This window comes from Squalius cephalus (genome assembly GCF_949319135.1).
Source record: "Squalius cephalus genome assembly, chromosome: 16".
NCBI lineage: Eukaryota > Metazoa > Chordata > Actinopteri > Cypriniformes > Leuciscidae > Squalius > Squalius cephalus.
The window spans coordinates 12,684,122-12,828,300 of NC_137137.1; the positions used below are offsets into that span (position 1 = coordinate 12,684,122).

General features: G+C 38.1%; 7 protein-coding genes across 8 annotated transcripts in view; 5 read left to right on the forward strand and 2 right to left on the reverse strand.

Moving 5' to 3' along the window:
• The first annotated feature begins 1,233 nt into the window (after positions 1-1,233).
• On the forward strand, positions 1,234-47,511 carry cacna1fb (calcium channel, voltage-dependent, L type, alpha 1F subunit). Its single transcript, XM_079896143.1, has 48 exons — positions 1,234-1,276; positions 4,836-5,157; positions 5,312-5,417; positions 13,537-13,676; positions 16,946-17,091; positions 19,651-19,803; positions 19,891-20,087; positions 20,207-20,310; positions 21,459-21,610; positions 22,907-22,981; positions 23,293-23,374; positions 23,726-23,752; positions 24,308-24,468; positions 24,671-24,896; positions 25,302-25,509; positions 26,301-26,421; positions 26,810-26,885; positions 27,259-27,325; positions 27,405-27,492; positions 27,745-27,847; positions 29,024-29,153; positions 29,776-29,835; positions 29,957-30,063; positions 30,286-30,373; positions 31,340-31,447; positions 31,566-31,618; positions 31,776-31,922; positions 32,021-32,222; positions 33,466-33,624; positions 34,981-35,091; positions 35,204-35,287; positions 35,567-35,695; positions 35,782-35,847; positions 36,007-36,098; positions 36,280-36,439; positions 37,033-37,160; positions 37,250-37,346; positions 37,428-37,530; positions 37,805-37,906; positions 38,552-38,679; positions 41,818-41,937; positions 42,894-43,153; positions 43,257-43,280; positions 43,391-43,513; positions 44,422-44,579; positions 44,671-44,783; positions 45,750-46,097; positions 46,900-47,511. Exons 1-48 carry the CDS (start codon positions 1,255-1,257, stop codon positions 47,164-47,166), a joined length of 6,243 nt encoding a protein of 2,080 aa, XP_079752269.1. The 5' UTR covers positions 1,234-1,254; the 3' UTR covers positions 47,167-47,511.
• Positions 47,512-51,697: 4,186 nt separating this feature from the next.
• sypa (synaptophysin a) lies at positions 51,698-64,107 on the forward strand. The gene is made up of 6 exons (XM_079898049.1): positions 51,698-51,787; positions 53,332-53,397; positions 60,125-60,249; positions 62,288-62,486; positions 62,753-62,944; positions 63,778-64,107. The coding sequence occupies exons 1-6, from the start codon at positions 51,770-51,772 to the stop codon at positions 64,060-64,062; spliced, it is 885 nt and encodes a 294-aa protein (XP_079754175.1). The 5' UTR covers positions 51,698-51,769; the 3' UTR covers positions 64,063-64,107.
• A 17,327-nt stretch (positions 64,108-81,434) lies between these two features.
• On the forward strand, positions 81,435-83,336 carry plp2a (proteolipid protein 2a). Its single transcript, XM_079898000.1, has 6 exons — positions 81,435-81,561; positions 81,822-81,935; positions 82,091-82,231; positions 82,414-82,512; positions 82,793-82,886; positions 83,148-83,336. The coding sequence occupies exons 2-6, from the start codon at positions 81,837-81,839 to the stop codon at positions 83,162-83,164; spliced, it is 450 nt and encodes a 149-aa protein (XP_079754126.1). The 5' UTR covers positions 81,435-81,561; positions 81,822-81,836; the 3' UTR covers positions 83,165-83,336.
• A 54-nt stretch (positions 83,337-83,390) lies between these two features.
• Positions 83,391-87,686, reverse strand: emilin3a (elastin microfibril interfacer 3a; the record flags this gene model as incomplete). Its single annotated transcript, XM_079898087.1, has 4 exons — positions 83,391-85,806; positions 85,920-86,707; positions 86,802-86,921; positions 87,538-87,686. 4 exons carry the CDS (start codon positions 87,684-87,686, stop codon positions 83,852-83,854), a joined length of 3,012 nt encoding a protein of 1,003 aa, XP_079754213.1. The 3' UTR covers positions 83,391-83,851.
• A 10,201-nt stretch (positions 87,687-97,887) lies between these two features.
• samd10a (sterile alpha motif domain containing 10a) lies at positions 97,888-111,576 on the forward strand. Its single transcript, XM_079897912.1, has 5 exons — positions 97,888-98,107; positions 101,918-102,099; positions 106,694-106,862; positions 108,853-108,993; positions 109,856-111,576. Exons 1-5 carry the CDS (start codon positions 98,095-98,097, stop codon positions 109,876-109,878), a joined length of 528 nt encoding a protein of 175 aa, XP_079754038.1. The 5' UTR covers positions 97,888-98,094; the 3' UTR covers positions 109,879-111,576.
• A 2,340-nt stretch (positions 111,577-113,916) lies between these two features.
• The window catches only part of uckl1a (uridine-cytidine kinase 1-like 1a), a 44,634-nt gene continuing 14,371 nt past the window's right edge, over positions 113,917-144,179 (forward strand). Inside the window, exons 1-14 of the mRNA XM_079897589.1 lie at positions 113,917-114,331; positions 115,888-116,072; positions 116,246-116,352; positions 117,817-117,987; positions 118,100-118,171; positions 118,546-118,735; positions 118,834-118,914; positions 120,641-120,746; positions 120,959-121,052; positions 121,877-121,939; positions 122,044-122,166; positions 124,048-124,155; positions 124,342-124,498; positions 124,870-124,958. Coding sequence (XP_079753715.1) covers positions 114,264-114,331; positions 115,888-116,072; positions 116,246-116,352; positions 117,817-117,987; positions 118,100-118,171; positions 118,546-118,735; positions 118,834-118,914; positions 120,641-120,746; positions 120,959-121,052; positions 121,877-121,939; positions 122,044-122,166; positions 124,048-124,155; positions 124,342-124,498; positions 124,870-124,958 — 1,614 coding nt within the window. The 5' untranslated portion in view covers positions 113,917-114,263. The remainder of the gene's footprint in view (positions 114,332-115,887; positions 116,073-116,245; positions 116,353-117,816; positions 117,988-118,099; positions 118,172-118,545; positions 118,736-118,833; positions 118,915-120,640; positions 120,747-120,958; positions 121,053-121,876; positions 121,940-122,043; positions 122,167-124,047; positions 124,156-124,341; positions 124,499-124,869; positions 124,959-144,179) is intronic.
• LOC307173984 (uncharacterized protein) overlaps positions 128,779-144,179 on the reverse strand; it is a 22,281-nt gene continuing 6,880 nt past the window's right edge. The window contains exons 2-7 of one of the 2 annotated variants that reach the window (XM_079897590.1): positions 139,225-139,446; positions 136,487-136,544; positions 134,865-134,952; positions 133,992-134,566; positions 131,908-132,042; positions 128,779-131,628 (exon numbers count right to left, since the gene is read on the reverse strand). In XM_079897590.1, coding sequence (XP_079753716.1) covers positions 131,074-131,628; positions 131,908-132,042; positions 133,992-134,566; positions 134,865-134,952; positions 136,487-136,544; positions 139,225-139,358 — 1,545 coding nt within the window. In that variant the 5' untranslated portion in view covers positions 139,359-139,446 and the 3' untranslated portion in view covers positions 128,779-131,073. The remainder of the gene's footprint in view (positions 131,629-131,907; positions 132,043-133,991; positions 134,567-134,864; positions 134,953-136,486; positions 136,545-139,224; positions 139,447-144,179) is intronic. The other variant, XM_079897591.1, reaches the window with a different exon arrangement.

A 144,179-nucleotide genomic window follows, 5' to 3' on the forward strand; every position in this document is an offset into this window, starting at 1 on the left:
GAATCAATGTTCAAAGCTGTACATGCGTGCAGGGATTACAGCGACTTATTACTTAGACTAGAGTATGTCATGGGAATGTCAGGAGGAATTCATTTGCTGACAAAAGCTTTAAGCTGATTTTAAAGTACACAAGTGCAGGTAACCTCTTTCCTATAGGGATATCTAAGGCTTGACAAACTGACCTTTATTCCCACGTCTTTTTAAAACATGCAGAAGATTCTATAATCTTTTTACAGGTCCAATAAGTGCTTAGGTTTAGCATTTCCAAATTCACGATTGAGAATTCTCAGTTTTAGTACAAAAGCTTATTAGTCATGTACATTTTATGATGCATTTTATGTTATTTAGTTAGATTGTGATATATTTTAATGTCAGATTACAGAACAGATCTGTAGTTGGCAAAATTCCATCCCATAGTGCTTGTAATCACTTTATTTTGTATAATGTAGCAACCACAGCTGCCAGTTTGTATTTTTATTTATTTATTTTTTTCTGGGCTGAGAAGCTCAACGTTGGATTTTTTTTTCTTGCTTTCTTTCTTTTAATTCCTCCCCAAATACCTTTTCTCTTGTATTATTAAGGTCGTTCCTCTGTGTAAAAATGTAAATAAAATAAAGATGGAAATAGTAGGCTACAACTGAATTTTGATCTGCCATTCTCAGATCCTAAATGCAACAGCGCACAAGAGCGCGAGGACACGCACAGAGGCAGCGCGAGCGCGCTCGTGTGTGTGTGTGTGTAGATTGATCCGTTGCGTTGGAAAATGAGCAAAGACTCGCCCACATTTTCTGTCGACGCTCCATAAAATCGTTTGCCCAATATCCCTGCCTTTAATAAGTTTCTAGGCTGCCTGTCCCTTTAAACGAGTCATTTTTTCTTTAATCCTGAATTGATGGCTTAAATGCGGAGAGAGATATAGAACGGAGTGTGCGCTACAATCATCAACGGCTTTATTACTTTTTTATATGTTTGTCCCTAACGCTCTCAAAGTTAATTTTCTTAGAAGACGGGAAATAATTGAACGCTTCTGATATTTTTAAACCATCTGAATCCAACTCCATAGATTCAAAATGAAAAGCCTTTAGAAGGTGACTGACAGCATCTTTGGACCACTCTAGGATTTTACTACTGGAAAACTTGCCGCTTTTATAGAAAAAGCACCTTTTTGGAAATATGTCTCATAAATGTGTGTGAAGGAACTGTCGTGAGGATCATGCATTCTGCTCCAATGAGGTCAAAGTGACAATATCCGACATGTATGAGGAGAACCGAAAAAGTAAGTTTTGTTTTATCGTTTTCTATTTTTAGTTTTGTTTTTATATAGGCCTATGCTACCCATATGTCGTGTAGTCGAACTTAATTTTCGAATCGCTGTTTAAACTTGTCCGTATATGTACTCAGCTATTTTATTTCAGTTCCGTTTAGATGTTGACGTAGGCTACAGTTCATCAAACTAGCCACCTCAATAATTAAGTATTTGGTATTTTATTATATCTATAGGCTATTTAACATCACAGTTGTACCCATACAAAAATAAAACACCTGACATGACATAAAGAATTCTGTAGGCTAAACATGAACTAAACGACAGAAATTTATATAAAACACCAATTGATCATAACTAAACAAATAATAACTTTTTTAAAAAATCCAAACAAATATGATGGTTTATGCAGGGAATTTTGGGAATACCGCTTCTCAAACTAAATGTAAAAAGTATGTTTACTTTTGGATGGTATAACAACAAAGTTAAAAACATAATTTAATATATAAATGTATTTCTTTGATGTATATAATTTTTTTCAAATTGTCTTTTAAAATATAATTTTTAATGTTTTTTATGGTAAGAAGGTAGCTTACAGTTAACTAATTAACATGTTTTTACTGTAGCTGTTTAGAATTTTTGTTAAAATTGCTTACAGTTTAACAATGTGAAATAGTACTTGAAATTAGGTAACTGCATTTGTCAGGATAATTGACAGTTGTACTAATTACATGAACAAGAAATGTTCTACATGCTAATTATAATGAAAGATGAAGGTTTTGAGCCCTGAGCTCTGTTGCGATCAAATTATGAATTTATTTTTCCAATTTATTTTTCTTGTTTGCAGCACCAGATGTTTAACTGCCACAGGGTTATATTCAGAGCACAACCTGCACATGCGCTTTATGATGAATTTCTGATTACGGGCAACCTGCAATTACAGATATCATTTGACTTCCATCATGGCCAAGTAACCCCAGCACTGCAGGTTAATGCACATAGAGTGTAATGAAGGCATCTGGAGACAGCAAATGAATATTCTGCTGGTAGTAAGTTTGATTAAATGGGCCTCTAATCTTTGATCCCTAACTAGCTCAAGAACCAAATCCTTCTGCTTTAGAAACAAGCCGGCACATGAGAGTAGTTGTATGTCTCTTTGCACAGGTTTGTACCCCGCTAACAAAAAAAGATGTTCTAAGAACATTTTGCTAATGTAAAACATCATTACAGAATGTTCTTGCAAACATTCAAAATTAAAAAAAAAAAATTTCTTGGTTATGCGAACGTCCATTTTATCATTTTGCAAACATTATAGGAACGTTACTTTTGAATGTTCTCTGAACGTTCTGAAACAAGTAACATTTAAAAAAATGCTTGATGAATGTGCAAGTAAACCGTATCAGAAAAAAGAAAGAAAATCCATGAACGATGTAATGTTCTTGTCCTAACGTTTTGAGAACATTTTTAAAATGTTACTAAGAACGTTTGTTCAAAACTTTGACAGAACATTAGCCAAAGTTCTGAGAACATTCCTTGTTAGCTGGGTAGACCCCTTTTGCTCACTATCAAGGTAAATATATCAACCTAGATAATATAGGAATATGCCTTAAACTGAAAAATAATGCCATACTGAAACGCACTGATAATAATAAAGTTCTATATTTATGCCTGTTTGATCTTCATCTATCAGTGAGAATCCAAACATTTTCTCAGTATCCACATTTGCAACTCACAGTCAGTATTATGCTAGTGAATTATGGATGCAAATAAAATAAAAACTAAAAGTTCATTATTTTGAGGTCAGTTTTGTTATAGTTATGTTTAATATATAGCTATATTCAGTTATATTGTGTGCATTTCATAAATTTAAAACTCATTCCTTTTTGAAATTATGGATGCTCAATTAAATATGATACCATGACTGAAAACCAAATGAACTTCTTTAAAGTAGAAAAGTCACAGTGAGGGTTACACAGAGCAGTAGCCTAAACAAGAAAAAAAAAATCACAATACCTTCTTTTAATGACGTGCTAAATTGACCCCTCAATTTCTATTTGGAGCATGTCTTTATCAGCGCAGTGCAGCAGTCATGATAGCTCATTTTACAAACCTCAAACAGGAGTTTATTTCACTCTCCTGCCTGCCCATTTTAAATGTTCAATGAAAGTACCGATTGCTGTTATCTCTGGCTGATAGGATTCCCTTCAGTCTCACTGAGGTCTTATGCATAAATTTAAGTTATAATTTGTTATCAGCTCAGTGTCCTCTCTCTCTCTCTCTCTCTCTCTCTCTCTCTCTCTCTCTCTCTCTCTCTCTCTCTCTCTCTCTCTCTCTCTCTCTCTCTCCCCCTACCCATGACTCTCTCTATTAGCTGTCAGCTAGCTGTGCTAGAGGCTAACATCGTGAATCCACAGGTACTCACATATGAAACCGCTGGCCCAGAATCCCGCTCTGCACCCCCTCTCACAGTGGGAAGTAGGTCACAGCTGTTACTGTGTGGTTCTCCTCACCTAGTGCAGAGCCCTCCTGTTCATCAGAGACTGTGGCAGATTAGAAAGCTTTGTCTTCCTTACCCTCTTTAATATGACCGGAGTAATTCAAGTTTCATAGTTTTCAGTTACTTCAGTCACTAGCACTCCATGCCTGTGTCCAGATGACCAGGAACACATGCTGTAGCAACTATTGATAAGATTAGGTGGTAAGACTTTAGAATAATGGTCTGTCATTAATAGGTAACTAAGCAAGAAGTAATGCAGGACAAATGAGTAGTGCTACATTAACAGCTCAGCTACTACTATTAACTAATATGGAAACAAGATTAGCTAATCGGTAAGTAATGGGAAATTTAAAACTGAGATAGTTTCTTATTAGGGAATCAATAATTACTGAATTAGATTAGTCATATTAAGAACTATTAATATAAAGAATTACCAATGAATTACTAATCAGAACATTACCTGTCGTGAGACGTGAGCAATTATCTTTTTTTACTCTGAACGTGGTCATAAAATGCATAGCATTTTAGCTATGTTGTTATTGGTGCTTTTGGGTGCCTTAGCCTCCTGCTAATATACACTACTACCATTCAAAAGTGTGATTGGTAAGATTTTGTCATATTTTAAAATCTGTAATGCTCACCAAGGCTGCATTTATTTGATCAAAAATACAGTAAAAACTGTCATATTGTCAAATATTAGTACAGATTAAAATAACTTCCTGTTTATTCCTGTGATGGAAAAGCTTTTTTGTTTATATTAGGCTATTTAAAATGTGATGTGACTAATGTCTTTTCTCCTTTAGTTTTTTCCTTTACATCAATTGAATGCATCCTTGTTTAAAAAAAAAAAAAGCCTTACTGACCCCAAGCTTTTGAATGGTCCAGTCTTTGACAGGTTTTCTCTGATGTCAAAAGAAACCAACAAAATGGCTCATGGTTTATTTTGATGTCACAACCTTACAAAAAGAGTGCCTGTGTCAACAAGCATTTGTTAATTTTAGTTCTTAGACTGGTGGTTTGCTGTGTCATCCACACAAATGACCCTTTATTAAGTGACTAAACCTCTATTTTTAGGGAATGGGTACTCCAACGAGGAAGAGGAGGGTGGTGGCGAAGAGGAGGAGGAGGAGGAGGAGGAGGGGGGTGGAGGAGGAGAGGGCGATGAGGGCGACGAGGAAGAAAAGGAGGATTGGGAGGAGAACGGACGGCCTAAGATGAACCGTACGGAAACGCTCAACTCCACCTGCAGCTCCACTGGAACGCAGAAGAAGAAGAGTCAACATATGAAGAAGCAGGTCCAGGGCTCCAACCAGGTCCAGCGCGCCCCCAGAGCTCTTTTCTGCCTTAAACTGAACAACCCCATCCGCAGGGCCGCCCTCCACCTTGTGGAGTGGAAGTATCCATTTACAAGCTTAAACTTCTACTGATAATGATCAATGTAAAGCGTTCCAATCTATATTGCTATAACAACTTCTAATTCACTAAAAAATGCCTGTTGAATGTAATGCCACTTTTAATAAGATAATGTTTACCTTAACATGTGACTCCAGACCATTTGATATCTTTATTCTCCTGGCCATCTTTGCTAACTGTGTTGCTTTGGGAGTCTCCAAGCCTTTTCCCGAAGATGACTCGAATGCCACCAACCATGACCTAGTAAGTATTGCTCTGTGTCTCTTGAGAGAGAGTGAGTGTGAAATTAGGGTGGTATGAATATCATTTCAGCTTAGAGAACTGAAAAAAGATTGAAGAACATTTATGGTTAACAAGCTTCTTGGTTGCAAACATTAATGGTCAGTTCCTGTAGATTGTAGTCCATCAATTCAAACTGGCTGTAATGTATTGGCTCTTAATTGAGATACAGTATGTATTGTAAAATTGTATGTTGTAAGGTAAACGTGTGCAATAGCCACCAGAGAGAGCGAAAAGGTGTTTCCCTTCCCAGGTGTTGTTTCATAATCAGATGTATTGGGATGGTGCCTAGAACAGAGCGTTGACCGAATTCCTGCTGACCCATTTTGGAGGTTATAGATCTCAGGTGCAGTCAAAAGCATGCATGTGTTTATGTATTATGTAATATACATTTCTTTTCCTATGGCATATTCTATCAGGTCTTTTCTGGTTTCAGTCTGGTGTGTATTTTGGTAGCTATATAATATAAATATTATTTAAACCTTGTATAGTGTTCGAGTCTGAAGGACCCGGTTTTATTTTCTATCAAAGGAAAAATTATACGATTAATAATTTTTTCAAACTCAGACTAATTGGCCTTGGCTCATTTTCTGTGAAGAATATATATCAGAACACATTTTCAATGACCACACACTGTACACCCCCCCACCCCCTACACATTTATATTACACACAGGATGTTCGGGTCCACTGGACCCGGGGCTAATAATAGTGTGGAAATTGTAGGTCCTGTGTAGCCTCACTGCACGCAATTGGATAGCACTACGACCAATCACAACAATAAACCCCATACGCTTAGCTACCACCAGCGGAGCTAACTGGTAGATTATACTCTTACCGTATCCGGTCGGCAAACCAGCAAAAATGTCCTTCTTGCAAAGGAACGATTCGAGCGGCGTCTTCTGTTCCTGTTTTAGATAAAAAGCCAAGTCTAACTCGTTCATTGTAGCGGCCAAAGCCATTTCAAACAACTGGTGTTCATCCATAGCCATCTTGCAATGTTTACTAATGACTTCGACGTCACAGCGCTGTCTTCATCTGTTTAGCTCGCCTCTGGCCCGCCTATATCAGATAACCCGATGTGATTGGTGCAGCTCAGATCGAGGGGCATATTTAATGAGCATCACTACTCGACACCAGAGTAAACTCGCTGAGCAAATTCAACTTGTGCTCTCGCGAGAACTCTGGATTTCCAGGGTAGGTCCTATGTACCTTTACTCTGTCCTCCTCCTGTCAGGGCCTGCTGTTATTGTGTGTGTGTGTTCTTGTATATGGTTTATGAGGACACAAATGTGTATAATGACATGGGTATTACAACATAATCATGGTTTATGAGGACATTTGTGTCCTCATAAACCAAACGGCTTAAAAAACATACTAAATGGTGTTGTTTGAAATTCCAAAAATTCCAAATGTTTTCTGTGATTGGTAGGTTTAGGGGTAGGGTTAGTGTAGGGGGATAGATTATACAGTTTGTACATTAGAAAAACCATTACGCCTATGGAGAGTCCATGTAAACCACATATCCAAGTGTGCGTGCGTGAGTGTGTGTGTGTGTGTGTGTGTGTGTGTGTGTGTGTGTGTGTGTGTGTGTGTGTGTGCGTGAGTGTGTGTGTGTGCGTGCGTGCGTGAGTGTGTGTGTGCGTGTGTGTGTGTGTGTGTGTGTGTGTGTGTGTGTGCGTGAGTGTGTGTGTGTGCGTGCGTGCGTGAGTGTGTGTGTGCGTGTGTGTGTGTGTGTGTGTGTGTGTGTGTGTGTGCGTGAGTGTGTGTGTGTGCGTGCGTGCGTGAGTGTGTGTGTGCGTGTGAGAGACAGATTGTGCAAGAGTGAGTTTTGTGTTTCTACCCCTGCTGTTCCCGCACAGGGTTGCAATTCTTAAATGTGATCTAACAAAGGTAAAGAGAAAATATTAACCATATATGCTGTTTATATTGCTTGTAATTGGGATGAAGTAAACATCTATTGAGTATTTTAACATAATATTGTTTGATTGTGTTGAATTAAAAACCCACAAGACCCATGCATGAACACTGGCTGAATAACAAAAATATGAACACCACACAAGGGTTAAACAGAAAGTGGAGACGTTTCAAAGAAAGACATTTGTTGGCACTTAAATCAAATCATAAATCAAATCTATAACAATTTACAGTACTTTCCATGTTATTTAGAATATACTCTTCCGTTCAATAATTTGGAATAATTAATACTTTTGAATGTTTTTGAAATGTATCTTATGCTCATCAACGCTGCACGTTAAAAAATAAATATGACCTCATGTTGTGTCAATCATGTTTACACACTGCCTCCGAAACTTTTGTCCGTCATAAAAAAACTCGGATCGGGTTTTAATTTTCTGCGTTTTTCGCATCCGTAGCAAGCATTTTGAGAGGTGTTTTGACAATTCAGAGCCACCGAATGACGAATACGAAAAAACACAAATGAAAATTTCGGACTCAGTGTGCAGGGACCTTAACTGTTTTTTATTCTAATATATTTTTAAATCTAGGTTATTCCTGCGATGGTAAAGCAGAAATTTCAGCAGCCGTTACTCAATCTTTCTACAATCTTCTCATTATTATCAATGTTGAAAACAGTTGAGCTGCTTAATTTTTTTGGGAAACTGTTATACTTTTTTTTTTTGTTGAGATATGCACATTTTAAGCATTTTAACATTTTAAATGTCTTTACTGTCACTTTTGATCAATTTAATGCATCCTTTCTGATCAAATGAAAAATGAATTAAATCTTCCTGACCCCAAACTTTTAAACAGTAGTGTGTATGTAGTTATCCCTCTGAAAATCCACACAAATCCCAGAAAAACACACATAAAAGGGGCATTCGCCTCAAGCAAGAGAGTTTTGTCACGTGACTCAATTCAGCCACACTATTTCTATTCCTACTGCTGTTCCAGTGTCAGAAATTTCTGGAAGCTTTGTACTTTGAACTTCACAATTTGAAAATCAGGTGCCATTTTGATGTGAAAATCCTTTTTTATTTTTTTGTTGCTGTTTGATGATGCTGTATTACTCTGTAATCCTCCTCATCTCCCACAACCTCTCATTGTAACCCATCAGAGAGCGTCACATTTGATCCACTCAGTAGCCATTCTTAAAGGAATAGTTCACCTAAAAAAGAAAATTCCGTCATTATTTACTCATGTTGTTCCAAATCTGTATTACTTACTTTCTTCTATATTTTGAAAGTCATGGGCAATAAAAAATAAAATAAAATTCTTGACAAGAGGATGAGTAAATGGTGACATAAATTTCATTTTTGGGTCAACTTTCCCTTTAAACACTTTTACCAGCATCCTGCGTTACTGTGATGTTTATCTCGACACCTGTGTCTGAGACTACAGGGCTTTAATTTGCTTGCAAGTTAGTGGCATTAAGGAAACAAATCGGCGTTTTTCTCCACGGCTGCAGTGAGGCATGCGACAATGCGAGGCTGCATGAGCTTGTGCACATTACAGCTTCACCTCGGCATTCAAAGGTCACTGAGATGAGAGAGAAATCGTAAACGAAAGAGAAGCGCCGCTAGCTATTGTTTCTTAGTAGGGGTTGGACCAAATAAAAACACCTTTCGTTTAAGTCCAGAAATCCTTTCTCCGCATCGCGGCACACTAGCACTTTCACTGGACTTTACCGAATTATCCATGTGAGCTTCATAGTTTGTCCCGCTGTCATCTCGAGTGTACAGGCGTGTGTGACTGTGCCCCATTCGTACTGAAATGCTCGACGTGTTGTGAAGTTCTGTAGTGGAGGGGATCTTCCCTAAGGCTTGTGTGAGAGAAACAGGAAGAGAAAGAGAGGAAATGAGAGAGAGGAGACCAAATGCGATCAGGACACTAGACACGACCCCCCTCGGGCACTGCCTCATGTCTGTCCCATCAGAGAATCACTTTCTTTTTATAGAGGAAGAATTTGCATTCAAATGTAAGAGAAGTGACACTGAAGTGACAAAAGGGGAACAACAGGGCAGAATGTGCAACCCGGATGAGAGATCACAGTGTAGCACGGACTAAATAATTTTTTTATGGGGTTGTAATATTCACTTGCTGGATTGCATATAGACTAGATTTGCATTTCCAGAGGAAAATACCAGTGCTTTCTAGGCAGCAAAATATTAGTGCTGATGTGTAAAGTAAGCTTTGGTTCTGTGTAAATGAAATGGTGTGTTGTCGCCTTCATGTTTGCCAGTCATGACACACACTATGCGCCTTAACTAACACTGTCTAAAAATTAGACAAACTCTTTTGTGTTACTGTAATGAGGAAACATACACTTACAACACCCAAACTCAAAGCTGAACGGTGAGAGAACGGCAGAGGTGAACATCAGAGCTGAAACATTTGAATTCTCCGTCGTAATGCGATCTCGTAAATAATAAAGAGCAGTGATTGGATTAAAAGAGTTGATTCTCATGAATAATGTGGAGAAAAGCTCAGAAACTCATGATGTAGACACATACTCTCTGGCCACGGCAGCCAATCACCACTCACCAGAGCCAATTAACGCATGTACTGTATATCACATTTCGTGAAGTTGGTTCAACTTTTGCCTCAAAAAATGAAGAAAAAAAAAACGCTTTTCCTTTAATAATAAACATGATGAGTGCTATAGTTGTTTTCATTGATGTGCAACCTGTACATATTTGTTAACACCTCAAAAAATTGTTTAGGGTTTCATGACCCTTTAAGGGCTTTATTCAGTGTCAAGGCAAATAACTTACCAACTTAAAAAAATAAAGTTGGCCTGTGCTTTTTAGGAACATTATACAATAAGCTTTAAAAAAAAACAACTAAAATTAGTAATTTTTACATTTTGACAGCTCATATTTTGAAGTTAAATGAAAATACTGCATATTGCTGAGATCAGAAATTTTGAGTGCAGTTAGCAAGCTTTAGTTTTTGCCCTGCTTTAGAACCATTTAGTTTAATGAATCAAAAACAAATCAAGAAATTTTAGCAAAGGGAACAACAATGATCCTAATAGTGACTTAAAGATAACAAACAGTTAAATAATTAAAACATCATAAAATCAATTAATAGAGCTAAACATCTTTTAATTCGAAATATGTCCTCATTAGTCCCATGACCAAACAAACAAACATAATGAAATTATTCAAGTGCAAGGGCTTATGGGTATTCCCCCAGTCACAGTGCTTCTCACTGGGCATGCTCAGTAGCAGATGCAGTGATATGAAGTTTATAGTGCTTAATGCCTATTTCCATTGCACTTATTATATTTGACGTTCCTTGATGGTTCAAGAGGGAAAAATGACAGCTTACAGATGATACATGTATGCCCACTGTTGGACATTGTTATTGGACTAATCAACTCAACTAGTGAATTTAAAGAGAAAAAGTGTGTTAAAAGTGTGTTCACAGGAATTTAAAGGGCTAGTTCACTACAAAAAAAATAAATTCTGTCATCATTTACTCATCTTCATTTTGTTCCAAACTTTGTATGACTTTCTTCAGCGGAACAGAAAAGATGTTTTGAAGAATGTGTCCAAACAGCATTGACTTCCATCATATAAACAAAACACTGAGACATTTTCCAATATATCTTTGTCTATGTTACACAGAAAAAAAGACAAGATGGTGAGTAAATGATGATATAATTTTCAAATTGGGGTGAACTTAAAAGTTCACAGTACCAAAAGTGCCCACAGCAGAGTCAAGCTTACTACGAAAACGGATAAAAGATTAATGCATAATGTGAATTTAATATTAAGCTCAGCTTTCTAAAGATGCGCTCACAATGCAAGCTCAATCAAATCCACCTGCACTGTCGTCTTCTTTTAGTTTTCGGAGGACAACAAGACAACAAAATGATGTGAAAGTGAAAGAGACAGGGAGGGTTATAAAGACAGCGAGAGCAGAAAGAGTGGTGGTCAGGAGAGATTGTAGCTGCCTGTTCGTTTGGCTGCTCTAAATGCTCTTGGTCCTGATAAGCAGCTTACTCTTCCTCCCCTGTCTCTCATCACCCTTCCCCCATCACCCCATCCCTCTCTCTCTCTCTCTCTCCCTCTCTCTCTTTTTCGCTCTCCATCTTTGTTCTGATGCTTAAAGCCACATCCTGGATTCCAGGTGCAAAGGAGGGGGCATGTATTTAATGAGTGTGTGTGTGTTTGCTGTCAGTCTCTCTCAAAAAGCCGGTTGGTCTTTCCCTATGCCATATTGTTTGTTATATTTTGCTGTCCATCATCTTGGTTTCCGTTGTCTTCGGTTCATTACTCAAAGGCATTCAGCACTCTGAGCTTGCATGTCTAATAACTAGGGCTGACAGTTGATTGCAAATTTTAATTGAAATAATTACACGAGTTGCAGATGAATTAATTGCAATTAATTGCACTTATCAATATATGCTTAGAAAATCCCCTAAGGAAAGATAATTAAAAGATTTTAAACTATTGTGGGAGTCAAGTAAAGCATTGCATCAACAGAAAGTGACTTTAGAAGTCAAAATATAACTTATTTCCATATCAATGACCAAAACCCTATCACTGGCCTACAGCTATAAAAAGAAATGCATATTTTATTAAATATATAAATTAAAGCTTGTTTTTAAAATATATATAAATATAAACTAAAATTCTTTAAAATGATTATCATTATCATCATTATTATCATAATCACTGGCCTACAGCAATCCAAAATATATATTTATTATTATATATGGAAATTATTTGCATTTATTTGCCTGGTATTATTTTTTATCTTAATTATACTATTACAATTGTTTTAATTCACAGCCCTACTAATTTCATCCATTATTATTATACAAAATTATGCAAAAGATATGTTTTGAATGTTGCCATGGTCTTTCTGCTCGGAATATGAGCAGGGAAAGGGAATATGCAGTTGAGAGCTTTAGAAATAGTTCAATGACATTCTGTTCCTGTCAGTGTGCAAAAACCTTCTGCATACTTCAGACAGAGACATACGGTCCAGCAAATGCAAGTTTATGCTGTATGCCACTTTACATCAAATCAAGTACAGCAGTGTGTGCATATGCGGTTATTATTGTCCATATGGTATTATTCTTCCACCTCTGTCACAGTCTTACACAGATGGTGTGTTTTTTTTGTGGTTAGTTTGTTGTTTTGTCTGTATATGTTTGTTTATATGGAGGGAGTGTGTATGCACACAAGTGTGCCGCACAGTGCATAGACTGTCGGCAAAAGAGAGGGTGGAAGAGAAAGAGAGGCTGACAGATTAGTAATCTTTTGAAACGCTTGCAGATTCCCCATTTTGAAGTCCAGCTTCAGCTCTAGACTTTGTCTCTCTCGCTTACTGTATTGTGAACGGGGTCATGGGGTCATACCAGTGCACACATGTACATACACCTAAATATACAGCCTCATTTTTTACTGGCAACAATTTAATATGATTATTTATTATATGCTTAGAATATTGTATGATTTGTGTGACACAGGTTTTCTTGCAGGTTTGTGACCATTTTAGTTGAGATTCTACATAGAATATTTGTACTTTTAAAACTGTGTGCATATATATATATATATATATATAAATATATATATATATATATATATATATATATATATATATATATATAAATATATATATATATATATATATATATATATATATATATAAAATATAATTATACAGTTTTTAAAACTATAATTTTTTTATAAGACATTTTGTGTAAAAGTTTTTAAAACTGTATTAAAAGTTTCAATTTATATAAAGCTGTTTATATAAAGTTGTTGCTGTCTATTGGTTTTGCAAAAAAACCTCGTAACTCCATTTGAGCTTGATTTTCGTCAAATGTTAATAACATAATGACACTTGTGCGTGTCTGACCACATATAAAGCCACAATATCAACTTTGACAAAACAGTGTACTAACTATATAAAAAATTGCGTTTTGGATCTAAATTATTGGTCACAAACTAATCAGGCCAATATTATCCAATAAAATTATTGTTTCCTATTTTTGCTAATATCATTTTATTATTAGACTATATACAAATTTACTATTCTAAGTTTTATATAAATATTTTATAATATATCTATAAATATATATATATCTTCCCTCTGTGTCTTCTCAGGAGCAAGTTGAATATGTGTTTCTGATCATCTTCACCATCGAGACATTTATGAAGATCCTGGCGTACGGCCTCGTCATGCACCCGAGCTCCTACATCCGCAATGGTTGGAATTTACTGGACTTTGTCATCGTCATTGTAGGGTACGGCACCATTTTCACCACTCTACTCATCCATCCCACTTGTTTATTTACTGTCTTTTTCATTTAAAAATGAGTCATAATAACCCGGAGTGACATCACTGCCTTTCCTCCCATGATTCACTTGCATATTAATTTTCATAGCTGATTTTAATTCAGGTTGTGTTATGGCCAACAGCTCTCTTATTCACAATTCTCCTCTTGTCCTGCTGTTCTCTTTACCCCCTTTTTCCTCATTTCTCCCTTTTCTCAACCTTTCCCTTTTGCTCTCTCTCTCGGATTATCTGGTCAGATCTGGCTGTCAATCCTCTCTCCAGCTCGCTCTCTCTTTGTGTCTTAATCTGACCTACAGAGACTAGGCGCTACCCTTAATTTCACACACCAGGCTTTACGGCACTGTGGTAAATGTGTGTGTATGTGAAAAGAGTAAATAAACATTTCATGCACTAAAAAATAATCAATCTTTCATAGTATGCCACTGCTTAAACTCATTTTCTTCCTGTGAACACCATAGAGTGTATTTAAAGAGCGACAATCCCCAGAGCTCTGTCTGTCCTGCTAAAATGGGACTAAACAGCTGTTCTGGGGTCATTAATGGCCAGTTGGTCAAAGTGATGGTTAATTATCTAAAAGAAGATGACTGTCTCAGTCATTTAGCATCTTTTTGAGTATAATTTGAGAGCTTTTTTTAGTATTGATTAGAGATTTCACTAAGCTCACAGGCAGAACCGCTAATGGGCAGGTGGATCTGTTCCAAACACACGGTATTACACATCATATTATTTCTGCTTATAATACTGATGATGCTATCCTAAGAGTATTTGTGCGTACATGTGTATGCATGAAAGCACACATAGCTGGGATGGGTGCCATGAATATTATGGCCCAGCCAGCTTCCACAACACTTCACTCCATTCGTTGGAGAATCAAATTACGCTAGTCATGCAGTATGTTTCCAGTCCACTAAAAAGAACTTCACTTCAGAACCAGCTCATAAGAGTCATTTGTTTGGGAATCGGGCTACAATGGTCACTCTGTATGTTTCTGATTCACTAAAAAGAACAAGCTCATAAGAGTCATTCATTTGGGAATCCGGCTACAGTGGTCATGTATGTTTTGATTCTCTAACAAGAACCAGCTTATAAGAGTCATTCATACTGGAATCAGGTTTCATTGGTAAATGTTACTAGAAAAAAACAGCTCATAAGAGTAATTTTTTGGGAATCAGGCTTCACTGGTCAATGTTAGGCCTACTAAAAAGAACCAAATCATAATAGTGGTTAGTTTGAGAATCAGGCTTTACTGGTCAATGTAAAAAATAAAATAAAAAAACACTCAAAAGAGTCATTCATTCGGGAATCGAGCTACACTGGTCTCTGTACGTTTTTGATTCACTAAAAAGAACAAGCTCAAAATAATCATGCGTTTGGGAATCAGACTATACTGATTCACTGGCTGTCATTGGAGAACTGGACTACGCCGATTACGCTGTATGTTTCATTTGAACATAAGCTCTTAGGCCAGTTCCAGTGTTCATCTTTACAGTTTTTATTTAGTTTTAGTCATAGTTGTTCTTTCTTTTGATAAGCGTATCCTTTTTTTGTCAATATTTTGTCATGTCATAATCAATAGCTTAAAGGGGTCATGAACTGGATTGTTTTATTATTTTATAATGTTGCCTGGGGTGCCCTTATAATGTTAGTATGATTTTTACATAAAAAAATTGTCATAATTTATAAATAAAAGCCATTTTTCCAAGCCTGATTTCAGCTTCAGATTTGAACGCTCTGTTTTAAGGGGCGTGTCTGCTGTGAGACTGCAGTGTAAACGCCCACTGCTGTGATTGGCTGACATGCTTGCATATGAAATAGCTAGTATTACATGAACTCTCTCGAAAACTTTTACTACGTTTTTACTATTACAGCTATCGAGATTAACAAATCGTGAAAAGTATCGTTTAAAGCATTATATTTAAATCTATTCCATCACATGAAAGGTTGCAGCATGATGAGCACTGACTGAGCAGATGACAGACAGTCTGTTGATCGCGTGAATAAAGATCATATCATTGCAACGCAATTTTTGCACTCTCACAAATGCTTACACCAAATCACAATGCAAACACGATGTGAGTACACAGTAAGAGCTTCGTTGTGTAGTGTAACACTGTCATTATTTCATCACGAGTTTGGCAAGTGTCCAGATAAGCTCTCGCGGCTCGCGCTGTGCTGTTTGATTGACAGCTTGGGCGAAAGGGATCGTTCTTTGATCGCTTTCTGTAGGCTATATAATTTAATAACAGTTTTAAAAAAGATTATTTTCATAATACTACGAGAAATTATGTGAAGTTGATCGTTTAGTCACTGATGCATTTACAGTATTGAACGATTTTAAGAGAAATATCTGAACTTGAATAATTACACCGAAATCACTGATCGCAGATCAGGCATTAGAATACACATGGTTACTTACAGTACATGTTGCTGGCAGATCCGTGTCGGGAAATTGTGATTGACTGATTTAATAAAGTTTAACCATGCTGGAATCCGAAGGAAGCTAGACTGTCTTCTTCCACAAACAGGCACTGCACAATTTAGTCAACAGCATGTTTATTGCTTGGAAGTAGCTCGATCCGGTAAGCAATCATCATGTCGTCCTATGTTATTTAGCATGTTTGGGCGAATCGGTGGGCGGGGCTAAACAGGCCGTGTTGAAGAAGGCGTTGATCTTCTTTTGTGGAGGCGGTGTTTTATCCTCTTTGACGTCATAGTTCCCCACTTTGAAAAACGAGTCGTTTGCTGAGCCTGATGTCTATAAAAGCTTTTATTGGACTAACAAGGTAGTTTTCAGTTCTGAAACTTACAGGATATTATTATAGTATGATGATCTCTTATATGTCAAAAGCTCAAGGAAACTTTGATTTCTCAATTCATCACCCCTTTAAGTCAGTTTTACTAACATGACTAAATGCCATCTAATTCTGGTGTAAAGTGTAAAATTAAACCAAATATTCATAGACTCTACATATTAATTTAATAATGTAATGTATAAACATTTAACATATGACCTTGTTGTAAAAACCTGAACTCCTGTATTCAAATGTCCATTTTTATCTTCGATTCAATGAATATTCAAAGTTCAAATTTGAAAGTAACAACTCGAAAGATCATCCTTTTAAATGTAATATTAATTGTTTAAAGTCAATTACACATTTTAGTATTTTAGAAATATTTATTCAACCACAGTTATGTTTTTTTGTTTGTTTTTTGCAGGTTGTTCAGTGTGGTATTAGAGACTGTTACACATAAGTCCGGTGAAACAACATCCCATACGCCAGGGAAACCTGGAGGTCTAGATGTCAAAGCCCTCCGAGCCTTCAGAGTCCTACGACCCCTCAGACTGGTTTCAGGAGTGCCCAGTGAGTTTGTGTGTGTAATAGAAAAATAAGGAAACAAGTTAGTAAAATCTGGTGTAAATTGCTATGTATGAACTATTCAGCAGTGGTGTATCACCCATTCAAGAGTGTTACTGACTGTGCTATTAAGAATGTATTCTGAGAGAGAAAACAGTCTCTATGGATATTTGTATGGAGTGGTGTTTTGTGCAGTTATGATATTTGTGCAGCGATCATCAGGGGGCTGGTGTAGCTTGACCTCTCTAATGTCATGAAAATTTAGACCTGTAGATTTCAGTGTCCTCACCAGATGAGCTTGACTCATCGTTGCACCCAGAGGCTGTTCTGTTTCGCAGTAATTTCAAAATCAGATCCACGGCTACACACTCCTGAATCACTGACCAACTAACCAAAGGGCCATTATTGATTGTGTCTTTACAATACTAACATGATAAGAGGACGGTTTCAAAGAACACTGTCCATGGTGCTGAAAACACAATTCCATTAGCTACTTTACTGGTGAGGATAGCAGAAAACAGGGTTGTGTATCCTGGAACACGGAACAGTCAATGACTTATTCCACCACAGTACTATTAGAAGCTCTGATGTGGAACTTTCCTGCCTACCGGCATGTACGATGGTATCTCCCCCTCATTTACTCACCCCCACGGTTATCCTGGCAAGTCTCCCAGTGAGGCAAGATGACATTGAATGAGGACACTTCTTCTCATTCATATACCTATAACATTTACAGGAAAACACACATTAAAAATTCCTCACTGTGTGCTCCTGTAATGCTATTAGGCGGCGCGGCGACTCAGTGGGTAGCACTGTCACCTCACAGCAAGAAGGTCCCTGGTTCGAGGCCCAGCTGAGCCAGGAGTCATTTCTGTGTGTAGTTTTTATGTTCTCCCGTGTCAGCGTGGGTTTCTTCAGGGTGCTCCGGTTTCCGGAGACTTTAATACGGAACACAACCACATTGAATAAGGCAATAACCGATTAAACAGAACAGGGAGTATATACGCAGGGGATAATCAGGAACTAAGATACAGCTGATGATAATTAACCTCAGAAACAAACAAGACTTAAACCAAAACTTAACAGAGTAGGGAAAGAGGAATTAAAGGAAACAGAACAGAATATCAAAATAAGAGTCCATAACCGTGACAAAATGAACATGATTTAACTAAATTTTGACTAATTTAAAGGTACACTTTGTACATTTTCCCCCCACACAATTAACAAAATTTAAATAACGAGTCAATACATCAATCCATCTTCCAAACCATATAAGTGTTTATATTTTTTCACGGAAAATTGCATACATACGTCACTCACTCGTGAGTGTCTTGTCATAGCCGTATATATAGAGAAAAGATGCTCTGGCTACTTTGACGCGTGTACGATGATGGAGTGGCATAGGTTAATTTTCACAACGAGCAAGAAAGTTTGACATTGAGCACTCTAAATCTTGAACCTCCAGGGAATTACCCATTTTAAATAAACGTAGAATTGAGTAGAGTCTGCTGGCAAAAAGAGAACACGACAGAGCTCGTAATAAAACAAGAATCAAAATTGGCTTGGCTTTTCAGAGATGGGAAGAACTGAAGGATTTGAAATGTTGTAAGTGAGGCAGAGATGGTGTTTTTATTACTCAACAGATGAGTAATGTATTTTATTATACAGATGAATTGCCATATGTAGCTCTCTAACAGAGTTCATTGTAAAGCATTATCTATCGTGAAGGGTCATTTCATTATAGTTGTTGTGCTGTGCTGGAATTTATTTTCAAGAAAGTACCGTGTCTATATATGGGTACAGCTAGAGTAACGTCTTCAGCTAGTCAGCCTGAGATCCTTTCCATCTAAACTAGTTATATCTCTTAAGCCTAGTAGATAATGTTTTATGAGCACTAAAATAACCATATTCATCCGCACAGTCACACAGAGCTTAAGCACAGCCAAAACAATGTTCTTCTGCAAAATGCATGCAGTTTTGTTGTTTAACCACTAGAGGGGTAAAAGTTACATAGTGTACATTAAAAGGCACACTATACAGTTTCCGTTTTTCTCAAACAAACCCCTAGAGTCGCTTTGGAGTACTTGTATTGAACGTTACTGTCGTAAATACCACTCACGCAGAGCCGTCTCTGCACTCTTCCGACCGCACTTTCTTCGTTTTCTTCGTCGACTCTGCCATGATTCATATCTGAAATGCATGCTAGTGTCTTCCATAGATGCTGCTTCATATGTTGTTGATGTATGTGACGGTTTTGCCAGCGGCGCCCCCCCCCCCCCCCCCCCCCCCCCCCGCTTTGCTATCGGGATGATTCGCCCTACTACGAATTCGTTTACCATCTAAATGATTTCGATGCTGTTATATTAAGGTACAAATCTCGCATAGTGTGCCTTTAAAATACTTTTTTGCCAAAAGACCAAATACTAAATTGATATAATGGACATAAACAAACAGAATGGGAATTATTTTCTTTTGTACAAAATATAGGTTTCGGTTTACAGATTGTACTCCATTGTGAAGACCATGATTTCTCTGCTCTGTGTGTGTATGTGTGTGCGTGTGCAGGCCTGCAGATTGTGTTAAACTCCATCATGAAGGCAATGGTTCCCCTGTTGCACATCTCTCTGCTTGTCCTCTTTGTCATCATCATTTACGCCATCATTGGACTGGAGCTCTTCATCGGACGAATGCATCGCACCTGCTTTTATATAGGCACAGGTATCCACACATACTCACATAAAATATTTATGTGCGTTTTCTGTCACTCTCTGTCTTCCTCCATCTGTCTCTCTCTTATTTTTTCAGAAAATTATGCAGACGATGAACCACTCCCATGTGCGTTTGCGGGTCATGGACGCCAGTGCAATATCAATGGCTCTGAGTGCAGGGGAAAGTGGGAAGGACCTAACGGTGGCATCACTAACTTTGATAACTTCTTCTTTGCCATGTTAACAGTTTTTCAGTGTATCACAATGGAAGGCTGGACAGACGTCCTGTACTGGGTAACTAAGCCGTATACAAAGTCTTCAGCTTGACTGTAATGGGTCATAATTATATTTTAAGCAAGTGATTGTGTATGACACTAATATTGTTGCTTTTGCTTGCCTGTTCATCTCTGTAGATGAATGATGCTATTGGGTTTGAGTTGCCGTGGGTTTACTTTGTTAGCCTGGTCATCTTTGGATCCTTCTTTGTTCTCAACCTTGTGTTGGGTGTGTTGAGCGGGTGAGTTTATAGGATAGATAATTATGTGAATGTTTGGGGGAAAGTGTCTATGGGTGATTTTGCCATGGCTGATTTAGTCCCTATCACTTCATTTAATATCCAAAGCATTGATTCAGAATATACATTTTAGCAGTTTATGCATTTTCTGGCCAAACTCACGTCCTTTGGCGTTGCTACTGTCATGCTCTTCTGTTTGAGCTACAGGAGCAGTTTTCCCACTGCTGATATATCAAGGGTTAGGGTTGGGATTCTAACCAGGAACCCTTTGTAATCAAAGTGAAAATGTTCCAGCTAAACTATTGCATCATCATACTTGACATATACACTATTGTTCAAAAGATTGGGAGCAACAATATTTTTGAAAGTTTTTTATGCTCCTCAATTTATTTGATCAAAAATATGGTAGAAGCAGTAACGATATATTATTACAATTTTAAAATAAACTCTTTTCTATTTGAATATATAAATTTAATTTATTCCTGTGATGGCAAAGCTTAATTTTCAGCAGTCGTTACTTCAGTCTTTAGTGTCACATGATCCTTCAGAAATCATTCTAAATCATTTGGTTCATAATATTGCATAATATTTTTGTGGAAACCATGATAAAAAAAATCTGGATTTTTGATGAATAGATGCATAGCAACTCGGTATGCAGTTGTTTTTGTTAATTTTTGCATATGTCTAATAATAATGTTTCTACATTTCAGTTTTGACTTGGGAAACAGCAAATACTTCTGCCTTATCTCTGGATCAATACATCACATTGGACAATTTATTGATTAAAACAGTTTGTCCATATCCCAATTAATTCATGTGCTAAGCCTTCATCATTTAATGACATCATACCATCATACCTGTGCATCATAACTTTGCATGACTGTGTGAGTGATTATTTAACAGAGGACAACAGGAGATGAGCAGATATCAGATGTTAATGTTTTTACTCACCTGAATGGAACAATCCCCAGATGCTGAGAGCAGCAGATTTGCTGCAGACTGTTCCAAAGCGCACAGAATTCCCCAAAGATACTATCTCGTGCAGCTTCCCCTTCGTTAAACAGAGTGTGAAAGTCCACAGTGTGTTTTTTGCCTCTGCATTGTATGTGTGTGTTTGTTTTGCTTGTCTAACAAGCTATACTTGTGTGTAGAGAATTCTCTAAGGAGAGAGAGAAGGCGAAAGCTCGTGGAGATTTTCAGAAGCTCCGTGAGAAACAGCAGATGGAGGAGGATCTGTCTGGATATATGGACTGGATCACTCAGGCTGAGGACATAGATGAGTTTGATGAAGACGGAAACAGACGTGAGATCTCTTCCTCTGTTCCACCCTCTAGAACCCTTTGTCATTGATATCAATTGTTCATTGTAGAAACATGATTGATATACACACACTCAAGCACATTTAAAGATGAATTGTGTAATGTATGTATTTTTTATATGATAATAGTTTCCCCTATCCCAGTTTACCATACAGAGACAATAATAAGTCAAGTAAGACAGTTTTTTTTTTTTTTTCAAACTTCTTGATCCCAAGGGCCCCAAATATTTGTATCCCTTTATGAGGGCCCCCTACCTAAAATATTATGGCAGCTATATAATTGAATGTATGAAGATTAATTTACATGGAATGAGAGACATAGTAAGCATAATATAATACAGACTAAGACCAAAGTAATATATATACTGTTAATGTTAGATGTATTTTTTTCTTACTGTTTAAAACTATGGTTGTCAATAGAATAAAATAGTCATGATTAATCTCAGGATTTCAGACCAGTCTGAAACACCAGCCAAATTAAACAGTAATAATATAAAATATTCTAAATATGTTGTGAAAAATTGAAAAGTGCTAAAACACATTTAAGTAAAAATGTTTACTCTGACTTCCCTTCAAAAATACATTTTGTATTTTTAGCACCTGTAAACACCCGCTTATGGCCCCATGGGCTCCTTGGACCAGTGCTTTTTTGGTTAAAATATATACAGTATTAAATGAAACTTGACAACTAACTGAAATAAAATAATTTTAATTTGAAGTAAATTAGTTAAAGTAGTACTAAATTACCCAAAGTAAAATAAATTATATCCATATAGAATAAAAAAACTTAAACTAAAATTAAAATGAAAACCAGAAAATATAAAAATAAAATCTATTTCAAAATATTAATAAATAATATAATTATCAGGGTTAAGTCTGTTTAGTTTCATTGTGTTTTGATTTAGTTTTCCCTGTTCCCGTTTTGCCTGTGTTCCTGGTCGTTATTAGTTTCCATGGTCTCTAATTTATCCCGCACCTGTTTCTATTCCAGTTAATAACCTCACTCTGTGTATTTAAGCCCTTAGTTCCTCTCAGTTCTATCAGAAAGACTTGGGAGGCAAGAGAACGAATGAGTACGATTTATTTAACAGTTTGAATGCAAAATGAAATGTTAAAGTTCTTTGGCGTAGGCCCCGTCCGTAATCCAAATCCGGAGGGTAGAAGACACTTGCAGTTCCTGCCTGAAGATGAAGGCAGGGGCGGAGCCTACCCCCGATGGGTGGACAGGGACCTTGTTGATTTTCTCCTGGTTTGTTAAAAAGATCTTTCAATCTCCCTCAGGTGTGACCTTGCGTGACCTAGCTGATAAGAAGAGGGGGAAATTCGGCTGGTTCAGCCACTCAAACGAAACCCACGGTACGGCCAATCAGAATGAAACGCATGACCTCTTCACTGTTCACTGCCCCGCTGTACTATATATAGCCCCCCTCAACTTTGTCTGGTCTAATTGTATGATTTACATCTGGGGCTACAAATCACATCTCTCGGTTGGACCCATATTAAGTGCTTTGACCCTATTTCAGAGAGATTGCTTTTCTCCAAAACTGTGCCAATGTGTGGCCGACATTTTTTTTTTCTCTCTTTGTCTCTCTTACACCTCTCTTTTTTACGGTCCTTTTCTGTCTCTGTGTATCTTTCACTTTCTTCCTGTTTTTCATTCGCTATAGCAAGTCTTCCAGCCAGTGAAACAGCTTCCGAGAACACTGAAAACATAGATGAGGAACACACAGATTGTTGTGCTGCTTGCTGGTAATGCATATATATACTCACACATACATACCCACTATAATTAGAAACAACATTTTTCATTGTGTTGTCATGCTGGCTTGCTAATGGAAGTTGTTATCAGCCATAATGGAGTGTCATCTCTAAATTTCTCAGTTGCGGCTCATTATGTTCTCTTTTCTTTGTATTCTTTGTGCTCTTGCAAGTCAGTTCATTACTCTGGGCTTCTTCGGCTGTCTATGATTCAGGATCTGAACTGGATCTTTGTTAAACACAATGCATCAGCGTTTACATTTTGCCAATTGCTCTGTGTTGTGATTGTCTGTGATCTCATTGTCGTTTCATTTTGTTTTGTCCACTGTTCTTTGACTTCAGTGCTCGCATTATGAAGATCCCCTGCTGGTGAGTTGTTGTGAGGACAAACTCGTGGTTCAGTGTTTACCTACTACTCTAGATGTATAGTAAACTTTACTTTGGGAAATACACTTGCAGACAGTTTTTATTTCTTAGTTACAGCATAAATTAGCATAAAAAGTATTTTCATGATTTGTTATTTGAACCTTTTTTCTTTTGTCAAATCAACTTTAATGTGGTTATTAATGTGGTTCAGATAACATAATTTTTTGAGTTTCTATTTATTAAACCAATCTCCTTCATTGTATTAACTCAAATGTTTTATTTGAATGAACTAAAAAAAAATTAACAAGGAACAACAAAAGGTAACAAGGTAACTTAATTTTTAAAGTTAAACCAACAATAATTTTTATAATTATTACATGCCCTCTAAAACGGCTCTGATCACATGGTTCATGACTTATTGTTTGGATTTTATGTATATCATAACAAAATGTATATTTTGGTAAAATAGTAAACATATATTATAATATGCATATATTTTTTAATATGATAAAAAATGTATATAGTGATTAAAGGCAAATTTTTTGTGTGTTCGCTTAGTCGTGCCCTGCGCCGCTGGAACCGCTGCATTCGAAGAAACTGTCGTACAGCCGTGAAATCTGTGACATTCTATTGGGTGGTGCTGATCCTGGTCTTCCTCAACACAGCTCTCAGTGCCTCAGAACATTATAACCAACCAGAGTGGCTCACTGAAATTCAGGGTATGTAACTGTTGCCAAACATCACCTTGCTGACATAACATGTGTACTGTCCCACACTTTTATTCATAGACTTCTATTAGCAGATGGTTTTTTTGTTGCTGAGTCTGGTGTTACCAATGAATGAACTTACATGTTGACTAAAATGATTGAGCTGAGATTACATCTATTTATCCGCCTCTCTTTCTTTTTGTGTCTCTCTCAGACATTGCCAATAAGGTTCTCCTGTCATTGTTCACAGTGGAGATGTTGTTGAAAATGTACAGTCTGGGGTTGCGGGGATATTTTGTTGCATTTTTCAACCGTTTCGACTGTTTCGTCGTGTGCGGTGGGATTCTGGAGACCGTTCTGGTGGAGCTGGAGATCATGCCACCTCTCGGCATCTCAGTGTTGCGCTGCGTCCGCCTGCTTCGGATCTTCAAAGTCACACGGTACTCAGGCCTCTTAAATTTGCTTCTTACATGAATGGGTACAAAATAGGAAACACTTTCATTTTTAAGAAACTATTTTATATGAGGTTTCTAATGTGTGCAACACTGTCACTCAAATTCGGAACATGTCTAAAAACAATTAGTTATTTTCTAAAAATTGCATAGACAACATTAACATGTCAATTTTAAAAATGACAAAAAAATATGTATAATTTATAAACCCAAAACTTTTATTGGATTTCTTTTAATAATTTCAAAATCGTGCTGGTTGGCCTCCATGTGTATTCTTTGTCCCCTGCAAATTCTTTGTTTTCTCAGTCTGGTCCTTTCTGTTTCTCCTGATGTTTCTGTCTTTCCTCATTACATTTCCACCCTGTTAATTCTTGCCCCACTTGTCCTCTTCAGCCATTGGACGGCTCTGTCCAATCTGGTGGCCTCGCTACTGAATTCAATGAAGTCCATTGCCTCCCTGCTGCTGTTGCTCTTCCTCTTCCTCATCATCTTCGCTCTGCTTGGCATGCAGCTATTCGGAGGGAAGTTCAACTTTGATGAGACGCAGACCAAAAGGAGCACCTTTGATGCCTTCCCTCAGGCCCTGCTCACCTGCTTTCAGGTAATAAACTCTCATACAACAATGAAAACATAATGGTAGGTTACTTAACTCTTTCCCCACTTTTGACGGAATTTTATGGCAATCCATGTTTTCAGGGTTACGGTAGTGGTCGCTATTATGTAACTTCTGAAAGAGTATTGAATCTCCGGATCAAAACATAGGCTAAGAAGCAGAAACAAGTGATAGAAGCATTGATTATGTTATGCACATGTAAAATAACATGATCATCAAACATTAAACTGTATATAAATCAAAAACGTCAAACATTACCAAATGAAATGGTCTCGATCTACTCCATCTACCTTTTTTGATCATAGTTCTGAATCCAATGAAGGTTGTCAAAAATGCAATTTTCTCAGGTTTTTGTTCAAAATATTGAAATATTTGTTCAAAATTTTTTTTTAACATCCACATTCAAGTGTTTATTTAAAGAAATGTTTGAAGCTAGAATACTTTTTTTTTCCAGAGTTTTTGTTCTTTCTTTTGATATATTGCATGTTCAGGTATTCATATAACAAAATATTCTGGTGGGCGTGAACGTTTTGTGAAAAAATGCACCCGCTGGCTGGCAACTTTTTCAAAAACGCTGGCAGGGAAAGAGTTAATAAGCAGAAATTCTCATTTTCACTAAATATTTATCAATAAAGAAAAACAGTACACAGATAAAAACAGAAATAATTGTTAAAGAAACACAGTGCTTTTAAAGTATAAAATAAAGTTTGTCAATGTTAAAAAAAATGATATCTGAGGTATTTTTGTGTTAAATTTTATTTTATTTTTCCCCTCTACAGATATTAACAGGTGAAGATTGGAATGTAGTGATGTATGATGGTATCATGGCGTACGGCGGCCCGGTTTTCCCTGGAATGATCGTCTGTCTTTACTTTGTGATTTTGTTCATCTGTGGTAACTGTATCCTTTCCCTCTAAAACTGGGTTTCACTGGCTTATTTATAATGCATTAATTCTGTGTATGTGATATCATAAATTAACAGCAACAGTTTAATTCATTTACATGTATGCATTGTAAATAGTTTGATCCAAAGTGTCATACAGTAAGTTGCGTTGTATGTATACATGCTTTTCCTGGGATTTGAACCTATGTCCTTTGCATTGCTAATGCCATACACACTACTGTTTGAGTTACAGGAATACAGTTATTTCCAACTAGTAACAGATGTCATTGCTCACTGATTAAAAACTAACCATATCTTTCCATCCTTCAGAAATCCTCATTTCTGTGTTTTTTTGTTGCTGTTGTATGTGGTTTGTCATATTTTTCTTAACCTCTGCTCTCTCAGATATCTTGCTGAACGTCTTCTTGGCCATCGCTGTCGACAACTTAGCAGGAGGCGATGGAGACGAGAAGAAGAATGAGTGTGTTTTTAAATCATCTCAGATCATTTAATCTCAATTAATCTCTCTTTCTAACTGCCATGAATATATACCATGGGGTCCAAAAGTCCACATTGAAAATATGGGATTGAAGTTTAAGCCTGAAAACAAACATTCTGAAGAATAATAAAGATTTAATAATCTTTCATTAAAGCAAAATTGAGACAAAGCAAATACTAATACATTCTTTGTTATTTTTTTAAATCAACGTTTTGCTATAATTGTTATTTTAAAATTGTTAAATTAGAAAAAAATGCAAAATAGAAGCATTTTTGACAAATGGTTTCAGACATTTGGGACCCCACTGTATATGCAAAAACAAAGATTGTGATATGTGATCTATTGATCCTGACAGAGAAAAAAAAGAGGAAGAAGGAGAGGGAGAACAGGCTGATGTTGAAGGAGAGAATGAAGAGGTGAAGGTATAGAAATCCAACTCTTCTGCCATTGTTGTTGAATAATCATCACATTGAGGTCAATCTTTCATTTTGTTTTCAACAGGTGGACGTGGATGATGAATACGAGCAGGAGCAGGAGGAGGAGGAGGAGGAGGAGGAAGAAGAGGAGCACGTGGAGGGAGATGATGAAGGTGAAGTCAATGATTGCTAGATGCCATATTGCGTTTGAACAGATTGTTAATTCTAAAATGTTTTGTAGTTATTTAGCAAACGTTTTTGACCATAATTACTCATCCTAGGATGCACTAAGAGTCCCTCTGGAGTGTCCTGAGGTTTAGTGTTGGCTGCTCAAGGGTACAGTGGTGACTGAGCTAGATTGTGATCTCATTAACTCAGTTTTTCTCTATCTATATCTCTTTCATTCTGTCCTTCTCTGCTGGAAGAAGGGAAAGCTCAGCTCAATGTTGCTGACTTTGCTCCTCCTAAAGAGAAAGTTCTACCAATCCCAGAGGGCAGTGCGTTCTTCTGCCTCAGCAAGACCAACCCGTGAGTGTGCAGTTTTAATCACAAACTCAATGCTTGACCATTTAAAGAGATAGTTCTCTCCAAAAGTGAAATTCTTTCATTATTTACGCACGTCATTCGAACGTGTATTGTATGAATGTCTTTCTTCTGTGGAACAAAAAAGAAGAGAAATTTCTCAGGTTTTTTTTTTTTTTTTCATGCAATGGAAGTCTGGTCACCAAAACTGTCTGGTTACCAACATTCTTCAAAATATCTTCTTTTGTGTTCTGCAGAAAAAAGGTTCGGAACGCCATGAGGGTGAATAAATGATGACAAAATTAAAAATTTTAACTATCCCTTTAAAATTAGAAATTTATATATAAATATTTTCATTGTGTAATTTTTTTTCATATATAAACAATATTTTTTCTTTTTTACAGCATGACAGTCAAATATAGACAACCATGGTCCAAAATACTAGCCATATTTATTTATTTTTGCAAGCTATAAATCAATATAATATTCTGCATTATGCCAGAGGAATTAGTTTGCTGTTTGTCACTCACTCCATCTCAAACATGGACATTATGATTATGTTCGTCATACTTTAATTTAGATGGCTTAATGTGTCCGTTAATGTGTCAGTTCTGGAGGAATTCATCAATAGAATAAAACATTTGGCTTCAGATTCTTATAGTTCTTATAGTAAAGTTCTTATAGTGCATTTTCCTCAGAAGTAACAGTCAGTCATCTTGTCTTCAGTAAACTATTCAAATCTCTTTGGCTTTAAGATAAACAGCAAAAATCATATTTGACCTTAAATATGTTTTATTTTTGTATTGTTAAAAGCAAAAACCAGTCAAAATCCAGTGTTTACGAACACAGTCACATTTTTGGAATGTCAAATCAGATTTCAAGTAGTTTTATTGTCATTTGAGATGCATTGCATGTTTAACATCATGCAAAATGCACAATATTGCCTGGAAATGCATCCAAATGCACTTATTTTCACTCACTCAGATAGTGAACTACGTGACACTCATTATGTATTGAATAGTGAATGAGTGGTTTCGAATACAGCATATTCATGACGATATAAATGCCTCTGTTTTCTCAAGCAGCGTGGCAAATAAATGTAATTAAAATAAAGTAGTATTGAATTTTGGACCGTGTAGACAACACACAGCTGACCACAATTCTCTTTGTGTCTCTCTCCAGGATAAGAGTGGGTTGCCATATCCTGATCCATCACCACATCTTCACTAATCTCATCCTGCTTTTCATCATTCTCAGCAGCATTTCTCTGGCTGCGGAGGATCCTATCAGAGCTCACTCCTTCAGGAACAATGTGAGATTCCTGCTTGCTTGCACACACATGCAGGATCATTAATAGTTATTTACTGCAGCTGACCTTATTGGCATGTTGGACAAGCTCTTCAGTGCCAGCTGAGGAATGCCATCCTTCAATCAGCTGACCATCAAACACACAAACAGCTTCTGTAGCTCTGACACACACACACACACACACACACACACACACACACACACACACACACACACACACACACACACACACACACACACACACACACACACACACACACACACACACACGCATAGCTTAACATGATTTACCCAAGTAGGACATGTTCCTGGATCAGAATCCTTGTTAGTTCTGGAACAACATTGGTATCAACCAATCAGATTTGAGGTTTGGGGTCAAGACTGGAGTCAAAGGCTCGAACAACATGCTTATCAACTTATTATTTCCCTGAGGGTTTCGGAAAACATTATGGTGAGGGATCGGATTGTTTGGTGGAAATCTTCAAGAACAAATGATGTTGATCCAGGACTGTGTCCTACTTGTCTAAATCACGTACACTGTACACAAATAAACATGTCACATACATCCTACTGTACATACTGTACCATCATTTTTCATATTAGGAGAACTGAATTTCTCTCTACAGGTTCTGGGTTATGCTGACTATGCTTTCACTTCCATATTCACTGTGGAGATCTTACTGAAGGTACCGGTCAATCAATCAATCAATAGTTTTTGTAATGATTTCAAACCGATAAGATAACAGCAACAGAAGTGTTGCTACACTGAAATGCCCTCATCTTTTTTGTTCCGTTATCTCTCTGTAGATGACAGTGCATGGCGCATTCCTCCATCAGGGTTCCTTCTGTAGAAACTGGTTTAATCTGTTGGATCTTTTGGTGGTCAGTGTGTCTCTGGTCTCCTTCTTCTTACAGTAAGTCCACAACACTCATACAGTCATCAAAAGTTTCCTGTTCATAATTTGTGTAAACAGGTGAGCTGTGATATCTGATGAATGCATCAGTGTATGTATCGCCCTCTGGTGGAAAAAAGTACATAGTGCTCTATCACGCTTTGAATGCAAATGTAAAAAAATTAAATAAAATGAAATTTTAGTCCACAAATACAAAGTTAAATCTCTCTCTCTCTCTCTTAGTTCAAGTGCCATCTCTGTAGTGAAGATCCTAAGGGTGCTCAGAGTACTAAGGCCTCTTCGAGCAATCAACAGAGCCAAAGGACTCAAGGTACATATTTTAGTGTTTTTGTGTGTATGCCCTGTGGTGAAAATCAAGTTGTAATGTTGTGTTTTTGATATGCTGATACACAAGACAAACCATGTGAAAGTTCATAAGTCAACACCACTGCTGAGTATTTTCTCCTTAAAACTGCAGTGAACCAAAGACAGTCTCAAAAACGCAGGTTTAAACCGCCCATTTCCTACTGTCACAAACAAGTAACCAATCAGTAACCAAACCAAAGTTCTTGGCAAAAGTTTCAGAGGAATGTTTATATGTAATTCCAATGACCAATTTTGACAATATTTCTATTAATTATAACCATCCTCATTCTTTCCAGGAACCCTCATCTGCCCGAATAACCTCCTTTCTCTTCATATTTACATCCTCTAAGCTTTTAAGATTTTAAGTATGTACAAAAGTTTGGGGTCTGTATGATTTTTGAAAGAAGTCTCTTACGCTTGCCAAGACGGCATTTTATTTAATCAAGAATGCTGTAAAAAGCAGAAATATTGTAAAATACAATTTAAATTTTATTTTAAAATATAATTTATTTATGTGATGTCAAAGCTGAATTTTCAGTCTTCAGTGTCACATGATCCTTCAGAAATCATTCTAATATGATGATTTTCTGCACAAGATACATTACTTATTATTATCAATGTTGTGCTGCTTATTATTTTTGTGGAAACAATGATGAATTTTTTTCAGGATTCTATGATGTACAGAAATAAATATCATTCATAATCATGTAAAAACGGTCAATTTTGATCAATTTAAATTTGAACCATGATCCAATTTAAATTTAAATTTGATCAATCCATCCTTGCTGAATTTTTTATTATTTTATTTTTAATCTTGCTGACCCCAAATATTTTTAATGGCCATGTAATTCATTTTCATTTTCAACATCAGTGTTATGGTGTAACTCCATTTCTCTGATGACTGTGTGTTTGTTTGTTTGTGTGTGTGTAGCATGTGGTACAGTGCGTGTTTGTGGCTATAAAGACCATCGGGAACATCATGATCGTCACCACTCTACTTCAGTTCATGTTTGCCTGCATTGGTGTTCAGCTTTTCAAGGTAAAACATTCACACACAAAAAGGCTGTGTACCTCCTGTGCTCTCAGAAATTTAACATCAGCATAAATATTATGTGTGAATGTACTTTTTAATGCGTCATTACTGATGTATTTTGTAGGGTAAATTTTATCGTTGCACAGATGAAGCTAAAAACACTCCAGAACAGTGCAAGTATGTCATATTTCCGCGTCTGTCATTACATTTTAATTCTGTTCTTACATTAACCACATGTGTGTGCCTTTGGGCAACATGCATGCTTATGTGTCATGAGTGTTTGTGCATCCATTTGTGCCTTCAAATTGTTTATGTGTGTGTGTGTGACACACAGGGGCACATTTGTGGTGTATAAAGATGGAGATGTGAGTCATCCAATGGTGAAAGAGAGGATCTGGCTCAACAGCGACTTCAATTTCGATAATGTATTGATGGGAATGATGGCCCTGTTCACGGTCTCCACTTTCGAGGGCTGGCCAGCGTGAGTCTGCCCCTCTGTCATCTTCCTCCATATGTCACTGAAGGTCACCATGGCCATGTTTATACAATATGCTCCACATCCTGTTTTTCCTCGTTCAGGCTGCTCTACAAAGCCATTGATGCCAACGCAGAGAATCACGGCCCCATTTACAACTACCGTGTGGAGATCTCTATATTCTTCATCATCTACATCATCATCATCGCCTTCTTTATGATGAACATCTTTGTGGGTTTTGTCATCATCACTTTCCGTGAACAGGGAGAGGCTGAGTTCAAGAACTGCGAGCTGGACAAAAATCAGGTTTGAAGAAAGTATTCACAACCAATTCACAATTCAATTAAAATTCACAACCAATTTTACTTCCGTAATGTAAAATACACCATTGTTCAAAAACCTGGGCTAAGTAAGAATTTTAGAATTTAATACTTGTATTCATTAATTTGATCTTGAACTTTCTTTTCTTTAAATAATTCTAATATATATATATATATATAAATATATATATATATATATAAATATATATATATATATATATATATATATATATATATATATATATATATATTACAGGAATAAAGCCATTACAGGAATAAAGTACATTTTAAAATATATTAAAATAGAAAAAACGTATAATATTTCACAATATTACTACCCTGGAAATCCAGAGTTCTCGCGAAAGCACAAGTTGAATTTGCTCAGCGAGTTTACTCTGGCGTCGAGTAATGATGCTCATTAAATATGCCCTTGTATCCGAGCTGCTCCAATCACATCGGGTTATCTGATATAGGCGGGCCAGAGGCGAGCTAAACAGATGACGACAGCGCTGTGACGTCGAAGTCATTAGTAAACATTGCAAGATGGCTATGGATGAACACCAGTTGTTTGAAATGGCTTTGGCCGCTACAATGAACGAGTTAGACTTGGCTTTTTATCTAAAAGAGGAACAGAAGACAGCACTCTAATCGTTCCTTTGCAAGAAGGGCATTTTTGCTGTTTTGCCAACTGGATACGGCAAGAGTCTAATCTACCAGTTAGCTCCGCTGGTAGCTAAGCATATGGGGCTTGTTGTGATTGGTCATAGTGTTATCCAGTTGCGTGCAGTGAGATTTTCGAATGCATGCTTGGTGCCGCCCCTCGAGCTGGCCGATTTTCATTAGTCGATGCCAAACCATTAATCTTTCAGATTTAGGTGTGGATTTCCAGGCTACAATATTACTGTATTTTTATCAAATAAATGCAGCCTTGGTGAGCAAAAGAGACTCCTTTCAAAAACAATGAAAATTCTACCAACCCCAAATTTTGGAATGGTAGTGTATGTCCTGGCTGGCGAAATAGGGTATTTAAATGGGGACACATGTTTTTTTTTCTTTGGAGTAACATGCAAAGATAAGTTGTTTATAATAAAAACTGAAACGTGTATTAACAGTAAGTATACAAGTTTTCATGGTCACTTTTCATTTTGAATAATAGCCCATTTGAGTTGAGTTGTGCACCAGTCCAGTGTATATTTTCTCACACTATGTCTCCTTTTTGTCATTTGCAGAGACAGTGTGTGGAATACGCCCTGAAGGCCCAGCCGTTGAAGCTGTACATCCCCAAAAACCCAGTGCAGTACAAGTTCTGGTCTATAATCAACTCCACAGGGTTTGAGTACATCATGTTTGTGCTGATTCTCCTCAACACTGTTACTCTGGCTGTGCAGGTAAACAGCTGAGTCTGACAACTCTTACAAAAGCTGTATAATCAGCATGTAGAACCATAGACAAAGACATCTATTTTTGGTAATGTGAATCTGAGCTTATATGAGCTTTCTTGGAATCCAACATGAACCTTTAGGCCAGTGCTGAAATAGTATTGAGAAATTGAAGTTCTGTGTGGTAGGATTATGGTGCTTTCATGTCATACCAGAATTACCAATTTACTAATTAAACAAAAGGCCTGTTCACACCAAGTATGATAACTATAACAATAATGATTTAAAAAAAATCATTTTAAATGTAAAAGAATTAGCCTGGCAAGCCAGACCTACATCAAGATGTTAGGTCTGGCAACTCACCATAGACACGGCTCAATCCGAGGGGCGGGATAAACAGCTGTCTTTCAAATTCTCTCTGCACGCAATAGGACAGCGCTTCCTTCAACCAACCAGAGCGTTTTCCCAACAGCGGAGCTGACGTTAGTTGATAGATTCAACTTTTGAATCTGGCCGGCAAAACTACAAACACATCTTCCTTTTTTAAGAATGACTTAAGTGCCGTTCTTTGCTCTTTTCTCAAAGAAACACTTAACTCCAAGTCCTCCAGAGTCGCGGCCAAAGCCGATTCGAAAGACTCTTCGCCAGCAGCAGCCGCCATTCTTTGTTTTCAAGTAACGTTAGCAGGGAACCGTCGCACTCTGTCGTCATCATGTTAAGCCCGCCCCGCCTACTCTATACACGACGTGATTGGCCTGACCCAATTTAGGTTTTTCCAGCACGAAAGTCAACGGAGAGTTGCTAGACTACCCTGGCTGCAAAATAATTTTTGCTGCCGCTAGGGTGCATCTAGATTTCTAGGCTATAAAAGAATAGCAGAGTCCACTAAATCACTTATAACAATAACGGAACAGAAGTTGGAATCACTTTTAGAATGATTGTTTTTCCAGCTGATGAACAATAAAAACATTGGCAGCCAATCAGAATCTATCTTGCTTTAAAAAGCATTAGCATTAAAAGAGACTGCATCTAATAAACAGAACGATCATGCGCTGATGTGGACGCTAATATAGTTATCATTATAGTTATTCTTGGGGTGAACTTTATGAATTATATGAAGTCAGTGAACTGTTTGTTTCTTAATAATATAGGATAGTTAAAATGTCTAAAAATGACATAATATCATCAACATGTGAAGACAGAAGTCAGTGGCACTGATTCATTTGAAAAAGGCATTTCTATACTGAACAAAAAATCTAAATGTACAGTACAAGTCTATGAAGTAGAAAAATGACGAATGATTTGAGGCCGATATTGAGTCGAATGCTAAATGTAGAATCACACTGTTTCTGGATGCTTCCACAGCACTATGACCAGTCAAAATTTTTTAGTCACGTGATGGACATCCTCAATATGGTTTTCACCGGCCTTTTCACTGTGGAGATGATCATTAAACTGATGGCTCTCAGACTCCGGGTCAGTCCTTTCACTCACTTGCAGATATGATATGTGTTTGCTAGCTACAGTAATAAGCTACCGTCGATAAAGTTACTGATTTATTTTCTTAAACCCCCCCCCCATTTCGCAGCATTACTTTGTTGACGCATGGAATTCCTTTGATGCTCTGATTGTTGTGGGAAGTGTGGTGGACATTGTAGTTACAGAGTTCAGCGTGAGTTTCTCTTTTTCTTTATTTAATCAAATAATAGATATCAAAAAGTTAAAATAGTAAAGATTACTTAGCATATTGTGCAGTTTCAGTTAAATTCAGTTCATAATTTGTTTCAAATATTTTTTTTGTCAACCATCTTTTGAGCCTTGATGATAATGATGATCATAATTGTCTTTCATCCAGACATTAGCTCACTTATAGTTGATGCACAAATTAGAATCACATTGTATGTTTCCTGTTTGGGACATATGTGAATTTTTCTCCCTTTTTTCTCCTTAGAGCTCAGAGGACAGTTCTCGTGTATCCATTACTTTCTTCCGCCTGTTTCGTGTAATGCGATTGGTTAAGCTACTCAGCAAGGGGGAGGGCATTCGTACGCTGCTCTGGACTTTCGTAAAATCACTCCAGGTCAGAAGACAATGATTACAAAAACATTTTTCACATTTTGAGCAAGTGATTTAGTTTAAATTTGTACTATTCTTTTTGTCCCTCAGGCCCTGCCGTATGTTGCTCTTCTGATCGCTATGATCTTCTTCATCTATGCTGTGATTGGAATGCAGGTAATTAGAGGCTATGGAAATGTATATATTATTGTACATATTTTATTATAATTTTCGTTTATATCATTTTGATTATTTTTTAAATAGACAGATGAACAACTGTTGAACAATAATGATCCCCACAACTGTTGAAAAAATAATGATTTCTCTGTTCGTCAGACATTCGGAAAGATTGCCATGCAGGACCACACGCAAATCAACAGGAATAACAACTTTCAGACCTTTCCGCAGGCTGTGCTGCTTCTATTCAGGTGAGAGAGAGTGTTTTTCTGTAGCTCAAACAGTAGAGCATGGCGTTAGCAATGGAAAGTTCTTGGGGTTTGATTCCCAGGAAATACATGAACTGATAAAAATCTATACCTTGAATGCAATGCAAGTTGTTTTGGATAAAAGCATCTGCATAAATGTAATGTATGTGCTCTACATTTGCAGGTGTGCAACGGGTGAAGCGTGGCAGGAGATCATGTTGTCCAGTCTTCCAGGGAAACGCTGTGACCCAGAGGCAGACTATGAGCCCGGTGAAGAATTCACCTGTGGCAGCAACTTTGCCATTGTCTACTTCATCAGTTTCTTTATGCTCTGCGCCTTCTTGGTAATTGCACCGAATGTTGTTGTTGTTTGAATTAACTCTATTCTTGATAACTTTCCAGTTATATTATAGCTTTATAATTTCCCAGCTTCTCTTTTCATTTCTTTTTAAAAAAACTTTTCAATTGAGAAGTACGCAGAATTAAGAATTCATTCTCTCGTTTTAGTAAATCGTCGTCACAAATTAAGAATTCATTCCCACAACTTATTAATTGGCTTCCCTCGTTTTGGTAAATAATAATAATGTTGAACTAATTTAATAAAATCAAAATGAGGGAACAAATTCTTGCAACATGGCAACAATTTAGTAAAACAAGTGGAACAAATTATACTGTGTGCACGATTACTTACAAATTAGTAAAACATGCTGAGGTATTACTAAATAAGTGTAAATTCGTGGCCACGAATAATGGCCAATACACTTACAAAACATTTACATTTACTGAAAAATCTGTTTCTTTCTGACAAATGTATGTCCCTATAAAATATATATTATTGTTGAGCTCTTCATAGTAATTATAATGCAGGACATAGTAGCCTTTCGTTGGCTAAAATGATTTCAATGTGATTTGTATAGTCTTTGTTGTGTATTTTCAGATTATTAATCTGTTTGTTGCCGTCATTATGGACAATTTCGACTATCTGACCCGTGATTGGTCAATTCTTGGACCACATCACCTGGATGAGTTCAAAAGAATCTGGTCAGAGTATGACCCTGAAGCCAAGTACGACTATCAGTCTCTCTCTCTAATGCCTTTTATATTTAAACAAAAAAACTGCTTCAAGACAGATTAAATGTGTGTTTGTTTTCCAGGGGTCGTATTAAGCACTTGGATGTTGTGGCTTTGCTCAGGAGGATCCAGCCACCACTTGGATTTGGGAAACTCTGCCCTCATCGTGTGGCCTGCAAGGTAAAGACACGTGCACCAAATCCATCTTGTGTGTTCTCTTCCCTTATCATATCTGTATTTGTGTCTCTCTCTTTTTGGCAGAGGCTGGTTGCAATGAACATGCCCCTGAACAGTGATGGTACAGTGACCTTCAACGCCACCCTGTTCGCCCTGGTCAGAACTGCGCTCAAAATCAAAACTGACGGTCTGTACGGGCGTACACACAAACACATACTCATACACTTCATCTTTCTGTTACAGAGCTACAGATTATTCTTATGAAGGTGTGCTTTGCATATAAATCCATAAGCCCTTCTGTCATTGTCATCTTTTTTTTTCTCTCTAAATTTAACCACATGCAATAATATAGGTTACCAGATAGAATATTAATAGACAGTAAAGCTTTTTGTATAAGCACAGAAGCATGATGTTCTTATGTAGCTCTGTAAGCTCATGTGACTGTAATGTGTTTTTCTCAGGGAACCCTGATCAAGGGAATGAAGAGTTGAGGATCATCATTAAGAAGATCTGGAAGAGAATAAAACCCAAAATCCTGGATGAGGTTATTCCACCCCCTGCTGGTGAGTTTTTCTCCATTACAAACAGTATATCTAGTTCCTCAAATCAGTCAAATGACCACATGGAATTTTAATGAATTAATTGACTCCCTTTCTAAATGCTAAATTTGAATTTGAATCACAGTAAGCAAATTTAATGAATTGCAAAACGGTCACACAACAACAAACTGCACAAGAGCATATAAATCATGTATCTGTATTGTAAATCTACCTCATGCTGTTTGGATTTATTATAAAAACTTTCTTGTAAATCATTCTGGCAGTTTTCTGGGAAATTAGATCCATCATGGTCCATAAAATGAAAGTTAATTTAAATAGACATTTTTGTTGGTGGAATTTCATACAGTGATTATTAATATGTAAGTGAAATGCCTCATATATTGTGCATGTGAAAACATGTTTATAAGTGATTTACTCTAAAAAAAAGGAAATGAAGTATTAAATAGAATATGTATTATTTAAAAATGTAATTTTTACTGTTGACTTTACATTACATTTTTGCCTCCAGTTTTATTTAATTGGCATTTAAACCACATCCTCAGTTCAGTTTTCAATGCTGCACAAACCTAATACTCATACAAACATAAGAAATGACCATTTTCAACTGTGCTGTTTAATTTACATCATTCAATGTTGCTTCTGTTACAGATGAGGAAGTGACTGTGGGTAAATTCTATGCTACGTTCCTGATCCAGGACTATTTCAGGAAGTTCCGTAAAAGGAAGGAGAAAGTGGGTCTGGAAGATTCAGAGAATGGTAACCCTTCAGCTCTACAGGTAGATCTCTTCTACATTTTATTTTTTCTGGGCACATACCGTACATAAATCACACATTTTATGCAAATGCCCCACATTTGTCCCCACATGTAATGGGTTCATACAAATCCCACATTGAGAGATGATCCACTGAAGCAGACTAAACCAACAAAAGTCTTCACTATAGATCTGTGACCCTGGCAGTCTTCATGCCCAGGATCACTTTACACAGTTTCTGATTATTATTCTCTGTGGGTGTGCTATCATTGGAAGGTTGAGGTTGCATGTGTGGTTTTTGTGTCCATGCTGCATGCATTTAATCATTCTTACAGACCATTTCATCTGTGATAAGGTGGCCCAGGTTGCTTTTCAACAATCTGCCAATCTTAGAGTAAAAATGTTGCTGCACGCATTTAATCCTGAACAAAGAGTTATTGCTCACGACTCAGGTGGGACTTGAGCCCACAATCTCCAGCTCCGGAGGCTGATGCTTTATCCTTCGGGCCACTTGGCCTTCTTTCAGCATTAGCAATGTAGTAATGCTAAGTATAAACCACAGCATTGTGATTTTCTCTTTCAGCCTCAATCATACTTATATGATCTCAGCTAATTTATCAAGGACTCACTTCAACTTCATCAGACAGGTTATCTTTGATAGGTGGATATGAGCTTTTCTACAATTTTAACTTGAGGCAACACAAATTTGAGGCTTGCTGCTACCTAGGTGGGACTCAAATCCACAATCCTCATCTCCCGAAGCTGATGCCTTATCCATTAGGCCACAGGTCCTTTTTTTAGCTTTAGCCATGTAGTCTCCAGTCGTGGACAGTAACAAATTATTTTTACTTTGTTACTATATGTAAAGGTGCAGTGTGTAAATTTTAGCAGCATCTTGTGGTGAGGTTGTGAATTGCAGCCAACAGAAGTTATGGTGGCCGATAGGAAAAGATGTCGTCGTCTGAGACAGCAAAGAGTAGCCAGTTAAGCAATGAGGTTTCTTTACAAAGATAAATTAAGAACTTATGTTTATTTAATTATTCAGTAAAATGATATGTTATTGCAAATATTATTGTTACTTGTTCATCATTGTGTCAGTGTTTCATTTGCTGACTTTAGCTAGCTTCTTTGCACGAAGAATAACATAGTGACGAAACGTGCTCTGTAGTAGTTTGTCCGTTTAGGGCTACCGTAGAAACATTTCGGCGCAAAATGGCTATTTCAATTTAAGGGGACCCGCGGTGTATGTAGATAAAATTGCCTCATTCTATGGTAATAAAAACATAATGGTTCATTATGTAAGGTCTTTATACACTACTGAACACATAGTTATGTATATGATTTTGCATTTCTGTCAACAGATCCTCCTAAACATTACACAATGAACTTTTACTTTTACTTCACTACATTCCACAGTATAATATATTGTACTTTTTACTCCACTAAAATCATTCCTTGTTATTTTGAACTGAAGAAACCGTCACCTGCTTCAAGACGCAGTAGTGGTGTCCAATTCGTGAACAAGCTGATTAATTTGAATTAACCTATTTAATCGGTTCCCAAATCGCACTGAAGGATTCATTCATGAATTGGACTGATCCGATTGCATCTATTCTTGAGTCAACAACTCATAGATTCAAATGATCCGGTCAGAGCGAGTCTCCAGTTTAACAATTCACTGAATTCACAAGTCTGACTCAAAATGAGCCAAGAACGGGAGATGCTTGGAGCTTGAGTGAGTGCGCGACTGAGGCTGCTCACTGCAGAGCCATGGGTGGAGCGTGAAGTCCGGCGTAATGGGTGGAGATAGAATGTCCAATCACACCCTAACCCTACCCATAACTCTATCCCTCCACCCATAACTCTATCCCTCCACTCATTAGATCCACAGAAGTGGAGCTGGACTAGGTCAAGCTCAACCCATAACGTCCAGAAAGGTGGAGCTGGATGTCATTTGGCTCTGCAGTGAGCAACACTTTGAGCGACTGATGGAGCAAAAAGTAAGTTACTAATACCGAATATTAGGATTTCTAAATGAAAATCATATATAGGTGACGACTCTGAGTTGTTTGTAAACTAAATCTGCTGTAAAATGGCGAGTGGTTTAAGCACATTGTATAAAATTCTTAAATGTGAACGTCTGAACAGGGTAGGTTTCAGGTAAAGACTAAACATAATGTTAAAATAACGCAAATTAATGCCCATGCATCTTCCCCGCTGCTGTAGCAGTTTCAAATGATATAAAACTAGTGTGCTTGCATAGCGTTCTTAAAATGTTAACACGTTTTGTTATTTTCAATTGTTTGCATACTTGAATGATATGTGTATGATACGTTTTTGTAATACAATAAAATGTTTTCTTACTTGCGGATCAATACATATTAAGTGTCTGCATAATCTACCTTATTGACTAGTGCTGGCTACTTGGAAATTCATAATTATTACTAATGATGTCAGACTGATCTGTAACCTATTTAAGCTCTATCTGTGTGTCTAATAAACTATCTGTGTGTCATTAAAAATCAAGTAAAATTGAAAAGGATTAATTTTTCTGGAGTAATATTTTAATAGGATATCTGTACTTTTTCTCAAGTACTTGTTTTGTGTACTTCATCCACCACTGGTTTTCTCAGTTAGTAATATTAAGTATAAGCCATGCCAACACAACAGTAATGTTATTTTATCTTCTAGCCCTACTTGGTTTTAAATTATCATTGTTATGTTTGCAACCTCAGTCCTTTTAATCTGATCCCAGCAAATTCATCGAGCAGGACTCACTTCAGTTTCGTCATTCAGACATGATATCTTTGATCTAAGCGGCTGATAGCTTTTCTACAATTTTAACTTGAATCTGTAGGATTGTAGGTTTGGCAACACAGATGTATGGATTTTGACCCAAATGGGACTTAAACCTACATTTCCCAGCTCCGGAGGCTGCTATCAGGCCACTAGTACTTTTTACAGCAACATTTTTTTACAACCCGTTTGAAAGCGTGCCAAATATGATATGAATAATATCTGTTAAGCTGCTGGGCCACCATTTAGCGGCCGGTTTCTGAGTTTTTTTCTGGTAATTTTGGTGTCTGTGTGGTATAACTCGGATGTATGGTGAGCTGCATATATACTGTGGTACCTCTCTCTTTCCGCGTGCATCTGTGTCAGGCAGGGCTGCGAACTCTGCAGGACTTGGGGCCAGAAATGAGACTGGCCTTGAACGAAGATCTGGAGGAGGATGAGGATGGTTTGGAGGAGGAGCAAGAAGAGGATGATGCTCATTATAAGGTGCTTATCACTCGAACCATCAAGATTCTTTTGGAGCAATTTTTTTTTCAAAACTAAATTGAATTAGTCTGTTTTTTAATCAATTAACTGATTTTGTTTTGCATAATGAGTTTATCTTATTGATTCACTCAATTGAAAATATTACATTATATCCAGATAGTCAGAGACAGAAGAATTAGAACATTATTCAGAATAATGAGACACATGGTCTATTGAGACGGATGGTAATTTGAGTACCAGATTTACTCTGACTGGAGCAGATATCAGGTTATTAATAGGGGTTCGGGCTGAGGATTTTTTGGTGTAGGTGTAGATGTTGTGGCTTGGTTGGTAAAATGAAATGTATATGAAATGAAATGAGTATATAAACTATTGCATTGCCTTAACGTCAACCAAACAGTCTATGATTGATAATAGTTTGCTTTCTTTAAAGTACACCACATGTCTGGCAAGTTGAATAATTTTTGGCAGCACACTTTTAAAGTGCTCTCAGTGTTTGCATTGTTAGCCACACAAAAAGCTTACGACCCAGGTGGGACTTGAACCCACAATCCCCAGCTCCGGAGGCTGATGCCTTATCCATTAGGCCACTGGGCCTCTGTTTAGTTCTACTTTTGTTTATCTTCAGCAATAATCAAATCCTTAAACTTGATCAGTGTCACATGATCCTCCAGAAATCACTCAAATATGCTGATCTAGTGCTCAAGAAACATTTCCCATTACTATCAGTGTTGCAAACTTTCTTCGATGAATAGAAAGTTCAGATCTTTTGTAACATTATAAATGTCTTTACACTTCTGATCATAATAATCTAATAAATTGAATAAAAGTTTGGATTTCTTTCAAAAACAAATTGCACTGATTGCAAATATTTGAACAGTAGTGTAAATAGTCAAATGGTCATACGTTATAATATTTAATTTTAATTTTTTTCACTCCCACTGCTGTCCTCTTAGAATGAAAATGGCTATGCGGGCCACACTGAGCCCTCAAACAGAAGCCGGCGCTCCTCTTTGGCCACTACTCCCAGCGTCGCTCCTGTTCCTGTCCCAGGAGATGGCATCTTGAATGGGGGACTGGGACGTAGGAGCTCCCTTGCAAAAACACAAAATGGGAACGGTGCTCTGGAGCACGAGAACCTCAGGAGGAGAGACAGCACGCGTTCCTCCCTTCATTACCAACACAAGAATGGTGTGATCGACCAGCTTCCCAAGAGGTAAATCTAGTTGGTTGCATTGCATTTATTCATATTATACATTATACCTCATATTATTTAATTTGTATTTTTATACTGGGTTTTTTTTTTTTTTTTTTGATAGACCATCATACTACAAATACCCAAGGTAAGCATTCAGCAGATAGTTTGTAGCACCTCCCAGCAGGACCTTTCTCTGTTCTGTCTCCTGTTCTCTCAGTCTCTTGCTGACTGCTGGTTTCCTCTTTTCTCCCTCAGGAGGGACTCCAGAGACCGGTTCTCTTCTCCGCTGTCTCGGAGAGAGGAAGGTGGTGAATACCCTGGAGAGCAGCGCTTCTATGGAAAAGACGAGGACAGCGAGAGTGTCATCTCTAGAGAAAGGTACTTATGAAGTCTTCCCTTTGCCTAAATGAATGAATTCATATTTTGTTGACGATTAATTTAAAGGTATGTTATGTAACTTTTTTTTTTGTTCAAAATTAAGTAATCATACTAAAAAGTCAATACATCATCAATCCGTCTTCCAAAATGTGTTTTTGTCTTACCCTGAATCATTATGGTAAGCCTATCGTAAGTGTTTATATTTTAGACCTGATTGGATGGTTTGTTGTAAATGTTGTAAAAGCGATGCAGAGATGGTGAGTTAAGGTATTTTATTGAAAATATAAATTACCATATCATATGTATCTCTCTAACAGAGGTCATTGTAAAGCATCATCTTTTATGATGATAGGAAAGATGGAATTTATTTTCAAGGAAGTACCGTGGTTATTAATAGGTATAGCTACTGTAATGTCTTCAGCTAGTCAGCCTGAGATCCTTTTCATCTAAACTAGTTATATCTCTTAAAGGGATGGATTACCCAAAAATGAAAACATTTTTGTCATTTACTCACCCCCAAATTGTTACAAACCTGATTACATTTCTTTGTTCTGCTGAACACAAAGGAAGATATTTTGAAGAATGTTTGTAACCAAACAGTTGTGGGGCACCACTGACTTTCATAGTATGAAAAAATGTACTATGGAAGTCTATGGTGCCCCACAACTGTTTGAAGAAATTGCATACACGTTTGTAACAACAACTAAAGTAAAAAGTAAGTAAATGATGATAGAATTTTCTTTTTTGGGCGAACTATCCCTTTAAGCCTAGTAGTGAATGTTTTATGAGCAGTAAGATAACCATACGCATGCAGAGCCGAAGCACAACCAACACAATGTTCTTCTGCAAAGTGCGTAGTGTACATTTAAGCAGTATTATAAAAGAAATAACATGTTTTTCGTCTTCAGGCACGGTTATCCAGAGGACAGCACAATTTTCCCAGGACATAGAGACGTGTATGATGGCCACTCTATGAGACACCCTGTCTACGGTAATCATCATGGAAACAGTTATGAAGAAGGCAGGAGGACAGCACGGAGACGCCTGCTGCCAGCAACACCTACTGGTAAATCAATTATAATGTTGTTTGGAGGTAATTAAGGATTGTGCCTAAGGTTAATCTGTATATTTCATTCTATTGTTTGTCTATTTCTCAGGGAGAAAGACTTCATTTAACATACAGTGTTTAAGAAGGCAAGGTAGCAACGATGACCTGCCCATCCCAGGAACGTACCATCAGAACTCTCCACCCTGCAGAGTGCGTTCACAGGTAATGTTACTAGTTCATTTTCATGAAATGTATTATTTTAGTATTCACATGGATTTTTATTTATTTATTCATTTGATTTATATTTTATTCAATAAGGTGGCTTGGATAATAAAATAAAACATAAAAATAAATGACTTAAAAATCCTTTTTTTGTAATATGGAGATCACATTATCCCACTTATTTGATGCTTTTCAAATGGCTTTTATTTGAGTTGTTTTACACTTTTCTCAGATCTTCAATGGAATAATAATTATTTTGACAACTATGAAAACAAACAAATAGTGACTATAAATGTACGCATTTTAATATTTATTGTGTGAAAATGATTTTTATATATTAAATTATGCTTCACATCAATTTCAAGTATGCGCTTCACTAACACAGCTGTCTGTTTGGTAAAAACATTTTGGAAAAAAGTGTATTAGGGGCAAAATTGTTGGTCACAAAATTGTTGGACCCCACAGCTGTACAAATATGTGACCAACAATTTTGTTTCAAAATATTTTAATTATATGTATTTAGGATACATTAAAATGCTACTTGTGAATGTAGTCTAAGTAGAGAAATTAAACAAGCCTGAAAGTGTTCTACCAGATTTTATTTCCCAAAAGCCCTCAGGGTCTAAAAATGCCTGTAGTTAAAGAAACACCTTATGTTCACACAGTTCCTGCTTGTCAACTGCTTTTTGGAACTGAAATGACTCCCTTGAATATTTACGAGTTACAACATTACTTTTAAGGCCTTCAGTACGAGTTGAAGTCGTGTTTGATCCCACATTCAACACAAAGCTGTGCGTGGAACGCAGATGAAACACCATTCATGTATTTCTGCAGAAAATTTGTTTTACTCTAGAGGAATCGTGTTGATACTGTCTCAATATGATCACTGCGATCAGGATTATAATGACAGCATTGAACATAACCTGTATTACTCAGTCTTTCTTTGTTTCTTTCTCTCGCTCTCAGGGATACGGCAGTTATGATTCTCGTCGCAGCAGCGCAAGATCGTCCACGGGTTCAACAGCATCCTGGGCGAACACCGGCCCTCGACGGGGTCGTCTCCTCTACGCTCCCCTTATCTTGGTTGAGGAGGAGGGAGCAGCAGGGGCTGGTAGTGTGGGCATCTGGGACAAAAAGGATAGTTCCGTTGGAGTGCCTGCGTCGGTTCGGCACCCCGGTTCGGGATGGTACTCGGGACCCTCTGCTGGTGGAGGGGGGCAGCCGTATAGAGCCTACACCACCCTTAGAGTCCCTACCCAACTCAGTCCTCACTACAGCGAGAAGAGAGGCAGCGCTGACAGTCTGGTGGAAGCGGTATGAGTGGAGAAACACTAGAGCATGAGAGCAACATTACAGTAATAACAAAATAACATTACAGACACATTACAGCTGGACTACATCAATATTACAGTAACATTATAACATGTTACAACTAAAACATAATTAACGCAACCTCAAGGGAACATTTCAAAAGTAGCACAGCAACACTGAAGCAAACGTTGGAGCTCTATATAAAATTATTAATGCTGCTGTGATGGTTATATAATATAATATCTATCTATCTATCTTTATATAATTAATAAATGTATAATAATGTAATGTAATATATTTAATAAAATAATTTAGAAATATAAAAAATAATACAATTATATATATATATATATAATATTATTATTATTATTTTTTTTTTATTATTTTTTATTATTATTATTCCTGTGATGGCAAAGCTGAATTTGCAGAATTTCAGCAGTCATTATGGAGTAATATCACATGATTTTTCAGAAATCATTCTAATATGCTGATTTAGTGCTCAAGAAAGATTTCTTATTATTATCAATGTTGAAAACAGTTGTGCTGCCTAATATTTTTGTGGAAAATTATACTTTTCTTTCAGGATTCTGTGATGAATAGAAAGTTCAAAAGAACAGCATTTATTACAAATAGAAATCTTTTGTAACACTATAAATGTCTTTATTGTCTCTTTTGATCAATTTAATGCATCCTTGCTGAATAAACGTATGAATTTCTTTAAAAACAATCTTACAGACCCCAATCGTTTGCATGTATAATGCCATCACTCTCAGTCACTTCAGATCTTTCTTTTTCTCATCCACAGGTCTTGATCTCTGAAGGTTTGGGGTTGTATGCCAAGGACCCAAAATTTGTAGCCTTTGCCAAGCGTGAGATTGCAGATGCCTGTCACATGACCATAGATGAGATGGAAAGTGCTGCAAGTGATCTCCTAAGCCGTGGGGGCTCTGGGGAAACCCAAGGCTTTCGGAACCACGCAGATATGGGACCCATATACAGTGACGAGGAGCCAATCAGGAGCCATGAGGAAGAGGAGCTGGCTGATGAAATGACTTGTGTTACGTCTTTCTGAATAACAAAAAAAGAGCCAATCAGGACATCAGTGGGTGGAGCATCAGAATCCTGACTGACCAATCACATTGTTCATGCTGCTCTGAGTCAGAGAAAGAATCTGGTGAGAAAAAGGAGATTTTGCTCAAAAATATTGAGCGGATCACACTCAGTCTGTGAAAGAGACCAGCTCCGGTTTACCCTGTCTACATGGCAGTTTTAAATTCTTTAAATACAAATCTCTGAAAAGACTCTTTTTATATAAACTGATTATCATGTTGAACATGTTTTATATACGTAAATGTGTTTTTACTCCATCATTCTTGTTTGTCTGTCTATTTTTAAACGTCATTTACAGAGGGATACTCCTACCTAAATATAAAAACTCAATAATTTAAAGTATTTAAATAAATAATTTAATAATTTTTATTAAAAAAATAACAACATCAACACTTATAATATTTTTTTTCTTCAGGTTTGTCTTGCATTTTGTGTGTATGTGTATTTTTTTTTCCAGTTGTCCATAATAGGCTCCTGTGCTTGATCGTTTTTGAATGTGGGTTGAGTCTTTAAATGGTGTTTACTCCAATTCTGACTTAAAATTCAATTTTAAAATAAAAATATCAGCTTGGAACAAAAAGCACACTGTGTAGGAGCAACAAATCCTACTTGTGTCGGGTTGTCCAGAGCCTGGCCGGAATTTTAAGGACATTTTTTAGAACAGTGACAAGTTGTTGTTTTTTTTTCTTCTTTTTTAATTTCATTTTATTATTTTGTTTCTGCTGTTTCATACATGTGGATGATTTTGAAATATTGTTGATATGCCTAGCCACTTTAGTCTTGTCCGTTGCCTATAGGCCAGCCATAGCAACAATGATCTATTCAGTAGGACACAGTTCCCTTTTCATAGGGCTCATTCAATACAAATGGAAAATACTGAACATTTGCTAAAAATAAAATGACCACACATTGCAGATGTGAACTTATCTGTCATACCACATTTCTATGTAATCCCCAGCATTTGCTCCCTTCCAAAACAATTTAACTACTTTAGTGTAAATATACAGAACGTTATTAATAAAAAACACTTCATAATAACTAAAGATTTATATGTGTGATTGAATGAGAGTTTATTTATAAAATATATAGAGTGATGTTTGTAACCCAATATAAAGAGGAAGTGTTTCCACACTTTTTGCAATCTGTCTTTTTTATATTGTCTGGGGTATCAAGGCCTGTTGGTCAGTAATTTTATTGACTTCACCAAATGTAATAAATTAGTAATGAATCATATTTAATTATGAAAACATGGCAATCCAACTTATAGCATTTTTTGGGAAAGCTTTTTGCTAAGCCATTTTGTGATGCAAACATTTTCTGATTGTATAAAGGCCCAGTGACTTAATGGATAAGTCATCAGCCTCCGGAGCTGGGGATTGTGGGATCAAGTCCTGGGTTGGTTTTTACTGTACTGTATGTGTTTATTAGATGTGTTGTGTGCCCCAATTGATTGTCTGATTGGTCGTGGCAGCGGTGTTGCAACAATCTATAGAGATATTCTTAATGTTACTCTGAAAACAGGACACAAGTTTTAATACATTTGAAGTGTTTGTGCTAAATGTGCTTTCAGATAAAAAAAAATTGCTTTGGCTACCGTGTTTGGACCTCCAGGGCCCTATGTTGACTTCCTTAAAGAATTTGCAGATTTTCTCTCAGACCTATTGGTCAACATCAATAAAGCATTGATTATTGGAGATTTTAACATTCACGTAGAAAATAAAATGATGTGTTAGGGGTTGCGTTTACAGATTTACTAAACTCCTTTGGGGTCAAACAAAACGTCACTAGACCAACTCATCATTTTAATCACTGGATTCAATTAAATTGCATGGAACCAATCCTACTGATATAGATATTGTCACTGATCACTATACGTTGTAACATGCATACTGCTGATATTTGCCATATTGTGCCGCTTTATCGACCAGGTAGAACAATTGTCCAAACCACTATAGATGGATTCACAAAGAACCTGCCTGTTCTGTCTCAGAAACACACAAATGAACTTGAGGAAATGACTAGCAGTATGGGCACCATTTTTTCTAGTACATTAGAAACTGTTGTACCCATCAGATTAAAAAAGGTAAGAGTGAAAAGTACTGTGCTATTGTGGAACAGTATTACCCAAGAGAAACTCGCAATCTATAGCGCAAATGCATACAAACTAATTTAAATGTCTTTAGAATCACGTGGAAAGACAGTAAAATGCTCTACACTGTAAAAAATTTAACCGTGATTTTTACGGTAAAAAACCGGCTGCTGTGGTTGCCAGAACTTTACCGTCAAAAATACGGTAGCAACCCGTTATTGGTTTTACAGACTTAACTTAAAATTTACAGTAATAAACTGTATTTTATTATCTGATATAATGTGAATTTACTGTCCTATTGAAGTATTAATATCTGTTTTGTACCACAATACACTGATAACCACCAATCACAGCAGTGATGATAGTCACATGATCAATCAAAGATCACAAGCAGCTCTTCCACAAGAGAGTTAATACTATAGCAGCTGCACAGTGTCATTCACACAAACATTAAACACCATCACGGTAACACACATGAAATTTAAAAAATGCAATAAACATTAATTTAACAATATTAAATGTAACATAAAACCCTAATGCACATAACTGATTAGAAAAAAACGAAGAAAACTATGAAGAAACAGTTATTTCAACAAAAATACATTAAATGTGAAGTCTCACACAGGGAATTGTGGGAATGTCAATTTACGTTTTTTCACTGTAAATTATACAATGAGTTGTTCTTTTTCACTTTCAAAAACTGTAAATTTAACGGTATTTTACAGTAAAATTACATTAAATGTACCATTAGATCTATCACAGTTATTTACCGTATATAGTACGGAAACTTTCTGTTAACCAATTAACAGTTTTTCACTGTAGCATTTTTACAGTCTTTTACCGTTAAAATTAAGATAATTTTTTACAGTGTAAAAGCAGACAGGGCTGAGCTTCTCCACAAACTCATAGAAAATAACCAAAACAATCCAAGGTTTTTGTTTAATACAGTGGCTAGATAAAAAAAAAAAAAAAAAAAAAAAAAAAAAAAAACAGACATCACCTGAACTGAATATTCCATTACAGTTTAGTAGTAATGACTTAGTAATGAAATCGTGAAGAATTTTACTGTTACTGTAAATCTTCAACACTGATTTGAGGTCAGACCGTTTTGCGCTTCAATTATAGTAGTGCAATGTTGGGGAGGGCACTTTCTTTAGCCCTACTGGCCCTCTTGCACAACTGTTCCACTCCTTCTTCCAGACATCTGGATCTATGACAAAAATGTTCCGCGTTATTACTTCTTTATCAAAGTTCAGCATTTCTCAGCCTCATTTACAATAATGAGGGAAATTAAAGCACATGAGTTTTGCCATTAAGACGCCCTCATAACATGCATAGAGAGCCTCTAATGAGTGTTTTCCTTAGCAGTGAGAACAAGACAGCTGCGGTGCTTTGGGCTTCAAAAGGAGGAAGTAGAAAGTGAGGAATAAATGTACTTTTATTATGATGCTGCCTTTTGTGCTGTCCAAAAAATCTAGTAAAGAGGACATTTCACCTTTATTTACCACACCAAATTTTTTTATTATGGATAATATAATACATTACGGATATATAGTATATGATCTGATATGATTGTGAATAATCTTCATTTTGGAAACATTTTCATAGCATTTGTGTTTATTTCCCCTCTCTAAAAATAGTGTACGAGTCATCATTGTCAGTCCATCTCTGTAGGCTGGTTAAGGAGAACATTCTATATTCTATAAAAATTTTTAGTCTATAAAGATCTTAATAAACCGATTCATTATGATATTTTAACAAGATACCTTAAAAGATATAAAGTTTTATGGAGAGCCCAATGAATCCTGAGTGACTGGAACTCCAGAATATCCATACCTCCTACATCATTCTCATAGATTTGAAGTTATTTAACTGTGATGGTGTTGTCTTGTCTTTCATTAGTATTTCATTAGTATTTCCCTATTTGAATCTTAACCTTCCACTATAACACTGCAAAATGAAACGATATAATTCAATCTCAGCACTAGTAGCCATAAGTGCTGAGATTGAATTATATCGTTTCATTTTGCAGTGGTTAGGTTGAACGTTAAGATTCAATTAGGGAAATAACTATTAATGAAAGACTTTAAAAAAAAAAAAAACGGCAGTAGGCTACTAGCCATTGAATGCTATGTTGTGATCAATCACATTCATAATTCACGGCCTCTGCAGTGCGAGCCGCCTTCAATTTAAACAACAACTCATTATAGGGTAAATATCATATTCGAGTGCATCGTTTAAGATTGTGCTACAAGAATCAGGTAAATTGTGACAGGTTAATGATGTCACTGCTCTATTGCGATCAGTGTCGGTCAATTCATCCTGCTTTTTGCGCACCAAAAACGCCTTATCGACGCGCGTGACGCAACTGACGCTGTTCCGTCGACCTTCCCTCCCTCCGCGCGCGGGCTGTTCCGCTTCCATCACTCTCCTCCCGATTATAGCTATTTCTCCTATCTACGAGCAGGCGACTAACATGGATGTTGCAAATCAGGTAGGGCATTTTTGGTGCAAAAAAATATTTTGGTATATTATTGCTGGGTTTATCATGTACATGTTTCTCGTTTGTTTTTCAGTTAGGGTTGATTGTAGACGATGAAGATGCGTTTAGAAATTATGGTGGAAAATGATTATAGGGAGAGGTGCCCTACTGGTGCTGTCCGTCTGTTCACTGCTACAGTCTTTTTTTCGTGACGTTCTCTATTTTCGTTTTTAATAGGCTACATGATTGACGTTATGATTTTTGTATAGTATTTGAAGCAGAACTGATGAAGCGCTAGATTTACTAGACGTATATGACGTATTCATAAAAGGGAATATGCAATTACACAGTTATTAAATAAACATGTAATGGTATGATATCAACATATATTTTGCAATCTTACATTGTGTTTAGTGCGAAAGCGTATCATCAATCCAAAGCGACTGCGCGAGGGCCTTTATAACATGCAGATGCGCTTGTGGAGATGCTCTTTAAAATGGCAGCTGACTTCCATCCCAACACTGTGACTGTGTGACTTTCAGCTCCGAGCTCTGGCCCTTTTGTCTTTTTTTATTTTTTTAATAAATGTTAGGCAATATAGGCAGGGATCTAGAAATCTGTGCCTACTGAATATGACACAATTACATATTGGTTATTAATGTATCACATCATCGGATACGCATTTTGCAAGGTGATGCGAGCTGCGTTCATGTGTAAGCCAATATTACATATTGCAATGAATAATTAAATTGCGTAAAGAGAAGTCCTAAAATCGATTTATTGATTTTTTTTTCGTATGGTGTTTAAAGGAGGACCATCCTCACGGGCAAACAATGGTGTCGTGTGAAACCGCACCTTCCTACGTCATTAGGTCCGAATAAAATCGGTATCACATACCGCAGGTCTGATGAGCAAATCTTTCCAAATTTCATAATAATGTTGTCATGCTTGAAGTAGAAAGAGCTGGCACAGCTAAGCGCCACATCTAATTAATTTGCCCTCAATGAAGGACCTTGCATTTTACCACATTGCTAGAGGCGAACGCCATCAATATCTATTATTGTTATTATTATTTTTTATTATTTTTTTTATTTTGGTGTGCAAAACGATAACGTTTTTAGAAAAATGTCCATTGCTTGCTGTTTAGTGGCGCTGAGATGGCGGTGACGCGCGCGCAGGCATTTTGGCCGTGGTTCAAGGTCCTGGCGACACACCGTTCCCTTCTTTTGCCTCAAGCTTCAGTCATATAGACGTGTATATGAAATATCAAGAATTTACGGATTGAAACAATACGTTGTTGTTTTTTTCATCGTGTCACTGCTTTGATACAGTTTTTTTGTATTTTCTTGTCGATGCTTTAGCATCAGCAGATGCTATGCGTAGGTTTCAAAAGCTTCAAAATAAATGGGCTCTTATATGAGCGAAGGCCTGTTTGTGTAATGAGTCATCGTGGTGAAGAGTAAACCACATCATACATAACACATTTGTATCTATCATTCTGTCTGACCGTCCGTCTATCTGTCATCTAACGTTTTCAAATGTTGTTCTTTTGACAGTTGGTTGCCATTGGGCAGTTCAGGGTGCTGAAAGTCCCATTGGGCTTCATCAAAGCGTTACAATGGGTAAGTTCACATTTTAAATGTAAATATAGTCAAGTTTTAGTTAATTTCAGCCATTAATTTGGAACCAGAGGTTTAAGCAAATGTGTCCCTCATATATTAGATGAAAAGTGACAGTCATCTATATCAGTGGTTCCCAAACCTGTCCTGAAGGACCCCCAGCACTGCACATTTTGGATGTCTATCTCATCTAACACACCTGATTCAACTTATCAGCTCATTAGTAGAGACTGCAAGACCTGAAGTAGGTGTGTCAGATAAGGGGAACATACAAAATGTGCAGTGCTGGGGGTCCTTCAGGACATGTTTGGGAATCACTGATCTATATCATGGTGAAATGGCTACTGTCACTTTTCATATTCTGCCTCATTATGTCTACATATAAATAAAATTTGTATCAAACATGCATTTACTTTACTGAAGCATTCACCACCAATAGAGTTCACAATACAAATGGGTATAAACCTGTTTCTTCAGTTTGCTTTGGTTGCTTTGGGTCGGGAGCTGAATTCTTAATAGCTGTTACTGGTTACCATTGTGCCATAAGCTGAACATTTCTGATTAAACATTTGTATGCATACAAATATATATATTTCAGAGGAGATTCCATTTATTTAATATAATTGTATGAAATATATAAATTACTTTTAAAGGGGTCATGAACTGCATTATTTTATTATTTTATAATGCTTCCTGGGGTGCACTTATAATGTAATTTTTACATAAAAAATGGTCATATTTTAGAAATAAAAGACATTTTTCCTACTCTGATTTTAGAACTCTGACTTGAACGCTCTGTTTGAAGGGGCGTGTCTGTTGTGAGACTTCATTGTAAACACCCACTGCTGTGATTGGCTAACATCTTTGCAAATAGCTAAGTATTACATGTGAAACTTTCTCGAAAACTTTTAGCACATTTTGACTATTTACAGTTCTCAAGGTTAACTAATCGTGAAAAGTGTTGATTATAGCATTATATTTAGATCTATGGCATTATATTTAGATCGTGACATGAATGGTTGCAGTGATGGGCATTCGGCACTCACGAATGCTTTCATCGTAACTAACAGTGCAAACACAATGTAAATAAGAGATTTGTTGATTATATCGGGAGTTTTGGCGAGAGTTCAGAACTCAGTCACTGATAAACTCGCGCTGTTTGATTGACATCTCCAGCGATTGTAAAGGTTAGGTTCTTTGATCGCTTTCTATATATAATTTAATCACAAATTTAAATAACAGATTATTTTCATCCTACTAAGAGAAACAAAGTTGACAGTTTAGTCCGGTTTGATTTACAGACACATAAACAACAATAAACGATTTTGAGACAAAGATCATCTGACTGTACATGAATCATTACATATCAGAAATCACGGGTCACTGGTGACTTTGGTTAGACACGTACACATAATCAGTACAAATCAACGATCAGTAACAAAGCAATAGTGACAATAAAAACATTTTTACTTACATATTTGTACTTTTACTTAAGTGTATTGCGCCGATCCTGTCGGATCCAATATAGAAGGTAAAGCATCGTTTTTTAATTTCAGTCCCTCTGCAAATCCAGCGCCAGAAGGAAGGTTCTGCTGCGATTGTTTTTCCACAACCTGGCACTAAACAACATTTTGCACTCTTCAGAGGCATGTTTATCTCTTAGTTGCTCGATCCAGTGTTAGCATCACATCTGTTATTTACCTACTACTTGTCATGTGTGAATCAGTGGGCGGGGCTACAGTGGGAACGGGGTAGAAGTAGGCGTTGATTTTCTTCTGCAGAGGCGGTCTTTCACCTAAATAGGCACATTCCAAAACGAGTCATTCTCTGGGCTAGGTTTCAATAAAAGCTGTTTTTGGACTAACAAGGAAGCTTTCAGTTCTGAAACTTACAGGATATTCTTATAATATGATGACCTCTTATATGTCAAAAGCTACTTTGATTTCTCAATTCATGACCCCTTTAAATAAACTGGCAGCAGTAATACATTTACATTTATGCATTTGGCAGACGCTTTTATCCAAAGCGACTTACATTGCATTTCAAGGTACACATTTACATTCTTATCAGTTCTTGCTTTCCCTGGGAATCGAACCCATGATCTTGGCATTGCAAGCGCCAACTTATATGCAACTTAATTTTAAAGCATACAAATTCACTTACTGATGTAATTTATTTTGTGTTAAATAGCACCAGTTTCCCTATTCTGGCTGGCTTTTCTCAGATCTTCCTCTGAATTTTTAGCCTTCACGTTTTGAAGCATTAAATAAAAATAAAGGCGGTTTTACCACAAACATTCATGCAGTTCTTGTACTCAGTAATTTGACATTTGAACATTACATTATATAAAGTTTATTTAAAATGTCCGTAATAATTTTTGTAGCTGTTGTGTTGCATTTATTTGGGCAAAGCCAACAATAAAACTACACTTAGTGCTGCTTAAAACACTATACGCCTCTGCTTTGTGGTGTCTATAACAAGTATGTTAATCTACGTTTTTTTATATATAAATATTTTATAAATATTTTTAATATAATCATCATATATAGGCCTACACACAATTACAAATGGAAAGATGCAAGGTTTGTTTCAGAATGCCCACAGTAAAGATACAGTGTCAATTTAATAAACTTTTTGTGAAGTCTATTCACAATGAAAGCATCTAAACTGCAATATTTAGCATATCTAGCAACTTCAAAACGACCAGTATATGCATATATACAATATGATATACGGACTAAATCCAGGTGAAGCTCCAACACAATCTACATACGCCATACCTGAACCTCACAGCTGTTTGCTGCTGCCTGGCGTTTTCAGATCCTCATTTGCATAAACTTGTTTTTTTCCAAATTTTGAACACTCTCGGACACTGCAAGCCACCACCTGAGCGTGTCTCTTATCTTTCAAGGTATTGATGCCATCTAGTTGTCACACAGTGCTCCTTCACTTTGTGCAGAGTAGAAAATGGTATCATCAAATGACAGGCTACATAGTAAAATGTTGAACAAGACCGTTTGTATCCTGTCTGTACTGGACAGGGCACTACCATGTGTTTTAATATATTTGTTAAATATTGTATATATTAAATATATATTAAATATGTTTGTTCAAGTAGGCTACACAACATACATAACCATATGCCATAATTTATTAATAGAAAATATTAAAGTCAATAATTTAAATTGTATCTCTTAATACTCATCTTTGATCACCAAAATGACATATTTAAAAAAAAAATCCTTGAAAAAATTCTTCATGCCTTAAAATAACTTGAATGTAACTCTACACCCTTGCCTCATTTAGTATACGTGGTTCTATGAATATGCAAATTAGCCCCGTCTCCACTCATTCACACCAGCTCAGAGATCCACTCGTTGACGATCACACAGTTGATGTGATTGGTTACAAGGTAGTTTGTGACGTCAGAAACACCAGAAAAACTGCTTTTGTGAGACTGTCTTTGGTTCACTGCAATTTTAAGGAGAAAATACTCAGCAATGGTGTTGACTTATGAATTTGCACATGGTTCGTCTTAAAGGGGTGGTATAATACCCTTTTTACAAGATGTAAAATAAGTCTTTGATGTCCACAGAGTGTGTATGTGAAGTTTTAGCTCAAAATACCCCACAGATATTTTTATATAGCATGTTAAAGGGGTCATATAATGCCATTTTTGTACAAGCTAATATGATACTTTAGGGTCTACATTAAAAGTTTGTAATATACTTTAATTAAAAATTCTCATTAGTATTGTAAGAAAACACTCATTTTACCTGGTCAAAAACAGCTCTGTTTTCAGCACGCCGTTTAAGTGCATGTGTCTTTAAATGATAATGAGCTTTGCTCACCCCGCCCCTCTGTTCTGTGCGTACACAGTTTGTAACACAATAACACAATAACCATAACGCGTTGTTCATTATAAACGTGGGATTATGAATTATATTGAGAACGTCGTACATAGAAAACATGCCGGTAACACTTTAGAATACTGTATCTTACTTACTGCATAACTAATAAGGAATTATTGAGGAACTAAAAGATAATTATTTATTAACACTTAAGTCACTACTGTTAACTACTAAGGAAGATGTGTTAACTAATTAGTATGTAATAGAATTGTATGATTGTGTTAAGTTTCAGTTAGTTAATCAATAACTAATGAATTATGTCATAACTCTTGAAGAACTATTATTAATTATCTATTAATTAATGTGCAAGAAAAATAACTAAGAAGTAACTACTAATGAACAGTCATACACAGGTTACTACAATAAACCGTTTTATTTTAGCAGTGGAGTGGTGGATGAAGTACACAAATCAAGTACTTGAGTAAAAGTACAGATAACCCAATAAAATATTACTCCAGTAAAATGATAAACTATTGGCCTATTCATTTTCAAAAGTACCTTAGTAAAAGTACAAAGGTAATTACTTGAAAAGTAAAAAGCACTGATCAATGTTTTTTATTTTATTTTCTAGCCAGTTTTAGTCATTCTTCAGCACTAATAAGAAAGATAAGTGCAGACATTTACTAGGCTATATATTGATCTGCAAATAAGCAAACTTTTTATTTAATTAGCAAATTGTATCATAATGTATGATAACTTATCTATTTTACAAAGGTTTAGATAATACCGTTAATAATGTGTTTTTTACAGTAAGTTTGATTTGAGTCAGAAGTATGTGGTAATTCTGTATTAATTACTAATGAGTTCCCTATATTCTCACTTTAGAATACTGTTCCAGGTTCCAAGTAATTCCTGAAGAATTATCTAATAATTATTTGTTAATTACCAATTAATTTCCTTATATGGAAAGTAAGAAAGAACACCACAATCGCTTAGACGCCATTCTGCTCATAGACAGTGCTCCAACGTTTCAACAATGACGCGCCGGTCCGCGCGGACTGTGATTGACAGCTCGCTCACGAGCGAGTGCGGGTCTGTGTTGAAACGCTGCTGTCAATCAACAATCGTGGGAGGGGCGTCCGACCGTGTGACGTCACACGGTCGAATGGCTTGATTTGAGAGAGGGGAAAACATATAAGAAGATTTAAAAAAAAAACACTGGATGGATTTTTATCATTTTATGATGGTTGTGTACAGGCACTGCCAACACACATTTCAGTACAATCAACTTGTAAAAGTGCATGTACCATTATATGACCCCTTTAAAATTGTCACTTTTTGAGGGTGAGCAAAAACACACAGTTGTCTGTCCCTTTAAATGCAAATGAGCTGCTGCTCCCGGCACAGAGGGCGGAGCTTCAACAGCTCATTCTTAGCAGCTTCGATTACGTCAGACAAATATCGAGAGACTCAAGCAGAAGTGACAACATGTAGACAACATTTCTGAATGGTTAGTTGAAGAATTTATGTGTAGCTTATGTGTAGTTGTCTTCTAGTCATTGATTAGCATATTCTGTCATGATAATCTATAAATCGCCTTCCAGGCCGGGGTTTTTGTAAATGTTAGGGTTGGTGATGTCACTAACCCGGGAGGAATGTTGTGTAGTCCCTACCAGCCGTTTGTTGTAGTCTTAAAAAGCAATTTCTTGTAAATAAAATATATCCCTTTGCTTTGAGCGTCGCAACTTTGCAGATGTTGTTTATGCTCAAACAGCAGCATTACACACTAACTAAAGTTAGAAAAGTGAAATCATAATCAACCACCCCTTTAAAGCATATTAAAAACACCATATAGACATATAAACAACATTAAAAGCTTGATTTTCACCACAGGGGGACTTAAAATTAAATATAACCATGTCTCGCACTAGAAAAAAAACTATTTTAATCATTAAAGATAATTTATCTCTTTATTTATTTATTCATTACAAGTGATTTCATCACATTTATTACATTTTCTCTGTTTAATTGATTCCCTGAATCATGAAACTCAGTTTAGTTCATTTGGGTTGGTTTTTGTCTTTTTTGGGCTTGGTAATGTGAGCTGATCTGATTGTGTTTGATTTGATCAGATTTGATTTGTTTGGTCTGTCTTGGTCTGTTTTCGCTTGTGTGACCTGACTCTTTATCATAATTATTTAATAGTCTGTCTTGCTTAGACCTTGTCTGGTATGGTGGTTGTGATTATTTGTTCTTTTTAACTTGTTTTTTACATGAAGGCTTTTTTACTGGTTTCTCCTGGCCTCATTTGACATGTTTACTTTGTCTTTGTTTAGCATGGTTTACTGTGGCTTGATGTGTGTCTGTTGTTTTCATCTCCTGTCGTGTTGCCTAGGTTCATAACACAGCCCAGCACAGCGATATGACAGATGGCAGAGTATCTCAGTGAAATTTAATAGCTTCATTCTCCATTCAGTCCCTCCGCCAGCCAAAGTCCATAAGTAATCTCTATGACTCAATCTCCCAGATTCAAATCCTGAAAGGAAAAATAATGTGCTTATGTCCATGTCAGCATGCTGGTTTCACATGGTAAAAGATGCTTTTTTTGGTTTATTTAGTCAGTATTTTAATTGCATTGATGCACAACTCCTTCAGTAAACAGTTTTAATGTGTAAAATACGACATAGAACTATAGAACATAGAACTAATAGAATGTATACTGCAATAACTAAATAAATAAACAGAATCTCCTCTGAAATGTTAATACTGTATTTGTATATGTTTCGTATATTTTCGTATGTATATATGTGTTTAATCAGTCGCTTTGGATAAAAGCATCTGCCAAATGCATAAATGTAAAACCTCTCTCTCTTTTCCAGGTGTTTGCCATCTTTGCATTCTCCACCTGCGGGAGTTACTCCGGCTCCTTCAGGATGAGCGTGGAGTGCAGGAACAGATCAGACAGTGACCTGAAAATAGATGTGGATTTTGAGTATCCATTCAGGTACTTTAACACCTGTGTGGCCATACCGTAGTTGTTTATTTGTTCATCAATATGCATTTTCTTTTTTAGAAACAGCTTATAATGCTGTAAAAGCCCTTTGGTGTTTTATTTGACAGGGTTTTCAATGACCCCTTAATATGATGATCCTTTTTCAAAGGGTCCCCCTTCTTAAAGTGCCCCTATTATGCTATTTTAAAGTTTCCTAATGTTGTTTTGGAGACTCCTATGACAGGTTTACATGCATCAAAGGTCAAAAAACTGTTTCATTTTCTCATAAAATAAATTTGCACATCACCACATTTTCAATAATTCTCAAACGACTCGTCAGATGAATCAATCTCTCTAAATCCCTCCTTTCCGCGAGCTACTCTGCTCTGGTTGGCCAGACCGCTCAGTCTGTTGTGATTGGTTTACCGCATACAGCGCACAGATCAAAAACCAAAACGTCCATTGCCATAACAATGTCATCTCTGTGTGTCCTGAGGCTTCCTACATGGTAAACTAAACACAGTAACGAACAATGACGTCGATTATACCATATCAATGTGAGCCGATGATGAAACACTGGAAGAACTAGTTTTTCAACCCGAACCTCCATCGCAAGGACGACTCGAGCTGGACGTTTCTCAGTGATACACTACTCAGTTTGAGGTACATTATGAGATGTTGCAACTGTAATTCCTCACCATCAGCTTGAACAAGTGCATGTCCATCAACAAACCGATTATTTTACTTATAGGCCTACTTATTTATTTACAGAGTATTTTTCTAATTTATTACGGTGAACATGTGGGAAGTGTATCAATAACAGTGCATACATTAGGCGAGCTCTAGCTTGAATGACTGATGTAACATAAACGTTGGTAGAACAAATCTTGCTCCATGCTTAATCTGTCCAAAAAGTAGTGAGAATGACAGACAATCTGCATTAATAGACACAGTTTTAGGTACCAGTAATAGTGGCCCACAACTGATTAGCAGAAGAATTTCAGTAAGACAGTAATAATGTGAGTTAACCAGTTAGCAGGAGACCTACACAATATAAAACTCAAAACTAAGTATTTTTTAACACCATCTTTCAAGAGCGAGCGGTTTGTGAATCCTGCACTGAACTCCAAGATTTGAGAAGCAGTCGTCAGTGAAATAAAGGGAACACCGCAAAAGTTTACCGATATCATGGTAAAGATTAATTTTAACCACTGATTCTTCACATGTTCGTCCTTGGGCAGTGAAAAAAAAACTGGCTTTACCTTCACATTGTAGAGCACAGCTTCTCCTCAACATGATGCTATCTAGTATCCACAGGAATCAGCTGCTGGTTTGAGGTTCAAGTTTTCCCAGGTGTATGCGCGCGCAATATGCTAATGTTTTGTCTTGATGTCACAACGAAACGGCTTATGACTCGTTTGAAAACGATTCATTTAATTGAATCAGAGTCGACTCTTACTTTTGAAAGACAATAACTTTATATACAGTGCACTTTCAGATTTAAAACTTTGCAGGATGTTTTCATTCACTTAGAGCTATGTTACACACTACATGAAAGGTCATTTTCAAAAATCCATAATAGGGGCCCTTTAAAATATAAATGCAACTATATATCCAAGAACCATTTATATTGTGTGGAACAATAAGTAACATAATATAGTACCATTATATAATACATAATATTATGTATTATCATAAGTTATGTATTAATAATATTATACAAATAAAAAAAAATTCTGAAAAGTTAACATTTATTTTTATTAATTAATTTGTTTGTTCATTCCCTCTTATTTTTATTATTTATTTATTATTATTATTTTATTAAAATTTTTACAGTATTTTTCTCTGAACCCCAGTTTAAACCCCAGTCTGTGCACACTGCTTTTTCAAGTGCTGTTTGCCATCCCAAATACACACTACCAGAACATATGTAATTATTTTTATTTTTTTTCTCATGGTGTGGCATAGTCACTCTAGATTAGTTTAAATGCCGTTGATGTAAATAAGTAAATACTTGCTCAGTAACCCTGTTGCCCTGTATTTCTTCCAGGCTCCATCAAGTGTATTTCGATGCGCCCGCCTGCAAGAATGGCCAAACTGAACGTTTCTTCCTGGTCGGGGATTACTCGTCCTCGGCAGAGTTCTTCGTCACCATAGCCGTTTTTGCATTTCTGTATTCCATGGCCGCTCTCAGCATCTATGTCTTTGCCTTTGAGAAGTACCGCGAAAACAATAAAGGACCACTGATTGTGAGTTTTCTTGTTATGTTATATAAGCATTAAGGCAGCAGTTTGTTAAATGCTTAGTTCACCCAAACAATTATACAGTAAATATTTCATTATTTATTCACCATCATGTCATTCCATGCCTATATGCTATATTTTCCGTGTGATATCACATAATAGCAGCATTTTGAATGTTGGGTGAACTATTCGTTTAATGTAGCAGCTTAGTGTTTCATACAACCCAATCCTGTATGTTTTTGTATAATTCTATATGAATAAAATGATTGCAGGATTTTGGCGTGACGTGTGTATTCACCTTCATGTGGCTGGTGAGCTCGGCAGCATGGGCGAAGGGTTTGTCGGATGTCAAGACAGCTACAGACCCAGAGAAGGTTCTGGAACTGATCCCCGCCTGTGAACAGGAAGGCAACCGCTGCCGTGAAGTTCATGACCCCGTCATGTCCGGTCTTAACACTTCTGTGGTGAGTCAGTTCTGCTCAGCTCTATGAGAAATTCCCTTATTAATATAAAATTTTTTTTTTGATGTAGTTCATCCCAAAATTAAAATTCTCTCATCATTTACTCACACTTGTGCCATCCCTGATGTGTATGACTTTTTTTTTTTTAAACAAAAATGGAAAATAATTTTAGGAAAATAATCAATCTCCATATAATGCCATTGAATGGCTGCCACACACAGCGATCAATACCACCCCAGTGGATGAATCAATGTTTTCTGAAGCAAAATGATAGGTGTGTGCAAGTAAAATACTAATATTTTTGAACTTTTTTAATAATAAATTATCGCTTGAAGTAAGTGCGTTGTGAAGTTCGCACGAGAAGTAACATGAAAGCACAGAGGACTACCACTTCTCACACAAACTTCACAACGTGCCTACGTTTATGTCAAACTGAACTTGTGAACGCACCTACTGTAGGACAGTTGACTGGAAGCAATGATTTATTGTTCAAAAAAAGTAAAAAATATTTGTATTTTTCTTATATTGTACATATCATACCTTTCGCTTCAGACGACATTGATTCATCCACTGGGGTCACATGGATTACCGTCACGATATCTAAATGTGGTTTTTCAAGCATCAACTGAGCGGAACCTATTGCATTATATGGACTCGCAGAGATTACTTTCCTAAAAATCTTTATTTGTGTTTATTTGAAAAAGGAAAAGTCATTTACATTGGGGATGGCACGAGGGTGAGTAAAATATTAGGGTGAACTATAATGTCCTTTAATGTCTCTCTTGTGAATCAAACTAAATTTTAAACTGCATTGTTAACTGTCTATTTCTCTCCAGGTCTTTGGCTTCCTCAACCTGATCTTGTGGACAGGTAACCTGTGGTTTGTATTCAAGGAGACCGGGATCATTGCACCCTTTATGCGCCAACCGCCCGCCCAAGAGAAGCAGCCCGCCCCTGATTCCTATGGACAGGGAGGTTATGGGCAGCCTGACCCGTATGCTGGCTCCCAGGGAGGCTACCAGCCCGACTACAGCCAGCAAGGCTACAATCAGGCTGGAGAATATGGTCAGGCCGGCTATGAACAGCAGGGGGCACCCACCTCCTTTTCCAACCAGATGTGAGTGAAGAAATATCTGAGGAAGCGGGAGATGGCTGGTGAGTGGAAGGTACGTTTTTGGAGATCTTTTCAATCTCAAAATGCCTTTTTTATACTGTACATTATATTCAGGGTTTGAAACTTTTTCACCCACTTCTCAAATTGGCTTCTAAAGTTTTAAGTTACCAGCCATTCAGAACTTCTTCTATGAACTTCTATCTGCTTCATAAAGAAATGAACCAGATTATAGATAAATCAAATTTGAACCGCCCACACTTCCACCGAGGGGAAGTGCATTTTGATTTCAGTTTTTAGTATTTAATTTTAATACTAAACTAAATCATGCAATTCATATGAACAAAATCATTTGAAATTTGAATATCAGCCATTTATTGGTTATTATCAGCCAGTATTGCCAGTGGTTATTATCAACCCAAAAAAAACAAGGAAAAGAAATGACCCAGATTATAGATGATACAATTTTAACCGCCCTGCCCACACTTCAACCGAGGGGAAGTGCATTGTAACATTTTAAACATTTGATTTCAGTTTTTAGTATTTAATTTTAATACTAAACAAAATCATATGCAATTCATAAGAACAAAATCATTTGAAATTTGAATATCAGCCATTTATTGGTTATTATCAGCCAGTATTTTAATATCAGTGTATTCTCTGTCTCCCCACAGAAAGAAGTTGATCGTGTGACTCTATCAGTGTGGTGCCTGAACCCTACCCACAACCCCACACTTCCTGTTTGTGCGTTTGTGCTTACGTCTGTGAAAGATAAAAGGGGTGGGAGGGAGGGGAGGGGAGGGGGCGGGGCTAATCTAAAATCACATTCTGAGGGGAGCGGGATAAAGCAGAGGGGTTTTAATGTGCTGTTTATTATTGTGACGTATACAACTAAAAATGTTCGATCAAATTTCAAAACACTTGAATACTGTACCAAAATATGAAAAAGTATATGAATCTTATTGCTATATGAATTTTTAATTGATGATGTTGACAATAGTGATGCTAAACTTGAGAGAATGTATTTGTCTGTGCTGTAAAGATATCATTCTAAACTAATATATATATATAAATATAAATATTTCCTAATGATATGTATGGGATTATAACACTGTAGTCTAGTTCAATTTAGAGACCCTAAATGAATACAATAATAACAATAATCACAAAGCCCCACAGAATTTGCTCCTGTTATTTTTTTTAAACTCTGGTGGGTTGTGGTTTGGTACAGTTTGTTCCATTTGTATGTTGGCTTCTTTAGTTTTGTTTGGTATTTTGTTGCTTTTTATTTCTTCATGGGTGGGATGGAGCACTAATGTGACCGACACTGAGGCGGTGGGGGGCGTCCAGGGCTACCGTGGGCAGAATCATTCTCAAACTCATGGAGGGACCACATTACTTCAACCAGCAAGCAAAACGGTCAAGGGTATCTCAAAGCATTTCTCATTTCCTGACTGAAAATGTTGACTTTGTTCAATTCTCTCTCTCTCTCTTAAATCGTTGTATTATGAAAAGCACATGCATTCTCGGTGCAGAATTAGCATGGTTGTTCATGACACAATGCCTCTGAGTGCTGTGTTGATGTAGTGCTGTTTAAGTTAGAGGATGCTAAAACTAGATATATAAATATATAAATGGATTGGGGTTTCGTTTGTGTTGTGTGAGCACCGAACAGAGAGAATCATTCTTGTGTGTTGAGATGTCAGTAATGTAGATATACATGCCAGTTTCAATTTCATCAATATTTTCCCTTTTCCCTCTCTCAGAAACATATACAATATTACAGGATTTAAGCCTGTGATATTGAGGTATATTTTCAGATGTACATATAAAATATATATATATAAAGTACCTGCACATTCTTTAACCGATATCATGAACTGGTGTAATGTGAAATTACTATGATTTCCATCAGATTTCCTGAATGCCAGTTTCGATTATTTTTCTGCTTGATCAATCATTCACTGAAAATGCCAGATGATCAAAAACGGACGGGATAGCTAGACCTCCTGGCTGGAATCAAAGGGGTCATTTAAATTAGCTACGAAATTCACATTTATCATTTGAACCACGTTGAACTGGTGCAATAAAGTCTTAAAGTTATTGTTCTGTATAGTATTCAATCAGTAAATATCATATGAGGATGCTGAGTTAATCTAGTAAATGCACCAGATTTGTGTTTCCCCTGAGTTGATAATCATTTTATTCAGGGCTGATGCAGACGTTGTTATGATGAGATTCTTTATATTATTGCATGATCAGATGCTCATAATGCAAGCTTACCCAGACTTGTAACTAACTATCTAATATTTTTTCAAACTCTTTCATTTGCTTGCGACTTTGAGGAAAACCAGGTTTCGCTTTTGGGTAGATGGCCGTCGGCCTGCTAAATATATTAGCGTGTCTCTCCCTCCCTCATTTTCTCTCTCTCTCTTTCTCTCTCTTTCTTTTCCATTCTCTGCTCTGGCCCGCTCTTCTCCTCCTCCAAATGAATATGCTACTCAACTTCTCCGTTGTTAGTGGTGTTTGATATGTCTTGTGAAACTCTCGATGCCTTTGGGTTGTGCTGTATTTAATGTGTATGATATATTCTTAGCGTTTATGAAGATATTGATGAAAATGGTTATGACCATGCTGAAAACTCAATCACCAAAATTATCCAGAAATTCTGTTGTATTGTTCTATGGAATCCATGAAGGAAAAATTCAATAAAGAATAAGTTATCCTGTTGAAAAAGGTTTTTCTTTGCTTCTATGAATAGAAAATTACACAAAAAAATGTGTCAAAACAAAAGAGAATTTTTAATATCTTCTTTATTTACTAACTGAAGATTTATGTTTAACTCTTGTTTGGCTGATAGTTTTGTCCGAAATATATATATATATATATATATATATATATATGTGTGTGTGTGTGTGTGTGTGTGTGTGTGTGTGTGTGGTAACACTTTACAGTAAGGTTCATTAGTTAACATTAGTTAATGTACTGTATATTAACTAACATGAACTAACAATGAGCAATACATTTGTTACTATATTAGTTAATCTTTGTTAATGTTAGTTAATAAATATACAGCTGTTCATTGTTTATGTTAGTTCACAGTGCATTAACTACCGTTAACAAATACAACCTTTGATTTTAATAATATATTAGTAAATGTTGAAATTAATATTAACTCTGATTAATAAATGCTGTAGAAGTATTGTTCATTCTTATTTATTAACTAAAGTAGTTAACTAATGCTAACTAGTGAACCTTATTGTAAAGTGTTACCATATATATATATATATGGCCTAAGCTATGTATCGTTACTTTTGCAACGACTCCATTATATTTCCAGTCATAGACCAGCGCTCAAGCACTGACTAGAATCCAGCGCTGACAAGAATCAGGATTCACTCCCTCACTATGCTTTTTCAAACATTGGTGGTCTTAGTTTTGTTTTATTGTGTAATTATAATATAGATAAAATTCCAGCTAAGTTATCTGCTTTCCACAAACAAGAGCTCCTATCTTGGTCATTAATATATAAGCACAATTTTTCTCCGCATCGCTGTTTCATCTGGAATGACAGAAACATTCTTTATAAACACAAATCTCTTTTTTTAAAGAACTGGTTTGACAACGATATTAAATTGGTTAGTCAGTTATATAATAAAGAAGGAACACTCTTCTTATTATAAAATACCAGTCACTCAAAAAGAATTTGCAATGGTTTTTGGTTCAATCCCTTCTGGTACACAAGTGCTATTTAGAGGTATTGATAAAGACCATTCTCCCGGTTTAGTGTCTTTTGATGTTACTAAATCCTATGTTGGTAAAATTGGTTTTTCATCATACCTCAAGAGTAATAATAGAGCTATTCGTACTCTTTTCCAAAGAGAAATTGTTACTGTGCCTTATATCTTGTCTCACTGGGCCTCCTTATTAAATGGAAAATTGATTTGCTGGAGGAAAGTGTGGTTGTTACCACAAAAATATCATCTTAATAAGATTAAAGAAGTTTCTTATAAACTTATTCACAGATTTTATCCAGCAAGTCACTACTTACAAAAATGTAAAAAAGGAATAAATGTAAATTGCACTTTTTGTAATGAATATGAGGAAACCAAAACTCCATCAGGTGACAGAATGGAGAAAAAAACCTTGGGAGAACCCAGGCTCAGTCGGGGCCAGTTCTCCTCTGGCCAAAGAACAAACAGTGTATGATTATGATTCAGGCAGCGTTACAGGTCAGAAGTCAGATTGGATCAGAACATTCAGAATATTTATCCAGTTCCATCTGGTTGGAAGTTGGAGTCACGCCGGTATGTATACGAGTTTGTTGAGGATCAGTGCTGATGGCTGTCGTGTCGATGAGGCCTTCACAGGGCTGATGAGGCTGGCACTTCAGGGATGAGTTGTAGATGGGTCCAGGCGCAGGTCCACCACCTGATCTGGATACGGCCCGGATCCGGCTGACTTCAGTAAACCTTGGAATAAACAAAGACTAACATTAGCGTAGATGCCATTCTTCTTATGATGTAACGAGTACATCAGGTGTTATATACAATACAATTTTTTTTTGCAATGAAATTGCAGAAAACAACCTCATGGAAAGGTGTTTTACACCTGTCTCAATGCATGTCTTGTGGATTAATTTGTTAAATAACATTAAACAAGATCAACCCACAGCATTCAATATAGAAACATCCTTTGCTCCAAAAGAAACTGTTTAAACATTGTTAAACACATTAAAGACCTATGAATTGGCTTAAATGCCATTTTAATATCAACTAAGTTACCAATTATTTATGCACTCAAGCTTCAACAAATTCATCAATTAAACTAAACACTCTAAAATGCCACTCCCACAACATACCAACAAATGAAACATCCTGTTCACAACATTCCTTTCAAAAAGAAACTCTGAAAAGCATTAAAGGTGTTGTTCCAACCCCGTAAGACTTTCGTTCATCTTCGGAACATCTTGATGAAATCTGAGAGCTGGCTCACTCCTTCATAGACTGCTGGGTAATCGATGTCTGCCAGCCCAGAAAAGTTAGTAAAAAAATTGTTACAATAGTCCAAGTGACTACAGTGGCTCAACCTTAAGTTTATCAAGCGACGAGAATACTTTTTGTGCAAAAAAACCCCCCAGACTTTTTTCAACATCTTCTCAGTTCTCGCGCATGCATCGTGGCGCTCTCGTGAACTCACGTCAGAGGCCCACATGGAAGAAAATGAAGAGTTGAATAAAGCCATTATTTTTGTTTGTTTTTTTCGCACAAAAAGTATTCTCGTCACTTAATAAACTTAAGGTTGAGCCACTGTAGTCACTTGGACTATTTTAACAATGTTTGTACTAACTTTTCTGGACCGGCAGAATGAAATTGCCTAGAAGCCTATGGAGGAGTGAGACAGCTCACAGATTTAATCAAAAATATCTTAATTTGTGCTTCAAAGATGAACGAAAGTCTTAACCCGGATTTTCACCAACTGCGGAACGGCTGCGGATCGGCTCCGCTGCGTGTCGGCTCTGTGCTCCATCATCCTTCAATACCCACCAGGTCCGGATTTGTTGCGGAATGGCTGTGGCCATGACTGACAGCTGAGGTCACAAGGACCCACGAGATCTAAGTATATGATCGCGCGATATAAGTGCTGAATTGCTGCGGAGCTCTCCGGCATCTGGCAAAAATAGAAGCTCTGCGTATCTGCTCCGGAGGGCTGCGGATCGCCGGAGTTGGAACGCAGCCGTTCCGCATTCAATGAAAATACACACATTAACTTGTGTGTATTTTTTGTGTGTATTGAGGTTTAATGGAAACCTTCTGACTCCGCCGCCGTTCCGGAGTAGATCTGCAGCCGTTCCGCAGTTGGTGGAAATTAGGGGTTATGGGGTTGGAACAACATGAGGATGAGTAATTACAGAATTATTTTACAAGAAATGATTAATGCATGACAGAATTTTCATTTTTGGGTGAACTAACCCTAAATGAACTAACCCAAATATTTTTGCTTTCAAATGCCTAAAACTTCAGACTACAGGTTTATAAACGATTCACATGATGAATTTAGGAAGATGGTTTAAATGTGTTCTCAAATTACAAGTGACTCAAACACGCATAACATGCAGTGCGTGTCAATCACAACCATTTCCCATATTAATAAAAACAGTCACATTTAAAAGTACAGATATAATAAGTTACTTATTTTACCCACATCAATTCAAATTTATAGTTAATTTTAAGAATTCCCAAAGATTACAGTGAAAACGATACTCGGTTACTCACGTAACCTCGGTTCTCTCTAGAGAGGGAACGAGTATTGCGTAAGGAACTTACGCTACGGGAAAAGTCATCTTTTCTCGAGATACTGAAGCCAAAAAATTATCCTTAATTTTTCATAATTTGTCAACGCAGTGCAGCAGGCAGCACAGCAGAGCTAGAGCGGGCAATACTGCGTGCTCATTGGCTGCCGCGCGGCAACTGCTTAAGCCTACCAGTGAGCCCCGCGTGACGTCACGCCCAATCAGGGAGCGCGCGCCCTCGCGCGTCACAGCCCGCCAGAAGGGGCGACGTCAGAGCGTATAAAAACAGGGCTCGGAGGCTTAATTCTCTGGTTTCTGTCGAATGAAGCGACATGAGCTCGAGGCGCAAGCACGGCAGGGAACGCAATACTCGTTCCCTCTCTAGAGAGAACCGAGGTTACGTGAGTAACCGAGTATCGTTCTCTTACGAGAGGTTCTCTCGTATTGCGTAAGGAACTTACGCTACGGGAACCCTTTGTCAACGCCGTGCGCGCCATGCATCCACACACAACTCCAGGGGGAGGGGACCCGGGGAGTGAAGAGTGGGGAGAGAGGTGGCCAGCAATGCGGGCCAACATATGTACATAAGCACCCGTAGGGAGAAACAGAGCGGCGCAGCCGGTCTGTATATAAAAGCTTTCCCTGAAAGTGCGGCTCGACCAGAAGAGTCAAATCTAATATCCAGCCTGCGAAGAGCAGGGCATGAACATGATTTTAGACTGCAAGAAGTTTAGCCTGCAGGGCGGGAACTTCCAGGTTATAAAACCTAACAAATGTAGACGGGGAGGCCCAGCCTGCTGCCGTACAAATGTCATAAATGGAAATCCCACTGGACCATGCCCACGATGAGGCAACGCCTCTGGTGGAATGAGCCCGTATGCCCAGAGGGCACTGCAGGTCTTTGGACGCGTATGCTGTCGCAATAGCGTCCACTATCCATCTGGATAGCGTCTGTTTCGAGGCGGCGAGACCCTTGGTGTGCCCACCAAACGAAACAAAGAGCTGCTCTGAGAGCCTGAAGGCTGCAGAGCGCGTAATATAAAGCCTTAACGCCCTGACAGGGCAAAGGAGGTTATTATCGACCTCGCTGGCTGCCGGCGGCAGGGCTGAGAGGGAGATAACCTGTGCTCTGAAAGGAGTACCCAACACTTTAGGGACATAGCCATGTCTAGGTTTGAGAATGACTAACGAGTCGTTAGGTCCAAACTCGAGACACGACGCGCTAACTGATAGCGCATGCAAGTCACCCACACGTTTTACTGAGGCGAGGGCCAGCAGAAAAACGGTTTTGAAAGTGAGGTATTAGAGACCCACAGAGTCTAACGGCTCGAAGGGAAAAGCTTTAAGGGCCTCCAGGACCAAAGACAGATCCCATATCGGAACCAAAGGTGGCCGCGGAGGGTTCAGCCTCCTGGCGCCTCGCAGGAAACGGGTAATGAGTTTGTTTCTTCCTAGTGCGCGGCCGCGCGCCGAGTCGGCGAACGCAGCAATCGCCGCAACATACACCTTGAGCGTGGAGGGGGACCTGCCCGCGTCCAAGAGCTCTTGGAGGAAGTTCAGAACCTGTGGAACCCCACAGGACTGAGAGTTCAAACTCTTCCCTGCACACCATTTGTTAAACACTGACCATTTAGACGCATAGAGCCGCCTCGTCGAGGGGGCTCTGGACTGCGAGGTCGTGTTAACTACCCCTTCTGGCAGATCAGCGAATATTCGTTGATTACCCACGCATGCAGAGACCAGCGCTCTGGATGGGGATGCAGAATTGACCCTCGGGCTTGAGAGAGACGGTCTCTCCTCGCCGGAATCGGCCACGGGGCTGTGTCTGACAGGCTCACCAGCTCCGGGAACCAGGGTTGGTTCTCCCAGTGCGGGGCTATGAGGAGCACTGCGCAGCGCGTTTCCCTGATCTTTGCTAATACCTGAGGCAGCATTGAGATCGGGGGGAAAGCGTACAACGGGACACTGGGCCAAACTTGGGCCAGCGCATCCTTGCTCTTCGAAAAGAACCTTTTGCACTGAGCGTTCTCGCTTGTGGCAAAAAGGTCCAATTTCGCTTCGCCGAAGCGGCGCCACAACGTCTGTACCGTCTGGCTGTGTAACGCCCATTCCCCTGGGGTAACATTGTCCCTGGACAGTTTGTCCGGGTCGTCGTTCAGGTGCCCGGGCACGTGCGCGGCTCTCAGCGAGCGCAGCGAGCCCTGAGCCCAGACCAAAAGGCGTTCTGTTAGAGCGCGCAGGGCTCTGGATCTGAGTCCGCCCTGGCGGTTCACGTAGGACACCACTGACATGTTGTCTGAGCGAACTAGCACGTGGTGTCCCCGCAAGTATGGGAGAAAATGCTTCAAAGCCTTCTCGACCGCTAACATCTCCAGACAGTTTATATGGAGGTTCCGCTCTGGGCCCGACCAGGGGCCGCAGATTGGTCTGCCCCCGTAAAGCGCTCCCCAACCCATGTTGGACGCGTCTGTCGAGACCACTTTGCGGTGTGAGATGACTCCCATTGTCACTCCCTGTCGGTACCATTCGGGCGCTAGCCAGGGCTGCAGGGCTGAGACACAGACCTGAGTCACGCTGACTTGAGCGCTGCCCGAAACCCACGCTCCGCGGGGTATTTTCGATTTCAGCCAGCATTGAAGCGGGCGCATTCGAAGTAAACCCAGCTGTAGGACCGCTGCGGCTGATGCCATATGGCCTAACAGCTTCTGGAAACGTTTCAGAGGGAGGTATCTGCCCTTTTGGAAGGATGCGGCGAGGTGTCGAACACAGCGCGCGCGCTGTTCTGACAGCCTGGCCGTCATCGCCACCGAGTCCAGTTCTATTCCTAGGAAGGAAATTGACTGACTGGGGATAAGTGAGCTCTTGGCCCAGTTCACCGAAAGACCCAGGCTTTCCAGATGACTGAGAAGCGCTATCTTGTGAGAGATGAGTTCCTCTTTTGACTGCGCTAGTCTTTCAGATCGAGAGATATGAACCAGTCCCTCGGGCGAATTAGCGCGAGGATCTGCCTGGTCGTAAGCATTTTGAACGGCCGTCTCATGAGAGCCCTGTTCAAATGTCTCAGATCTAATATGGGTCTGAGCCCACCGTCCTTCTTGGGCACGAGGAAATAACGGCTGTAAAAGCCCGCCTCGGTCAGAGAAGGAGGAACTCTCTCTATCGCCTTTTTTTTTTTTTTTTTTTTTTTTTGTAGCAGCTTCGCTATTTCTGCATGAAGCAGATGGGCTGCTTCTGCGTTCACTTTCATTTCGGTCCGGGCTTGAAAGCGCGGAGGCCGACGACTGAACTGTAGCGAATAGCCCTGTATTACCGTGTCCAGCACCCATGTCGACACACCCGGAATAGCTTTCCATGCATTCGCACTCATAGCTAGGGGTCGAATGGCCTCTGAGTCCTGCCCGCTGCATAGCGCGGGACGATGGACCGGCAGTGGCGGGCGCGCGGTGCGCGCTGAGACAGTGCTGCGAGACGGGGACTCGCTGATAGCAGTGACCGGCCGGATTGCGCTGAGAGAGCGCGCGTGAGTGTTTATAGCAGAGTGTGAACGCAGGGGAGCGGGCACAGGACTCTTTATTAAAACACGGCCGGTGGCAGTGGCGATATCTGAACCCTGAACGTGTGAGACAGAGCGAACAGCGTGTGGTTGTGAGCACTCGTGAGCGGGCACCTTTCCTACACTTAACACTCGAGCGGCAAGTGCGCGCTTTATGTGAGTGTGCTCTGTGGGGTACACAGGGGGAATTGTGCTTGTGTGTAGAAATGAACACTGGGTCGTGGGCATATTTACTACACTCAAACACCGTCGGCGTGAGCCGAATAACCAGAATTAACACTCTTTGCCAGATTTTCTGGGCCGCTGTACGAACAGCGTTTGTGTGCAGGCGAGCGAGTTGTATAACTGACTCATTGGCTGCAATACACACACTTTCTGCGTGTGAGAAGCTGGCCGCGAGCTTGGATCAGCGAACAGCATAAAAATTTTTGCTGCCAGAGCCGGGATCGAACACGGGTCTCTGGTGTGAAAGCCTGTTATTCTGCCACTGAGCCACAGGGGAAGAGTGCATAGGCTATCGGTTCGCTCGAGCATAAGAGAGTGCGGGTCATGTTTTTCGTCGGCGATAGCGTGCAGACGTGCGTGTATTATAACAGGCTCGTTGCTGCAACATTAACATTTTCAGCCGCCTAAACTCAGAGGGGGCTGAGAAACGTATGGGAATTGGAGAATGGCCCGGCCTCAGCGGGGCTACAAACATCTCCCTCCTCATTCCGCCGGTGAGTGAGGCACGCGGGGTGCTGAGCATTACTCGTGACCGTCCGCTCTGACATCCCTGAGAACGGCGCAGTTTGCGCGGGAAGCGGGGCGAGTAGCCGGAGCGTCGTCATGTTTTGCAGGCGAGCGTGTAAGGTAACAGGCTCGTTTACTGCAATATTAATATTTCCAGCCGCCTGAACTTAGAGGGGACTGAGAAATATGAGAGAAAGGCGGAAGCCAAGCCTCGGTGGGACTCGAACGCTCTCTTTCCTCCTATCACCGGCGAGTGACGGACGCGGGGACAGTAGCTTTCTTGTAACGTAAAGAAAACTAACCCCGCGACTGTCAGCTTCTGCAATCCCTTGTGAGCGGCGCAGTCTGCGCGGCTCGAACAGAGGGAGAGAGTGCGGGGAGAGCGAGTAGCCAGAGAGCGTTATCATGTTTGCAGGCGTGCGTGTGCTGTGACAGGCTCGTTTACTGCAATATTAATATTTCCAGCCGCCTGAACTTAGAGGGGACTGAGAAATATGTGAGAAAGGCGGTAGCCAGGCCTCGGTGAGACTCGAACACTCTCTTTTCTCCTATCACCGGCGAGTGACGGACGCGGGGACAGTAGCTTTCTTGTAACGTAAAGAAAACTAACCCCGCGACTGTCAGCTTCTGCAATCCCTTGTGAGCGGCGCAGTCTGCGCGGCTCGAACAGAGGGAGAGAGTGCGGGGAGGGCGAGTAGCCAGAGAGCGTTATCCTGTTTGCAGGCGTGCGTGTGCTGTGACAGGCTCGTTTACTGCAGTATAGATATTCCCAGTAGCCTGAACTAGGAGGGGACTGAGAAATATGTTAGAGATGGAGGTTAGACCGGCCTTGGCGGGTCTAGAACACTCTTTTCTCCTTTCGCCGGGAGACGGCGGGCGGGGGGGAGGGGGGGTAGCTTTCTTGTAACGTAAAGAAAGCTAGCCCCGTGACCGTACGCGTCTGCGATCCCTTGTGAGCGGCACGTTCTGCGCGGCTCGAACAGAGGGAGAGAGCGAGCCCCGTAATCATCCGCATCTCTAACACACCTTGTGAGAGGCGCAGTTGCGCGGCTCGACAGAGGGAGAGAGAGAGCGGGGAGTGGTGCGAGGCATTTGAAACAACGCCTCGTGTAAAGATACATCAGTAAAACACATAATGAGAAAGGATATATCGCCGGATAGCTGAGCTGGCACGGCAGGCTGAAGGCGGCGAAGATTCGTCCGGCTTCCTCAGGCTGTCCTAGGCTGGCTCGTTGCTGGTTTCGACGGCGACGGCTTCTCTCAGAGAGCAGCGATGCGAAGAGCTTCGCTGAAGAGACAGAAATCAGAGAATTAAGCCTCCGAGCCCTGTTTTTATACGCTCTGACGTCGCCCCTTCTGGCGGGCTGTGACGCGCGAGGGCGCGCGCTCCCTGATTGGGCGTGACGTCACGCGGGGCTCACTGGTAGGCTTAAGCAGTTGCCGCGCGGCAGCCAATGCCAGCTCAATTTTTTGGCTTCAGTATCTCGAGAAAAGATGACTTTTCCCGTAGCGTAAGTTCCTTACGCAATACGAGAGAACCTCTCGTAAGAGAACTCACCTGCATCTGGTGCTCTGCAACTGTTATGTAGCCTAATGACTGAAGTAAAAAAATCCAGTTGGTGAACAAGCTTTTAGTCAACTTGACGGAACCTGTCAACACGAGGAAATACAATGAGATAATCTTCTATGTGCAAAACACTCTGATTCGAAATACACTCAATAATCTTAAATTCGTGACAACATCGTGACTAATTCATCCTATTATCAAGATTTCTTAAAACATGAACATAAGCGCGACGACATGGCACAAGATCCAAACTCCGAATAACGTTAGTAATAATGAAAACATTAAAACCACAGACGTATTAATTTTACATCACCCATATCGATTCACGTTAACATTTACTTTTCTAATTCAAAGATTGTGGTCAAAACTTACCTATATCTGGCGCTCTGCAACTGAGTTGAATTGAAGTGACTGAGGTAAAAAATTCCGGTTGATGAACAAGCTTTAGTCGACTGAACCTGTGAGTCAACACGAGAATCAGAATCAGAATCAGAATCAGAATCAGAAAGAGCTTTATTGCCAAGTGTGCTTGCACCCACAAGGAATTTTTCTTGGTACTGAAGCTTCCAGTGCACATATACAAATACAAATACAACAAGAAACATAGTAATACAATTCTAAGAATAAAATATATTTAAAAGAATAAAAATAAAAATAGTATAAATAGTAAAAAGTAGGGTCACAGTTGGGTTTAGTCCGAATAAACATTTACATATTATGAACATATTTACAGTATTTGAGTAGTATGAATAATATAAATATAAATATCACCTGAATTAGAGAATATTAGAGAATATTACACTAGACAGTGGGAGTCTAGTGCATGTTACAGATTATGAACATATTTACAGTATTTTTTGTAGTATGAATAATATAGATATAAATATCACCTGAGTTTATTGCACTAGACAGTGGGAGTATTGCACTTACAGGCATATGCTTTGGGGGGCATGTTAAGTGTTCAGGAGGGAAATGGCCTGTGGAAAGAAACTGTTCCTGTGCCTGGATGTTCTTGTGGCCAGTGATCTGTGTCGCCGTCCTGACGGTAACAGTTCAAACAGGAGGTGACCAGGGTGAGTGGAGTCTGTGATGATTTTACCTGCTCTCTTCCTCACTCTGGAAGAGTACAGGTCCTGGAGGGTTGGCAGGGGGGCACCAATAATCCTCTCTGCAGTCCGGACTGTCCGTTGTAGTCTCCTGATGTCCGATTTGGAAGCTGAACCAAACCAGACAGTGATGGAAGTGCTTAAGACAGACTCAATGACGGCTGAGTAGAACTGGATCAGCAGCTCCTGTGGCAGATTGAACTTCTTCAGCTGGCGAAGGAAGTACAGTCTCTGCTGGGCCTTTTTCACAATGGAGTCAATGTGATTTGCCCACTTCAGGTCCTGAGAGATGGTAGAGCCCAGGAACCTGAATGACTCCACTGCTTCCACAGTGCTGTTCATGATGGTGAGAGGGGCGAGTGCTGGGGATTTTCTCCTGAAGTCCACGATCATCTCCACTGTTTTGAGCGTGTTCAGCTCAAGGTTGTTATAGCTGCACCAGACAGCCAACTGTTCAACCCCCAGTCTGTAAGCAGACTCGTCACCATTTTGGATGAGACCGATGACAGTGGTGTCGTCTGCAAATTTCAGGAGCTTGACAGAGGGGTCTTTAGAAGTGCAGTCATTAGTGTACAGGGAGAAGAGCAGAGGGGAGAGAACGCACCCTTGGGGGGCGCCAGTGCTGATGGTGAGGGTCCTGGATGTGAGTTTCCCCAGTCTCACTAGCTGCTGCCGGTCCGTCAGGAAGCTGGAGATCCACTGACAGATGGAGGATGGCATGGAGAGCTGAGTCAGTTTGGCTGTGAGAAGATCAGGGATGATGGTATTGAAGGCCGAACTGAAGTCCACGAATAAGATCCGTGCATAAGTCCCAGGTCTGTCAAGATGTTGCAGGATATAGTGCAGTCCCATGTTGACTGCATCATCCACAGACCTGTTTGCTCTGTAAGCAAACTGAAAGGGATCCAGCAGGGGTCCAGTGATGTCCTTCAGATAGGCCAACACCAGTCTTTCAAACGACTTCATGACCACAGATGTGAGAGCGACAGGTCTATAGTCATTAAGTCCAGTGATTTTAGTTTTTTTGGGAACCGGAATGATAGTGGAGCGTTTGAAGCAGCAGGGAACTTCACACTGCTCCAATGATCTGTTGAAGATCTGTGTGAAGACTGGGGCCAGTTGGTCAGCGCAAGCTTTTAGACAAGCAGATGAGATGCCGTCTGGGCCTGAAGCTTTCCTAGTCTTCTGTTTTTTGAAGACTCGGCTCACGTCCTCCACGCAGACCTTAAGCTCAGGTTGGATGGCAGAAGGGGGGAGGAGAGGGGTTGCAGGAGGTGATGGTGGATGTGTGAAGTGCTCATCAGAGCGGGTGTGAGGTGTGAGTCTGGGCTTCTCAAACCTGCAATAGAATGCATTGAGAGTGTCAGCCAGTTGTTGATTCTCCACAGATGGGGGGGATGGTGATTTGTAGTTGGTGATGTTCCTCAGGCCTCTCCAGACTGATGCCGGGTCGTTGGCTGAAAACTGGTTTTTCAGCTTTTCAGAGTAGCTTTTTTTAGCAACTCTGATCTCCTTTGTCAGTCTGTTTCTGGCCTGGTTATACAAGATTTTATCCCCACTTCTGTAAGCATCTTCTTTGGCATGACGAAGCTGTTTGAGTTTCCCAGTAAACCATGGTTTATCATTAGTGAATGATAAGAATGTCCTGGTAGGAATGCATGTATCCTCACAGAAACTGATATATGATGTTACAGTATCTGTGAGCTCATCCAGATCGGTGGCTGCAGCTTCAAAAACAGTCCAATCAGTGCAATCGAAGCAGGCCTGTAGATCCTGCTCTGCTTCGTTGGTCCATCTTTTTACAGTCCTTATTACAGGTTTAGCTGATTTCAGTTTCTGCCTGTAGGTCGGTATAAGATGAACCAAACAGTGATCAGAGAGCCCCAAAGCTGCCCGTGGGACGGAGTGATACGCATTCTTTATCGTGGTGTAACAGTGGTCCAATATATTACTGTCTCTGGTAGGACATGTAACATGCTGTCTGTATTTTGGCAGTTCACGGGAGAGATTTGCTTTGTTAAAATCCCCAAGAATGATTAAAAGAGAGTCTGGGTACCTTTGTTCCATTTCAGCTATATGTTCAGCCAGCTGTTGTAGCGCCGCGCTCACACACGCGTCTGGAGGAATGTAAACATTCGCGAGAATGAATGAGGAAAACTCCCGCGGCGAGTAGAAAGGTTTACAGTTTATGACATGCACCTCTAAATTAGGAGAGCACATCTTCTTCAGTGTTGTTACATCTGAACACCAACTTTCGTTAATGTAGAAACACAATCCACCACCTCTTGTTTTCCCCGTTAGTTCCGCGATGCGATCCGCTCGGAACAGCTGGAAGCCCGGCAGATGTAGTGCGTTGTCCGGTATGGCTTCACTCAGCCAGGTTTCAGTGAAGCACAGAGCAGCGGAGTTTAAAAAATCCTTGTTAGTGCGGGTGAGGAGAATAAGTTCGTCCATTTTGTTAGGAAGAGATCGGAGATTCGCAAGATGAATACTGGGGAGTGCAGTGCGGAGGCCACGCTCGCGGAGTTTAACCAGCGCGCCGGCGCGCTTCCCGCGTTTGCGTCTGACCGCGCGTTTGAACAACACCGCTGCCCCTCCGACGAGAATGTCCAATAAAACGTCTGAGTAATCAAAATCTGTAAAAAAGTTGTCTGGTGTGTGTTTCCTAATGTCCAGTAGTTCGTCTTTGGTGAAACTGATAGGAAAAGAATGACTAAACACAGAACAAACCAACAAAAACAACACAATAACTGGAGAGCTCCACACCGAGGCAGCCATCCGCGGCGCCATCCGCGGCGCCGCGGCGCCATCTTGATGAAAGTACAATGAGCGAATATTCTATGTGCAGAAATACACTTAATAGTCTTAAATTCGTGACAACATCGTGAGTAACGTTAATTCACCCTATTATCAAAATTTCTTAAAACATGAACGAAATGGCGCGAGGCCGGCAAAATCCAAACACTGAACAGCAGCCTAACTTGGAAACCGTGACATTTCAAACCACAGACGTATTAACGTTACTTGATATTTATCACCCATATCGATTCAATTTGACAGTTACTTTTTTAATTCAAATATTTTGGTGAAAACTTACCTATATCTGGCGCTCTGCAACTGAGATGAAACTGAGGTAAAAAAAAAAAAAAAAAAAAATCCGGTTTGGTCCGGTAACTCCGGTTGGTGAACGAGGCAACGAGCAGCTTTTGACTGAAGCTTGAACACAAGGAAGTAAAACAAATCAGCGAATCTTCTATGTACAAAAACACTCTGACTCGAAATGGATAATATAATTCTAAAACGAACTAAAACCTTGCATCCACTTTCACTTACTCTGTGTCACTTCTTCTGAAGACACGTAGCAGCTAAGGTCCAACAGGGAAAATCATCCAGTTTCCGCGGGCTTCTCGAAAATTCTCAGAGAGAAAAAAAATGATTCACCGAATCATCTTGAGAGGTTCATTTTCATGAATCGCTCAAATCCGCCCATGATGGATTGAATCTGACCATGAATAAGATAAAAACTGAAACAGCTATACAATTTTTTTGTGTAATTTAATTAATTTGTGCTCATAATTTTAAATAATAGTAATGTTTTTAATGTAGGCTAACGTTACACACTAAAATAAAATTGAAGTTTAGGTTTTAATGCAGTCTACCAGACAGCAAGATATATAGATAAATTAAGTTTAGTTTACTAAGTTTACTTTACAAAGTAAATTTTCTTCTATTAAAGTCATTTATACTTCATTAGAATATAATTGAAGTAAAACCAGCAGGAAATTTAGTGCAGTTGTTTCAACTTAAATGTATAAGTTAAAATAACAATAATACTTGTTAATTCAACAGACAATCTAGTGCAGTTGTTTAAACATACATTTTTGAGTTAAAATAACAATTTAAGTTGTTCATTCAACTTTCAGTCTAGTTGAGGACAAGAAAACTTAAAATTTCTTGTTGTCTGGACAATCTAGTTATCTCTACTCACAAAAATAAGTTGAAATAACTAAATTGCAAAAATATTTTTTACAGTGTACAAGTGAAAAACGATACCAGAGATAATGGTGAATCTTGCGTCATTCACTTGTACTCAAAGGGGTGTGTACTTATAAAGTGTTGTTGTGCAATAGATGTAGCCTATGTGATTAGTTTTCTTACTGCACCTTCACTCACTTGTGAGGAGGGCTGCGCTTTTATTGTATTAAGTCCCGTTGTGAAATCATCGCATCCAAGAGATTTATTCAACTGTTTCTTTTCAGGTATTTAATGCATCAAACATATCACATGTTTTGACTTTTTTTAAAGTTTTTAAATGATTATAGGCCACTAAATAGTATATTGGTAATTGTTTTCTCTGTATTTCACTTTTAAAACTTTGCTGTAACTTTGGTGGAATAACACAAAAAAGGATGATTTTTACTGTTGTTCAGTTAAAGTAAAATCCAGTGCTCCCTGTATATAATTTATCTGTATAAACACATTGTCTGGTACTAGATGCTTTTTTATTATTTTTGATCAGGTCACATAGACCAAGATGGAAGACAAAAAAGAAGATATCCAGCCAGTTTTAGCCGTTGAGCATAAGACAAAATTCATCTGGTCACCAAAGGGGATGATTTTAGCTCTTGAAATTGTAAGTCTGCCAAGAGTTAAAATGTTGCTAATCAATATTCCTATTGCTTTAAAATAAATAACTCAAAAATCTAAATGGTTTAAAAATAGACTTTCATTTGATGCTATATATATTACATTCATCTTAATGTATACTTCTTTTTTGTTTTAAATTAGGGTCTGTGTCTCATTGTGATTATTTGCAAAGCAGTCTCGTTTGGATGCTTTTTGTGGAGCCCCATTATAGAGCTGGTCTGGGCCATTATCATCTTCATTGTTTATGGAATGGATCTGCAGATACAGATATTCCGATGGACGGTAAAATATCCATGTACTGGATATTGGATTCTCTGGATTAGATTTTTAAAAACAAAAACAATTTTTTACCTAACCACCATGATATAAGTGCAACTCACTCAATAGTTTTAATTCTCAACCTCCTTCCTTTTTTGTACTGAAAATTAACAAAAAAAAGTTACATGTTTTCATTTGTCTTGCAGGACTTCTTTAGAGCAATCACAGGCTCACTCATCTTGCTCATTACTTCTCTTATCTGCATTAACTGGGCATGGAAAATACCTGGGGAAGTTGCAGGTTCGGTGAGTAAATAAGCAAAGAATATGTTTCTGGCTGAAAGAATCATGTGAAAAGGCAAAAAAATTAAAGTTTTAGGTTGTTGGGCCCCTAAATGGATATCTAATGGTGTTGCTGTCAAACTCACTATACGTTTTATAAAATGAGATCATATAATAATGTTCTGTTTAGTGATAAGATGTAATAAGTATAATAGTGGTGATTATGTCCTGTTGTGCATTTTATGATCCTTGAGCTTTTACAATTGATTTTTCAAACTTTTTTCATGTTTGATCTTTCTTTAAGATTTTTGGTTTGATGGCAGCAGCAGTGTTTGGGTATGACACTTTTACCATACTCAAATACATCAAGGAACTGAAAGAGCAGGGGAGTGCTGGTAGTAAGTACAATGCATCAGCACCAACAGACCTACATAATCACCTTTAGATTTACATATGAGGGCTTTCAAGTGTACCTTTTACATTTAAATGGGGGGGGGGGGGGGGGGGGGTCATATGTTGCATGTTGGTTTCAAAAATTCACAGAAGTACAGGTCCAAAAACATCACAGTTTCAACTATTTTAGCCAGAATTTAATGATAACCCAGCTCATCAAATCAAATGTGGAATAACTGCTTTACGTGTTCTTTTTTCTTTCACAGATGTAATTTTCTTCTGAATGTAGGAAAAATGGAATACAACAGGAACTCATAAGGCTTCCACATATGTTTATGGTTGATTATTGTGTTATTTTTTGTCATGCCATGTTTAAAGTCTAAATGTGAAATTGAATGATGACATTTTACATTTCAATGTACTTCATGTTATGACATTAAAGAGTGCAATTATTAGCCTGTTGCCTATTGAATGTTTTCTGTTTGAGATCCATAATATACACAGTAATTTGTCAACCTCATAAACTAAAAAATGAAGTGAGATTTCAACATTTTATTAAGAACCAGCTTTCACAAACCACATATAAACAGACAAGCACAAATAAGTAAAAAGAGGTAACAAAAGTTAAAAAAATTCACAAAGGTTGTTGAGCATGTTCAAGAAATGTTGAATCTACCACATGAACACAACAGTCTCTTTAATTTAAAAAAATCCTACAATAAAAACATTTGCAAAGTCAGGCATCTATTTTATATAAAAAATATTTACAAAAACACATACAATGAATACACCTATCAACCCTTAAACTCCTATACAATACAGCAACACCACAGTCTGGGAAGAGGGAATTTCAACAACACTGATCATACAACAGATGTTGGTAAGAGAAAAGTCTCCTGAGAAAGATACTATATAATAGTATATGTCTTGAGTACAGACTGTCTGCACATTATAAAGTGCACTTGAATTACTAGTCACCTCTGTGCTGTGTGGGGACTGCAAACTGGTCTCCTCTTGGATGGGTTGGTTCTGTTGTGTGTTGTTCTTCCATTTGTTGTGTTGTAGCTAAATCATCCCCGGCTTTCCTAGTAGACCCAGATGGTCCAGTGCAGTTTTGAATGCTATCTCTGAGCTCGGATAGCTGGTGAGAATGGTTAACAAGGGTGCTATTAACATGAGACAGATACCCATCAGAGTGCCTCTCTAGCTCTCCTCGAATTCTCTCTAGGTCATCAGCCAGGTGTGCCAGCCCTCCACACTGACCCTCCACACGGGCAACACGACCCCCGACTTCATCTACCTCCTTCTGAACACCCAGGGCAGTCGAGCGGCAACCCTGTAGCTCTCCGGCCACTCTGCGTCGCAGATCCTGGAGTTCCCCTTTCAGACGGGTCAACTTTCGCTCCCCAGTACCCAACATAGATGCCTGTCGTCCCACCAGCTGAACCACACCCTTCACTTGCTGTGCAAGCCTCTCTTCTCTCTCTTGCCAGGTGAGGTTTGTGTGGCCGACCTCTCTAATCACAGAGCCAAGAGACTCTTGCAAGCCACAGAGAGATCTGTTAACAGAGTTCACACTAACTTTCAGCAGGGTCACCTCACCCCGAAGACCTACCTCCTCTTTCTCTGCCAACTGGACAAGAAGATTATATAGCGTGGCATTGAGTTTGTTCAATCTCTGTACTTGTAAATCAAGTTTTTCATTCATTTCCTTGTGGTTGTCCTCAATTTTCTCCTCCTCAGTTGCCAAAGGAGCTGCATATCCAGTAAGAATAGGCTGTGGAACACAAGATGAAGTGCACATGACCTCTATGGATTTAAGCTGTTTCTGTAAACGGTCCAAATCGTCCTCAACACTTCTTCTAAGTGATTCTACGTCTGTCTCCAGTGTGGGCACAGCCTGACCCTCTAGCAAAGTTGGTGCTGTGACATTACCTAGCTCGTCCACTGCAGCCAAGAGCCGACTTTCAAGAGCCATAAGCTTCCCCTCTATTTGTGTCTCCAGGTCGGTGGGCACTCTTTTGTTAATGCTCGCCTCCTCTTGATTCAGTGCAATACTCATCTTGGATTCCACATAAGCCAGTCGGCCCTCCAACATGCCCTCTATATGGTCCTTGTGTCCACCAAGTTCGGCACGTAGGTGTATTTGGGACTCATTCAATCCACCCACTGACTGCTCCACATGAATTATCCTTTCAGTTAGCCCTGATACAGCAATGCAACAACCCTCTTCAGGCTCCAGGTCTTGAAGCTGAGCCTGAAGTTTTTGGAGTTCTGTCCTCAATCCTATGGCCCTGATGTCTGTGACTTGCTCAATCTGATCTTGTCCATTTAAAAGTTCCTCCTTGCACTGTAGCCGCACCTCTGCCATGCGACCCTCGCAGCGCTCCTCAGCACTCTCCACACGTTTTTCAAAGCCATCTAAGATAGCCACCCGAGCTTCACTCATTTTGGACTCCACCATTGTCTCCAGGGCCTTTTGGAATTCAGTTTGAGTAAGGTTCACTGACCCTTCTGACAATCTTTGAAGGGTGTTGTTGTGACCAACAACGGCCCCTCTCAACCCTTCCAGCTCAGATGCCTTTGCCACAAGCTCTGTTCGCAGCTCTGAAACCTTTTCAGCCAAATCGACCAAGTTTGGGAACTGCCCCAACACATCTGAACCCTCAATATCCGGTGCACCTCCGGGTAAATCTCCGAAACCCACAGAAGAGTCCCTAGACAGGGAAGGAGCAACAATAGGGTTGGGTGCAGCAGAAATGAGTGCAGTCAACATCCGGTTGGCGTCTTCACGGAGGGAGGCACGCAAGCTGGCCTCCAGGCCTGTCACTGTACCACGGAGAGTCTCAAGACCAAGAGAGAGTCGCTGCACATCCTCTTCTATCCTATCCAACCGCTCGTCTTCGATAATGTTGTCACCATGATCTGTGAATTAATCATATTTATTTATTTATTTGTGCTCACAACACAAAAAAATGCTGATTCTAAAACAACTGTATAAACTGTATAGAGTATGTAACGGCATATAGCTTATTTACCTTGGTTTGTTTCACCACCACCAGAGGGCGCCTGTGCATTGGAAGCAGGCTCTATCTCACTGTGATCTGGTTGAGGATCTTGGTAGTCTGTGATTGGCTCATTCTCTTCTAGGATTAAGTCATGGCCAAGATCTTGAGGCTCTGGCATGGGTTCAGGAGAATCTAATTCCGGTTCTTGGTGGTCTGAATAAGGTTCAACTGAGGTATCTTGGGAAGAGGGCCCAGTATTAGGGCCTGGGTATCCATTCATGGCATTATATTGTGTTTGAGGTTGATTCCAGGGGTTTCCATTGAAGTTGGGATAAGGAAATTGTCCTTTAAATGAAGGCACCGGACCCTTTTGAGAGGGATTGGGGCCTTTAAAAGAAGGCACGGGACCTTTCTGCATAGGCATGGGTCTTTTAAATGAAGGCATGGGACCTTTCTGTGCAGGCATAGGCCCTTTAAAAGAAGGCATGGGACCCTTTTGCATAGGCATGGGCCCTTTAAAAGAAGACATGGGACCTTTCTGTGCAGGCATGGACCCTTTAAAAGGAGGCATAGGGCCCTTCTGCATAGGCATGGGCCCCTTAAAAGGAGGCATAGGGCCCTTCTGCATGGGCATGGGCCCTTTAAAACGAGGCATAGGACCCTTCTGTGCAGGCATTGGTCCTTTAAATAGGGGCCTTGCTTTCATTCCATATGCCGCAGTACAACCGACACCTGCATAACCAGGACAGCATTTCCACTCCAGCTCAGTCAGAGTCTTATATGCAACTTTATACATAGGCTTGTAGTATGTGCGATACCTGTAAAAACAGACAGGGTGTCAAAATGATCTAAGTGTATTTTTAACATTAATTGCATGTATGAAAGTGATACAATTATTAATAGCTGTCTTACTTTATAGTTGGGCATTTCTGACCCCAAGCACACTTGTTGTACTCTGCCTTCATGAAGGGAGTCGCTCCATCCTGAATAGTGAATGAGACAGTTCTCTCCACAACATAAGCACAGTGGTTCCTGAGAGAGAAAGAGAGTTAGTCAACACAATAGTTAACATGAACTAACACTAAACAATACTTATACAGTAATTATTCTTCTTGTTCAACAATTTATTATTCTACATACATTTTAATATTAAAAGTTATATACATTAACATTTGTTTATTTTTCTACTACTAACAATGAACAAGTTATAGTATTAAGCAAAACGAATAAAACCAGTAAATATTTTCATTCATTGTTGATGATTATACCTAATACATTTACTGATGTTAATGTATTGAACCTTGTTGTGAAGTGCAACATTCAATTCACAATGAATTCACCAAATTTGAGTAAATTTATGACTGCACCTGCAGTGTAAACTAAACAGATTATGCCCAACTTACAAAACTGGAAAATATGTTAGTGAATATTTAGTGTCTACAGTAGATTCATTTAAGTCATCATGGGTCATATTTTTCTTACTACAATCTTAATCGAAATGGAATGCACAGTCAGTAAATAGATCAAGTGCAGCAGTGCAGGCTGTATTGCCTCACAGATGTGTGAAATTATTTAGTAACATTCAATGCCTATTTGGCTATCTGTACCATCAATTAAGAGAATGAATTTTTCACTCATGGATACTCACTTATGCCTGGCCGTTGGTTTCTCTGAGTTGTACTGAGGATGTGGTCCTGAGTAGAGGCTATATCGGCTTGATGCAGGGTGAAATGCTGCCACAGTCAGAAAAGAACTCCAAAGAAGAAAAAAACAGCACAAGATCTTCTCCAGTAACATGATTTTGTATATGATGTATATTGTATATTATCAATACAAAAAAAAAAAAAAAAAAAAAAAGAAATGACAGAGGGAAAACCCTCTATTGCCAGACCAAAATCTTTGTGTAAAAGAAGTGTAACACTAGCTAGTGCCACATCTATCCATGTTGTTCATAGTCAAAACAAAAACTCAAAAAATAGTCTCTAAAAAGGACACTGTGTGCTCCAGTTGTGGTGGTGATGCTGAGATTCCTGCAGACTGCTGGGACTGAGAGTCCTGGTCACCTCATAAAACACTGGACCACCTCATTTACATAGATCCACCCACTATGCCACCTAACACAATTCACACAAAGATGCTATTCTTGAGACCTGACCAACATAGTAGAAAGACTTAAATATGGATAAATCATGATAACAATTATTAGTATAAGTGAATTACTTCAGAATAAATCAAAACATACATCAATTATTAGTAATTATCATGAACTGATATCAATTTAAAAGTTAGCTCTTTCTGAAAGAAACAGGTATACTGGTGTATTTATGTTACATATGGCTGCATTTAATCTAGTTATAGGGATGTGTTTTTAAACCCTCAGTCTGATGTAACGTGTCTGATTATTGGCCGTTTTCTGAACACTAATGATACAGGAGCATATGGGTCTGTACATAAGCTAAAAAAAACATATGGACTCACTAGCTGTAGGCTGCAGTCACATGCTCACACACACAAACACGGGCACAGCCATATGGAACAAATACAGATTTACTCAGATAAACACTGGGAGTCGGACTGTAAATATTAACGATTACTTGACAATAGCAAAATAGCTCTAATGAAAAATATACAATGTGAAAGAGCTTCTTTCCTGTTGACTATGTTTGTCCCATATTGGATTAATTGCAAAGCTGAACAAACGAACAATCATTAAAGATACCGCTCCTTTCTCTTTATTGCTGTAACATCCGTCCACAGTAAGTCTATGGCTGTCACTATGGTAGCGGTCGGGGCGGTGGTTGTGTTGCAGTCCTTGAACTACAGGTCTGGGGAAAAAGTGAGAATTCCAAACACTCTTCACTATACTCATACACCTTAATTGTGCACAGCCCCCCAAAAAGTCACCTATCACACACCACCAGCAAACAAACACACCACCTCAAACTTGCCTTCTAAAAAAACACAAAGGCAAAACACACCATGCCTTTGTTTAGTTGCGCTGGCTAATTAGCCGACAATGTTTACCCTGTTTCCAAGGGCTGTGCTGCTCTAATGTGAGGGTCAGGAATCTGTATAAATAGGCTCCTATTTTCACACTTGCAAATTTGCAAAAGCCCTGCTAATGTGGTCATACAGGTCTGAAATACAGGTCTGAAATAAAAAAATCTGTCTCCATTGTTTATGTAAATCACTGTTAGGATGACCTTAAAACTAGTAAGGTCTAGTAACCTGCTAATGTGGTCATACAGGTCTGAAATATAGTAAGGTAGTAAACTAGTAAACTTTAGTAAACTAGTAAGGTCTAGTAACCTGCTAATGTGGTCATACATGTCTGAAATATAGGTCTGAAATAAAAAATCTGTCTCCATTGTTTATGTAAATCACTGTTACACTCAAAAAAATGATTTTAGCTCTTTGTTCAATTTCATTAATTAAAATGAGCATATACAACACAACCCTTCGTAGAAATGATTCCAGCTTAATTTCATTAAATGTAATCAATGTAATTTTTAAAAAATTTGGTTTACCAAATTTTTTTTAATTGAGTCAACATGAATATTTTTCGTTCGTCTTAACCGGATGTCACTCAAAAAAAGAATTTTGGCCTCTTGTTAAAATAATTAATTACAATAAGCAAAAGTAACACGATTGTTTAATATTGTCACAACTTAATTTAAATGTGTTCAATCAACCTAATTCATTTGTGTGAAAACTACATGAATCATTGTTGTTGACATCTAACTGGGCAGTGGATCTGTAGTTCCCAGCATGCTTTGCAAGGGACTGCATTAAGCGGGTCAATTTAGGGAAAAAGTGTTATTTTATGTGTTTTTCAGTAAATAGAAAGATGTTGTTAGTTAATGTTAGTGTTTAATGTTCAGTTATGTTAGAAACTTAGAGGACTTTCTGTAATGTTTTTGAATTTTGTGGTTACCATTTTGCAGAAGAGTGGCGACTGTGTTTAGGCTGTGGGCTCAGTATTATGCTACATGTGCATTAAACCTCGTGTTCAGGCTATGGGCACTCAGTATACACTGTGTAAACCTCGCTCACAGACCTGCACAAGTAATAATTCAATTGAACACTAGTAGTGTCTATCATTAGAAGTGACCATAGAGTCAAATTAACTAAAATTATAATGATGGTTATTTAAGGCAGGACAAAAACTAAATGTAGTTAAACTGACAAAACTTTATCTAGCAGGAATGACTAAATTAATTTAAATTCATACAACAAGATTACAACAAATTATTTCAAACTATTTCGATTTTGTTGGAAAAATGTAATTCAATTTCGTGGAAAACCTTTCCTTAATTTAATTAAGTTCGTTCAACAGATTATTTTTTTGAGTGTAGGATGACCTTAAAACAGTGTAAAAGAACATTACGTAAACAAAATGACTGATAATGAATATTTTTAGGAAACATGGGTGTTTCTTCAACTATGGCTGCATTTGCTTAAAAGACAAATTGCAGCTTGATTAAAAATGAAGTTCAGAAGTTATATTTGCATTGATATCTCTTTCTTTGTCAACATACTCAAAAGTAATTGTTTGCTTCTAGGTTAGTTAATTAAAATATGCCAATACAACTTAATTATTGTACATTTGGTAACAATTTCAAATTCATTTAACTGTGTGCGATCCACTTATACTGTCTCTAAAATAGGAGTTAACAATCCACTTGTGTCAGGATTGCATGGATCATTTTCACTAACATTAACAGAAACTGGGCAGGGGATTTCTAGTTCCCAGAATGCTTTGCATGGGACTGGATGGGGAGATTAAATGTTTAAATTAAGTGTTATAAAATGATAAAATTGTCAGCGTTTACTTTTCTGTAAGATTCAAAGTCTGGGTCTGGGACCAGGTTAAAATGCTAAACTTCATCCATAAGAACATTTCAAAAGGAGCAAAAATAAATAAAGGGTCCCACTTTATATTAAGTGGCGTTAAGTACTATGTACTTACATAAAAAAATAAGTACAATGTACTTATTGTGTTCATGTTGTATTGTAAAACACTTTTGCTGCTATTGAGGTGTGATACGGGTAAGGTTGGGGACAGGTGTGGTGGATTGGGTAGGTTTAAGGTGTAAGGGAAGGGTCAACTGTGTAATTACAAATGTAATTACATAAATTAATTACAGCTGTAATTACATGCAGGAATTTTTAAAATGTAAGTACAATGTAAAAACATGTAGTTACACAATAAGTACATTGTATCAAATGATTAATTTCAATGTAAGTACATGTAATACATAGTACTTAAAGCCACTTAATATAAAGTGGGACCAAAATAAAGACATGGAAAACATTTATAAGACAGTTCATATAAAAAGAAAATAATTTTAAATCTGTTATAGTTTTACTAAAAAGAAATCAACCTGAAGTTACATTCTCTGATTCGATATCACACTTTCTTCTCAACAAGTAAAGCAATTTCAAATGAACATTTCATGCCCATGTCATTATAACAAAATAAAATGAACATTAAAATGGTGAGAATGAGATCTTTTTTTAAAAGACTACATGCCATAGCTCTGGCTTGTTTCAATTTCAAATGACTTTCTAAAGAAATGACTCCTGAAAGTTAAGTATGTGTGTCAGTGTGTCACCTCCCTCATTTTATTCACCAACTGACAAAACATGCACAGTATGTTGTTGGCACTGGCTTTCCACTACCACACCGGGCACACATACACCATTCTTCACAACCACCTCCACCCAGGAAGTCCACAGGATATGACATCACAATGAACCAGCTGTTCAGGCCTCAAACTCTCATAATGCTGTTCTGTATTCAGTAGTGGGCAGAGCCTTCATTCATCAGGTGTAATTATGTGTTACACCTCAAGTAGGGTGGAGCCCTTTTTCATTTCAATCACTATTTGTACCTCTGTAGAAGCTGAATGATTTAAAGAGCGCAAAACATGGTACATAGGCTATGGAGTGTGTTCGGGGTCAAATGTTCATTATAAGGGGAAAGAAACAAGCAGAAGTTTCTAGAATGGCTTTTGACATGGATAAAGATGCATTATTTCTCTCTCACTCTAGCGTTTTTCTTCCTGTTGCCTTTGTCTGTCGAAAAAATTAGCACCTACCATCCACATTCAACTCCTGATGGTGAAATCAGTCAAGTCAACTGTGTGTTTGTCTGTTATGTTTGGTGTGAAGTGTGGCTGATGGCTGGCACATTTCCATTACACAGAAACTTACGGAAGCAAGACTGAGAATGCTTGTTCTTTTATTGATCTACTTTTATAGTATCTATAATAGTCAATGGCATATGGGTGATGGATTCACTATCAAAATGTTTATGGATATTATACTGAAATTACAATTTTAAGCCTTTAGGCTAGCTACCAATTTCTCAAATACAGCAATTCAGAAAGATTAAAAAAATATCTCAGCACAACTCAGAGAAGCAAATTAAAGATAATACTATAGAGAGAGCTAAATTGCCAAAACAACATCACATGCCATCAGCGATGATACAGGAGATTCATGCATGCCGTCACTTCTCAAGGTTGTTGAGGGGACAAATTTGTAGTACACCACTTTGTTTATTCCCCATAACTCCCTCCTTAGTGTCCTTCTCTCTCCACACACATGCTGAATAAACACAATATTGGATGATGATCTATCCATCTATAGCTAAATGATAGAAAGTAGGGTCGTTGTTTGAACTTCCAGGGTCCAGAACAAGTTTTTATAGATGAAATTGAATGCCCAGTTTCTTTAATCAAGTAAATACACTTCAGATGTGTGTGCTTCACATGACTTACATTTATTCATTTACCATGCATATGTTTCCCCCAAATATGAATGATCGACTAATTAGGCTACACTATTTTGTGACATTTTAAAGTATTTTTGAGAGATTTTATCAGGCTGATGCTTAATGTTTTGGTATTTTAGGTTGCATGCAAAATCGCATAGCCTACTTCCCTATATAGTAGGTGAAAAAACAGTATGTGACAAAAAAAAAAAAAAAGTATATCCGAATTCACAGCACTCATAAAAGAGAAGGTAAATAGTAGCCTACCTGGATGGATGACCTAGATTCTGAAGTGTGTATACGATGGACACTTTACTATTCTATGAGACCACCATGGTATGGGAGAGGACTTGTGAAGGGCAGTGAAGCGAAGTAGGGGTATGTCACATAGATAGATAGGTTTTTTATTTTTTTAAAAAAATGTGTTTACACCGTATGAGATGCGTACATAACACAAACACACAACAAATTGCCAGCTGCTGCTTTGCTGTGGCTTAAATAGCGATTCCAGTTTTGGGACGCGTGATTTTTGCTTGCACGCGAATGCATTGAACGTCTTCAGTGCACCGCTTGGCTTGGATGCGCTGTAAAACCGTGGCATTTGGTTCTGGCGCCTCCTGGTGTTTACTTGCGCAATTTCATTGTTTTGTGTTCGTTTGTTTGTGTATTTTGTTCAAGTGTGTGTGTTTGTGCATTTGAGTTGGATTGACATTTTGTTCATTGGTTTGCTCATTGTATTATTATTATTAGGTTTTGTTAAATTATTTAGTTATTTGGGTTGGTTGTGTATCCTTTCTTCATTTGCTTTGCATTGATACTGCTCAATTAAGGAGCTGAGAATTTGGTTTATTTCGTGTTTTTTTTTTTTTTTTTTTTTTTTTTTTTTTTTTCTTTCTTTGGTTTGTGTATTGTGTTGGGTGGGTTTAAATAATGATTGTATCTTTGGTTTCTTTGCTTGGTTGGTTGGTTTGAAGTGTTGTCTAACACCAAAGAAAGAAACCACCTTTGGTTAGTTTTGTATCCTTTATTATTATTATTTTTTATTTTTTTTTAGTGGCCGGTCCATGTGATCTGACTAAAACGAAGAACGAAGCCCACTGTGATTAAAGGCTTGTATTCTTGACCTCATAAGTGAAGTATTTTGGCCATTAATGCCAATGAATGTTCGCTTTTGGTTTACACCTACTGGCTGAAATTAAGTAAAGTGTTTTTTTTATTATTATTGATGTTGAGCTCAATGTGTTTTAGTAACGATTTGATAAATAAACTTGTGGTCTGTGGCATTACGTTTCTGCCCTTTTCATTTAGTTGAAAGCCTGTTATTGGGGAGGCTTAAATTTGGGGTCCCTTAGTCCCTAGTACAGGCTTTATTAAGTTGATTGGGTCACAATAACATATCTACAGTTAATATACATGCTGTACTTGTTGTGTTGGGGGCCCCTTTTGATTTTAAATCGGTAAATTACCAGCTCAAGTAATTGCATATTTGTGCTGTTGTTGCAGTTGATTTTTAGTTTTCTCTATATTTCTGTCTTATGACTTTCCAAATATAAGAAAATGGTGGGCACTGAACTCCAACTTTGGGGTTTTCTCTGAAAGAGGCTAAAGAGCATTCAGAGTTTTCTCATCCAGCAGCAGTGAGGTATTTATTAGAATGTGTTGCAAATATTACATTTATATGAAATATAAAAAATTCATTATTCTTTACCATTTTCTAACGAAGGAACTACCAATAATCAGAGACATGAAATTGTCGGTGAAATGGATACATATACAGACATGTTCCTGGGCCCTGCATGTGGAAGAGCTTCTTTTCCTCAAAATGGAAGAGGAGGATGAGAAAATGGCCCTCTAAAATCTCATGGAACAGTTGGAGGATTTCAAAGAGCCCTTTTCGTTTTGTTTTTAGGGAAGACATGGACTCTTTTTTTTTTGTAAGAATGCAATGAAATAATGGGACTGAAAAGTATAAGCTGTTCCTTTCAAGAGTGTTAGATAGGCCTACATTTCCTATATTAGTTCAGCTTACTAACTAAAGTTAAGAAATACACATTTTGATCTTGTTTAACCAAAAATGAAATTGTCATAATTTACTCACCCTCAAGTTGTTCTAAACCTGCATGAATTTTGAAGAATGTTGGTAACCAAACCATTGCTGGTCCCCATTGACTTCCATGGTATATAAAAAAAGCAGGCTACTACTGTATATGTCAATGGGGACCAGAAACTGTTTGGTCACCAACATTCTTAAAAATGTCTTCTTTTGTGTTCAGAAGAAAGAAACTCATCGTCAGAACAACTTGAGGGGAGAATAAATGATGACTAAGCTATGAGAAATCTACATGTCGCAAAACATTTTTTCAATGTTTATTTAGAATTTTAAATAAAAGTATATTTGACATTATATAGGCCTATCCATACTTTGGGTTTGGATTCCATGGTGTCTGTTTTTGTAACAAAATGAACATGAAGTGAAATCTCATAGCCTACAGTCAAATGGATAACACTATAATGTTAGGCTTATTAGTTAACTATTGATCAAAATGAGTATCAATAAACAATCAGATGATGTATTATTAGTAATTCATGTATTGTTGTTATTTTGTACATAAATGTAAATCCTATAAAATCCATGCGAAAACACCTCGTATTAGCCTACATCAAACAAAAGAAAATTACGCGAAAACACTGTAGGTGGCGCGACTCAATAAGACCCGCTCTAAACCATATATGGTTCGTTTTTAACTTCCGGCCTGGCTTGTGTGTCCTGAAACGTGTGGCGTTGCGGGGCTGCAGAAGATACTATTGGAGCTCAGTCAGGAGTCAGGACCGCCGCACACCGAGCAGGTGAACTCGGTCAGGTGAGGTATTGTTGAATATCTGCTGAGAGAATTGAGGGGAAATGCCTCCCTCTAGTGTTTAAAGTGCAAGGGAAAAAATAGCGTGCATTTTTGAGGGTTTGGAGTTCATTTTCAAATCGTTTCATAAACATTAAACTACGCAGCCTAATAGCACGGGCAATGACTCTATGAAGTCAATAACAATAGAATGATTTAAACACTTTTCCGAACTTTGGTCATATATATTGTATGATGGGCAGGCCCGGATTAAGAGGACTTTGGGCCCTGGGGCTATAGCAACACCAAGGCCCCCTTTCATCTGATTGCCACACCACAGTCTTCTACTGCAATAAATTTGTTTTATTGTTTTTAATCAATGTATTTAATTAATGTTTTTCTTTATCATTATTTATTATTATTATTTTTGCACACTAAATAGTCCAGGCTATTTAACACATTAACCCTCTACTGCACAGATTTTGATGGAACATCATGATAAAAATTACTCCACATAATTTCTTGGTTCATTTTGGGAACATTTTATTGATAAAACATTTTTACCCCCTTCCCTTCCATAAGTGCATTTATGGCTATTTCTCTCATTTTATCTAAAGGGACAAAGTAAGCATTAATAAAACATTTGCTTTCTAAAGCCCTAGATGGTAATTGTTTCTCATGTGGATATCTGTAAAAAAAATATTAATACATTTACACTGCATTTACAATTACATAAATGCTATGATTGTTATTTTATTTAATATTTAAATATAAAAATATTAAATTTTTAATTTCTAATTAAAGGGTACATTAAGTATGAAACTAAAACTACCAGTAGGTGGCGGCAAGTCACTGTCTTAATAAGCGAGTCATTCATTCAACCGATTTGTTCAAACAGCTGTTTGATTCAACGACGAAGCAAACGAGGAGTCAATGTATCATTAAATGAACCCATTCGTTCAAAACGCAAATTATTCAGTAACGAATCACCCCTATCAGTTTCAGAGATTGTTTCTGCTGTGGTTTCATTTTGGAATTTCCATCGGCGAAATGACGATAAACTAAAACGTAACTCTCAATGTTAACTTATTGGTCAACTCATTGTTGCATAACATATATCACATTAGCAATTGTGCTGATATTTGGGGAAAACTGCGCTTTTACTTGTGTGATATATTTATTTTATATTATGTAGCCTAATATTACAATAAGACAAAAACTCATCGGGGCAAAAAATGCCCATGTACCTTGGATATATTGGACCTTGATGTTCGTAATTCGGCCGGGGATTTTTACGCAGGTGGGTGGTGGGAGAAAAAAACACTGACATTCCGATTCAGACTGCAATAAAATCACCTATAGCCCGTATTGAAAATACCTTACGACTCCACGAGAAACATCCAAATAGTGCTTAACTCATTAACTTACTTCAGCTGCTTGCTTCCCTTCTTCGACATCTAAAACACGCGGATCGGTGACGAGGCAGGAGGGTGAAGCTGTGGGCTGCTGCCGCTGCACTCGGGGTCTTCCACGGGCACGGATGAAAGTGAACCCAAGTAGTTAGTTAGTTTAGGAATTTTTGCATCCCTTTTCTGCCTTTCGAGTTTGTTTTTCCTTTTTTGTGCACCACTATCACTTTTTTTTCATCATTTTTGAACTCCTGCGAGCGATTTATTCCCATGTTCTATATGAAAACATAACGAAAAGAGGCGTTTCCCAACGTCATAGCGCAAATTGTAGAGTTAATTTGATTGGCCGGTGAATTATATCAGTCAGGCACATTTTCCAATAACTTCTTGTTATTTTATTATACACAAATCAACCACCTATGACTTGACAATCTCATTTCCTCCAGCCAATCACGGGCCCCCTAATCCCGTGGGCCCTGGGGCTTCAGCCCCACCTAGCCCTTATGTTAATCCGGCCCTGATGATGGGTCACAGAAATGCATCCCCATATTGTGCTTGTTGAAGTTCACAGACTAATTACAGGCTTTGCTTGCTGCCAGTTGGACGTGAGAGAGAATCAGACGACAGTTTCTCACGAAACACCCCTTTTGTGACAAATATATAACGATTAGAAATAACCTAATACACCAAGCAAGAGGGTTTACAGATAAACTACACATTTTTAATTAGGCTACTTTTTAAGAGGCAATTTAGCAAAGCCGGTTTTATTTGTTGCGTGCATTAAAAAATAATAGCATAACCTAGGCTACTATTTAGGCTATATTTTACTCTTTGTACAAGAGAGATAATATATTTTAAAGATATAGCATAGATGATTTAATGAAGATGAATTATTTATTTATTTATTATTTAATTTTATTCTCAAAATATGAAAAGCTTCATGAGGTGGTTGAGGTAAACAGTGCGCGTGGGGAGGCGTCAGCGTGAGAATGTGTGCAGCGCGCGATATGTGTAGCCTACTCTCATATTTGACATTGCGAAGCGCGAGTCGATCACTACACACTGGATGTAGGCTACCTGCTGAAGAAACACCTTTCAGTGCGCCCAGGGTGGAAATGGGACTCTTCAGCTCGCAACTTTTAATCTAACAGGAGCATTGTCGCAGAGTCTGGATTGTTGACATGGCAGTAGACGGTAATTATTTAGTTTTATTTTCATCAAAAAGATGATCGTAGTAGTTAGATGGTACGTTGCAAGCTAGAGATGACTCGAGGTAGGCTATCAGTTGTCCCATAATATATTTTAGATGTAATATCTTTTTAATTTCCTGATTATATGGTTTGAATATATTTCATATAGCCTATGCTATAATTTGAATGTAACATTGGTGTTGAAATAGCACTCAGATGGGCATTTGCATTTCTTATAATTTTAATAATTTTCATATAGGTTTCAGTTAAAGGCATATCTACTCAGGATAGAATTGCCTTGTACACAGTGACATGGTTAGTTTTAAAGAATTAAGTAGGTTGACAGTCTGATTATTAATGTGTGTATGGGGGGCTTTAGTGTGTGTGCAGTGTCAGACTTTTAATATGAATGAGTTCAAAAGAATTTGAGTCATTTGCAAGCAATATTATTTTTATTTATCCGACTATTTAGTATAAGTGTAAAATGGCAAAATAATTCATTTGACATTTTGTGAAGTTTGAGTAAATTATTATCTGTTTCTGTGAACGTTTTGTAGTTTTGGTTGTGTAAATTGAAAGGTGTTGACACATAGGCTAATCGTGGCTTCTCATTGACAAAATTCTGCTCGAGAATCTACGTCTCAACATGTCCTTCAAAACCTCAAAAGAAAACCCCAATCTTCTTTCTTTTTCCAGACTGAGATCACATTGAAACTGAGTATCTATACTTTTCTGGTGAACCAGTTACCTGCTGAGCGGTTTGTGTCATACACCACTTTAATGTGGCTTGCATATTCATTTTTGCATTCATCTGCATAGATAATGAGGCCAAACACATCTGAAGCATCTCTCTCTCTCTCTCTCTCTCTCTCTCTCTCTCTCTCTCTCTCTCTCTCTCTCTCTCTCTCTCTCTCTCTCTCTCTCTCTCTCTCTCTCTCTCTCTCTCTCTCTCTCTCTCTCTCTCTCTCTTTCGGTCTGTAGCTCATTATTTCACACAGATGTTGTGTTTCCCTCCCTTCCCAAGTTCAAACCCCTCATGCTGTTCAGAGATCTTTGGCAAACTTGCTTGGCTCTCACAAGAGAGCACATCGTTAGTTCGGTCCAGTGGGTGCAGCAGGTGAGAAAAACACCTTGGCCTGGATTTAATTATGTGCTTGTGCTTTAGGGAATGAAGCGCTGCCATGGATGATAAATCTGTAATATAATATGAATTTAGAGATTGATCTTTGGTTGGTTTGTTCTTTCATATTGGCATCATGAAGTGTGGCTGTAACCACATATTCAAGATTGAAGGACAACTAAAAGTTTAAATTGTCATCATGTACTCACACTCATGCCGTTCTGAACTCATTTCTTTGGTAGATCACAAATTGATGGTGCTTTTTCCATACAATGGATATAAATGGTGATCAGTGCTATTTCAAGCTTATAGAATGACCAAAAAAAATAAAGATGCAATAAAATTTCAATTTCGGTCTGCTCTTCATACAAACATATCATATGACTTCAGAAGATTTAGAATATAGTGCTACATTTCAGAATATAGTGCTACAAGTCTTATTGAGTAAATTTATGGTGCTTTTTTGCAGCTTGACAATGACTCTTCACCTTTTACTTTTATAGTATGGAAAAGAGTAACATGAGCATTTTGATAAGTTGCATTTTGTGTTATACAGAATTAAAAAAAGAGGATTAAAAAAAATGTACGATTCAGACACTGGAAAACCTAACACTAATCTGCATATTCATCTTAGATTAATCATTATCTAAGTTGTTTATGGCCTTGAACATAGACATGCTTTTTGATACAATAATATCATTCACTATGCAATTTATAAATTAATACTTTTATTCAGCAAGGTCACATTAAATTAATTAAAAGGGAGATTAAAGTCATGTATAATGTTACAAAAAAATATTTTTCAAATAAACACTTTTCTTTTGAACTTTATATTCATCAATGAATCCTGAAAAAATTTATCATTTGAATATATGGGTCAGCAACACAAGTGACTTCAGCATTGATAATAATAAGAAATCTTTCTTGAGCACCAAATCAGCAAATTAGAATGATTTCTGAAGGATCATGTGACACTGAAGACTGAAAATTCAACTTGCCATCACAGGAATAAAACACATTTCAAAATACATTACAATAGAAAAGAGTTATTTTAATTTGTAAAAATATTTCAAAATATAAGCTGCCTTGATGATGATAAGAGACTTCTTTCAAAACCATTAAAAAATCTTACCGACCCCCAAACTTTTGAACAGTAATATAAAAACTCTGCTGCCTATAGACTTTTCTATTTCCCTTTATAAGCTTTCAGGAGGAGATACTGTTTCTAGATTTAGGAGCACATCTTTTTGCACACAAATATAGCAAATAAGGGCAACATCTGTCCAAGACTAACAGGCCTTGACGTGTTTTCACCCCCCAGCCACAGTAGTGCGACATCTCTCTAATGTCTGCTTCAGAGGCACAGCGATGAAAGACTGTGTTCAACTCTGACTCCATCCCAAATGCATTCATACAGGCAGGCATCCCCCATGCACTCTTGATGAGGACGGCCTTTGTAGCCGCCTGCGAGGCTGCAGGGAACGAGAGCAAAAGACATCCCTTTTATCTCATCCTGGCCTCCACTTTCAAACACACACACACACACACACACACAAACTTATAGTCTTTCCCTCTCATCAACTCTTGCTTATGCACACACGCACATACAGATATAATACCATCACACGCACACTGCCATGCACGGAGATGACTGATTGTACTCGTTTGTGCTAAGACTAAGGTGGTGATTAGAAGCGTGAGGTTTTAATGAGCACGTACGCACACTGTATCTGTCTTTGTCTGTTAATGCACTGGCCTCTCGCAGCTTGTGGGAGAAAATCTGCTTATGCTGCCCACCGACTCATTTACAGTCACCAGTCGAGCGAAACTATGTGCTGGTCTGCTGTATTGCTTTTTGAAATATGCACATTTTCACAGTGTTATACGCACAGCTATTATGTACACATTTGTATTTGAACATTTTCATTTTTAAATGGGGTCCAAAAGCCAGTGGGGTCCAAAAACAACACTGACATTTTTCAAATTTAATTTGAAACATTAATTTTTCAAAGTATCTTTTTTTTTTTTTTAAAGAAAGAAAGTCATACAGGTTTGGAACGACGTGAGGGTAAGTAAAGGATTTTAAAAGAGTATTATATAGCATGTTTTGTACCAGAAAGGTCTCAACAAAAGTTTCCAGTTAATTGTATCATGAATTGCAAATGCTAGTTTTTGTCTAGCTCAGCAAGAACTTATGTTTCAGAGTCGTTTGGTATTTAGCAGCACTTAAAGTTTTCCTTCCTGGAAATCTGGAGCCTCATATGCTTTTCATTAGATTACCCCACGGGCTACAAATGCTCTGCTGGTTTATCGCCCTCTGACACTCTAATGCATAATTTTCCCATTAACTTTGCTGACTAGTATCTTTAGTTATTATTTTGGGAAGAATCCAAGCCGCCCAGTCAGCCGCGGCAGATACGGGTCTTTCAAACATTACTTTTTGTCGAGGCTTAGCTTTTACTTGAGCCTAAACTCTTTCTTAACCACCAAAACACCTAATGACAAATCCAGTCCTTGAACTGACCTGTAACCACAGCATTTTTGATGAATGTAAACACTGAATCTCCCACAAGGCACTAGTCAAGCTGTACATCTCAGTGGTCTGTGTCTTTCTGAAGGGGGAAGTGAAAACACAAGTAAGAAGGATGGAATGTATGTCTAAATGAATGCCAAATCTCTCTTTTTGTATTGCAGCGGCCTCCAGTTTTACCTTCTGTCGCCCTGCGGTGGAGTACAGGGCTCTTCCAGAGGATTTTAAGTACCAATTGAGTCGTTGTGCAGGTGGAAACCTTACCTGGCACGAGGGGCACGGGCGCAAAACAGCGGGTGGTCGACCAGTCAAACTACTGCAGCAGCCTGGAACCGAAGGACTGCAGGTGAGACCAAGAAGGAAATATGTACCGAACATCTCAGTCCATCTGAATATGAGTCTACATTGAGCATGAGAAAGACACGAGTCCTCTTCTTCTGATTAAATAAAGATAAGAACAAAGTCAAGCAGTTTATTATGTATTCCCTGTATCAGCTTCAAATTATCAGCATTTTGTACCACCTCATTAATATGAGTGTCAAAACCGAAGCTCTTTCAAGCTCTTACTGTTGCATTTTCACATGATGTTGTAATTGATCAAAAGAGGACGTTGTGAAAGAACAGTGTTGGGCAAGCTACTCAAAAATGTTGCTATTGCTGATTACCATATTCATGAGTCATATGAATAGATAAACTAGTAACTTCACTATTTGCAATGCAAAGGAATTTGACAGCTGTGAAAAAATAGGGAAGTAGGCTGTTGAAACTAGTTTTTATACTGCAGAGTTAATGCAATGCAGATCCATAGTTTGGTCATTAAAAGGTGTGATTAGAGAATTTGTGTGCAAATATAATGTATGGCGGTCGGTTGTTGCATTATTAATAGTGTGAAAAATGTTTCTCAGAAATGCACTTGTATGAAAACCTGTGCATTAAAAAAGGTGGAGGAGGGCAGACTGGCAACAAAAGGCTTCCTCTCTCTTTCCAGCCATCTAAAAGCTTTAGTTTGTAGTAACGAGTTATGCTGTTAGGCCAGAGGGTTCTGAAGAGAGAGACCACTCTCCACAGAATGGCTTTAAAAAGCCTTGTGGGCCTCAGGTCACATGGGCACTGCTGATTTGAGCACTGTGAGCAGCTATATGGGTCGTAATGTGTGTTTTTAACTTCATTTGATCTTCTGCATTAGCATATTAATGAAGCAAGTGCCTCTAGTCGGGTTTGCAGAGCTTTGTGGGTCAAAGTCAGTCTCACCCGCACAATTAGACTCCTCTTAGAGTTTACAACAGGTTTGCAGATAATAATTAGGCCCAAACCTGATTTCGTTAAACTGAGATAGATAGATAATATTATCTTAATGAGTTTGTGTTCTGCATTTAATTAATAGTATTCAAAAGTAATTACTTAAGGCAAATCCAGTGTTCTGTGGTCATTTCCATTTTCTTTTCCATTTCTTTTTCTAGTGCTAAATTAGTTTTTTATCTCATCTGTGAACTCAGCAGAGGTTCTGTTCTTTTGGACATTTTGTGTTTAGTGGATTAAATATGAATTAAAAGGAGTCATTTTGAAAGAAGTATCTTATATGCTCCCCAAGGCTGCATTTAATTGATCAAAAATACAGTAAAAAACTGTAATATTGTGAAATAATATTACAATTCAAATGAACTTGTTTTATTTTGTAATATATTTTTTAAATGCAATTTATTCCTGTGATGGCAAAGCTGAATTTTCAGCATCATTACTCCAGTCTTCAGTTTCACACGATCCTTAAGAAATCATTTTAAATTGCTGATTTGCTGCTAAAGAAACATTTATTATTACACAATGAAAAAGGCTTTTGCTGCTTAATGTTTTTGTGGAAACTGATACATTTTTTCAGGATTCTTTGATTAAATAGAAATTTCAAAAGAACAGCATATATATATATATATATATATATATATATATATATATATATATATATATATATATATATATATATATATGTTATATACTAATATTATTTAATGCATAAACATGGCAAAATCTTTCATCTGTTTTTATTGTCTCATCTATTTTATTTCAAATCTCAAACACCAGTACAATATCTAAATCGTTCGCAAATCTTGCTTTTTGCCAGAGTAATTGGAAGAGGAACACCAGACTTAAGGTGAATCTTTTGAACTTGGGTTTAAATTTGTTGGATTTTGCTGAACCGGATCAGAGTGCAAAGGTTCAGAGTGTTTGCCTTTGATTTTCCAAAAAGTGAATCCATGATCAAAAGCTTGGTGTGATCAGACGTCTATGTTAATTTATTCCTTATGAAAACCCCAAACAGGAGCTGATGAGATTCCAACTAACCTCTGCACTTTTTTGGCCTTAATTTAAACCGTTTTTAATGATTGGTGACCTTGTTAGCCTTATCCTACAGTGACAGGACAGAGAAACAGCTCTGTTTTATCTCTTCCCCTAATGGCTTCATACACAAATCCTTTGTTCATATCAGCTACTCTTGTTAGTATTTTTCTTAACAATGCAGTTGTGTCTATGTCAGTACATAAAAGACTCACTGACATCTCACCACACAGTGTGCTCATCCCAGAAAAAAAGTTAACAAAGAAGAAAAGAAAATAGAAAAACATGTCACTTTTATCACAAATGTTTTCTCACTTTCATCTTATTTTATTGTTATTGTCTATAAACTTTGCCGAGACACGCCACTTTCCGCAGCAATGCCATCTCAGAATGATCAAAGAAGAAATGAAGAACTCAAGTTGTCTGTTTGTAGTAAAAAATGTGACTATTATGTGTATGCATTTGTGGGTTTGTATTTTTTTCTTTATTGTGCTCACACTGATTCTCTGGGGTCCATGTCAATGGAAATCATACTATAAATAATTAATATTATCTTCAAGTGTTGTGAATTCCTCTCTCAAGACTTCGAATGGCATAGAGCGCAATTCAAGAGAGAATCTTGAATAATTGGCATTAAACGTTTGTAAAAAGACAGCTACTTAATCAGATCCATTTAAGCCACAAACAATAGTATGTTCATTGTTTACTGTGAGAGCAGGTAGTTAAAAAAAGATGGGTGCAGATGTAAATGCATTCACTGACATGCTTGATAGTCTCATGTTCTCATCTGCAAGGGCTTAGAGGGACCTTGGTGTGTTTATGCCCTACAGAGAGCATTAGAGACAGTTGAGATGTGCATCCCTCCCAAAACCAGCTGAGTGGAACAGTCACTTATTCAGCCTATATGTGTGCATGCATGCATACATGTATGTGCATGTGCAAGAATGAATGTGTGCGATTTCCTGCAGTTGCAGAAGAAAGAATTCCCCACTGCCCTCAAGGGCAAACACAGCAAAGGCACAAAGTAGAAAGTTGCCCGAGGGAGAGGAGAGAGAAAGGGAGCAGGAGAGATGGGGGAAAAACTGTGAAGGAGAAAGAAAATTGAAGATGAACTTGAGGGATGGGGTACAGATGGTGGTAAATGGCTTAGAAAAACGAAACAAATAGAGGGAGAAGTGAGAAAATGGAGGGCTGTGATTGTGTTAGGATAAATGACTGTTAATGAAACGGAGCACTAAGGAAAGGGAAGAAAATATGCAAAGCACAGTTATTTTATGAAACAAGATTCGCTTCAGGACCCAGATTTTATGGCGACCCAACATATTCCGAAATAGTAGAATAGAATATATAAATAATATATAATATTATAAATTAGAGTTTGATTTGGTGTTGGTACGATTTTGAATGTTTTTGAAATAAGACTCTTATGCTCACCAAAGCTGCATTTATTTGATAAAAAATACAGTAAAATTGTGAATTATTACAATTAATAGAAATGTTTTCTATTTTAATGTATTTTAAAATATAGTTTATTCCTGTGATGGCAAATCTGAATTTTCAGCATCATTTTTCTTCAGTATCACATGATCCTTCAGAAATCATTCTGATGCTGATTTGGTGCTTAGGAAACTTTTCTTATTATTATCAAATTTATAAAAAAAAGTATTAATTTTTTATTAAATTTATAATTTTTTTGTGAAAACCATAATGGATAAGTTCAAAAGAACAGCTTTTATTTGATATAGAAATATATGTAACATTATAAATACCTTACTGTCACTTTGATCAATTGATTCTGTCCTGGCTAAATAAAAGTATTAATTTCTTTCGAAAACAACATTTTGCAATGCAATGCTAAGTCTAGTCTGCGTTCATATGTTGGTGATCATCCCCAGTTCCACCTGACCAAGTGTCGAGGTGTCCATGAGCAAGACACCTAACCCCAGCTGCTCCCGACGGGCTGGATGGCGCCTTGCATGGCTGACACCGCCGTCGGTGTATGAATGAGTGAATGAATGGGTGAATGTGAGGCAATATGTAAAGCGCTTTGGTGGCCATGGGTCTGTTGAAAGCGCTATATAAATGCAGTCCGTTAACCATTTGCCATATGGAAGTGTGCGATGAAAGTTAAGCAAGTGTTATTGTGGCTCATGTCACTAGCGCAGCCGTTGTAACGAATGCTAATCAATCTCGAATGGCCTTCATTTATACAGCTCAATGTGCAGAATCATGGCCGTGTCCATCAGGCGGCCAATCAGGTGGCTGTGTGAGATGAAAACATCCATCTTAATCACAGCCAGTGCATGACTTGGAGCATTGTTATTTTTTCTTTTATAAAAAAAAAAAAAAATTGTATATTTCCCAGAGGTCTTAGCAGGAGGGAGAGCTGTTTATCTTTTTTTTTATTACTGTGCAAGAGATTGGTTTCAAATTAGTAGTGCTATAAAAAGTTGTGCATTCATGCATGGTAGGACTCCAGAAGGATGCACACAATTCAGTCACATTTTGAGATTTGTTTTTCGGTTTCACTTCTCTGTGAAATGCATATTTAAATGAGTTTCCCTGTCTCTGTCTCTCTCTTTCCCATGCTCTATTTCTTTCTCTTGCAGTTACGTTCAGGTGAATCGTACTCTGTTTACCACACCAGCCCCACCTTGCCGTGTCTCTCCAGGCCAGTGGTTCTGTGGTCTCAGCAGGACGTGTGCAGATGGCTGAAGAAGCACTGTCCGCACAACTACTTGACCTATGTGGAAGCCTTTTCCCACCACGCAATTACAGGTGTGTGATCCAACTTAAAAAATAAAATAAAATTGTTGCTATTGCATGTAATTTATATCCCTATACATGATGGTAACATGTAAGCCATTATTCATATGAAACTGCATATGCATATAGTAACATTCTGTATAAAATCTCACATCACAGTAGCGATCCTGCAAAAAAAAAAAACACCTTTTTAAAGGTACCGCATACTCAGCAGTAAGACCAATCCCCTGACACCAACACATCTACTGAATCTCATATGGTATGACAGAAGCATTACCCTTTTAGCTGAAGGTCAGCCAACCTGTGCTCATCTACTCTCCTCAAAACACGTATCTTGTCAAAGAACTGATACGATTTCATTCTCAACCTCTGAATTTACTGTGCTCTACTCTTTCCTGCTCCATTTTCAATATTAAAAAAAAAAAGTAAAGCACTGGCACAGGAAACTCGCATGTACACGATTAGAAATCTGACATATATGGTCATGGACACTGTTTTGTTTTTGAGCCATTCATCTGAGCTATGTCATTTTCCACATAATTAGGAAAATGACATTGCGACAACTCTGTAGCTGATGGCGCCACATGAACATGCACAGCTACTTGCCTGAGCTGTGAAAGACAAAGAAAAAATGACAATTTCAAGATGTTAAGGGCTTCCAAAAAGAATCAATTCAATTTTAATTTATTTATAAAGCACTTAATTGTGGAGATAACTTATACATGAAGATATAAGTAAAATACATAACCATAACATACATTCAGACAGGCACAAAGTCGCAAATGAATAAACAGAGCATAAACAGTAAAGCAACACATCACAGATTATAAGACAGATCAAATAAACATTTTTAACTTTGATTTAAAAGTGGTAATGTAGGGGCAGTTCTGATTTGAATTGGCAAGCTGTTCCAAAGGTTAGAAGTGGCTATGGCGATTGCCCGATCGCTACTAGACTTTAGTCTGGTTTTTGGAACAACTAAAAGCCTTTGATTGGCAGACCTAAGAGCTTTTACTGGCCGGGTGATGATCGATCAACAGGTTAGGGTTAGTAACTCGTTTGGGGGGGCATGGCCCGCTAATGCCTCCCCTTGGGGCCAGCCCTAGTGGTTATAAAAGCATTGAAAGAGCCTTCTTTCAAAATTATTTAAACAAATCTTAAAGATCTGAATCTTTTGACCAGTAGTGTTTGATGTTTGCCAAAACATTAAGTTGGAATACGTGAAAAATTTTGATTGGCCATCAGTGCAGGAAGATGCAGCCAGATGGTGTAGTTTCAGCATCTACCAGCAGGGGCAAATGTGGCCATGCTAACCAACCAAACCTTGACCCCTTGTCCACACCAATGACTCTCCACTTGCTAGAAGCTAAGACTCGCTGGCCATACTGATATCCTTCATTTATTTTTGTTGGATTTGAAGAATTCTTGCTTGTATATGCATCTCATGTATCCAAGTGTGTCACAGGGTCTCACTCACAGCTTAGACCGCTGCTTCTCCCACTCACTCCTTGAACATGATCTCGCTTACTAGGGACCCATGAGGTTCTCCTATTCTCTCTCGGTGGATACAAAGCATCAAGATCACAGACACTTGGGTGATCTTGGGTGAGATCTAAAGAAAAGGAAATTGAGAGAAAAGGAATTCAGGGAGTTAAAAACATGAGGATGAAATACAGCCACAATGGTTTTTCTGCAAAGCTGTGGACTGAAGTGTTTAGAGTCACAGCACGAGAGGCTCAGTTGGATACAAAGTGGGAAAAGAACCCGGGGCGGCCTGTGCCCTCAGGCTGCAGTTCCACACAGCATGTTACCATAGTCACACATGCAAAGATCACTGGGAACACAGCGATAACAACCTTACGGGGATTTGCAATGCTGTAACTTGTTTATAGCTGCCAGCAAAACTGTGCATACATAATGCAGAGGCTGCAGAGCTTGTGTGTTTCCAAAGAGCTCATGCCTACTGAAATTGTCTCTCTTTCTGTCAATTTGTCTTTGTCAGGTCGTGCTCTTTTGAGACTGAATGGCGAGAAGTTAGAACGGATGGGTTTGGTTCAGGAGACTCTGAGACAAGAGCTTCTCCAGCAGGTTCTACAACTACAAGTACAAGAGGAAGGGCGCAACTTACAGCTGCTAAGTAGAGGTGTGTATGTGTGTGTGAATAAAGAGCAAAAATGAGGAAGAAAGATTCTGCAGCAGGTGGCATGACCTAAAGCGATAATGTTGCATAAGGAAAAATGAAAGTTGTGGGGTTTGGTGTATTTGTGCCTATTTATCTCTCCCTAGCAGTGTTGTAATGCTTCAGTGCAGGGGGGTTTACATTTTTTGATGACAATATGTTGACGCCCTTGAAAGGGACATCATTCCAAATGCATAAAGCCAGCTATATATTTCAATGTATATTAGACCCAATTATATTTTGTGAAAAAAATAGTAAGTGCTATTATGTTGTTACTAAAATGTTATTATTCACTATTTTACAGGGATTACTATAAGCCAAAAAAAGTGATTCAAATAATATATGAAAAATATTTACTTGTATTAAGTTTATTAAGCTGACAGCATTATTTTTTTCTACCCACAATTAGAGCTATATTAGATGCATAAACCTGAAGGCGGTCATTCAAATAAAATGATCAATGCACTCAAAATATGGATTTTATTAATTTTATGAATGGTCAGTAGTGACAAATAAAAATTATAAGAAATTAGTCACTTGTTTATAGTCCCAAGTATACTACCTGTCAATATTTTGGGGTCGGTAAGTTTTTTTAAATGTATAAAGGTATGAATAAAGGTTTCTTAAAAAAAAAAAAAAAAAATATATATATATATATACATATTTTACCGACCCCAAACTTTTGAACCGTAGTCTATATTAAAAACCCAAACCCAGAAAGGAAATATTGTCTCCTGGATTCTCTCGTCCACCATGTGTACACATAGGTATTTTTACACATTAAATTCATTCATTCATTTTCTTTCACTGTCCCTCTCTTCTCCAGGGCTATCTGGAAACCTGTCATAACTTCAACCATGCGTGGGGTAGTTCTACCACACTGACTCTGAAGGGACATCAATATGTCTAGTCAGGTTGAGGCCAGAGACATTTGACTGGAGCTGTCAGGGACTGGGACACGGGGACAGGTTTCAGTTATACAGCTCAGCCTCCACATCCTCACTATGCTTAAGAAAACTCAGACCACCTCGGATGACACCTACAAAAGGAGCTTTCATGTGCGCCCTTTGATTTATCGATCCAAAATCTGCTTTAAAAATCATAAAATGAAGAAGAAATCCGAAATCTTTGTATCTGATGAAGGTGGACCCAGCTGGCTGTACCAAAGCTCCCTGGATTTAGTAAAAACTCTGATCTAGATTAAAGTCTGCAAGACGTTCAACAGTAACCTGGATGTCTGGCAACACTATCAGAACGTGCAAAAGCCGTGGTGTTATGAAGACCTTTTGCACATAGAAAACAAACTATTTTCTGCTGGAATGTGACCTTACCAGACGTGCCCTCAAACGTATCAATCAAGACTGTGGTATTGTTTAAGCAAAATGTGCTGGTAGAGTTGCTGGAATCAAATCTCATTATAGATGAACCTTGCATTTGTACTCTGAACTCAACTGGACTTCCTGTGTCTGGCTATAGGCTGTACTGTTTTTTGTTTCTTGTAACAATACATATGCTTTTTAACTTAAGATGACTCTGTTTCTGGGAACAGAGATAAAATGCGTCCAAACGAGTTCCCCACGTGACAATGACAACAGCATTCTACAAAGCTCTGTAAGTGTCTGATAATTGCAGATGACAGATGTAAAGTTAAGGCAAACAGATGACGTGCTGCATTGTGTCCAAGAAAGACTCAAGTCTGGACTTGCACGGGAGACCATTCAGATAACCCACATCAAAACATCAAGATGATGCAGTGCGAGAACCTAAAAGCAGTTTGAGACACGCACAACTTGTAAAAGTGTATTCCTGCATTATTTTGTGATGAGTCTCATGTATTATCTTAAGTAATGATAGGAGACTGATTCCTTAACATGGATTGTTAAGTGTTGTGACACCATGACTCAAACATTCTTCTACTGTGGGAAGTGCATTGGCATTTCAAATGTTTTAAAAGATACTTTATTGGCAACCGTTTTCTTCTGAAAAATGTTAAACTAGTTCAAGGATTGTCTTTACTTTGTTGAAAAGCTAATTGTTTTGTCAGTTAAACAAATAGGCAAATGTTTTTTTAGCCACAGTTCGGATTTCACAATGTGCTTTTACCCGCGGGCAGCGCTGTTCATGTTAAATCTGGATTGTACATTCTCAGAATGCATTGTCACATTTTTACATGATGTACCAAAAGAAACATTTGCATTTTTTCACACATATTTGTATTGTTGAGACCTACAGTTATATACTAGTTCTAATTGATCACAAATGTTGAATATCAAATTAATTTGAATTAATTTGTAAATAATTATGTGCATATGTATTTGACATTGCAAAAGACTTCTTGCTATTTTAAAAGACAAGTTGTTTGTGATCATTATGAAACAAGTAGCCAATTTTTTTCCCCCTTTTCCTTTTATGCTTTTTGTTTGTGTGTATGAGTATGTGTGTGATTTGGGAATTAGTTCAGAGATAACAGTACTCCAAACAAGCTGCACTCAAGCTGTTTTGTGCACTTTTTATTTCAAATAAAGTCAGCCTGCACAACTTTAATCAACATTTTCAAAGAGAATGTGTTTTCTTTCTCTTATAATTGTTTTATATGGGTCATTCCTACAAATCAGTGCCTTTTGAGCTTTGAAAAAAAAAAAAGAAACCTATTTTTAAAAGTGCATTTGTTTCATCATAAAAAGAGTAAACAGAAATTAGCCCGTTCACACCAAGGACTATAAAGATATAGTTCTAAAAATACTATTTTCAATATTCTCAATATTAAAAAATAGCAGAGTTCACACCACAGCCATAACGATAACGGCATAGAGAAATGATATCGTTGGAATCACAGCCAAAGAACAATAAAAACACTGACAGCCAATCAGAATCCGCGCGAGCATTTAAAGTGACAGACAAGCACGTGCTTAGAATAAACAGAACGAAATCATCGCTGGTGTGGATCTATGGTGTGGACGCTAATATTAATGGTTTTCTTTATAGCCTAGTTATCGTTCTTGATGTGAACGGGCCTGTTGTGATGTCATTACTGAACAGGTACAATTTGAGGCCTGATGAAATGTGTAGGTTTTTTTTTTTTTTTTTTGAAAGTGACACGTGACGTGACGGCCAAGTATGGTAACCCATACTTGGAATTTGACCTCTGCATTTAACCCATCCAAGTTAATGCACACACATTAGGAGCAGAGTAGTGAGTAGTTAACACACACACACTGCAAACGTGGATACACACCCAGAGCAGCGGGCAGCCTTTGTGTGGCGCCCGGGGAGCGATTAGGGGTTAGGTGCCTTGCTCAAGTTAATATATAAAAAAACACATTTATTATTTTCTATTTTTAAACCAGACATTTAAGACACATTTTAGTTAAAACAATTAAAATAAACGCCATTACTTGTATTTGGGACTTAAAAGGCACTGAATTGTAAGAAATAATGACCCTCACTATTCACAAAGCGTGCCGAAACTACATTTCCCACAATGCGTTTCGCGAGGCATTAACAGCTGACAGTCCAGTCCAGCTTCATGGCGAGTCGGATCTGAGTGGAGAATAATGTTGTGTGAGATGGAGTGCAGGAGGAAAAACTCAAGCCGATCGAACAGGTATCACAGCACATCTGTCTGCGAAACATCCGTTATTCTAAAACATATAGGCATATACGAAATTATAATGGAAAGCGTCAGTGCGCTTTTTTGACGGAGGTGTACATCTTCCCTACGTTGCCAGACGCGTTGCTATTGACCTATATTGAGCCAATTAATAATTATTTATTTTTGGCATTATATTGAACGGTTATTCACCATACAGCGGAATACAACTTTTCTTTGCTCTGATGATGAAATAAAATGAATCATCATAAGAACCTAAATCAGCATTGCGTTAGTTAAGCCACTTCTTCCCTCCTGTCCCAGTTTCAGCAAGCTTCTGCTGCGCGCTAATGACGCGTTATTATTGTAATGAACTATAGACTGAGGTCTCCCTCCTAACACTACATGTGTTCCCATTAGCGCACCATGGAGAGATTACATCCTAACAGATCATAAACTGAGATTTGACCTTTGAGATGTCGTTTAAATACACTTATTATTATTATTATTATTATTATTATATTGGGGTGTATAATTCTTTACAATAGCCCGTTTTAGTTGACCCTATACAGTTCTTTTCTATATAATATATAGGCCTATTATTATTGTTATATTTCACTTTTATAAGTTCAGGTGTCTAACAAAAATACTCTTATTTTGCAGCATTTTTTATTTTTTTATTTTTTTACCAAACATTTGGATATTTGTGATTCATGAGATATTTTTGGGTCATTTTTCAGACAGAAAATGACTGTAAATTTTAAATATAAATACCTGCAAAAAGTAAAAAAAATAAATAATTTTTAGTAGCCTAAGCATTTTGTTTTGATTTTATTTTCATCAACTCCAACTTCAATTCCGCTGTTTGTTTGTCAACCCCGGTTTGGGAACCCCTGCAATATGACATAGAAAGACATTTCTGATCCCTCCCTTTCTTATATTTTTTTCTCCTGCATAAGTCAGTAAACTCACGTCTCCTTTAGAATTTAAGTGAAAATACTAGAGGAGACTAGAAAAAATCAATGGGATTTCAAATTCTTCTAAGAACAAATTATTTAACTTTACTTTTCATTAGGTTTTAGCTCTACATTTTATATTATTGTTTCTTTATAACTTTATTTCACCTAAGGGATCGCAAGAGAAACATCTGAGACAAAATTGACAACCAACTGAGAACTCTCAGCAGTAAAGCTGTTCTCTCTCTCTCTCTCTCTCTCTCTCTCTCTCTCTCTCTCTCTCTCTCTCTCTCTCTCTCTCTCTCTCTCTCTATCACCTGGTTCTATTAATACTTTCCATTCACATCGCCTGATCCTCTTATTCAATCAAGCCCACACACTGAGAGAGCCGGTATCCAGACACAAAGAAAAGTTGTTTTTCTATCCATTAAAAGGTTTCTTGAAGACATTAGTGGTCAGCTAACGTTCAAACTTCAAGGGTTCTCTGCTAAAACAGAGGCAGATTAAGCAGGCGTGTGTTTTTGCTAGTGCATTAGGAACAGTATGATGTCCGCCCTCTCCGTGACCCAGGCTTTGTGCTTCATCTGTGATTATTAGCTGGTTTATCTGTGTTGGGCTGTTTGAGCTTCGATAAAAATGTGACCTTTATTGCTCATATTGAAGACAGCCATCAGGCTTTCTCAGCTGATATGAGCACGCTGCCCGGATACACAGGGGCCAGAATATCAGGCTGCTGGGCTCTCCGTACAGATGGAGGGTAAGTTATTAAATACACTAAGTATTTAAAAGGTTAATTAAGCACTAAATTTTGGGCACTCGCTTGGATATAATCTGAACCGACGTATGCATTTAAAGAGTAAATCATTGTTAAGAGTGCTGAACCTGCTGTTTTCTCAAACCTTTTCACTGAAAACGTGATTATTTTATCTTGTTTATAGTCTAGATTTTGAGACTTTTCTTTTTTAAATTTCAGACCCAATATAATTTTTTATAATTCTTTTGGCTATTACTTTACCATATATAATTTCATTTTAACCTCTCCATTTTGCTCTGTGTTGTTTGGCTGTTTCGAATGTGACTAGTGGGCTGATTTAGTCAACACTCAGGTTGATACAAAGTGTGAGAAAGACTAGTTGAGTATGACACTGACGTGATGGCGGAAATATGTCTTGGTTGCTATTTTATAAATTAGTTCACATAGATTTTATATGACTGAAAGCTTGTTTGTTTCTGTTAATCATCAATCTTGGGACATATTGAACAACAAGATGGTTTATACATTCATTCACACATGCACCTACCAGTGTTATTTTTATATTATTTATACAGTGTGTGCATAATTATTAGGCAAGTTGATATTCTGATAATATTTTTTTTCAAGCACTTTTACCAGTTCCAAACCACATAAATCCTTATAAGTAATTCTGTATATAATCATTTATATGTAATATGTAAGTTAACGTGGGCTGAAAGTGAAAAACGGCTTATATTCAGATGTGCATATTTATTAAGCAGGTTTTCTTTTACAGGAAAAATGGCCCAAAAAAGAGATTTAACTCGCACTGAAAAGTCAACAATTATTAAATGCCTGTGAGAAGGATGCAACACCAAAGAAATTGCGAAATTAAGGCATGGACAAGAACATTTGGACAATTGGACAAGAACATTTCCTATTTTCCTTTAAGTTTTTCATCTAATATTTATATATTATTTTATTTTACCCTCATTTCAGTTAATTTCCTCATTTCACACACTCACTCCAAGTTTGTTTTGTAAGGCATTAGAGATGAATTGTTTTTGTCATTTATATCCTATAGAAATCAACCAAGTTATAAAATATGTCTTTATTAAATAATAAACATCTTGATTTTAGGCAAAACTGAAGAATTACTTGGTTTCTTACATGTCAGATTTTGTTAAAAGCAACAACTTTTATTTAGTTATGTGGTACATGCTTTGTTGTTGAGGGGACAGAATAAAAAAATATATATATATTTTGTATAAACAATTTTTGTAGACTCAAGGTTGTAGTTTATGTGTCACTAGGAGCAGCAAAAAGAATAGTAGCCTACTAACTGGTGTCAAAAAGGTTTCCCAAACAATCTTCCTGTATCCCATTGGTTGGACATAGAGATTGCCCCGCCCCAACTTCACCCCATTGGTTGAGCTGCTGTTGCTGTGTTGGTTGGTCAGACCACAGAGAAACAGTGTTCACATTTTTTTGAGAAATAAATCGATAAATGTCTTACTGTATAGTTGTTTCTGCATGTTGAATGTATTTTATAATAGAATAATTCTCTTTTTTTGGTCTAGTGGGAGTGGTGAAGATTCTCTGGACAGGCTCCTCCCCACGGTCAGCACCTCTCGCAGGAAGAGCAGCACTCTGGGTAAAACAGAACCTCCACTACTTCGCACCGGCACTCGTACCATCTACACAGCCGGCAGACCGCCCTGGTACAACGAACATGGAGCCCAGTTTAAAGAGGCCTTTGTCATTGGTACGAGTAGATGGAAACAAGAGTGAACAGAAACTTGACTTCTTGATGATCATTTAAATAGAGATATTTAAAAGCCTTTCAATTTTGGCTCAGCTTCTTCCCTATTAGGTTTTCTTGAAGATTTGAACTTATACTAAATCTGAACGTCTAAATAAGTAATAATGTTGTTACAGGTCTGTGTGGAGGCAGTGCCTCTGGAAAAACTACTGTAGCCAATAAAATCATTGAAGCTCTGGACGTTCCTTGGGTTGTTTTACTATCTATGGACTCATTTTATAAGGTGAGGTGTTTGTGTTTATGAGAAAGAAGTTTGGTCATCTGTGTGTGTTTGTTTGAGTGTGAGATCTGAATGAGCGATTGGTCCACCATGTAAAGTTAATCTGGTAAATCAAGTGCTTCTGAAAGTCTCTGTAATCCCTCTCCTTCCTCCTTTATCTCTGCGTGAATCCATTTGTTCCAACACATGACCACACAAACACACTGCAGCCTAATGACTGACACTCTAGTAGTCTAAACAGTTCAGCCAGTCACATTTGATTTGCACATATATAAAATCAAAATGGCCACTGTGGAGATTTGTTTGTTCATTGTTCAGCAAGGCTGTATGTATCCACTTCTTTTTAATGAAGTTTGCCCAAAAATGAAAATTCTGTCATAATTTACTCAAGATTATCTAAAAGAACTGTCTCTTAATTCTTTCCCCACCAATGATGAAAACTTCCCCCATGTATGAGACAACACAGGAAATTACATATCTTCTGAAAGAGAACTGAATCTCCTGATCAAAAGACTTGTGAAGAAGCAGAAACAAGCGATAGCATATGTAAGCGGAGCAGATGCATATGTAAAATAAAGAGATTATCAACATTAAACAGCATATAAATCAAAACTGCCTAATGTTAAATGAAATGTCGACCGAAGACAGGCTATAGGACTGTGCAAGCTTTGGGGGCGTTGATGGACTCGATCTACTCTATCTATGTTTTGATCACTGAGCAAATAGTCTTTAGATTTTTTTTTCGTGTTTTTCTCAGCTTTTTGCTCAAAATGTTGCTTTTTTTTATGAAACTTAGCCACATTCAACTGTTGGTAAAAAAAAAGAATGCATTAAGCTAGAATTAAAGTTTTCTTTTTTTTCTTTTTTTCTTTTTAAAGCAGAGGCTCTGTTCTTTCTCTTGATATATTGCATGTTCAGATATTCACACAAAAAATATTCTGGGGACATGAAAATTTTGTTTTTTGTTTTTTAAAAAGATGATAGCAGTGGCTGGCAACTTAAAAAAAAAAAATGCTGGCAGGAAAAGAGTTAAGAGTCAATTGTTCGGGAATCGGACTTCATTGGCCACACTGTATGTTTTTGAGTCACCAAAAAGAACCTAAGAATTTGTTCAGAATTCTGGCTTTATTGACTAAAATATAATGACTTTGTTCAGGAATTAGGCTACACTGGTCGCGCTGTATGTTTTTTTTTATTCATTTTTGTGTTCCTTAGGTAAAAAACAAAATATAAGGGTTTGAATTTTCATATTTGGGCAAAATAATCTAAACTTTTTAAAATTTTATGTAACCCTTAACATCTGCTTTCACACGCTACCAACAGCTGGCCCAGATGCCATGGTTGATGTGATTAAAATATGAATATGTTAAAGCACATATGGTGATAGGTCAGGATTGTGATCTTTCCTGTGTCCGTGGCGCCCCCACCAGTGATCAAACATGCAACCTTTATGTTACCCATCTGCAGGTCCTGTCTCGAGAGGAACAAGCTCTAGCAGCCAAGAACGACTATAACTTTGACCATCCGGGAGCTTTCGACTTTGAGCTGCTTGAGAGCACACTGCGGAAACTTAAACAGGGGAAAAGTGTAAAAATCCCAGTGTATGACTTCACTACACATGGACGCCAGAAAGACTGGGTGAGTGTGTGTGTGTGGCAGATGTTTCACATATTTTCCGGATGCCAAGGATACAGATACAGCAAAAGATTTCCATTGTTTGATGGTGTTTACTTTTTCATCCCTCTTCCAGAAAAACGTCTATGGTGCCAGCGTCATTATCTTTGAAGGCATCTTGTCCTTTGCAGACAAAGAGCTCTTGCAGGTATTGTGAAATGTTTCAGTTTCTGAATGTTTAAATGCTGATAAAATTCAAAGTAAAGTAAGTAATAACAATGTTTTTGTGATGAAGTAAGGAAGATGATGAGGGACCATTATCACAGATCCATCTTAAATAGCCATGACATTTGAACTTTTGTCTTTTGTGGCTTTTAGTATAAGCCTATAAGCTTACAAAATTAACGTTTTGCATGTATAAGCATTTCAAATGTAGGCCTAATTTTTTTTTTCAGGGAATATTGATTACTAAATATATGAAGACTCAATCTTGCTCTGAGTGAAAATATCTCTTTCATTATATTCTACAACTGAAAACTTATCATATCTTCAGGCATCTTATGTTTTTTTTTTTTTTTGCAGCTGATGGACATGAAGATTTTTGTAGATACAGATTCAGATATTCGGCTGGTGCGGCGGCTGAGGAGGGACATCACAGAGAGAGGACGTGACATTGAGGGAGTGATTAAACAATACAATAAGTTTGTAAAACCAGCCTTTGAGCAGTACATAGAACCCACCATGCGACTTGCAGACATTGTAGTGCCACGTGGTGAGATCAATATTTAATTCCTGCAGTGTATAATTGCAGTTATCATTGCCTTTTGAATACAGATGTTACAATCATTCACTTTTCTCCTGCAAACACAGGTGGGGGTAACATGGTGGCCATTGACCTGATTGTTCAGCATGTTCACAGCCAGCTAGAAGAGGTGAGTGAAAAGGGGCATTGTGGGAAAATGTGTCCTGTGAAGTAATCTTATCGGTACTATACGGTTATCAGGACCACACCTGACCACACGTGACCACAACCGCTCTTGGTTGGTCGTAACCCCAGTGACGGGTAGGTTTAGGGGCGGGGTTGGGGTAGGTCATCACATGTGGTCCGGATAACCGTATAGTACCATCTTATCCATTGTTCCAGCCAAAGAGGGTAGTCTGCCCTAGACAATACATGTTAAACGAAAAAGAAAAACAAAACACTTTTTAACAACTAAGGGCCCTATTTTAACGATCTGAAACGCAAGTATCAAGCGCAAAACGCAAGTAACTTTGTGGGCGGGTCTTGGGCGCTGTTGCTATTATACTGGCAGGATAAATGACTCTTGCGCCCGACGCAAATCTAAAATGGGTTGGTCTGAAGTAGCTTCATTATTCATAGGTGTGGTTTGGGCGTAACGTGGAATAAACCAATCAGAGCGACATCTCACATTCCCTTTAATAGCAGGCGAGCTTGATCCATGGCGGATTGCTTTTAACGGCGGATTTGCCAGGCGCGCGCCAGGAGCGGTTCACAGCCGAGGAGACCGACGTTCTCATCAGGGCCATAAAAGACAGAGAAGTGACATTGTATGGGGATGGGAGAAACACACCCAAATTAGCTTCGGTTAAACAGGCGTATAAAAATTTGGGTAAATGTGTAAGCTAGATTTATGCCTATTTTTTCACATCTTCATGGACACAACAATGATTTCCCTTGTGTGTTAATATTTTTCCTAGTAATAATGTATGGTTTTCTAAAAATGAGAACTGCTGCGTCTGTGTGTAGATGAGATAAGCAAAGTGTATGCGCGTTGTGCACACGCTACATTGATTATGGCCAAGCATGCGCCCTTTTTTCCTGGTCTGTGGTGGAATTGTTTTCTAAACCTGCAAAATAGCACCAGGGAACGTTTGCGCCGGAACACGCCTCCTCTTTGCGCTGCACCGCCCCCGGGAGCGCAAATGGATTTTCTAGTTTACCAACGTTTTCTAGTTTTCCTGTGGAGGGAAAAGTCTGCTGTGCGCGGGTGCAAAATAGGAATGATACATGCGTCGGTGTACAAAGTCAATTGTGCTGGGTGCAAGATAGGGCCCTAAGTGTTTATCATGTAAAACTGACATGTTTTAGTGCAGCTGTGCAGGGTTTTTTTTCCAATATCATCTCAAAATCTGAGGGGGCATTTTCCATGTTAAAAGGACTTGAAGCTTTTTCAGCTTCCTTCACATTTCCACACACTACACGCAGAAACAGCGCCCTCTGTCCGTGAATAGAAGTTCTGCAACTTCTATTTTTTGGATTTTATATATAAAGTTAGGGACAATGAATTAAACAGTTATCAAAGAAGTACTTATTTAAGACAGAAAATTTGTTTCAAACTCTCAGCCTGCTAACTCTTTCTCTTTCACTGTTTTTCACTGATCTTTCCTCTCTGTTCCGTTGCATGCATTCTCTCGGCAGCGTGAGATTAGTGTCAGGTAGAGAAGCTGTTTAATCATGCTTTTTACTCTTTTATATACATGGACTATAGTCCGTGTGTGTGTGTGTATGAACATGCAAACGACCCACAATAGCTCCTTTAGTGTTGCAATCATTGTTAGAAATGTTATGTTGAGGTGTACAAATGGCATCTTTTTATCTGTGAATGTGCCGATCTGCTTCATATTTCTTCTCTTTCATATGCACACGCACACACAGGGCGCTCCTGGCCACGGCCCACCAGTCCCAGCCTCTACCTCAGACTCTCAGCGTGTTGGAAAGCACGCCACAGGTCCGAGGTCTCCACACCATCATCAGGTGAGTGGTGAGTGTCATATGAATCACGTCAAAAGATTAGCCTACTTTAAGAAGTTGATGCTTGTTGTTGAAATGAGTTTTTGAAATCCATTCATCTGTTGCGGGTGCCATTCAGAATTCCTCACATGTGTGAATCAGGATAATGACTCACTGGCCTGCATCGCCCTTTTCTCTGCGTCTTTTATGCACACCTCCTCAATTTTTCTGTTTGTTTTTTAGGAACAAAGACACCAGCCGTGATGAGTTCATCTTCTACTCAAAGAGACTGATGCGGCTGCTGATTGAACACGCGCTCTCTTTCTTACCCTCCAAGGTGTGTGGGTGTTTTTCTGTGTGTATGTGATATTGTTGTGCGATCAAAGCTGAATCTACTGTGATTTAAAGTATACCTAGTGCTCATTTAAAAATGTGAATTACATGACCTGTTACATAGTCATCAAATTAATTGCTTATAACCACACATATGTCAATAAAAATGTATATTAATATGCCAATTGAATTTGAACTGAATTTGAACCTTCAACTGAACTAACCTTATTGACTAAGTATGCAAAACAAACAAGGAATTTGTCACCGGTATGAATTATCCCACACATATATGCAATGTATTGTGATATGTAATAATATTGTACTAGAGTTAATTCAAATAAAATTAATATCAATTAGTCACACATATATCAATAAAAAAATATGATTTAAATGATAAGCCAGTTAATCAAGCAAATGAATCACAATTAATCACACATCAATAAAATTTTATTTGAATTAATTACATGATATGCCAGTTAATTAATCAAGTTAATCACCAATAATCACACATATACATCAATAAAACTTTTGATTGAATTAATTACATTATATGCCAGCTAGTTAATCGACAAGACTAATCGAATTATTTTTCATTTTTTTTAGTTAATCCCAATTAATTTAGTCCCAATTATATTTTTTTAAATAAATAATAACCTATAAATATATGGTTTATCTATAATATTAATGTTATCTATGACATTAACCACCTTAATATAAATATTTTGCTTATGTTTCTTTTTTGCTGACCTGTTGTCACCCCTCTTCTCAAAAAAAATCTTCTCAGCTGTACAATGTGTGTCATCACAAAAATATCTGTCCTTTTTACAGGCCTGTACCATCCAAACACCACAAGGTCAAGAGTATCAGGGGCGCAGATTTAGTGGGAAAGGGGTAAATTTGTGTGTCTGACATGTTCATTTTCAGTATTTGAACATTTCTTACTTGATTGGAATCATCTTGGTTTTTGTAGCAGCACCTTTCTTCCTGTTTTCTAGATCACAGGTGTGTCCATTCTTCGGGCAGGTGAGACCATGGAGCCTGCGCTGAGAGCCGTGTGGAAAGACGTCCGTATTGGCAAGATTCTGATCCAGACTAATCTGGATTCAGGAGAACCAGAGGTAACACAGGACAATAACAGTTTTTCAACAGAATTAAAAAAACTTTTAAAAAAACGCTGCTGCTTCTGCTTTTAGAAAGAAAACAGATCTGCAGTTATGGGCAGATTTTCTCTGTGATAATAGCATATTGGCAAAACATATTTGGCAAACGATCTTGTGCGTATCTGTGTTTGTACTCTGGAGAACATCAAAGGTTTCTATTTACAACATGTTTTTGCAGCATTGAGCAATGTAGCCAATCACAAACATATCTGTTGATTTCTTGAACGCAATGGCCAATCAGAGGTGTTTAAGTTAGCACTGAACAAAAACTGGAGTGGATTCTGAGTTCTGCACGCTTGCAAATCCTCTCTTTATAACAAACAATTATGTAAATAAGAGATTCATTGTGCAGTCAGCTTCATTGATTATAACAGAACTTTGTGAGATTGCAATGAACTAAGATGAGTAACAGCTTTTCAGTGGATATAAAAGGAAACCCTCTTTCCGTGCTTTCTGCCATACCAAATCCCACATACAGTATGCTTGCTTTTTTTCATTTAAAGCTACACTGTGTAGGATTTTCTCCCATCTAGCGGTGAAATTGTTTATGACTGCCAACTGAACATTACTTTCTAGCCCCTGCCATTCCGAGGCCTTTTTAACTCCTACGGTGGCCGTATTATTTCAAATCTGCCGACAGTCGCGAGTAATCTCCCCCTCGCATTCGTCACGGTGCCACTGAGTGTCAAAACGCGAAAGGCGAAGCTTGAATTTCCAGATATGTCCCTCTTTGGCTAATGTATTTTCAAGATGGAGGCGCAACATGGCTGTCGCCATTGGAGCAGCTCGCTCGTATGTATTCTAAATGGCAGATTCTACGCTTACGAGAATACTTGATTAGTTGGTAGAAGTAATTACACATTAATGAGCACATATCATTTTGAAAGAACAAAGTGTTTTTGCTAAGAATCAACTTAAAAAATTACACAGTGTAGCTTTAATAATAAAATAGTTTATGAGGAGCATTTATGCTGTGATGTGTAGGTTGTGCGGCGACACTTGAATCTATTTCATGTAAATCTATTTAAGTGCATCTCCTTAGTCGTACCCAGGAGTTGGTTCACCCTCCTTCTATGGCGAGCTGGCGTCAATCGCATGAGCTCTGGCGCTAAACACAGAGAAATGAGTAATCAATTTTGCTGCTATTGCTTCTGATAGAAACGAAAAATGAATAAAGAGATGTGTAAATGACTAGGTGAATAGCAGAGAACAGTATGGTCATTCTGGTCAACAATAACAACTAGAGAGTGTATTTGTGTGTCAGTGTATGTGCACGATATTGGGTCGCTAGTAGCCAATGTGATGTGGTTGTATTATGTATGTATGTACAGTATGTATGTTGTGTGATTTGAGAACAGGGGAGAGCATACACTGGTCAAATTCAGGCTGACGTCTCATATTTTTTAAACGTTTAAATATTATCGTGCCCGTAAGGTACTCTGCTCGGCTTGTAATGCTTCTCACATGATACGAGCCACAACCATAAGAGCATTGACGATTGACATGAAAAAAGAATTGCCTGGGAGCTCATACGACAACAAAAATCATACCGTCTACGCCCGGATTTAGTCTGAATATATATATTAAATATGCCTTTTTTTTTTCTGGACACAGATTATGCCTGGCATTTCACCATGCTTTTTTGTTTATATTTGTGGCCTTGTCTCTGTTATTTTCTCGGCTCTCCGCAAACCCTGTTTGTCCATTTTGCCTGTTGGTCTCTGTCTCCGTGGTAACAGAGATCTCCTGACTCCTCAGTTTCATTCTTTTTGGTGGCTGTGGTTCCTTCTTTCTCACTTCGTTTCCGTGGTAACTATGACTCCCTCCCCTTCCATTTAGCTGCACTACCTGCGACTGCCCAGAGACATCAGTGAGGACCATGTGATTTTGATGGATAGCACCGTTTCTACTGGAGCGGCAGCCATGATGGCAGTGAGGGTGTTGCTGGTATGTTGCTTGTAGACCTCATTCCTTCCAAAATGTAAAAACAAAAAGTGCAAACCCTGCACGGCAGTATAATTTAGACACGTTTACACAAAGTAAAGTAATTAGGGGCCAGAACTCATTATTCGAATGTTTTCATTGTTTTCATTTGTTGAATGTGAGTGTGTGTATGTGTATGTGCATATACAGGACCATGATGTCCAGGAAGACAAGATTGTGTTGGTGTCTCTGCTGATGGCGGAGTTGGGAGTTTCCTCAGTGGCTTACGCCTTCCCTCGTGTCAAAATCATCACCACTGCTGTGGACAAGAGCCTAGATGACCTTCTTCATCTCATCCCAGGGATAGGTGAGTGATCCTGACAGATACACTACCTTTCAAAAGTTTTGGGTCAGTAAGATTTTTTTTTCTTAAAAAAAGACTTTTATTCAGTAAGGATGCAATTGATCAAAAGTGGCAGTGAAGATATTTATAAATTATAAAAAGAAAGATTTCTATTTCAAAAACTTTTTTTTCTATTCATCAAAGAATCTTACAGTAACAAATGTATTATTCATAGTTAGTTATTGTTAATGCATTAACTAATGTTAATTAATGGGACCTTATTGTAATGTTACCAAAAATTCTGACCAACCCAAAATCTTTGAATGGTAGTGTATAAGAAGAAGAAAAAAACAACTACACTCTGTACTAAAATCTTGTATTTGCTGTCCTTAAAGGAGACTTTGGTGACCGTTACTTTGGGACAGATGGGTCTTCATCGTGGATTGATGAAGAACAGCAAGAACCACATAGCTGCTCTTCAGAGGTTTGACATTTTGTTCAAGCAATTCAGGCAGTTGTGATGAGTGAGGATCAACACTTACTGTAATTTCATAAAGCCAGCCAGGAACAAAAATAGTTTTGCCTAGCACACTTATGAAGCACAGTATTTTGTAGCACTTTATTTTAAAACCGTATGTTCATGATGTGATCTCAAACAATAAAATGTATTTTATCAATAAACAAACACATATTTGATCTTATTCTAGCTCCTCAAACACTGTCACAACAGTTCAAAATGGTCACTTTTTTACATTTCTTACATGTGTAAATGTACAAATATGAGAATGGCTGGACACTTGGCTGTTACATGTTTTCAAGCACTTGATAATGTTTCAGTCCTTTACATGCATTATATATTTTCCTCAAATCTTCTATTTTAAAATTGCTAGAGAAATTTCATCATTCTTCAGACAGCTCAGAGGGAGTTTTCTAGGAGCAAGTAAGAGCGGTCTCTCCAAATTTTATTTATTTATTGTACATGTGTATCTGCAGCCTTAACACCAGGGGGCAGTACTTCACTCCTCCTGTCTCATTGTTCTTTTGCAGGTTTAATAAGGGCATTGAAACCCCAACGATAAAACTAAAATGCATTTAGGAAAAATATGTTGTTCACTCAAGAATTTAGAGACAATCAAACCAAACTGTTATTACAATCTTAATAAAAGACCAGAATAAGACACTGACCTAGCCATGACTCTGGTAGCTAAACAGAATAGTGACAAGATTAAGCTCAAGGTGTTTTTATTGTGGAACTGTAAGCCTTGAGAGTATATAACAGCACTATTACTCAGCTCAAGAACCTGTTGAAGGTAGGGTAGGCAATTTCAGAGCGGATAGCAATAATAAGCTAGCTTTGAAAGCATTAGATCCCACCATACCTTCAGCGCGCTCCTCCAAAACACATGAACACGCACATAGCCAGAGCAGATTCTGCAAAGTGTCATAAGAAATGGCGTTAAATTACCCCATTTCTCAAAGGGTTCATTTCGGCATTGATAGTGTTGACATAGAAACGCAAAAAAGTCTGAGGAAGTGAACCTCTCAGAGTAGAACATCACGTCTTGCCATCTCTTAATTACGGTAGGTATAGGGTGAACGCAGCATAAGCTTGTTGTTTGGGTTCATAAGGAAATGTAAATGGTAGCTGCTGTTTGTTCCAGCTCTCGGTGACTGTGTGTCTGCTAGCCTCATCATAGAACACGCTGATGACGTGTGATGTCTGTGCAAGCAGGGAGTGCGGAGGTATGCAAATACAGCATCCTATTATTGCATTAGGACCAAATGCAATGATTGGACGAACATTTTTTGGTCCTGAGACTTCCACAGATGAGTTTCAACCGATATAACAAAAAGTGTTTATGAAAAACATAGCCTACCCTACCTTTAAGAGCTCTGGGCGAAGGGGTCTTCATTGAGAGGAACCGAACAAGAGCTCTATTGAGATGGAATAATTAACAGTCAAGTACAAGTAGGGTATAGAAATAAGACCATAAGAGAGAACTTGAAGATGAATTTGTAGGTAGGAAAAAGCCATAGAAGGTTTTAAAAGATATATGTGACATCTTTTTCAGCAAAATGGAGGAAACTTGCAAGTCTTTTCTAAGATCAGACTTTTAACGAATTAGGTAACTGGAAACAAAGGGCATCTATCTAAGAATCCAGGACCAGCAGATATATTTGGCTAAAATTAACCAGACATCATCAATCTCTTCAGCACTTCGCAAATATGACCTATTTGACTCGATTGGAGCTACTTTTTTCTTTTAAAGGCCAGAATCTGACCATCTGCATTTAGGGCAAAAAATCAGCAACAGGGAAACCTGACAAATGTCTTAAAATAAAACATCTGAACAATGGCTGCAGCCGAAATTGCATATTTCCCTATTATATAGTAGGCAAAAACTAAAGCAGTATGTGACAAAATAAGTATGACTGAATTCACAGCACTCATAAAAGAGGGGGCAAAAAGTCCCAGTATGACCTACTAGCAGCGAGATTCTGAAGTGTGTATACAATGGACACTTTACAATCCCATGAGGCCACGGGAGAGGGTTTGTGATGGGCAGTGAAGCGACGTAACTGACGCTGGTAGGTCACATGATAATGACATCATAGAGAGTGTAGTATGTCCATTCATACTTCTCACATTTATACTATAAAGAACATAGATACAAAATAAGTACTTACTCAAGAGAGTATGCAATTTCGGACGCAGCCCATGTCTCGAGGTGTTGAATTAATTGGTGTTGTGGCTACATACAACCCTCCGGTGTGCATACATTTTCAATAATTCAACAGCACTTCTTCAATTATTCCTTACACACACACACACACACACACACACGTTTAAATATCTACCATAATATGAATGAAAATGCTCTTTTCTCATTAACATTTAGAAATTTCACAAAAATGGTGGTACAATACATGAGAAAAGAACCTAAAGTACCATTCCCGGAATAATTCAAAGGAGGTGGATGTATATCAAAGGCACTGTACAGTGCTGACATACATTGTATAGAAACCTAGATGACAGAGACTTTGTTGTAGCCACACTTTGCTCCAACATGCAACAATATTTTCAGGGCTTCTGAGCCAGGCTTTTTACCAGTGTTGCTGTACTCTAAAATGTGGGTGACATCTTGACTTAGCAGAGCTCCTCATACATGCTGGATTTGCCTAGACAACAAACTGGTCTGCGACTGCAGCCTCAAGGTTAACCTGTTACTATGGAAACAAGTCAGCCAATAAAAAAACAGCAGACGGTTGCTATGTTGACTGCACCCTTTTTGTTTTAAGGATGACCTATTTTTTTTTTCCAGAGCAAGTCAGATGCAAGCTTGTGACACACAAACACGCGCAGGGACACAGTAAGAGTGGTAGGGAAACGGGTTACACTTTTACAAACACAAGTTCATATGGTCTAGCAGAGGATTTGAATGAAATAAAAGAGAGAAAAATCCCTGTGACCTCCTCCATCTGTTTTTAATGTAATCTTACTGTGAAATGCGATGAGATTTTGTCTCAATGGAGGGGAATTCTTAAATACCATACCATGACAGTGAGGCAGTTGTCATAGGAACAGCATGTACCATAGTGAAAGGCTGATGTGACTGCAGCTTCAATGGCTAATTAGGGTTAACAAAGAACTCTAATGCAATTCCTCATCTACCTGAGTGTATAAACTAATCAAAGCCAGTTTAATCAGAGCTTAATCACATCCAGATTTAGAATGAGAAATGTCCTCTGGAATATTTGCTGAACCCTTTAGCATTGATGCCTACAGACATCACAGAATGCAAATCTAACACAGGCGCACATCTGGTTCTTTTGTAAGTCAGTAAGTTGGAGGAGCAAGACTTTTGCTTATTTACATCTTCAATGTTTTTGTTTGCAGTTAAAACCCCTTTTTAAATGACTTAAACCCAACTTAAATATTTTTTTAGTTTTTTTTGTTAATGCATCTATATAAGAACAGTCATATACGATTTCATATTTTACATGATCCTCAACTTCGCAGGTCCATCTCTTCCTTAACTTTGGTATTTGCTATTAAATATAGTGTATTCCACCCTTTCCCATGTTTTTTTACATTGTCCGTTGTTTGTGACTCCACCAATGTGGAGCTATGTGTGTGCTAGTCGGCACACTTATAAGTATCAAATAACTAGTTTGTGCTACAAATGTCTACAAACAAAATAATTGTTCCTGTGTCTCAGCTCTTACTTATATTGTCTCTTTCAAGAATGAATGACTTATTGGGAGAAAACACTATGTAAATGCTCTATGCTTTGTGTTTTTTTGAAGTGCTACTTTATTTAAAAAAGTATAAACTTGACCCGACATTTTTATGAATAGTCATTTTGATATAAAAACATTACAATCTTTTGCACATTAGTACTTAATTACACAGCTTTAATACACACCACCCTGTTGTTTGATAAGCAAACGCACAACATTAGCTGCCACACTAAACTCAACTGGTCTTTGAGATACACAATATAGCTAAAATGATGTGGAAAACAAAAAAATCCCAAAGCACATAATCAAAACTCACAGAGATACTGCTGAGATAATTTTTCACCAGAGAAAAATCATTCCGAAAGGACAACCGGAAAGAAACAAATACTTTCAGGAACACCAAGAGCAAATTCCCTCCCCCTTTTCTGCATTTCTTCTGTTTGTAACATATTTACAACACTGCACCAACATTTGATAGCAACGAAGGCTTAGACAAGCGGTTTGATTATATTTGGTTGACCTGAGCCCCTTTCTGAGTGCTCCAGCTATTTGGGATAATTTAATCCAGATCACATTAGCATCAGATTCAAAGACACTGAGAGAGCGGCTATAGTCCACAGATCACAGATAGTTTGACATTGTCCACTGGTGAAGCTCGTCACTGTCTGGCCATAAAACCCCAAACACCCCTTCCCATAGACCTACGGGGCAACATACACTAATTTTAAATCGCTTTGTCATTGTAACTTTTTTTAAACTCCCATTATTTCCATATAACATACAGGAGATTTTTTGCAACCATCTGATATATGCAATTCCATTCAATCTTATCTGGACATACGTGGACATCCTGACTGCTTCTGAAAAGATGGGGGGAAAGGGATTGTCTATGATACATTTCTTCTGACCAATTGTGTTATATTCCTAACTGTCCAGTTTTTTTATTTAGAGAGTCCTCCTCGGGTCATCATTGGTCTCCCCAGTCCTGAAGTGATTCACTTTGTGCTCTTTCTCAGATGAAGAAAAAGGCATATAAATCAAACAATCCACCAACAACAGCAAGAAATAAACCATTCTCTGATACCACAGGACAGTGCTAGTTTCACTTTACTTTCTTTTCTTTTTTTATCCCTTTACAAGGGTTTTTTTTTTCTTGAAAGCATGCATCTTTTTAATCAGGCAAAGTGCATAAACATTACTGACAAAGAAAAACACTTATTTTACCGCATTGAAGCACTGTGGTGACTCATGTGACAGTTTGAATTGATGTATGACCAAAACAAAAAATAACATGAAAAGACATTGGGGGTCTCCCGTCAGATATGTCATAACGTTTTTGTGTGCAATTATTTAATATTTTTGTTCACTGTCCCTGAGCTTTTGCTAATTCCCTCCGGGATCTTGCTTTATTGACAACTGAAATTTACCATCTATTAATTTTTTATATGTACTCTTCAATTTTATAAGGGGACTGTCTATGACAGACAACATGCTGAGCATGAAATATTTGTGCTTATAAGAAAATACTTTCTTGGCGTTACAAGATCTGTTTGACCAATCGAATTAGAATCTTTATTTGAACTAAAATTATGTGATTAATTTTTTACAGAAATAGAGGCTTTGATATTACAAAAATAGAGCCATGTATTTCCTAAAGCTTTTAGATAATAGATAGCTTTTAGCTGTTTTAAAATAGGATCAATTCTTCTATTCGATTAAATAAAGGCTTTTTGTCAATATATGATATTTTGCTTGGCAATAGCTTTTGATTGGCTCTCTGATAAAGTTCACTTTCTATATATTCATTTTTGAAACGGGACAGAGCTTTGCTACAGTAAGTGCTTTGAATCAAAAAAAATTCCTCAGATGGCCGTAGAACACAATTAGACTGTGCTTTTTCACAAGTTGCTTTTGTAATTGGCTTGTGCTCGGGTTTTTTTCTCCTTTGGGATTTTCTAGGCATCAAATACGAGTCTGACCCGCAATTCCGATGGTCACTTTGCTCGAAAATACAACATTTAATGACAAATAAACAAGAATTCCCTCTACAGGAATGCTACTGTTAGGTGTGATATGTTTTGTCTGTGGTAATATGTCATGGCTGGTGACTATTTTTCTTCCTCGGGATGAGGCGTGCGACTAATCGAAATCATTTCATTCTATCATTTTGTGCAGCGAGAATACTGACCTTTAACTAGACTTACAAAACTCAATTAATGCTCAACTAATACTTGGAACCCATGTAAAATATATAGCAGTGGCACAATGCGCGTATCCCATTGGGTTACGACACGTGCGCGTGTCCCAATTCAAAATTCAAGCCCTAGAGAGGAAAGTTCCCTTTACTAGAGCGCCCCCTACAGGCCAGTTACATACATCTCCATACCGTCATTAAAAGTAAAGATGGTGGTTGTGCTGGAGGTGGCCGAGCCCTGCTTCAGGTCAGGGATGCTCTCGTACAGGCTCTCCCCGGGCATCAGCATTGCTTTGGCCGGGAGATGCTGTAGTTTGGGGGTCTGCTGGGGGGGTGGAGGGGGTGGTGGTGGTTGTTGTAAGGGCTGCTGGGGCCGCTTCCGCTTGGGTCGCAAGGTGGCGCTGGCATTGGGCGGAGGCCTGTCTCGCCTCCAGCCTCCCCCACCCTCCATGGTCTCGTAAGCCAGGTCTGTTTCCTCGGTGCTGATGGCTTCGTAGCAGTGGTCCTCCATGCAGCCGGGAGGCGCTCTCGAGCCTTTGCCCTCCTGCGGTGCCCATGTTTGGGGTTTGACTACCACGCTGAAACCCCCGTCACGCTCACCGCGGTCACCCCGAGCCAAGGTCCTATAGCCGCTGATGTCCCTCGCAGCGGGGGGCGAGCCGGGCACGCCTCGCTTCTTTTTGCCCGGTTTGCAGACTTTCGAATACATCTCTGTGATCTATATGACAATAAAGAGACGAACCATCTGAAATGTATTTGTGAGTGGAAAATCTGTGTATACATCTTTTACTCCAAATGTTTGGTCTTTTAAGAATACACATTTTACAGCTGCTTCTAGTTAACTCTGAAACAGTGTTTAGGGGTAAGGAAGTGCTCTGGGATCATCTACAGACAATGTTTCTAGACTGTATAATACCCTACAAGACTTTTTGACTGCACAGAATGAGAAGTAGAGGATGTTTCTCAGGACTGTGTGGAAAACTAAATGCACACTCACCCCTGCTGCAGATGCTGCCATATTCTCTCCCGCATGAGAGCTTTGAATACCCATCTGCTTGTGCTGGAAGATGATGTCATCCTCTTCCGGAGGTTTCCATATGTACTGCTCTCCATTTCCCATAAACACTGCCTCCTAAAGTATTAAAAACAATTGACTAGAATAAATATTATATTACAGTTTAAGGAGCCATCTCAAACAATATACATTGGGGAGTAAAGCTCAGCATATCTAATTCATCATGACCTCCAAGCACAGTTCACAGGTTTAAAACCAGTGGTTTTAAAGAAATTGTTCACCAAAAAAGGAATTCTGACATCATTTACTCACCCTCATGTTGTTTCAAATCAGTATGACTTTATTTCTTCTATGCAACACTAAAGGAGCTTCAAAATGTGCAAAACTTACACAACTTGTGTGCAATATTAAATCTTTTTAATGTCTCTGTGTGAGACAAATTAAATTTTCGGTCATTAGCCACTGATAGTCACTTCCAGTGAGCTGCAACTGAATCAAGTCAGTAAGTTGAACTCAAGAACTTACTAGACGAGTCCAATTTGTGAACAAATCAGCTGTTTCACTCATTATATTGAAAAGAGTTGCCAGGATATTGGGACAGGACATTTTTTTGTGAAAAATAAAAAAAATAAAGTAATACGGGTTGGGAATGGAATGAGGTTGAGATAGAATTTTCACTTGAGGTTGAATTACTCCTAGTTTTTGGGTATATATTTTTAGCTGTTGTAGGTAACAGTAAAAGAAATCAAAGAAGATAAAAACCCTTTAAAATGGTTTCATAGTCTGGATGTGAGAAATCCACAAAGACTTTGCAAAGGTCAGTTGAGGAGTCGATTCAAAACTCCTCTGAAAATACGCCTATGTACCATAATCAAGCTACAATCCCCCATCTTAATGCCTGCCCTCATGTCTAACCATCTTCTGCATCTAATGATATTGAGCTTAATGTGTTTCCTGTACTCGGGCTGTAAGGGAACAGGCTGATGCTTGCTGTGCATTTTCTCCTCATTGTTATGCAAGAGAAACGGAAGGTGGGCAATGGGGTGTGTCACAGAGCCACTTTTAAGGCAGGAATTAGCATGTTGTTTTAGCCTTTTTCGTTCAACATTGGAATTCACTTTGTCTCCCATTAGAACTGGCCCATTTTATGGGTCTGGCTGTTTGCCAGGGTTTCAGTGAATGAGAGGTTTCACTCTGCGTTTCCGCCGGTTGCATCATCCTCATAGTTTAGTACCTATGAGCATCCAACACCCCGAATGCTGTGGATGGAACACAATGCTCGCAAGTGTCATTGATTTGGACAGTTTTCTTACAGAGGAAATAATGAAGTACACTTACAGTGTACTTAATTGCAGACCCACTTTAGTTGCAAGTCCACACTAGTGCTGAGGCACACAAAAATAGAGGAAGACATTCCCAGCATGCTTCTATTTATATATTCCATTTTAAGACACAATTTAAAGAGCAATCGGAAATTACAGTGAGTCAAAGGCTTTTAATGGTCATGAAGAGACAAATAGTTTTTATGAGCAACAATGCTTTTATATACTGCAGAACTTCTTTGCATTTGTAGTCTCAGCGAAATGCCGTTGCAGTGTTGCATGACTTAGTGAATTACATGCTGAATGTATGTGTAGAAGTGATATAATCACAATTAATGAATTGATTGGCTTGATTCATTTATAGCATTTTAGCATTGATAGTAATTAACTGCATTGTTCTTGTTCACTGCTATACAGTATATGATGGTTATAGACCCAAGCAGTAGAGCATGGTGCTAGCAACATTTGATTCCCAGGAAGCGTCTGCCAAATGCATAAATGTACAGTAGATGTAAATGCAGGTTTGTGCACCATTCAGAATGGAATTGAGAATATCCTTTAAATTCTTATTCCGTTCTTGAATGTACCAAATAGAATTGCAATATGAACCCAATAAACTTGTATGACTACTTGTATGACACTTTTTAAATAGAAAATAATTGTTTTTATAGGTTTTATAGGTCTTGGTAGATAGATAGACAGATACATAGGCATGTAGATATACATAGACAGATATGTAGATACCTTAGGGAAAGACGGTAGGTTGAAGCCCTCCATGTTTTTCCGAGGCATCTTCTGACTGTGTGGGTGCGTTGGAGGCGGGGCTGGGTGAGTGGGTGGGGCATGCCGGATGTCCCCACTACTGTGTCGTTGTTGTCCAAGCCCCTCCTCGGTCTCCGTCCCATTGTCCCTCTTCTGGGCGGCTTTGTCCACTCTCCGGACCTTTCTGATGCAGGCGTACTCCACTGTCTCCTGCGGTTGAGGGGGCGTGTTTAATACTTGGGGGAGGGTCTCAGGTTCCGGAATCCCACCCTCTAAGCAGTCCCCGTCAGGATCAGGTGGAGCTGGGGTATTAGCAGGGACCGCCGGTGGGGCGGGGGTGTCCGTCTCCCCAGCTCGACCTCCGACGCCATAGCGGGCATCCTCAGAACCACGTGTGGGAGAAGAGCGGCGGCCCACCTCGGCGTACGTGTGTTCCCCGTCCTCACCAGAGGGGATCTGAGGCAGCTGGCGGCCCTGAGAACGCAGGTCGGAGTTTGAGCGACGGCTAGGGAGTAGGAGCAGATCCATGCTGGCGGGACGGTTCTTCTTAGAAGATTCTACAGAGAGCAGCATGATATTAATTGAAGTCGAGAGCTTAAAATCTGAGCAGCAAAACTATTGGTTTTTTTTTTCCAAAGAGACAGTAAAAAGATTTGCTCGAAACTGCAGAGGCAAAGGGCAGCAGACACATGCCAATCACTATAGAGTAAAAGTAATTACATCTACTAAAATAGCCTCATTGAAACTACCGGAATGCAGTTGGTACCATGCTCAGACCTTCCCCCCGAACTGCAGGTATGTGTGAAGAGCTAGAGACTTTAAGAGCTTTAAGAGATGTGATTTTACAGTACATACTCTTGCCATTGCAGTTGAGTCTGTTCATCTCATGAAGCTTGGTGTCTGACTTACTGATGGAGCGCAGCTTGGACTGCCGCAGTATACTCTGAAAAAAGATGCAAAGATAAACTGCTTAAAATGTGTGTTCAAATAAAAATAAAACACAGTATAACCAATACAACAAAATTGTCAGTTTTCCAATTCAGCCTATGTCGGGCATATTGTTGGGCCAAGCTAGTACATGGCAATAAATACATCTACATTAGGGTGTCTTACTGTGTGTGGTGCTAAAAAAAGTGAAATGGCTCAAATGCCTTTGTTTTAGATTTAAAGCTTAAGAGATCCATTCAAAGTTTAGGTCAGATCCATTTCCACTGAGCCGATTAAGAAGATTAATTAAATTCCGGAGGAGCCTTCAATTTGTTACTTGAAAACTAGTTAGTGGGAAGAATTCAAATCCTGAAACAAAACCATGAACTGCTTGAACTGACATGGAACTGAGCCCAGACCTGGGTTGCTTAGAAAATACGTAGAAAAGAAGGAATTGATTGCAAGGAAGGAGAAAGGGTTTCATTCACTAGCCATGCATACACATCCTGTCTGTAAATGTTTTCATACAGAAATTATGATTTATCAATAAGGTTGCAGTTTAGGATACTCTCTCTTTCTGTCAACGTATATACAAAAGTTTGGGGTTAGTAAGATTTAATTTTTTGAAAGAAATGAATACTTTTATTTAGCAAGGACACATTAAATTGATGAAAATAAAGACATTTATAATGTTACAAAATACTTATATGTGACCCTGGATCACAAAACCAGTCACAAGTAGCACAGGTATATTTGTGGCAATGACCAATACATTGTATGGGCCAAAATTATCGTGAAAAATCATTAGGCTATTAAGTAAAGATCATGTTCCATTAAGATATTTTGTAAATTTCCTACTGTAAATATCTAAAACATTTATTTTTGTGAGTGAATGCAGAATAATTGCGAACATAAATGGCGATTTTCTCAGTGTTTAGATTTTTTTGCACCCTCAGACTCCAGATTTTCATTATCTCTGCCAAATATTGTCATATCCTAACAAACCATACATCAATTGAAAGCTTATTTATTCAGTTTTAATATGATGTATGAATCTCAATCTCATAAAATTGACCCATGTGACTGGTTTTGTGGTCCAGGGTCACATATTTGAAATAAATGCTGTTCTTAGAAACATTATATTATATTCAAAGACTCCTGAAAAAAAATGTAAACACAGTTTTCAGAAATATATTAAGCAGCAACTCTTTCTTGAGCACCAAATCAGCATATTAGAATCATTTCTGAAAGATAATGTTACATTGAAGACTGGGAGGATTACTGCTAAAAAATTACATTTTAAAATATATTGAAATAAAAAAAACAGTAATTATAAATTGTAATGATATTTCACAATATTATTTTATCAAATAAATGCAACCTTGGTGAGCAAAAGAGACTTCTTTCCAAAACAACTGAGATATACATTATATTACATTACATTAAATTATACATTCATAAACTAGTGGGAAACTAAATGGATAAGGATATGTACAACTTGTGTGCAATTATTAGTGAATGAGACCCAGAAGAGACTTAAAACTTCTCACCATGTCCATGAGCCTGTGCTTCCTCTCCTCTCCAGGGCCATTGTGTGTCTTCCCCTTTCTGCAGGACACAATCAGAGAGATGTGAATCAGTTCCCAAATCAAACATTTTAGAATGTGAGGTTCAAACTTCAAATGCTTTGTTTATCCATGGATTTATGGAGACGGAATGCGCTGACTCATTTGAGCCCCCTGATTCAATTTACTTTAGTAGTTCCAACTGTTTATCTAGTGCGGGAAGAAAATGCACATTTCAATTCAATTAGGCTACTCAAAGGATTCAAGGCAGTTGTTTTTCATAAACTGTTTGAGTGAAGTCATTTGGTCAGAAGTAGTAACTGTGCAAGTGTATTCAAGATGAACTGTCCTCGAAACGAGTCCAGATTGGCATTTGAAACAACAGAAGGCTTTCACTGGATAATTAACAGGCATCTGAGTAACTGCATAGTGACGGTGTTCAGGCCAAAACTTAGCCACACAGAAAATCAATCAAATAATCAACATAATACAATTCTAACATCACTAAAATAGTTGAATAGATGCCGAGAATTAATTACTTCATGAACAGACAAGAAGTACACCAACATTCATGTCTTTCGGTGACTCCAGAATCTAAACTTTCCTCTCTCACTCGTACACAGAGCCCCGATCCAGACCCATTGCCCGGAATGTTCTGCCAAATTTGACCAGACATCTGTTTATTCTTGGAAAAACATGTCTGTCGTTCTCTTCTGATTGCCTAGCATTGCTTTGATAAGATTACAGGAACAGAGTAGGTATCAGGAATCTGCCCTCAGAAGAACAGCAGGAGAAATAGATACAAAAAGGATTTTGTAAAGTACTAAAGCTATTACTGAGATTACAGTGAATCACTGATATTTTGTTTTTTAAGACATAACAGAATAAAAAAACATTAGTGTAATATCACGCCAGAACATTTACCCTTCTCAAAAAACTTTTTGGAATAAATATATAGTCTACAACTACAGCTTTTTAAACCCATATATTTATCTTGTTCAAGACTAACATGATATGAATTATGTGGAAGGTTAGTGAAGAGAAGTTATCACGTAAGCTTCAATTTTGCCTTGTGCTCTTTAAAGGGACAGTTCACCCACCCCAAAAAAAATATTATGTTTTTTTCATGTAGTTACAATATGTGGGCTTTGAAGCTTTCAAAATAACACAAAATCATCATAACAGTGGTCCTTACTACTCGTGCACTTTATTTCATTGCTTTGTGTGACAAATTGACTGAAATTTACAATCTTCCCCTACATTGGTCAGTTAACCACTACAAAGGAATCACTGAATTAGCGGGTCAGTGAGAACCGGATCAGTCTGAATCATAAATGAATAATTCCGACTGGTTTTATGAACTGTTTCATCTTTCATTTTTGGGTGAACTATTCCTTTATAAGCCGCACATTATAGACGTTCAAATGCAAGAATTCTTATATGAAATCTTATATTAGTAACATTTTAGTTAAGTTCATCTTTGACTACAGTGTTTTTTTCATTTACTTTTTCCCACAGGATCTGAATTTCCTCTATCCCTCTATCTCTCATTCCCCTAATTCTTTTTCTTTGTCCTCCCACTACCAGATGCATCATGTGCTTTGACAAAATGAGACATTAGCATTCACACAGCGCGTTCTGTGCTATCATCGGTGGAACAAGAGAGAGAGATGGAAAAGTAAAAAAAAAAAAAAAAAACACTAAACAGGCACTTCCTGTTTAAACATCACTGCCATGTCAAAATGACATCCCCACCATTACCCAGTGAGCATGAAAGAGGAGTGGGTGAACTTCAATGCCATTTTTGAATAAGCTCTATAAAAGACCTTGGTGACAGTGATGGGTGAAGACAGATGATCTCTGGCTTTTATCCTAGAACAAACACATATTACATATGCCTTCACATTACAGGAGCATTTTCTGTGATATTCCTGTTATGAAGATGTATAAATCACATTGTCATAAGCAAGTATGAGAATACTAGTTTGGTGTGAACATGTTGGTCAAAATCTCTGTTTATTCAAAAATACTGTACTAATATAAGGCCTACATTAGAAAGTAAGATCTGCCGGTGTTCTAATTTATTGAGTGCAATGGACTGGGGAAATAAATCTTGGTTCTAGCAGATGGAATGAAAATACATTAAAAAGAAAAATTCAATAAATGTTGTTCTTTTGAACTTTCTATTCATTAAATAATTTTGAACAGAAAGTATCAAGGTTTCCACAAAATAATTAGCAGCACAACTGTTTTCAACATTGATAATAATAAGAGATTAACATCTCTTGAGCAGAAAATCTGAATATTTAAATGATCTCTGCAAAATTCAGCTAAATATACAGTTTTGCCATCACAGGACTTGCATTTTATGGTTTGGTGTATTTGTTTTCTTGGTGTTCTGGGTTATTGCTAGGGTGTTTCTAGATGGTTTCTGTTGTGTTCTAGCCGATGTCTCTATAACAATCTGGTCACAATATATGGTGTCTTTCCTTCAGTGGAAGTCTAAGGATGTTTTTCACCGTTTTATTTGAACCCTCTCCTCATGAGCTGCATGATTTGAGGTATTATGTATGCAACACAAAAGCAGGATGAGTTATGCACTATACTTAGGTTAGGGGTTTGAACAAGCAAGCAACCCTGAATATGAATCTAAACAAACGAGCAGAGAGGACAAGAAATTCGAGCATTTTATATATGAGCATATGTGTTAGTGTGCAACTCACCTCTGGCAGCCCACACATAGCACGACGATGAGAATGGTGACAACGAAGGCTGAGGCGGCGGCGATGGCCCCCAGCAGCAGTACTTTGCCGTAGGGATGAGCAGAGAAGTTCACCCCGTCCTGCATGGAGGCCATGTGGAAGTGCTAACACACACACTTTCACGCACGCCCTCACACACGCACACACATATGCACACACACTCTCAAACACTGTCCACAAGATCTGAAAGGGAAAAGTGGAGGTGCTAGAATCAGTTCTTTTATGCTTTGTAAAGCCTTTTTTACCCATCAGAGGGATAACAAAAATGAATCATACTCTTTTACAGGGGCTATTTCAATATTAGGGGGTCTCAGCCACCAATGAGAGTATGATTTAAAAAAAAAAAATTATAAATTGTTTGTATACTAGGGTAGGCATGAACAATACAGTGATGTTCTACTACACTACCTATAAATTCAATCCCTGAATATTGAGTTCATTTCTAATCATTTTAAATAACCAGCTAATATTCATTAAGAATATAGACAAACTTTATAGAACTGCAATTGTCTAACTTTAAAGAAGATCTACATTTATCATTTTCATTCATGGAGATAATGTGGAAAATGTGCCATGCTTTTGGAGGATTTCTGTCATCTGGTGGAAAACAAACACTTTTAACATAAAAATGACATGAAACATGAAACACTGATGCAGATATCATAACAATCTATTAATAAATGCACACACGTTGTCCTCTGTTTTTGACGCTGGTGTTGCACTGCTATGGATTGAAGAACACGCTGAATAACGCAGACTAAAAATACGGAGATGAGACGAAGCCTGTCGCTGGTTTCATATGAGTTTTAAAGGGGACTGAGGCGATCACGAATTAGTGTATATATTACGGAGTTAATCGCAAATTTGGAAAGGTGGAAATTGGGGGGGGGGGGTGTAAAGCCCTCCTTAAAAGGGCCTAGTGATGCCCCTGCTCTTTTATTCCTTCCCTGAAGCTATTCTTTGGAGTGTGAATGAATGACAGAGAATGACTCTCCCCCACACTTTCTCTTGTTCTCTCTCTGTCTCACTCTTGTACTTTTATTTTGTCTTTCTCTCTGTGTGTGTCTCCTGTAGGTCTCTCTCTCTTCTCTCCCACGGTGTGTCATTTTCTGCCCACTGACTGTCACTCAGCATTTGTTTGAAATCATTTGCTTCAGACTAGGGGGCATTTTTCATACGAAGATTCACGATCATCAGGTACCTCATCTGTCTGTTGCTGTGAACAAACAGGCGACAGTAAACGCAGTTGCTGAAACCCTGAGCTTTTACATGTCACTTAGGCCCCTTTCTAAACAGATACAGTGTTGTGGTTTCTGCTTGAAACTTTTGTCATAAAAAAACACTATTTTGCTCTCTGATGAATATGACAGTACACTCATGGTCCTGTGAGGTCCCTTGCTCTGCTTGCTTTAAAAAACATTTGATTTGGTAGACTAACATTAGACGACTAAAAATAGTAGTGGCATGCTAATAAGCTCACACAGAAAGTGTAGCAGTGCCTGGGGGTCCAAGTGGTCAGCTACTGCTTAATGTCCCAGGGGCCAAAGTGGTCATGCACTATATTCACCAGGAGCCAAAGTGTTAAACTTTATTTGACAGTGTCAGGACACACGGCTTGAGGCTTTAGAGGCCCCTGGCAGTCCTGACACTATTATGCATTACAAATAAAATACATATATATGTTTTAGATATTATACATACAAACTGTTTAGAAATATATTTATATTAAAAAAAAATTCAAAATGATATGTATATATATATGCTATGTATTAAATTTATATTAAATACTGAATATAGAATTAGAAATTATACAAATATTCTATATAATAGATCTAAAGTAATATACAAAAAGTATATATATATATATATATACACACACACACACACAGACACATCTCCAACTCTTCCTGTTTCTATAGGGGACATCGCAAATGTCTGCACAGGAGAACAGATGCATTGAAATGAACCCATGTGAGACAAATGTATAATACAGTCTACACACTTGACAGCGTTGTTGCATACACTTCTCCAATTGTCCAATGTTCTCCATTACATCAGAAATCTTCTGAATGAGCCAGCACTTTTGAATGGAGAGTGAGTCCAGAATCGCTCAGTCACCTTTTGTTTCCATGCACAATCCCGTCTTTATTTTTCATTGTGAAGACTTGTACTGCTGGTGGGAGTACAAGGATTTCTATGGCTATTTCCGACTCGCACCTTACAGGCATCATGCATGAGCTCAAGTGTGTGGATTTCGTCAGATAAAGAATTACCCCAGTTTTAATTATTTTGGCTCTTGGTTTAGCACTATCAAAGGGAAGTGAGTCATGATAAGAGCTGAAATACCTCTGTGCATAAGCAAACAACATTGTCGAAAACAACAAAGGAGGGAGACAATACTAAGAAAATGTCTCTATCATTGTGTCTTGTTCTTTGTCAGACTGAAAAAGGACTTTTTACTATAATGCGGTTTTCACAAGTGTAGTACGCATGCATACTTGCCCTGAGTTGCACCTGAATTCCTGGTGACCCCTTTTAAACTGTACACGGGTCTCTTGAGTATGCATCAATGAAAACATGCCTGATGATTAATGAGTGGATCCATCATGTTTATACACAGAAAACAGAGAGTGTTTGTCAAAGGCTGCCAGGCAAAATTAAGGAAAAATGCGGTGCTAGACTAAGGCACACATCCAGACTCTCACATTCCAGATATCAATGAAGATTACAATAGGATCGCCACAGGAGCTCTGTCCGCCCAACAGCACCAACAAAACTCAATATGACTCAATGTGAATTACTCAATATGACCAAAACAAATCAATCATGATCTGCACTTAGGGATAGTTCACCCAAAAAGGAAAATGTTGTCACACCTAAACTTGGTTGGTTAGATCAAAATGTTAATGATTGCCTAATTAACATGACAAGCATTAGCCCCGGCAAGTGGATATACGCACTCATTGAACAAAAAGATGTTTCTCCATTATGGCCATTCGAAATTAACCATAAGTACTCTGACTAAGAATTGTTTTGCAAGGAACATATATTGCTAATATTTAATTTAATATAAGACATGTCTTACTCCAAATCTGTCCAGAGCACCCATGGCGTATTTCAAATCTCATTAATTTATTGGCAGTGCGTTATTCTCATATCTTAAATGCCTAATCAAATTAAAGAAATTAAAAACGACTGAAAGATAATCTCTTTCTCCAGATGGGCCTTTTTAGCACCATTTGATTTGCTCAAGACAAACAGACGCTCAGAATATTGAAACACTGATGACTATAATAAAAGCCACTGTGATTTTGATTCAAGGTGACTCTAAATTTTGCACATGAGCTGCTTATTTAGGTTGCATCGGTATGATAGAATTTGCTAATGACAGCCTAATAACTTGAGCTTTCTTTGGTTTCATTGTTTCCCAATCAGATGAGTGTACCTGAGGATCCAGAGAGATACTAAAGTCATCATCTCTATAATGCCTTTCAGATACACATAACACAAGCAAATTTGTGTTATTGACAAAAGTGACAAGCAATTTGTCTGTCCACACTGAACATGAAACTGCTGTGCGATGTGAATCAAACCAGTGAATTTGGACCAATGAGATGTAACAGTGGACGGGGCTTCCCAGCTTGATGCAGCAAACACACCAAACACTCATTATAATATCCTGTCACAACATGTTTGCATATATAAAGCATCTGCTGAATGACACTTAACCAAATACAAAACCCATGTTGCAAACTACTAGTGTGTGTTGCCATATGTGTTTCTGGAAAGAAAGAGACGAGGACAGTGCTCAAAACGAGTGCTCTATCAGGGATTGTTCTGTCATGAGCACATTATTCTGAGGCTAGATGGAGCTGTGACTGTTTCATCCCACCGAATGGCAGAATCACATGTTGGTCATATTGATTTGTCAAGTCATTCCCAATAATGATGTGTTTCATGCAGAGAAGCATGCTGGGTGAATAAAATAGTCCCTGTAACTGTCAACAGGTGCAGATGCTGTTATGTGCATATGTGACTAGACTAGACAGTGTTACATAAAAAAAACCAATCAAAGGTATAGATGTTGACCTTTCTGATGACAATGCGTGTGTCATTTTGACATATTCTACAGAATTTAAAGGGTTTGTTCACCCAAAAATGAACATTATCCCATAATTTACTCACCCTCAAGCCATCTTAGGTGTATATGACTTTTTCTTTCAGCCAAACAATCTTCCACTGGAACTAGACTCGTGTACAGCCGTTACAGAAAGCCAGTGATTATAGTTTATAAAGTTATAAATATGGATATTTTTCTTACAAAACGTATCGTTTCAGTTCAGAAGGCCTTTATTAACACCCTGGGACCATATCGATTACTTTTATGATGGATGGATGTGCTTTTTGGTAAGGGTTAGTTCACCCACCTTTAATTACTCACCCTCGTGTCGTTCCAAACCGGTAAGACCTTCATTCATCTTTGGAACTAAAATCAAGATATTTTTTATGAAATACGAGAGCTTTCTGTCCCTCCATAGACTGCATTGTTATTACCACTTTCAAGGCCCAGAAAGGTAGTAAAGACATTGTTAAAATAGTCCATGTGACAACAGTGGTTCAACTAACCCTTTAATATAACTCTGATTATGTTTGGCTGAAAGAAGAAAGTCATATACACCAAGGATGGCATGAGGGTTAGTAAATTATGGGATCATTTTTATTTTTGGGTGAACTAACCCTTTAAGCTGCCTTACACTGTGATTTACGGCTTACTACTTTGAGTATTTCCTATAATAACTGCCATAAATTAAAAACTGTTATTGTTTTCTAGTCTCAACCAAAGATGGCACTATTATTGTGGTATAATCAATATGTGTTGGTCTGTTCCTGTCTACGTGGGCGGTTCTTGGCCAGAA

Bases quoted from the DNA above. Each gene is read 5' to 3' on its own strand.
- cacna1fb (XM_079896143.1), top strand. From the start codon at position 1,255: ATGTATGAGGAGAACCGAAAAA. The intron at 38,680-41,817 runs GTAGATCTCTTC...CATCTGTGTCAG, and splicing joins GTAACCCTTCAGCTCTACAG to GCAGGGCTGCGAACTCTGCA. The intron at 43,281-43,390 runs GTAAGCATTCAG...TTTCTCCCTCAG, and splicing joins TCATACTACAAATACCCAAG to GAGGGACTCCAGAGACCGGT.
- sypa (XM_079898049.1), top strand. The intron at 62,487-62,752 runs GTGAGTTTTCTT...AAATGATTGCAG, and splicing joins ACAATAAAGGACCACTGATT to GATTTTGGCGTGACGTGTGT. The intron at 62,945-63,777 runs GTGAGTCAGTTC...ATTTCTCTCCAG, and splicing joins CCGGTCTTAACACTTCTGTG to GTCTTTGGCTTCCTCAACCT.
- plp2a (XM_079898000.1), top strand. From the start codon at position 81,837: ATGGAAGACAAAAAAGAAGATATCCAGCCAGTTTTAGCCGTTGAGCAT. The intron at 81,936-82,090 runs GTAAGTCTGCCA...GTTTTAAATTAG, and splicing joins TGATTTTAGCTCTTGAAATT to GGTCTGTGTCTCATTGTGAT. The intron at 82,232-82,413 runs GTAAAATATCCA...TTTGTCTTGCAG, and splicing joins TACAGATATTCCGATGGACG to GACTTCTTTAGAGCAATCAC.
- samd10a (XM_079897912.1), top strand. The intron at 102,100-106,693 runs GTGAGACCAAGA...TTTCTCTTGCAG, and splicing joins CTGGAACCGAAGGACTGCAG to TTACGTTCAGGTGAATCGTA. The intron at 106,863-108,852 runs GTGTGTGATCCA...TGTCTTTGTCAG, and splicing joins TTCCCACCACGCAATTACAG to GTCGTGCTCTTTTGAGACTG.